The 111160-nt window shown below is 39.0% G+C and overlaps 1 protein-coding gene across 2 annotated transcripts; it reads right to left on the bottom strand.

The window, feature by feature from the left end:
* Positions 1 to 22532: 22532 nt before the first annotated feature.
* On the bottom strand, positions 22533 to 95253 carry NFX1 (nuclear transcription factor, X-box binding 1). Of its 2 annotated transcripts, XM_066190097.1 has the most exons (24): positions 95176 to 95253; positions 84397 to 85446; positions 80422 to 80583; positions 72414 to 72491; positions 69695 to 69800; positions 63214 to 63285; positions 61364 to 61503; positions 60312 to 60411; positions 59958 to 60175; positions 59141 to 59238; positions 57745 to 57775; positions 56491 to 56573; positions 55855 to 55963; positions 50588 to 50707; positions 49843 to 49922; positions 49302 to 49532; positions 48947 to 49020; positions 46269 to 46370; positions 43938 to 43979; positions 43486 to 43584; positions 39377 to 39443; positions 32081 to 32226; positions 27762 to 27863; positions 22533 to 26291 (listed from the first exon to the last, which is right to left on the bottom strand). In XM_066190097.1, exons 1-24 carry the CDS (start codon positions 95198 to 95200, stop codon positions 26216 to 26218), a joined length of 3411 nt encoding a protein of 1136 aa, XP_066046194.1. In that variant the 5' UTR covers positions 95201 to 95253; the 3' UTR covers positions 22533 to 26215. The 2 variants fall into 2 exon arrangements, with proteins under 2 accessions (XP_066046194.1, XP_066046203.1); XM_066190106.1 differs by lacking the exons at positions 22533 to 26291; positions 27762 to 27863; positions 32081 to 32226 and adding an exon at positions 36151 to 36549.
* Positions 95254 to 111160: the final 15907 nt, after the last annotated feature.

Here is a 111160-nt window from a genome sequence, read left to right as displayed (position 1 = left end):
ACTCTGACCGGCAGTGAAGCAGATTCAAAGAGTCAGTGGATGAGCAGTGTATCAAGTCAAATATTAATGATGTAGCACTAGTGATGAGGCTCGTGGCTACCTCCAACTTCCATCTCAAAGGAGGTTGTAGCAGCTCCAGTACAAAAGTAGAGAAAACAGATTTAGCAGCCAAAGACATTTTTCTTATCTCCTATTCTTCTACCTTCCCAGCAAAGTGGTAGAATAGATAGAAAAGACTATTCATGTCAGTCTGTTTCTGTGTCTTTTGGAAGAGGACTCTAGTGGTTTTATGGGTCCCATACCTCATTGGGATGGAAGATGTCTATGTAACACCACAGTTTGTCCCACAGCATAAAGGCCTTCAGAGGAGAAGGTGATTCTGGCCATTAAAGGTGGCAGTGGAGCTGGCAGCAAGAAAAGAACATGGAGAGAGATGCATGGTAACATTCTGATATTTGGTAATGGGCTTCCCATTCAAATCGTGGTGTCACTACAGTAATGAGAATAGCAGCTGCATGAAAAAGGAGTGTCTTCATCCTCCCTCAGCCTTTTTTCCAAGCTTAAGAAAGCAACTGGAACAGTTTCATTGCTAGTAATAACAGATCTCCAATATTAATGTTATCTGCAGAGGTAAGGATGTTTTGGAGAACTTTTAATGTTAAAGTTCATTATCAAAATTAGTACCATGAAGGAATCAGATACAATGATTGTGAAAAACGAGTCAAATTAGAGTAGTAAATGTAATTTTGAAACATATACACAAACTAATAATTTCTTCTTCAAAACAAAGATTGATTTTTGTCCAGGGCAGAGCTAATTGTTTCACAGTGACTGTGAGAGAGTGGAGCCTGGAGTTATGTGTACCTGTCTAGGTTGTTATTCTATCCCTTCACTGTCATCACCAGGGGCAGAAGTAAGGGATTCTCGCTTTTGAGGTGTGCAAAATGGCTGAAGGGTCTGTCCTCAATTGGTTTTCATTGTCTCGGGTTTGGTGAGGGTATTTGTATGTAAATCGCTCTTTCTTTGTACATTTTTGTTATTAGTATTGTTCCTGTTACTCTTCATTTTGCTATCTCCTTGCTGTTTCCAGTAAGCATGTAATCTCTGCCTTTTGTATCCTCCATGGAAGAGGGGAGGGGAGCAGCTTGTGGTTTTCTTTTTAGTGGGACTACTAAATTGCAAATATCATTCCTAAACTATGACAATGGCATGCAGTGTGTTAGGTATGGGATCATGTATGAGCATTGAGAAGAAAATTTTCAATAGCTGATCATTTATAAAGGAACATCCATCTGGTGCCTTGAGTTGTTTATTGAAAGAAACTCATGTACAATAAAGATGCAAACTGTATCATTCTGCATGCACAAAAGGTTGAGTGTGGAGAAATTAGGACTGCAGCCTTCGTTTTACTCCAACCTGATACAATTATTTTTTGTTTAAAATAGCTAAGAGCCAAAGAAAGAGTTTTGGGCCAAACCACTTTTTAATGATCAGAGGCAGAACTTCCTCTTCCAACTCTCTTCTGTTTCCTCTCATAACCATGGCGAACCATCTGATGAAAAATAGGCACAGTTCAGTGGAGCAAATATAATAAATTCTTATGGGCTTGTGGGTTGTCCCCCATAACAGGGACATCCTGTAATGCGAGAGCTGTGGGTTTTGAACCTCTTTAAAAGTTATTGAATAATGACAACCTTTGACTGGGAATAGTAACTCACTTCGTACATTTATTTGTCATTTTCTTTGAAATAGTATCAGATAAGTAGTGTTGTGATGCATGCCAGATCTAACAACAGACTACTCTGATGGTATGCTTCTTGGCATATGAAATAAAAAAGAGGAAAAAAGAATAAGATTACGACATTATATAGATGTGTCTAAAAAGAACAATGATGGAATCATAATATTACATTAGTGTTTTGTTAAAAAAAATAAAATGGGAGAACCTTTCAGTTTGTGGTATTCCTTGAAATCACAGAATTCTACACCATCACCATCTTTCTATTTAGAAAGATAGGAATGCAGCAGGACAGCACCTATTCAAACAAAAATATCCAGATGGACCTTTAGAAGTCATTCCTCTTGTTAACAAAGATGGATTTTGATGAATATTCTACAGCATCCCCCCCAAATAAACTAAAAACTGGAACACATGAAGATCTAGATAGAAAATTAGTTTATATACCATGAATATTAAAAGGATAAAATTAATGCTAATAATAAGGTTGTGATTTAAAACAAGACATCTGTGTAAGGAAGTTTACATCATTAAGACACCAATATCTTTAAACCAGTACTATCTTTGATGTTATTAAGATATTAGAAGTAAATCACTAGAAAGGAAAAAAAAAATATTTATTGTCACAGAAAAAAGTAAAGTCAGAAACAGCAAAGAAGGAAAGAAGAATGCTTAATGACTGCTGAAAAAAATCACTTATATTACACATTTTCAAGTCATCAGGACTGATGCAGTTTAGGCATGTGAAACTGAAAATAAACTAGCCATTGACTTGTTAGACTCAGGAATGTTGCATTTTTAGAAACCTTGAAATCTTTAGAAATCTTGAAAAATAGGGAAAATTCCAAGAGAGGGAATGACCGTCCTTGTCAATATTGAGTCATCAATACTTAAAAAGAAGAAAAAGAGTGGCTCAGGAAAGCTGAGCGAACTGGATTAATGATAATTTTGTTTTGAGGAAATACGATCATGATCTGTATATTTTGGGGGACAAGATAATATGTCTGAACAGTTAAAGTGTTACAGTCCACATGAAAAATAGCCACGGCATTTGATTTGATTCCAACGGAAAATTGGTTTGAAATTTCTATGGAATTAACTGCATATACTTCCCATGTATTTCAAAACTGTTTTCTGAAAGATCTCAAGCTGTGAGCAGAAGCAGAAAGAAAATAAAAGACAGGGAGCAAGGGCGATTAGAATTAGGATCTTCTCAGACCCACTTTTCATCAGCCATTTAGGTTTCCTAGTAAAGTCTGTGGGTCACAATGATTGCAGTAAGTAATAGCAGAAAATGTTTGTAATCTGAATTGAAAAGATAAAGCCTTTATAATGCAGTCATAAATACATCTGAGGATCAGGACTACAGGTGGTGAAAATTCATCTTGGGAAGCAGTAATTCCAAAAAGGATACAGTGTAATCTAAATTGAGTTTGTCACCTTTTCAGTTTGACCTTTGCCAGATGTTCCCGACTCTTCAGGAATTTGTATCTTTTACTGTGACTAAAATGCAAGCCAGCTGCATTGTGCTTTTTATTTCCTGTCTAACAAGTGTTTTTCAAAGTCCCATGAATCATGCCAAGTGATACTGTTTTAAGACTTAGTTTGTTAACGACTTGTGCTGATGAGAGAAGAGGCGCACCATAACCTCCCATTATCTGATTCCTTACAGTCTTTTAGCTCTGTCTTCTGGAACACAGTTCATCTTAACACATTGCAGTGGACTAACTTTGTGAGAGCTGGAGAGTGTCAACTGCCCAAGTGTTCATGCCTAGGGCATGCAGAGAAGCTCCAATGCCTTTTCATATCTATGATGATTAAGACACACCTGAAGCAAAGTATCAGATTGCATGTCTGTCTTGCATTCAGAGCACATGGAAATAGAATTCTGTGAAAACCTGATGAAATTAGTCATTGCCAACCCAGTCAATTCAAGCAGTGAACTGTTACTTTTTAAGCAGGTTGAACAAGACCATAGTGGTGTATTCACACTGTTTTGTGAATACAGAATACCCAGGAGCAGCTCCAGAAACACTGTATAACCTCTCCATTATTAAAGAAAGTGGTTCAGTCTTCCAGGGTTAGAGCACAAACAGGTATGAAGGTGGAATGCTACTGAAATAATAACATCAAGCAGTGTGGTTGACTCTTTGTAGATATAATAAACACATTGATAAGAGAACACTCTGGACAATCATTTGATGGGTTATTTAGGATGTTGTATCCACTACAGTATGAAGCATGTTAGAATACCATCACAAAACCAAAACCCGTGTATGTATAATTATTGAACAATATTTGCAAAACTACAAAACTACTGGCAAGCTTTTTTACTTATAAAAGGCTTGGAACATAGCTGGATTCAACAACTATTCCTCCATTCAGCAGATATATGGATCTTTGCTTAACCAAAGGCTGAGGAAACCAGGGGTGTCACATATATTTACAATGCCAGCATGTTCACTGAGTAATGATATGCTAGAGCATGTGCTGTTATCATCACACAGGTTTCTAATGAGACGGAGATTTGCTTTGTAATCCTTTAATGAGCCACTTTTTATTAAATGCACATACTTGATTGTACTTGAGTTGCTAGCAGAGCAATGCTGTTAGCTCATGGGCAGGCTTTGCATGACAATTTTATCTTTCAGTAAACTCCTCTGGCTTCTGTAAAAAGAGTGAAACTCAAGAGTTGTATTGGTTTGCTAAAGCAAAAAACTCATGGCTGAGCTTTGCAGAAATCCTCAGACTGAGTTGGGCCTGCCATAAATTTACATGGTGATAGTCTGTGGTGCTTTTTAGTCCATGAGGTTGGGTAGGCTCCTAAGGTGCTGTGACAGCTGCATTTCTTAAATTTGTGGCTTCGAGTTTACTCTATGAAAACCTGCATATTGTCTATTTTGTTGTAAAGATGAGATGGATAAACAACAAAGCAAAAAGGGTACATGAGCCTCCCTGACACTGGCACCTGGAATAGGCATTCTGCCTTTTTAGACAGTAACTTGCAGTGGTCAACAGAAGTTTCCAAAGGGAAAGATAGCAGGCAGACAAGCTGAAAACTCCTCAAAAGGTAAGGGATAAAGATTGTCCCAAGGACCAGTACCCACAGTCAATGATTAGAAGTTACAAAAAAGAAAATAGATGCAAAGAAACCACATTATGTATTTTAATTCCAGGAATGCCATATGATGTTGCTTAATTGTCCAGCAGGATCACTGAAAGAGTCATAGTAGGCAAATTTCTTTTGTGACTTCATATTGATTTGTTCCAGCAGAGCTGGATTTCCTCTATTTGGAGGGCAATCTTATGTGATTTAGTATCCTCATTTATGAAGAAATCTAGCAAAGAAAGGTATTGTTTCTATCCTTCTCCATCTTAGTGATATCTAAAACTTGTTCTCAAAGACCCTAAATGTACTAGTAGGACAAAGCTGTGCTAACCAGCCTCACCTGAGACACTTCTACCTTCATATTCTCTGTCCCTGGATCTAGGGACTCCATTTAAATTTAGGCCTGGGCCTTCTGTACTTGTGTGATCTATGGTATAGATATACTTGCCTTAACTTCCATCACAGCTCTGCTTCACCATGAGCCTGGCCTGCTTGTCTCACTTGGACACTGTGAAACCAGTGGCTGGAGAATCTCCTGCTGTATTAGCTTTTGTTACTGTGGTTTGGCTTCTCTCTCAAAGGGAGCAGACAGGCCTGAGTGTTCCTTGATGTTCTTCTGAAGGGGGTCCTGAATAACTTGCTCTACCCTTGAAGTTCACCCCTAGTGTAAGACACTGCACTAAATGATCTCCAAAGGTTCTTCACACACTACTTTTTTTCTGATTTTGTAAAAATGCAACCACTAGCCCACACCAACTAGGTACAACAGAATTTGCTTTTTAACAAAGAAGAAAAATAGAAGGAAACTTGAAAGCCTGGTAAAATATCTGTGTCCTCCAGCCTCTACTTTGGCTCTCTTTTTTCTACTTTTGCCTTACCGTGTCAGTATTGTGTGGTATGGGAACGGCATGAAACCTAGCTCCTGCAGTTTGCTATGCAATATAGGAAACACTAATAGAATATTAATAAAAACAGGTTCTATCTTTTCTGGTGATAGAATGAAAGTCATCTCTCACTATGAAAAAGGCTAGGCCTGTGTTATGGCACCTGTAACAGCACTGCTGTCTTAGAATTTTTTGAGCTCTAATTTCTGTTCATTCTTGTTGCATTGTTCAACATCACTTGCAGAATTTACTTTTCCATCCTTTCCTTCTCTGTCCACTTGACATACCATTTTACCTACTCCTTGAGCTGAGAGGTTGTTTTGTGGAAAAGATGCCAAAACTGTGGAGATGCACTCTTACAGTATGCATAGTCAATTTTTCTGAATTGCAGTCTGTGCCAGCTGGAGCAAATTTTATTTGTTACAGAAGTGATGAAATAAACCACTTTTACTGACTAAAAAAGACTCCAGTGCAAACCTCTCTACAGGCTGAAGTAGGAAAAAAAAATGTTTGCTTACACCAGCATGACTTTCCCATACACTTGTTCCTCTTCATTGCTGCTGAACCAGGACTTTGAGGGAGGGAAAACATAATGAAAATATTTAGAACAATTGTATCTCTTGAAGCTGTTAATGGCATCTGCTAGAAGACACAACTGAGCTGACTTGCAACATAAACACTGTAGGTTAATCATTGCCAAGATTTAAATGAATTGCGAAACTAGTTTCATAACGCTGAATAAGTGAGAAGAACATACTCAATAAAAAAACGTAAAGAGTTCCTTAAAGAACAATACTTTGTCAAATGAGTGGCAGGTAAAAACACTAAGATGAAACTATAGAACTTGGGGATTTTTTTTACTTTAATATGACTTTGCTTTAACTGTGTATGGTTATTCTGCTATTATAGAGTACTTGGCAGAAAAAAACCTGCATAATCCAATTACAATGCTTTTCTTCTGAAGGGAAATTATGCTCAACTCAGTGCTAGGAGTCCCTCTGCCCTTTGAGTGCCCTCATCATTGAGCAGCAACACTGATATGCACTCTGGAAGAGTGAGTTCTCTGCTGGACAGTATTACGTTATCAGTAAAGGGTGAGGAGTAGTTTCTTGCATACTCATTATTGTTTTGGCAAATAGCACAGTTGAATCCCTTTAGGCAATAAATACTTAGAATCTTCCTGGAGTACTCCAAATAGCATGGTATTATGCTACAACTAGGCGCTTCACCTTCTGTTTTTAATTAACTGACTGGTGACTGTTAAATTCCATATTCTTTAATATGTCTGCTGAATGAGGACCCTCAGAGGACATGGTCAAAATTAGGACCTTCTTTACATCGTCTGAAGTGAAGTAAGTCTACACAAACAAGCTGATTCTGACCAATTATTTCTCAATAAGGAGAGCAAATATCTTTTATGTATCAGGGAAGCTAGCCAACATAATGATCTTGCAAACCAATAGAAAACTGCTAATCTTTCTGTAAACTGTAACAGCTTCAAATTTGAATATTGACTAAAATTATGATACACCTTGTCATACTGAAATACTAACCAGCATAATTTTATTATCTTTGTAGAATTGTGTTCAACTAAATAAGTGTTTATTAAAAATCATAATTTTCAGAATATTTGGGAATACATAATCTCTGGAATTTTTTTTTAAGTGTGCCTCAGTGTCTCCATATTGTTGTATGCTATCACCCCGTGGAATATAATTGGACAGTACCTCTCAAAACAGCCTGAGGAAGTAAAGCATGCTTAAATAGCACTTTTCCAACTAAGAACCAAGGGAAAGTTTTCACCCAGGTTTGAAACAGAGAAGCAGCTGGTGGAGAAATGGAATCTTTCAGTGAATAAAGAAGACAGGAACAAGAGCCAGGCTTTAGAAGATATATATTTTCTAAATTTAACTGTCATTCAGTGACACACACTATTCTGGTGGATCCCAGGAAAACAGGTTAGGTTGTGCCTGCTACATGGCCTTTGATCACACTTACCCTAGAGACTGGACTGCAAGCTAACTGACTAAGAAATGCTAATTGATTTTAGAAAAACTGTCTACATCTCTACAACAACCCATGCTCTCAGCTTTTCCTTAGAGATAAGCTCTCAACATTAGCAAGTTTTGCCTTATAGAAATAAAGGTTATGCTGTAATGCAAAGTCCTAATCTGAGTTGTAGCATCCTTTAAAGCATTACACTCTGAGCTGTCTTCTAAATGGAAATTTGGGAAACTATGTATGAAAACTATGTATGAAAAGGCTGTGGGATGAGAAAAGTCTTGTAACTCTTCATGAAATATGACCTGGTTTGGAGCCAAGAAAATGGCCCCAGTCAAGGAAATTATGCATAATTTTGAACTGGGATGTGCTAAGTTTCAGCTCATCACTCTGCTACATAAAAAAACATATATCTGGAGAGAAAAAATTTCTTAAGTCAATCCCACTCTAGACATTTTGTTGCCTGTAAGAATACATTTTTCCTTTAAATATTAAGGGCTTAAATATATAAAATTACTGTTACTGTAGACTTCATTATCTGACATATATATAATTTATAAAGTGTGTAAAGTGTGTATATAAACACCCTGATATATGAATCTAGTTGTAATTCCTGTAGGATTTGAATAAGGAGTCTGGAATACCTCTTTAGTCAGAGTTGATTGTTCATCCTGTCAAAACAGGGAAAGAGACAAGTCATATCAGGGAAAGCAGCCTGCACAATTAGCACAATTAGCTCAGAAACCACTGCAAGATCTCTATTTAAACACAAACTTTGTGAAGAAGACATAGCCTCACAATGGGATAAAAGAGCATAGGTCAAATAAACTGTTCACAAGAAAGATTACATAGATTTAGACTGTGAGGAACCAATTCTCGTAATTATATAGCGTGTATTTGGGCTTGAATGGACAGAAATGAGTGACTTTCTCTCTAGCTGAGAGACTGCATGTCCTGGGTTGTAGTATAGGATGTGCACAAAGTATTCTATCACCATCTTCATGAACTGTTGAATCCAGGTGGGGCAGTGTTTTCCCAGACCCCCTCCCTCTCGGCCATTATCTTCTGTCAATGGCCCATCAAATGCCTTGCCCATGACTCATAGATAACTCTCTCCGGGAGTTATCTCTGTTTAATGGGCCATCAAGGACCCCCTGCATGACTCATCATCCCATTGTGAGATGCTCTGCCCAGGGGGAGCCAAGCATTCTCACCTGGGTATAATCTGGGGTTTGGGACAGTACAGGCAGCCCTTACCCACTGGATTCCCAGAGGACCAGAGCTACCAGACCTTTCTACAGGATCACTGCTTCAGGAAAACCACCTTACCTGGACTGCTTCCATCACTCTGCTCAGGTTTTATTCTGACTCTGTCAGTGGTCTTTTGTATTATTGCATCTATTTTATTTTACTTTCTTTCCTTTCTTCCTATTAAATTCTATCTCTGACTTGGAGCCTCTCATTTGTTTTGCTTTCAAACCACTACACTGCAAAACCTGTAAAATCCAGGGAATGGATGTACCATTGATCCAAGTGAGGGCAGGGAAGAAAGGGAGAAGAGTTTCACCTATGCCTTTTCTGCCTTTTCTCTGGTATTCCTGAAATGTGTAGATTCCGTCTTTTTTTTTTTTTTTTTTTTTGTGTGTGTGTGTGTGTGTGTGTGTGTGTGTGTGTGTGTGTGTGTGTGACACTGTCTACAGATTTTACACTGTTAAATTAGTGTAATATCAGCAGTAATAATAGAACTCTAGGAGGTAGTTCTCTGTTGGGGGTTGGGTTTGTTCCTTCTTTCTCTGGGGAATTTTTTCCCCACGGGTTGCCAAGGGGACCGGGTGTTGGATACTTGAGAGTGCTTGGCTGAAACAAAGAGATGGACAAAAGGTGGAAGGGGGAGATAACGCAGGTAAAAGACACAGCTTGAGGCAGCTGCGGGCTTTTTTCTGCTTCCGGCGTTCGGGAGACGCGTGTCGGCCGCTCCTCGAGGATCTCAGCCGCCGCAAAGCATGCCGAGCAGAAGCTGGGCCGCTTTTTCTGCCTCGCCTTCGAACTTCTTCGGCGCTGCTCCTCTTGCTGCAGCGTGACCCTGCATCCCCTGCGCTGCTGGGACATCCTGCCCCTGCCTGCCGGGACACCCTGCCATCCCAGCTACCAGCCCGGGACTTTTCCACTGTTCCAGCTTGGTGCTCTGAGGATCCTGCAGGGACACTGAAACCAAACTGCCCTGGGTTTTGTGAAACAAAGCCCTCAAGGTTCTTGGTACTGTTGTCGTTTGTCATTAATGCTGTAGTTGTTTGGTGGGGGGGGGAGTTTTTTTTGTGTTTGTTTGCTTTGTATTACATACTAGTAAAGAACTGCTATTCCTATTTCCCAAATCTTTGCCAAAGAGCCTCTGATTGTAATTTTACCTGGCAGATACCTGTCTTCCTAAACCAAGACATTCTCCTAACCTTAAAAACATATGGAAACAGTAGCAAGTTAGAACATGCAAGAGGACTATGCCCCAGTCTTAGAAGACCACTAGGAAACCCCCAAGCAAGCTCTGCCCCATGCAAAGAGGCTAGTCCTGTGAGTCTGATCAAGACACCTTATCTACCCTGACCCAAGATGCCAGGATGACCACAGCAGTTCCTGGGGCAGCAAGATACAGACCACATTACACACTAAAATGGAAAAAGAGAAGAAAAATGACTAATCTGGAAGAATGTATAGGTAGGGACCATGGGCATTTTGATGCTAGCTAAGAAGTTTGCAAGTTTCTTAGCAGACTAGAAGCTGGGGTAGAGAGAGGCAAAGGCAGGGTGGACAGCACCCTGCTGTGGTCCTGCTGCTAACTCCATTGCAAAAGTACAATTTGGAACATATATCCCACTTCTCTGCATACACTTTGTATCATTACAAACATAGCACTTTCCTGCCTCTAGTTTCTTTTAACATAGGTATGAAAGCACATGCCTTGTGTGCTGCTTTGGCTGGGATAGACTTTTTTCACACTGTCTGGTATAGGACTAAATTTTAGATTTGTGCTGAATACAATTATGATAATAGAGTTTTTTGTTATTGCTTAGCAGTGCTTACACAAAGCCAAGGCCTTTTCTGCTTTTTGTACTGCCATGCTGGCAAAGCAGTTGGAAGTGCATGGGAAACTGGGAGGAGACACAGCCAGAACAGGTGACCCAAAATGACCAAAGGGATATTTCAGACTATATGACATCATGTTTGTTACATAACGTAGGGGGAGAAGGAAGAGAGGGGGATGTTTAGAGGGATGATGTTTGTCTTCCCAAGTAACTGTTTATGCACAGTGGACCCCGCTCCCATGGAGATGGCTGAACACCTGCCTGCCTTTGGGAAGCAATGAATTAATTACTTGTTTTGTTTTGCTTGTGTATGTGGCTTTTGCTTTCCCTATTAAGCTGTCTTTATGTCAACCCATGAGTTTTTTAGCTTTTACCTGTCCAGTTCTCTCCCCGATCCCACTGGTAGGGGAGTAATTGAGAGGCTGTGTGGGGCTTGGTTGCTGGCTGGGGTTAAGCCACAATAGTCCTTTTTGGGACCCAGTATGGGGTACAAAGTGTTTAAGATAATGACAGATTTGAATGGGATGTGTTAAATTAAATTTATAGCTATTAGTGCTGTTTAGCTGGTTATTAGCAGGCTTCTGTGCTTGTCATGGGGCTCCCTTCCATGACTGTATATTATTCTAGTGGTTGCTCATTAGTGGTTGTTTTTTGCTTTTGCTGCTTGCTGTATTGCTGTACTGCTTATCATCTCCTTGTATTGTGCCTGGGAACATTTTGATAACAGCCCTGGTGATGTGGCTGGGCTGGCAGATGGCCAGGGTGCTGCTGCTGTTTCTGTGTTGCTGTACTGGACAGGTGGAATTCCAGTGTGAACTTGAGCTGAATGAACTGTGACATGACTAAGTCCAGAGACCACCTGCAGCCCATGGAGGACCCAATGCCTGACTAGGTGAATGCCTGAAGAAGGCTGTACCCCATGAGATGCTGGGATTTGGGCAGGTTTGCTGACAGGGCTTTGTGACCTCATGGGCGGCCCTGCTGGAGCAGTTTGTGAAGAACTGGAGCCTATGCAAAAGCCCCAGTTGGAGAAGTTTCATGACTGTCTCCCATGGGTGCAGCCCCACATTGGAGCAAGAGCAGCAGATGATGCATCACAGCCCATGATGAAGACTATGGTGAAGCAGCTATCTCCTGCAGCCCATGCAGGGCTGTGATGTGGACTACATTAACAGCGGACTCTAGTGGGAACCCTTTGTTGTTAGCCAGGCTGGGGACAAGGGGAGGAGTTCATTGCAGTGTTAAACACTATAATCTGACCCAAAAGCTCTAGGGATGGAGATTGTAATCGATATACCTTTAATCTGTTGTAAACTATGATTTGAATTGTGTGGTAGAGGAATTAGTACAGCAGAAACCATGTGAGGCTATGGAGGAGAAACCTTACAGGAAGCAGTGACTTGACCTGACCTGGCTTTGGTGCCCAGTAACAAGCAGCAAGAAATAGAGCCAAAGTAAGGACTAAATGAATTCAAAAGACATTTTGAACACATTTTATAGACATTTTGCAGGGATGGTCTATAGACTAAGGGAAAAATATCTCTGTATTATATCAAAGAATGGAAAGGGGAAGGTGGTTAATGAGGTTGCATGAATAGTGTGGGATCTGAGTATGATGTAAATGGTACTAAATAAGGGTTGAAAGTTCCACTTTTCTGCATACACTTTACATCATCAAAAACATAGCACTTCCCTGCCTCTTGTTTCTTTTAACACAGGAATGAAGCACAGGTTTTGTTTAGGTTACAGTTCTATCCATAACATGTTTCACTTTTTTAGGCTATTTATCTTTGATGTTTTCCATGCAAACTTTGCATTTCTCATGAAAGAATCATAGCCAAATTAACTGTTTTTTAAAAGCCAGGGCCTTGTGCTTCTGGATTCCCAGACATCAGTCTGCAGCTTGGGCAAGTTACATTCATATTCACATTAGCTGCAGAGTCTTGTGATAAGCACAGCTGGCAATATGTCTTTACAGACAGTTACCACCTGTAATACAAAAACAGCACAAAAATTTCCTGCCCTAATTAACTTTCTGACATTCTTAACCCTGTGATAATTTTGTGAAAGGAGGAAGGAGGTCTTGGGAGATCAATGGTGATTGTTTGTCTTAAAAATATCCCAACACTTTTCCCCCTATTACATAACATGCAGTGAATCTTCAGGCAAGGAGATCTCAATCAATATGACCTTCCTATGCACAGACCACCCCCATTTACGAGGCAGTTCTTTTGCACCAATTAAGATATGTACACCAGATCCCTCACTTCTGTAAGTCCTGTGAGACTCTCAGCAAAATAAAGGTTATTGTTACCATTATTTTGCTCAGTTAAAAAGTACCTCTTTCTGTCTATGGTTAAAGTGGCAGATGGACTACAGTGCTGCATCCTGTACTTCCAACTGTTGGGGAAGATGAATCAGAGAAACCTCATAAATATGATTGTTTAGTACAAGATTCTGAAAATATGAAACCTATAATCGAAATAGAAATGGAAGCTTATTTTGAGTTGTACGATACCGAGTCTTAGTTACTATATAACCCGAAAACAGTAGCCTAGCCAGCTGAAGAAGAATCCCTTTTGTTGGAACGATACCTTTCTGCTGGCTAAGAAACCAAAGGTCAATGTAGCAAAACAGAAAAGTCTAAAGAGTAGTTTTTCGAGTTTAAAATATAACATAGTATGGTAATGTAGTAGTTCTTACAGGCTATATGTAGATTCTATAGGATTTTGTGTCTTGTATTGGTTGGTCACTGTAAATTAGAATATTCATCACAAAAGAAGATATAATGCATTGTAACAAGGACCTCACTCTCTTAGCTCCTCTTCTGCTCTTGCTTCTTTGCCTCTATTCCCTGCTCTCTTGCTCTCTTACCTCTTCCCCCTGCTCTCTGACCCCTGCCACCTTGCTCCCTTGCACCTCCCTCTCTTAACTTTTACCCCCTTGTTCTTTCTCCCTCTCTTTTTGGGACTTCCTTTCAGCCGAGGCTGGTGGCTGAAGGTAAGGCCCTTTTTACCCACGACCCTTGCAATAAAACCACATATTCTAGAATATCTCAGGTCAGCAGAATTCCTTCTCCCTGCCGTCCGCGGATGCTCCTACATCCAACTGCTTTTATAGTAATGATAGCCAAGAGGAAAATCATTTACAACTCATTTACTCTGTAGGAGAGGCACTGATGCAACATTCCCTCTGCTTTCATATTGTTTAAATTAGTAGTGGAAGAATTTGGAGGATTGTACATGTTGACAGCTTCAAGATGAAGCTGAACATAATCACCAGGTTTGAACATCTTGCTTGAGTGCTTAAAACATTTCATATAATTCCAATAATTTACAAAGCCTAAATTGACAAATCTGTATTCTTCTACATATTGCCTAGTTCCAAACACTTGGATGTGCCATTAACATTGCTTCACATCCTAAATGGATGCCTCCTGCTCTATCTTCTCTGCTACATTTGGGCGTAAAAGTAACATTGAGCTTTAAAATACCCCCTCAGAAGGAGTGTGTGCTACCAGTGGCCGCTCCTGGCAGATAGTAATTGTTAACTTGTTCACAATGGATATAGTCCCCTGTTCTATAAGGTTCCTTCCAGAAACTCCTTTCCTAGAAGGACACGTCCACTGCTCAGCAGACTCAGAAAAGCAGTTTACACTTGTGGGACTTACAGTTGGCATAAACACTCTCTTGCATGATGCAGATATTTTTTTTAGCCTTAACTAAGGAACAGACTTTGTTGTAACAGTGTTATATGTTTTGCTGGGCCAAGATTATTTCCAACACCAGTATTTTTATGCCTTCCACCTTGTTTGCTACTCCTCCATACCCAGTAACAACCATGGTTTTCAGCTCTGCAAAAACCCCACTATTTTTTTTGCACCCTTGGGTTTTCAGCAGTAACTGTGGTCTCCAGACCATGTATCTGTAGACTGCAACCCTTGGTCAGGCTGCTTCCACTGTAATTATGTTGCGATGATTAGCAATTATGGTCTAAGTACAGTCTTTATTTAATTCTTAGTCTTCTGTTTTTCATTTGAAATATAAAACAAAATCACAAACTTCCAGCACAACTATTATTAGTCCCACAAGTTGCCATCTCCCCCACAGCTATGTCTAAAGGGTGCTTCCCCACAACCAACATTCTCAGAATGAAACTTGAAATTCATCTCATGGCCCCAGTTCATGTGGTCTTTTTATGAAAAGCCCTTCATGCTCACTGCTCACTCATGTCTCATAAGGACTTGTGTAAAACATACAGCTCTCCTTCTGTGACAGTCTGGCTTTCCAGCCCCAAGATGGCCCAGACCACTGTTGTAGCATATACTACATGGTTACTAGGGTTACTACCCATGGCAGCAAAACTATAGAATTTCATAGGATTGCTAATTAAGTGCAAATTTCTATTCTCTCATTCCAGCAATAAGTGAGGAATTTGTCCTGGGGTTCTCCTCCCTGTGTATTCAAACAACACTACTTTGTCTTCTTTTCTGTTGCCTTGTAAATATCAGAAGTCCAGCCACAATTCTACTGTGCTGCACAACAAGGAAGTAATTAGGACAATCCAAAACATGAACAATGTTTTGAATTTGTTAATTCTAGCATTGGGCTCATCTGCATTGAAAACTACACAACCTGCTGAGCAATCACTGAGCCTGGCCTTAGACCTTAAATCTCAATAGATTAAAATCACATGGGGTTTATCAATAGTAATCAAAATATTAAGTTACCATCTTTTGTAAGCAATGTTCTGTAACAACAGGAATGCATGAATGAAGATGTTTAGTGAAAGGAACAGTATTTCACAGAGATAACAGAGGATCCATTCTGTCATCTCTTGCTGCTCTGCAAGAATAGCATGGAATTTATATCTACAGTGAGAGGACAAGTGATAATCAACCAGAATTTACTGGTGCCCCTAATACTCATTGGTCTTAAGGATAAACAAAATTTTCCTTCTAAATGATGAAATTTTTTTTCTGTTTCTTGATGGATTGTAACTCCATGCTATTACCTGACACACTGTCCACTTTAAAACCAGGAAGTCTTCTGGTACTTGACTCAAGAAGCACTTTGTGCTTCTCCTGGGCTAATCTGTCAGAACTCAGAGTCCACTGTGAAATGAATTTCTAAAATCTCCTAAATTGTTAGTGTATTGCATTCCCATCCATTCGTCTGTGATTTAGCTTACACTTTAAAGCAGGCCAGACTCTGGTTAAGCATCCACATTTGGCAAGGGAGGGAGGTTTCACTAATGGTGCCTCATCAAGGTGTAACAAACATCATGCAAAGAGTCTGGAGAAATAGATCATCCCAATCTCTCCCCTCTTCCATTGTCTACCATGCAAAACTTCTTCACCTTTAGTACAATCATGAACTTCAAGCATAACTCACCTATATTTGTCCATTGATGAAAGTCTTCAGTCATCAGCTCATGCTTGCCTAAATCTCCTGTTCTTATTTCAAGCAATTTTGTCCCTCAGTGTGCCACCAGAATGTCTGCCCACACTTCCCAAATGTGTGGGTGAGCTTAATTTGTTTTTGAAATATATTGTTGGTTGCTGTCCTGGCTGCAATATGCTCAGGAATACTACTGACTATGCATCCCTTTCCTCATTTAGTCCTCTTTTCTCATCTCCTCTTTTCCCATCACTGTGAGACTATTTCCTCCCAGAAACAAAGAAAAGCCTGATTTTCTGCCCTTTTAGCAGAAAATGCCAGAGCAACATTTTCTGCATTCCATGTCAATACCTTCTCTGATACCTCAAGAACTCCTGGTCTGCTGGAATGACAATGCCTTTGTTCCTGAGAACATATGCTACCCCTCCTGATTTCTTACTACCTTATTTCAGGCAAAACTGTCTTACACCTTTAGACCTATTCTGGGGAAGCCAAGCTCAACAGTACCATGCATATGACTCCAGACCAGTTTCCAATGTCATTCATCTACAGTGGTAGAGATGTATGCTGTCTTCCTTACTACCTTCTTATCTTCAAGCATAAAGAAATCAATCATTCCCATACCCTTCTCCATCTTTTTGGCAATCTGTATGGCAAAAAGACTGCCAGGTATAATAAAATCTTCCAAGAACCCTGGAATTAAAACCACCAATCATGACTTGCGTCCATGTCTTTTTCTCTCCCTTGCCCAATCTGTTTTCCTAAAACTACTCCTGTCACAGATTCATATGGGGCCATACTCTCACTCTGCACCTGCAATGGCCAAACTTCCCACCCAGTAACAATCAGAGAGTCTAATACCTATAGCAGGTAAAGAACATTACTGACATTACTGGTGGACTGAATTTGAACTGAACAACCAAAGAGGAATCAGTAACTGCTTAGAGCCAATGTGCAATGGAGTAATTCCAAAATTGCATCCTTCATCTGTGACAATAGTAGAAAAAAGGGAAAGTCTTAGTTCTAAATGTACATAGTTTTAAAGTAGTTTTTATTGATAGTAATTTCTTTCACATAATTGTATTTTCAATTTACTGAAACCTGGATAATGTTTTGAAAAATATTTTACAGGGTAGCAGTTTTTAGTTTATATTCATGTGAAGAGGAAAACATCTATCACTGCACTAATAGCAAATCCTTTTGCTTCTGGAAACAAGCCTTTCTATAACTTCTTGATATAGATGGTAAGATGTCCATTCCACAGAATAAACTTGGAAGACCTTGCTTCAGTAAGCTTTTGAGGACAGAAACTGTTTGGCCATTAAAAGTATGTCCTTATAAAGGAATTAAATATCAGCTAACACTTAGAGAATGCTCTATTAATTTCAGAATACGAAGAGCTCTCTCTTCAAGCCCATGTGTTTCTAAATTATTTCAATTTTATACATCCTTTGATGCAAAAGAAATTTTATGAAGCACTAAAATAATTTTTTCACTCACTTAGAATGAATAAATGTTAAAATTTGCTGCTCTTATTGTTATCCCAAAATTTAATATTTGAATTTAACTTTAACAGTTGGAATCTGCAAACACTGGAGCAACTGAAAAATTACAGTGTAGCAATGGGGAATAAAGTGACATGGACTCCCTTATGCGTCCAAAGATCGCTTTATTGAAGATTTCGCCCCTTTTTATACCTTTAATCTCCATCGGACATAACGAAACCAAACTGAGGCCTAACAGAATTTAACAGCAGAAGGGCACCCACTGGCTGGCTCAGCTGTAGTGCTGGTGTCCACATGTCCTATCACCCAATCAGCTTCTCATTCCTACACTGTCCATACATTCCTCCAGCCAATCACAGTCTCATTTCCAACTGTCACTCAACTGACTCTCTCCTCACTCCTAACTGCCTCTTACCCCTCAACTGACTTCCAACCATCCAGCCTGTGGCTGTGCCTTTCCCACAGGGCCTTCTGGTAAGCATAAACCTTAACAACGTTAATAAATATAATCCCATATTCCACATTACAGCCTTATAATAAATGAATTACAACATTGCATATACAGATTATAAAGCCCTAGGAAAACATGAAAATACGATTTCCCTTCATTCACTCCTTTCTGTTCTATGAGAAAATATTTTACCCATAAAATGTGTAAAAACTACTAAATGGTAAACATTAGAAGAGTACAAAAGCTGGATCAGAATAAATAACAACAAAAGATTAGAAGCTATCAAATTCGGAACAAAACTGCCACCAAGGAGCACTGAACACTTCAATGTGACTGCAGAATTACCTCTTTTATCAATCAACCAATCACAGTCTTTTTGAAAAAGACGTAATGTAGCACAGATATTAGCATATTAATATAATTGCTAATAATTTCTGGAGACTGTATGCTGCATTCAAAAAGTTGAATAAAAATACTAAGATGATAAAGAGAATCAACAGCCTTTTCAAAAGGGAATTCAGGGAGATCAAGACAACCCAGCAAAGACATGGAGAGAACTTTATTAATGCATCTCTACACACACCTTTGACAGCTAACATTGTATGTAGAAAAAGAACTACTAAAGCTCAAGAACAAAACTCAGTCAAAAGCATAGCTTCTTTAGGTTAGCCAGGAATTATAGGATCATAGTGGTTGGAACAGACTTCAGGGAGGTGGTGTAGTCCAATTTCCTGCTCCAAGCACGTCCAGTTAAAGAAGGTTGTTCAGGATCTCATATAGTTGAGTTCTTACTGTCTTCACAGAAGACAATTCTGTAATATGTCTGAGTAAACTCATCCTGTATTTTACCACCTTCCTCATGAAAGTGTGTAGCAAGCCATAATGTCCCATGTTTCAACTTCTATTTCCTCTCATCCTTTTACAGTACACTTTGGCTCTGTCTTTTCTGTACATCCCATTAGGTATTTGTGGACAGAAGTAAGATTCCAGTATTCCCCTTTCTGAGGCTGAACAAATCCAGTGCCTTCAACCTCTCCATTATGTCACATCATGTGCTCCTGCCTCGTGACCAACTCAGTGGTCTTCTGTTTGTTTCAGTCAAGGTCTTTCTTGTACTGGGGAGCCTGCAGCTGGACCCAGTATTACACAAGTCATCTCACAAGTGCTGAATAGAGTAATGACTTCCTTCGACCTGCTGTGTTTGTGCTTACTAATCCAGGGCAGATTTGTGCTTGTGCTTACTAACCCAGTACATAGCTGGTTTTGCCACAAGGGTACACTGCTGACTCACAGTTAACTTGATGTCCACCTGGATCCCCAGTTCTTTTTACATAAAGCTGCTATCAAGACAATGAGCTCCAGCCTGTACAACTGCATTAGGTTATTCCATTTTAGGTGCACGGCTTTGTACACATTTAGGCTGAAGATTAAAAAAATTTCTCATGGCCAGGACTGGAAAAAACAGGAAAACTATGGACTAAAAGTTTAACTTCGGGGCTTTATCAGTTCTTAGTGAGTACATCACTCACTTAGTAAGTAATTGGATATCAGCTGACAGCCAAGACAGACACTCCTTAAATGCCTAATAAAGTTATGAAAAACACCTTATATAAAACTAATGATTTGATATTTCAATCCAACACCTGTTTAATCACTGCCTATTTCAATACAATATAATTAAAATTGCAGAAGACTTTAATTGAAGCTGCAGAACTGTCTTTCCTAAGCAATCACACTTAACTAGAAAATCTGGCACCTAATTATTTGATGCCAACATACTGAATTTAAACACCAAACTAAGTCAGTACTCACCACGAGTTACTGCACTGACTGAAGATTTTAATTAGTACTTCCTGAAACAGCATTTCTTTGTAAGAGGTATCTAACTTACTGTGATAGCAGTAAATTCTGAAAATTCATTGAATTGCTTGTTTAAAAAAGGTAAGCTGTCTAGGTGCCATGAATGGACAGAATGTACTTTCTTGACTGTACTGTTTGATAGGCGACTATCCAACATCCAACAGTTTTCACCATGGCTTTTATTCCCTAGAACTTAGATTTATAAGTAACGCTCCCTAGTAAAACGTTCATTTACCCTACATACAGATTTAGAAAGATAGCCTTTTGACTAGCATATAAAAAGTGTTCTATTAAGATAATTTCTTCTTTATGCTGAAGTTTTTAGTTTCTTACATCTCCATACAAATTAAGCCCTCTAATTCTCTGACTAGAATACATTTTCTACATTTCAAGGAAATAAATGTGAATGTAGTAAGGTGATTAGGTGCTGGAGAAAGTACACATTAGATCCATCAGAAAACAGAACTATTTACCAGGGGGCAGTTCCTGAACATTTCACAGAAAGTAGAGAAGGGCAAGCATAGCAGAGCTTGACACAACAGACATATTTTGTCCCTATTCCTTTCACTGAAGAGAGCTCCAAAGAAGGCAACAGTAGCTCATAATGGCACCTAAACTGGTAGAAGGATTGCCTGAAATACCAGAAGGGTGATATGCCTTGATCTGTGCTCTTAAAAAGATTTTTTCAGTGTAAAAATAACTTTGTTTTGAAAGAGATATGTATTTCCTATAGAAACTGTAAATTATACACCCTGACTTACAAACATCATAAAAATACAGTGCTTGAAACAGCAGCTCAATGGATAACACCAAAAGATTCCTAGGATCCTTCTGGGACCTTGCTTCTCACAGGACAGTTATCAACATGGTCTCTACATCTGCTCAAGACACTGCACTACTTCCTTCAAAAATCTTGAGATGACAAAGGCTAAGAAACATGGTCTAAAGCTCAGGAATGTCCAAAATACAGCCTCTCTACATAAAGCCTTTCTAACGGCTCCAATATTCTGGTTTACAGTTAAGTAGTAAGTATATAGACATAAAAAGTTGCACATCAACCATCTTAGGAATTCAGCAATTTAGTGAAGGATGAAAACAGCATTTGTTAAATATGAAGGCTTCTGCTGGGAATTCAGTATCTACAAAGGCTAAAATTCTTGAAAGCCAACATTTGAACAATTGTATCGATCTAAGCCTATTTCCAAACATGGAGAAGTGAACAGAAAGCAAAACTGATTGTCTCTTCTGCTGCCATTTGCACACACTGACAAGGAAGCCGTATTTGGTCTGCCTCTAGTCCAGGACAGATCTAACTGATGTGCAAGTGTTTTCTTCAGGTAAAGATTTCCAGTTAACATGTTTTCCATGCAACATGCCATCCTCATCCTCCAAAAATATCCTGAAATGAAAGTCCAAACAGCTGAAGCAGCAAGATAAAAAGTTTTAATCTGTCTTTCAAGACTCTTCAATCTCAGATCACTTCTTGAATTTCTGTGAGCTATCTTGCGTTGGAGTATGAATCCCCCTGGGCCAAATCCATACAGGCCCAGGAGCGCCCAGAAATGTGAGGATTGAATTAGAACCTTCAGAGAAACTAAGATAAATAAATCCACACAGACATGAAGTAGAAATGCAAGTTTAGTTCTAAATAAATAGAGGAATTTTGGGTGCCTTAGACAAATAAGAGCCTGTGTCAGTGGGTAAGAAAAAGACCTAATACCTAGTTTATAGATCAGTAACATTGCCTTTTGCAAAGTTAGTTAAATTCTAGTCATAACAAAAATAATGTAGCCTTGCTGAAAATTCCCAGATAGAGCAGATAGAGCTATATGTGTAGAATTTGTGTAAGAATTTACGAAGATTAACGTACATGAATTTTAGGTCCAACACTATTGTAAAAAAAATCGTGTTTAAGCCTGATTGGCTAAAAATTGAATAAAATGCACTTAGAATGCTAGGATGCTCACTGAGGGGACACGGAATACGGGTGCTGTTGCTGCTGCCTTTACTGCTGCTGCTAAGATGCTACCACTTCTGCTTGGGACATGGGGACTGTGCTGGCACGAACTGTAATAACCTCCACCTTCATGAGGCTGATTTAGCCATGCAATAAAGGACTTTAGGACTACCCATCGCCTTTTGTCTTCAGTGAGGACGTGAGGAAAACTTGACAATCTTGCACTTAGCCTGAAGTATCAGGCCAGGCTTTTGCTGAAAATGCCTGACCTGATATTTTGCTGAAAAAAAGTTTTGGCAGGAGCCAGTTCAAATTACTTCAAACTTCTGATTTTCAGACTGTTTGCTTTTTGAATCTTCCCATCGCTTACTGAACTGTGGTAGCAAAGCTTTTACATCATCCCTCCACTCCCATATATCATCCTGAATTTGTTGTACTAATACCTACAGGACTTTAAGGTTACATTTAGTCCTCACTTCCCCTCCCCCCACCTGCCTTACAGTCGCCATTACAACTTAATGGTGAGCAAACAAAAATGAAGGGACCATAAGTTAAAATAATATCTTTTATTGCCAAGTAGCATTTCGGCGGACATAATAAAGAGTTTTTCATATAACCAAAATGTACATTTTTATTCACAAACATCTCTCCTGGAGTTCTGAATTCCAAGAAGGCAGCATGTTCTCCATTTTCTGGGGAGCCATCTACTTGCTTCATTCTCCACACAGCATTCATTTAAAAATCACTTCAAATCCAGGAATTCATAAACTTTATTTTAAAATTTGAGGGAAAGGAACCTTCCAAATGTCCATTTAAATCTTTACTCTTGTTTCTCTGTGATATCTCAGTCTTCCAACTCTTGAATACCAAGATGAAGTTTGCAAACAATTCCAAAGCACTGAACTTTAAATTTAGATTTAATTTGGGTTTATAAAGAAAGTAATTTTACAACAGTAACTTGACAAAATCAAGCTAAATATAAATCTTCCAACAAATAACGAGTGTTGTAGAAAAACTTTACTTTGCCCATTTCGAGGCAGATGCTATAAAAACTGCCACAGAAAGTGATCTTGATAAGGTCTACTTATGTATCTTAAACAATTTTAGGTTAAATCCAAATACTAAATATTCAGAGTACTTTAAATATGCTCAACTATACAGGCAGGCAACAGCACAACTCAAATGCCAAACTATCTGCCTATTTTAAACACAATTTTAAAAGCACTTCATGAAGTTGCATGAATTCCAACTGCTATCACATAACTTATTTTAAAAGATGCTTATTGAAAAGTACTTTCTTCAAATATATTTACAGGAAACAATATTATTCCTAGGGCTGTGGAAAACTGCTAGCATACTGAAGCTGAAGTCATAAGTTACAGTGATGATTTTTGACACTGACTTCACTGATGCAAAGATTTCTTTTATCTACTTATTTTTTTACTAGATAAAAGGTGTAAACGCCAGCCCAGATTTAAAAAACAGCTATCTGAAAAGTATTTCCACAAGGCACACGTGCAATATGAAGCTAAGTTATCACATACATTGCAGCAAAAGCAAAACAAAACAGAGAGAACAGCACCACTGTTAGCCTTTGCTGAATTCCTTCTTAAGGCTATGTAGCTGAGCTCTGGGGGAAAATCACTTTCATGGGTAAATATATGGTATCATATTTTTAACCAAGTTACTAAAATGCATTTAAAAAAAAAAGATTTGGTACTTGTGAATTGCTTCATAACTACAGGCATGGCTCCAATAGCCATGATTTAAAGATGTGTAACATACAGATCTATAAAAATGTTTTAACATTCACATAGTTAAGAGGCAAGTGATAAGAACTATGACTTCTCAGTATGAACCAATTTGGTAATAATTATTAATCTTAGCTTGAGAAACTGAGATTACCTCCATTTTCTTATTACAAGCAGTGGCAACTTGACTGCTGAAGTGCATCTCGCCAAAGCTCTCATTTTTATGCTAATGCCACAATCTGATAAAAACTCTACTAAACAGAGCTGAAAATAATGCTAGGAAAATCTTTCAGGTTTTAAATTTCAACTCAGAGGTGCAATTGTGATGGTTTTGGCAATATTAATGTGAAACTGTGAATAGTTAGTAGACTTCAGCTTGATTCTATTTATTATCAACTAAACCACTCTGGTTTTCTCTAATGTTAGGTCAACCAACAGTGTGTACTCCAGTATACATGCATCTGACTCAGTTAACTGGTCATGTGTGACAGCTTCTGTCTAGAACCTACCTTTGAAGCATGAATATGTATACAGAATGTATATTCCTCCTAGAGGTCTTACTAGCTTTAAGTCAGTGCTGTATTAACACAGGTCTGAGTTTCAAAACCAGGAATAGCCTTTGTTTGGCCACATTGAGTCAGCATTTGTCTGCAAGCACTGGTACAGATATAGTCCTCACAAGGCAGGGATTGAAGGAATACATTCTTGGAAGTAACTTATTTCTTCAGCTGAATTTAGCAGTATGTCTTGTAGAATTCAAACTATAATCTGCTTAAGAAATGAAGGGCAATGTAAGACATATTTGTTTTTCATTTCTGTTCACAAAGTATGAGACAAAAAAAATAAAACAAATTTAAATCACTACATACAAATTAAAAGCCTGAACACTCTTGAAGGTATCTATAAGATTAAAGACTGCATTTTTTAAAATGTGAAATAATAAACTCCTACAAAAATATACAATAATCTCATGTATTTTAGTTTTCAAAACATTTCAGGGGACAGATATGGTTTTTGAGTTTTCTACTTGTTCTACCATGTTTCATGAGTTGTTCAATTGAAATGCAGCCATGGAATGCTTCATAGTTAAGGCTCAAGGTCATATGATATTTCTAAGTGAATCTAAGCATGAGTAAATGCCTTCCATTCTTTGGCAACAAATCTCACACTATAACATAGTGAGCCCCTTTTTAGCATCAGCCTCTGATGCTGAACAGAGGACTCATCTCTAGTATTACAGGTGGCAGCCACAAGGAACAAGAAACAGAGTGCATCAGTGTCAGTGTTCCTAAAGCTATTAATACAAAAAACCCTTCTCCTCAGGAGAACAGCTATTACTCAAATTCAGAGCCATACCATCTGTTCTGATCAGACCTACAATCTCCTCTCCCAGAGAGCTACTCACCTATCTTAAATCAAGATCTGGAAACAATTCAGCATCATGAGACCACTCCAGTGTCTCTCAGCGTTTAAATTGTCATCCCATTTTGTTAATGGCATTTCCCATAAAACGAAGATCTTCCATTGCCAAATAGTTTAGGCAGGTGGTCTTATAAATTTTACAAGTATTATTCCAAATCCATAACATAGTTAAACCAAACTTCACACATTCATCTTAAGCTTGCACAGTACAGAAAAAAAATATAAACCGCAATAATACCACACACACAACACCAAAATAATATAAAAAGTCTGATTTTTTAAAGGTCTTCAATAAAAAACTAGTATTAGTTATTTTTAATCTCATGTTGTGGGGTTGGTTTTGTTTTTGTTTGGTTTGGGTTTTTTCCTTTGTTTTTGCTCGTTTTTCTTGTTAAACACATCAAATTTGAGATAAATTAGAGTAAGTTATAATTCCCCACCTTCCCCAAATACTGGTTCTTCAGATTCCAAAGCAAGTCTGTGCTCTTAATAGTCATTTATGTATATATTTATACTTAAATTTTATATTTCTTTCCATGTAGAAGAGTAACTCAGATTCTCAAATTTACCACAATAACATAGAAGTGAATTAATAAAATATGAAAATACTTTAAGAATATCCCAACCAGTGTCTTTATCACAGATTATTTCTAGTCCATTTTAAGTTGTGTGAGATATGTCAAAATAAATATTTGAGATTTATTGTTGTTCTTAATATTCCAAAAATATATTTGCTTACCACCAGTTCTCTTGCTTCAGTCATGAATGAAATCTACATTATTCTGACAGCACATTAGATACAAAATTGCACCAAACCCAGATTTAAAAAGCTGTACTACTATTAGGTATTATGCAGTTACATAAACTGTTGAAACGCTTGACTTTTCAAACGAGCATATCAATCTAACTTTGGATGTTAAATTATGAATATGTTGAACAAATGATCATTTGACAGATAATCAAAAAGCACCTCACACAATAACTTAGTATTTTCACCTCCAAGCTTCTGGATCATAATCTGTGTGATTCTGATTCATCTGAATGATTCTATATCAATCACTTCAGTCCTGGACATCAAAGTAGTCAATTACTGGCTCTTCCTTTAACGATTTGGATAAAGCACTGTTTCCACTACTCCTGAAATTATAAGAATATTAGAGATATTACATGCATGAAAAACAAGATACAAAGTAAACTGAATCACAAACTCCCATAATGTCTCAGTGTGCACATACACATTGAATTGGTCAATAGCATGCACTTCTAAATTAAGTTTTATTCGAAGTACCTTAAAGCTCCAGAAAGACTTTGTTAATTTTGACAAAAAACATATGCTTGATAACATTAATGTACATCAACATGTGTCTAAATTGATAAAATTCCTTTCGGGGTTTTACCAGAAAATGTAATTTACCAGTATTATTTATTAAAAAAATGATACTGTACTGAAGATTAAATGTTCAAAATGCCTTTTTAAAAGAAACACCAAAAGAAATATTGTTAAAGTGAGCTGATGATCAAATCCACTTGCTTTTAAAAGCAAGGCTAATAAAAAATACGGTCATAGCAAATCCAAACACTGTAAAGATTTTTTTCAATAAGACAGCATGAGATCTTCCAAAAGATTTTGTAGAATTATGAACTAAAGAAACGTTACTTCTAGTAATGAAAAATAAATGGCTAAAGCCCTTTATTTAACTTTGCTGCATAACTCCTTGGCATTAATTAGGGCCACTGAAGATAGCAATCCCACAGAAGTGGAAAGGAAGAGTAACAACCTATTAAAAACTGACACTGAGTTACACCTTAAGCAATCCTTTTAGAAACATGTTTTGCTCTAGATGCTTATCTCTGACACAATTTAAATTTTCACAGAACAGCCACCTTTGTATTCCAGCAGCATCTACCAACAGTAGTTACTGCAACATTAAGCAGTTCCTTTCTGCAAAAGGTACTTGAACATGATTTCAGATGCTCATCTGGGAAAAATTTGGGAGGAAAACACTTCTGAAAGGTAAACCCAAACAAATAAGCCAACCATTTAAAAAAAATCGTAACTATGAGATAACTACAAGTATCTGAATCTGGCAGGTCATAAAATGAAAAGACTCCTTTTAAGACCATTCACCAAGATGCCTTATATATCCCATCTTCAGTAATTCTCACTATTTGACAAAATTGTATTTTGTCAGTAGTCATACCTACACAAGAAAAATACATTTAGTACCTGTCCAAATAAATCATTTTATGCCAGTAAAACATTACTCTTGGTTAAAGGTTAAAAAAAATAGAATTTCCAAACCTCTAAAACAGCACTCTCTTCCCAACTCTCTAATATTTACTAAAAAAAAAAAACTTTAAACCCCATTATATTTGTTATAATACTACCCTTATAACACACAGCCAATCCTACATTTTCTTATCACTTCATTTCAGGCTTACTTCTGTGGAAAGAACATCTTAGTGCATGCTGCAAGCTCCAAAGCTGTGTTGTGTGGGTTGGGAAAAAAGAAGAAACAGGGCATATGAAGTTGGAGCTCAGGAATATGTTCGTTGGGAAACTCAGCAGAAAATTGAAGAATATGGTTTTAAATCCAAATTCCTTACTTATCTGTTTGTTTGTAATGAGGAAGAGAAGGTGCAGGCCTGCTGTGCATTTCTTTATCTAGCACAGATGTTAACGTACTGCTTGGGCAAACAGATTTCCCTCTAAAGAAATAAAAGAAACATTATTTAGTTCAATAGGAAATCATACTCACTAAGAAGCTGGGAATGAGTAATATTTGTAAGTAGCAGTTTTAGTATCAGAGTTCACACTTGTATTCTTAAATCATCTATTTGAATATTTAATTTTCCAATCATGGAGACACAACACTAACGTACAAAACATACATTACCAAGAATCTATCCAGTATTCAACCTGTCTCTACACTGCTGTCTATAAAAGACACAGAAGCAGCATACTAGATTTGAGCATTGGTACCCACACTCCTTTTCGGCATGTGAGGTCCACAACTCCTTTTACTATGAAGTGCACTAAATGATCAACTGTTAAAACAGCAAAACTGGGATACTTACACTCTAGGGCAACATATCTGTCCTTTCAAAGAAAAAGATATAAATCAGAAAGAACAACTTAATAGCTTAACTCAGCACCACAAGAACACAGTTCGCTGAATCTTTACAACATATCTAAAATTTTGGAAGCACCTTCTCAAATGCTGGCAGTAAATAATGTTAAATTCGTTGATCACAGGACTCTGCTAAGAGGCACTCTCTCAAACAACACTGCCTCCTCCTTGTAGGCAGTTCCAGGTGAATCAGACCAGAAAAAAAGCCCATTATGTATTAGAATGGGGAAATAAAAAATCCAGCTTCTTCTGTCCTCCACGCTAATTACAATGTATTATGTGATTGCCACCACACAATGAAGCATCACACTTGTGCCTGTCCCATCTGCAGTGTAAGGGTCACCCCATGGCTATGGTTACAAGGCAGTATATTCTCCAGTACAGGAGGACAATGTACTTTACTATGTATACTTATATATTTTAGGGTGTGAATCACACTCAACTTCAGTTGTCAGTTTGTGCCCAAAGGCTGCAATAGCTGGAGAAAGACGAAGGAGAGATAGATGATAGATAGATAGATAGATATAAAATATATATATATATATATATATGGAAACAAACAACTCCCAACATCCAGGAAAAAAAAAAAAAGTCCTAGAAAGATCCAAAAAGGCATCTAACTAAAAAAAAAAAAAAAAAACCCAAATAATTACCAAACACACAGTATCTCTAACAGGTTGTGGAGCTGTACTGAAATTTCCTCTAAAGCCACTTTCAAGAGTGAGTTTGTCTTATTTCACTTGGATGATTTAACTGCAAGACTGAAAGAGCTTCCACTGTTAGCATCTTTCCCATTCACAGTTTCTTCTACATATTATCTGGGAGCAGATAAGCTGAATAAATTAAAATTCTTACAACTCATCAAGGTCGATTTTTCTACCCTTCCTGCACTTTCTTCTAAACTCATGCTGACATTTTCAGACCAAACTACTTCTTAATTACTAACTTAAACTGCATTCCTGAATGTTTTTTATTGGGTATTAGCAAAAGGTTCTTCACCCAGAGAGGTGCCAAGCATTGGAACAGGCTGCCCAGGGAAGTGGTTGAGTCACCATCCCTGGAAGTATTTAAAAGATGTGTAGATATGATATTTAGGGACTTGGTTTAATGGTAGACTTGATAGTACCACTGGACTCAAGGATCTTAAGGGTCTTTTCCCAACCTACATGATTCTATGTACAAGCACTAAATAAGCATGTTTCCTCCTTATTTATTTTACTTATGCATTTTAAATATACTCCTCCAGATCATGACATTCTCTTTGTTTGCTAATTATGTTAAATTCCTATTCAATGAATACCAACACATGCATCTTGTTTCTTTCAAAATTACATACTGAGTAGCAATAATGCTGCAAAGTTATGGGTTGCATATTGTTATAATTCCAGAAATACACACATGTTGAGTTCCATGCTTCGGCACATACTTGATAATAGATACTTTTTTCCCACTTCCCCAAGAGCTCTAACCATTTGGAATCTCACGTCAGTATTCACAGATGAACACCAGTTCTGCTTCAGTGCTTACAAAAATTATGTGTTATTTCCATTATCTTTAACTATTTTATTTCATAATCTCTTGTTTGTATTAGTCTGTATTTAAGCGCAAATTTTTGTGATATTGCGGCAACACAGATGAAAAATTCCACAACATTTTCAAGGTAAATCGAAAGTCCACTAAAATATTAAGAGGTGATTCCTAAGCCCCTTTCAGGATTGTTTTAAACTGAGTACTGACAGTCTATTCCAAAGAACTTCAAAATCTTATAAACATAGGTCACCAATTTAAAAAGTGTTCTCATCTTCCCAACAGTGCAAGTTTTCATTATTTGGAAAAAAAGTTACTTGTCACTGGCCATAATTTTTTCAAGGCTATATTATGTTTACATGTATATTCTAACAACAAGTATATTACAGTCCTATCAGTTGAGTACAGCTAATTTTCTTCTCATCTAAAATGGTTAAAAAGTCCTTCTCTCCTTTAGCTCTAAGCCTGCCATGTAAAGCAAAATGCTCACACTGCAAGTTCAGTTACAACTCAACTGTAGAGTTCTAACTGGAAAAAGACAGCAATGGTAAATGGGAGGGCATTCTGTTGTCTTCTTTAATTTTTATCAACTGTGATAGGCAAAAACATGGAAAGTAAATTGCCTGGAGGTAATTAAGAAAAAAAAAAAGGCTAGAAAGGTGGGCTTCAATAATTGAAGTGAAGTGTCTGTCCTTACTCTAGAATATCAGACTAAATCTTGCTTGTATGGTAAAAAAGAAAACAAATGAGAGCTCTGAAATGCCAGAAACAGAACACTTGGAAGAACACACATGCAGTAATTTCTACTAATTAGTTAAAAAAAAATCTTACTGATAAAAGAGAATGTTCCTATATTTCAAGAAAGTAAATCAGCAGTTCTACTCTAAAGTTAAATGTTCCCAGGATGTAGAGGGTTAATATAGCAAACCTTTAAAAATCAGGAGGGATCAAAGCCTTGTGAACAATTAGATATGACCCTGGAGCCAAATTTGCTTTGGTCACATCAAGGCCTAGACCAATTTTAGCTTTGACAAAATTTGGTTTATACATTGGTGTGACATGGTGATTGGTAAAAGGGAAAAAAAAATGATATGAAACAGACACTCACATTTAGCCCATGTGGAAAAACCCCAAACAACTGAATTCAGCTAAACAGATGTACAATGGGAAAAAACCCCTTTGATTAATTAATAATAAAGGAAGGCCTCCAATTCTCAAGTTGCAGAATATCCCTTTGCTTTTAAAGCATAATCATCTGCCCTGTTCCTTTTATCATCTTCACTAATTTCTCATCTGCTCCCTCTTTCTTTTTTTTTTAGTAAGTTTTTTCAAATATGAACTCTTTGCTTATCTTCCTTTACTTGAAACAAAAAGTATCTTACATTCTAATATCAAAGTAGTTTCCATCTCTTGGAAGAAATCAAGATTGTAGCTAAGCTACAAACTGATGAACTGGTGAAGTTCAGGAATAGCTCATGGCACTCTAACAGAATGGAATATGAGAGATTTCTTATGACTGCAGTCAGTATTTATGGTTAAAAAGAAGTGGTTGTCATATAATCATAATTTGACAGCACTAAACTAAATATGCTGCTGAGTAAAGAGCACAATCAATGAAGCCCTGACACCAGAAGCCTTCCCATACTACATCTCTAGTGCAATCAACTTAATTTTTCCCTAGCTCTATTCCCTTCATTTTCCTCTCTACTATGAACATACTCCAAAACATTTCATTTTTGCTACAAAATCTCTTCCATTTGCAGTAATTTCAGCTCCCTCTTTGAACATTAATTAAAGGGGGATACTTTATGATAAGTTACTCTGTGATATACTCTGTCTGTGATAGGTTATTATAGATGGAGAAATATGTTACAATAACCAGACTTTTTCAAAGATGGTGTAAATTCAAGTATAATTTCGCAATCCAACAATTAGTTTTCACAAAATTTTATTACATACATTATTTTTGATACCTCTATCAATTCTAGCTGATGACAAAAAGTTACTACTAAGATGAATGGAAAACAATCTTGCAAAATATTTTCTTAGCTTTTTTACTTCTAATGGTGTTTTCTTCTCTGAAGATTTACTTGAGTAAATGTGCCCATGAAACTATTAATTCAAAAACTGCCTTAAGCACTTTTCTACCGGAAATTAGTACATTTTGCAAATTGCATTGTAAATAAATTCCTTCTGATAAGTGATTAAAACCCATCCAATTATTTAAACAATAATGTAAAGATTTGAAAATAACAATGAATTACATACTTCACTGCAGTGATAACAACATTGCGCTTTGGTTCGTTGTCATAGCTCACACTTTCAATGCCATAAACCTGAGCTAATTCATGGATGATTCTGCGGTGATCTCTGTTCATTGGTGGGTAACAATGACTCTTCTTTGTATGCTTGCCCTGAATTCAACAGAAGAGTTTAAGAAAGAAGGAAAAGAAAAAAAAAAAAAGGTGAAGATTTCCTTCAGGAGAGCCAGAGGGAAGAAAACAATGAAAAAAAAGTGTTTCTACCTCTAAAATTTTGCTGCTATGATAAAATCAATACCGTAAATTGCCAAGACCTCAGTATTGACAGAAAGTTCACCTGAAAATATGAATTCCACAAAATTAAATTTTGTATTCTCTATTGTTTCCATCACCTTAAAGTGTACACACACCCACATAGGGGTATCTTTTAAGTTTGAAATACAAATCCTGATTACAGATATTCTATTTAGATCCCAAAAAACAATACAAAATTATTTTTATCAGAATTTGTATTCTTCAAAATTATCTGCCAAGTTCACAACAGATCCAATTTTATTTTGCAGATTGGCTTCACAATTCACATACTGCAGATAGCTACAAAGATGTCAAATTCATCAATCACTTCCTTCTACCAAAGTAGCTATTCATCTGCAAGTTCCTCATGTAATGGCAGCAGTAGATTCTTTATTAAATAAACCCCCAAAGTTCTAGTTTTAATCAGTTAACAAAGACTGATAATGTTCGATTCAACACTGATTGTTATATGATCAGTAAAAGAACAAACAAAAAAGCAGGGTGCTATGAGCCCATGTCCGTAACAGGTTGGATCAATTTGTAACAACAAATGCATATAAGGATGAGTCAGTCAGTGCTTCAGTCTGCTTTCACAGATATAGGACACTGTTTCAGCTTTTGCCTTCATTATCTTCATTTGCCTTCATTCAATGAAGTCTTCTAGGTCTCTGGGTCAACAGAAAGGACTCAAGGGGAACACAAACTATCTGTAGTAGAGTAAGTTTGAGTCAGAAACTTCTAGAGAAATCCCAACCTATGTAAGTTCCTAGGACTGCCAACAGTGCATTTAAGGTCACTGAGAGATCAGGATGATATCCTACTTCTCCATCACCTCGGAAAGATTTTAAGAATGGGGTAGGAACCCAATGACTAGAGAAAGGTAATTGTTGCAACTATACGCAAACAAACAAATGAACAAACAAACACAAACAACCTAAGAACTATTGGCTGATTAGCTGGAACTCAAATCTGTCTTTAGCTACATGGAGGAGAAAGGTCCCTGGAAATAATCAGTGTGGATTTACAAAAGGTCAGCCACCAAAATTAATGTAAAAACCACCACATGTAATAGAACAAGTCACCAGGGGTACAATGCAGCTATCCTGAAAATAGAGGATTAATATCTGTCTCTTAGATTATGAAATTGCTAAGTTACAAATAGTAACTGGACCAGAAACTGCGGTCAACCATAAGTCTTCAGGGTAATCACAGGCTGACAGAATATTATCTTTACTTTGCAATTAACAGTAATGAACTTCCCAGCTATTACAACACTTCCAGCATAGATATAAGAGTTTGAAGAACTCTGAAGAGTCTATACCTATTTATGACTAGTATGCTTGCTTTTAAAAAAAGTGGTGATGGTTCCATGCTCTGCAAAACATCACCATTCTTATCCCTATGAAGACAGAGCTGGATATACGTGTCCTCTGTCTTTTCTGCTTACCATATCAACCATGAAAACTCTGCTATGCTAGACAGAGTACATATTGGTGAGTCTAGGGCAAAGATGCTTATGAGGCAAGCAAAGTCATATATAATAGACTGAGCTGAATCATATTAATGCTAAGACTTCTGAGTATCAAAACCCTTTTTATTACTCACTTATCCAGTTAAGCTGAAGTAGGCATCTCCTAAGGTAAAATGCAAGGAAAAAAAAAAAGCAGAAGCAAAATGTGTAAGCCTAAGTAACAGTAATCAGTTTGAAAGACATAGTACTGTGGCAGAACCACATGAACATTCTACATCTGGAAACAAAGAAAACAAGCCACATATTTAGCCAGAGAAATTTAGGAATTATAATAAACAACCAAACACAGACTCAAGAATAAAGAGGGCTTGAGGATCATGGCAGAAGAACAACTAAAATAAGTCTCCCTGCATAATGCCCTGTCACACATGTTAATTCAATCTTTAGCGACATAAACCTGTGGGTTGCAAGATGAAACATGACTATCACAAGAGAGAAAAGAGCCTCTGCGTCTTTCACAGAAATAAAAAGAAAAGTTATGGAAGAATAACTGAGTACAAGGGCAAGTTAACTTTACAGTGCACGGGAAATATTCCCTTTTACACCCCATATGCCACAATTTTGAAGGAAAATAGAGTCTCTGACCTCCACACATGCTGTCACTTTAGCTTCATGACAGGCCAGGAGGGCACATGGAGCTACAGGCTGGTCAGCCTCACCTCAATCCCTGGGAAATCTCCTCCCTTTTGAAATACAGCTTGATTTCTGGGAGCTTTCTGGGAACTTCTCAAATCTTTATGGTATAGCAATTCCCTACAGCCTGATGGGTAGGATGGTATAGAACTGATCCTTGAGATACTCAACTGTAATGTGGCCCTAAATGGTTCATCCTGATCATGATAAAAGCTGGGTACACTGGGTCATTCTCCCCTTAGGTCAGACAGGGAACAGGCTGAGATGTGGTTTGTTTTCATATTTTCCTTCTCTTCTGCAATGTAGATGCTCCTTAATAGACACTACTTATCTGCTTTGCACGACTGTTATTTAACAAACAGCTGGTTTGCACTGAAAACTAAAATAGCTGTTTTGCACTGGAGATGCTCTTGAGCTCTCTGGTACTCCTTCTTGTTCTGGCATATTTGATGTCATTAATTGCAAATTCAAGACCTCTAGCTGCCACTTTTTTAATATAATTACGTATCTTGGTTTGATATAAGTCTAAGTATATATTTGGTATATGCAATTATATAAAGAAAGATATGTGTACACACTTCTGTGCATATGTGTGCATGATAAAGGTAATGTGTAAAGCAATATGTAAAATAGAATAACCACAGGCAACACAACACTAGGCAAATTATTCTTAGGTAAAACAATATATATAACAAACTATTCTACACATCTTCTTCCAAGTGTCTGAGGTTGGAGGGACCTGAGTATAATTAACATAATCTGCACCCCAATAAACAAGAAGTTGAGCACAGGAGGCAAGAGACAAATAAACTAGGAACTCCTGTTAATACTCAAGCAGTAAATACATAGGAGACTCAAGCACTGTCAGGCCACTTGGAATGAACATAAATAATTTGTAAGAGTAAATAGAAATGAGATAACGGAGGCCAAGGCCCATTTGGAATTACATCTGGCCAATTATGACAAGGACAGAAAGAAGGGCTTCAAATACATAAACAATAACAAAAGGAAAGCTAAGGAAAATGCGGACCTATTACCAAACAGAGGGAGGACCCTATAGGAGGACACAGAGAAGACTGAGTATGTGAACACCTTTGCATCAGTCTTCTTTGACAAACCCTCAAGAATCTCTGGCTCAGGAGACCAGGGTAAACGAATGTTGGAAGGAAGAATTTCTGTTGGTCAAGGACAGGGGTTAGAGAACACCTAGGCAAATTTGATATCCACAGGTCCATGGGCCCTGACAGAATGCATCCATGAGTGCTGAGAGAGCTGGTGGACATCATAGCGAGGCTGCTTACAATCATTGAAAGGTCACAGTGGTCAGGAGAGGTGCATGAAAACTGAAAGAAAGCCAACATCACTTCAGTCATTCTTAAAGGGCAAGAAGGACTCTGAGGAACTACAGGTCTGTCAGTCTGTCATGGTTTGACACTGGCCAAATGCCAGGTACCTATGAAAAGCCACTCACTCACCCTCCCCTGCTACAGTTCGGCAGAGGAGAGAAAATTTAACAAAGAGTTCATGAATTACGGACAAGAAGAAAACACTCCAAGGCCAAAGTAGGCTCAGCTTAAGAAACAGAAAGTGATTTTATTACTAACAAAATCAGAGCAGGATAGTAAGAAGTAAAATAGGTGTTTTTAAGGGCTTTTTTCCCAAACATTCCCTCCTTTCCATCGACAGTAAAGGGAGGGTCAATTCATCACCCCAGCTTTTCTTCTGCTTGGCTCAGGAAGAGAAGTCATTCCCCTGTGAGACCACAGAGTCCTTTTCCACAGGACACAGTTCAACAAAGTTCTCCAGCATGGTTTCAATCTCACAAGCAGCAGTCCTCACAGAACTGCTGCAATGTAAATTCTCCCCATGGGCAAACAGTCCTTCCAAAACTGAGGTTACTCTTCCACAAGGTGCAGTCCTCCGAGGACAGGCTGCTCTAGCTGGGAAGCAGGGGCCTCTTCTCTGCCTCTTCTCTCTACCAGGTCTCCCACTGGATCACAGCCTCCTCCAGCATCCACCTGCTCTGGCATGGGCACCTCCCATAAGGGTTGCACATGGAAATCCACGGGCTGCAGGGCTGCCTGTTTCACCATGGCCATCACCATGGCCCACAGAGGAATCTCAGCTCTGGCACCTGAGGCACCTCCTGCCCCTTCCTCTTCCACTAACCTTGGTGTTTCCATGTTGTTTCCCTCACAAGCTCTCACCTCCTCCTCTTCTCTAGCTGGAATTAAAACTGCACCACCACCTTTGTTTTGATTTCTTCTTAAATATGCTATCACAGAGGCGTTACCATCATTTCTAATTGGCTCAACCTTGGCCAGTGGCATGTCCATCTTCAGAGCCATTAGGGATTGGCTCTGCTGGACATGGTGCAAGTTTCTAGCAGCTTCTCACAGAAGTCACCTCTGTGGCCCCCACCCCACCACTACCAAAAACCAGGCCATGCAAAACCAACACACAGTCTCACATCAGTCTCTGGAGAGGTGATGGGAATGGTTAATCCTCAAGGTCATCATGGGATGACATGGTTATCAGGATTAGTCAGTATGGATTCATCAAAGGAAAATCATGCTTAACCAATCTGATTATACGATAAAACAACTACCTATCCCCTGGATAGGTAAGGCAAGAGCACTGAATATTGTCTACGTGTATGGAATCCCTGCAGCCCCTCAACATAATACCCAGGGTCTGGCCTTGGCAGGATAGACCATTGTTACCTGCCTAGCCTGAGAGAGTAACTTCCCAGTGGTGCTTTGTACACATGGTTTGCCCCAGTTCCTCCCCCCCACAACGCCCCTGGCCCTTTGGTTTCTCCTCTCCTGGCTGTGTCTCCATTGGTTGTGGGACCCAGTGATGGGAATACTGACCTTACCTGCCCTTTGCTCCGCCCCCATACCTCAAGGTCATTGGCTGCCGAACCCCATACTTAAGTGGGCACAAGCAGATGCCTGGTCTCTTGGCTCTCAGTCTACCTTCAGCTCCTGGAAATAAACTTACTGGAACTGACCTGGTGTCAAGGCCTTCTGCCTCTCCTAGCCATTCTAGCCATGTGGCATGTGTGGATGTCTGAGCTTGACTGCTTCACTTGAGTTTCCCCAAGTGGCCTTTCCACTGGAGAGGCTTACTGAGATCTAGGTTCTAGCTCAACTCCTAAATTCCACGTCACATACATGGATTTCAGGAAGATTTTTGACACTGTGTCCTGTGACATCCTCATAGGTTAACTCAGAAAGTGCAACCTGGATGAGTGGACAGTGAGGTGTACTGAGAAATGGCTGAAGAACAGAACTCAGAGAGTTGTGGTCAGTGGCAGAGAGTCTAGTTGGAGGCCTGTAACTAGCAGCTACAGTTCCCCAGTGGTCAGTACTGGCTCTAATATTGTTTTAACTTATTCATATATGACTTGGATGAAGGGGCAGATACCTCCTCAGCAAGTTCACTGATGACCCAAAACTGGGAGGAGTGGCCAATACTCCAGAGGGTTGTGCAGCCCTTCAAAAGGATCTCAACAGGCAGGAGGGGTGGGCAGAGAAGAACCTTCTGAAATTCTTTAAAGGCAAGTATGGAGAAATGCACTCAGGGAAGAAGAACCTCATGCACCAGTATTGGCTGACCTGCTGGAAAACAGATCTTCAGACAAGGTTCTTGAGGTGCTGGTAAGCAACAAGCTGTCGTGAGACAGCATGTGCCCTTGTGGCACAAGGCCAAAGACATGGTACACTAGGAAGAGTGTCACCATCCTGCTCCTCTACTCAGTCTTCATGAGGCCTCACCTGGAATGCTGTGTCCAGTACCGGGCTTCTCAGTACAAGAGAGGAATGGAGCTCCTGGAGCAAGTCCAGCAGAGGGCTACAAAGATGACAGGGGACTGGACCATCTCACGAGGGTAAGCTGAGAGAGTTGGCATATTGTGCCTCAAGAAGAGATGACAAATTGGATTTTATTTATTATTATTTCTTTTGTCAATAAGTATCTGAAGATGGAGTGTCAGGAGGGTGAAGCCCGGCAACTTAATAGTTGGCCATTTAATAGCGCCAACCAACAGCAAAAGAGGCTTTAGGCAGAAACTGCACAGGAAGTTTCACATGAACATGAGAAAAACACTTCTTTACTGTGCAGGCGACTGAGAACTGAAACAGATTGCCCAGAGAGGTTGTGGAGTCTCTCTCACTGGAGATATTACAGAACTGTCTGGATGCAATCCCATGCAATGAGCTCTAGGATGGCCCTGCTTGAGTTGGGAGCTTGGGCTGGATGACCCAACTGGGGCCTCTTTGACAACTAGACACAGACTGACTGACTCATCTTTCATTTTTATCATGAAAACAATGTGCAAAAACATTAGACAGATGGACGAGCACCAAGAGTGTTTAAGTATACTGGAGTCTCTCAAATACTGTGGCTGAATCCAGGTTTTCTTATAAAAGAAGGAGTACAACCTCATGCACTGGCAAATACAGGAAGGTATCAAAAAATTTGTGAGCAAGTTCCACTACAGGGATCAGAAGTACCTACGCTTTCCTTCTCAAAGTCTGAATGTTTAAACATCATCTTTAACAGTATTTTATTAATGGAGATCCAAAAATTGATGATAATCCATTGATGCATTAAAGCCTAGCACTGCCTGAATCCTTAAGCAAGGTTTGGCACCAAAGTGATCCTGAACTACTAGGTCTCCTAAAAATTTTGTTCATTTTGCAATAAATTATGCACTGTATTGGAGCCCAAACAGATCAAGTGTCAACTCACAACTATGACTATTAAAAATGTTTAGTAATATCAAACTCCCCCCAAAAGAAACCAATTCTTAGAATCCATACAGACTATATGAATACTGACCTTATTCACAGCTTCCACAAGCAGTCTCATTTCCTTCTCAATGTCACTGACAAATTTTATATCCCTCCTGCAAGAACAGCATTCTAGGTTAACAAGGCAAGAGAGTGTACAATTTTGTAATATATTTCAACAAGAACAAAATTAAAGAACACAGCTAACTGAGGCAGAAGCTTCATTCACATTAAAAGATTGTGTGTCATCACTATTACAAAAATAATTATTTCCTCTTCAAGAACTGGAACCGAGAATAAAATTCTGTGACATGGTTCTAATGTCTGACAATACAACTCTACATTTTCAAATGAATAATGTAGATTTTCAAGTTGCCATTTTGGTATTTTTAAATTACTTGTCATTAATTTACTTAATTACAATATTTGACGAGACAAAAATGGGGATAGGATAAAAAAAACGGAGTTCTTCTCCGAGACAAAGCTCACTGATTTTGGTCTTCAGCTCACCTAGCATAACAAATTATTAAGAATGCAAGAAGCAGCATAAAGCTACTTGCAAGCAAAGAAAACATTCTAGAAGTGAAATACTAATGATTTATTTGAAGTATTTTTTAATAACTAGCTTCATAACAGTATTTCAAGTCTGTCACTTAAGGGTGAACTTTGTGCTCTGTTCTTAAATAAGCATGTAAAATAACTTTAAAAGTAAGGTTGCTATTTGTTAGGCCACCATCCCCATGGGAAAAAAAGGCTACCCAAAGATTTCATATCTCAAAGCTGGTTAGTAGTAAGTAATCCTTCAAAAAACCAGGCACTATTCCATATCAACACAGTTACCACTTTGTGAATGATGTCAGAATTTAACCAGTCAAGAAGTGCCTACCAAAGCAAGCACAACTATCTTTGGAAGATGACCTACCAAAGTTCTGGATGTTGAAGTGAATGTATCATCAAAAGACCATACAAATGGTCTCAAACAAATGTGCAAAATAACAACATTGAATAGCTTGGCTACCAACATCACTTTATCAGATGCAAGGAACTTAGACTTAGCCCATTACTGGTAAACAAACCTTCAAGATTTATCAAGAGTACACAGACACTGCATGAGAATTCCTTGGTCTTCAGCAGACAGAAGTATAACACTGAGAGAATTGGAAAAAGGACCTGAACTGGGTATAGTTAAAAAGAAAGGGACCCCCAGACACCTACAGTGTGAAATACAGAGTCAGGCCATGTGGTATGAGGTTTTGGAAAAAATATTACAGCAGTAATTTCAAGTTGAAAAAAATCCCAACTCCCAAACAAAAAATCCAACCAACCCTTCAGGATTCAGAGGGTTAGAAAGCACATACTACACCAAATGCCAACTGTGAACACCCAAATTTCAAGGTGAAGTGATTATGACAGGTAAAAAAAAAAGTGTATCAACAATTCAATGAGAAGGTCCACAAGCATGTGATATATAATATTTAAAAGCATATTAAGGAACCAGCTAACACACTGGAGGATACATAAAAATAAAAAAGCCCTTCAGTAGTCTATAAAACCAGAGATTTTCATAGTCCATATAGGGGGGTCTTGCACAGCCAGTGACAAAATAAGAAAATTCTCTTTTGTGTAGCTCCAGGTGGCTAGATATTCCCTATGTTCTCTCCTTCTCCAGTAGTTTTAATTCATCAAATAGTAGCCTCAACATCATTAGTGTCCAATTGGACACTGATACCTGTGCTGGTCTATCCTCTGACTTCATGTCAACAGATCAGCCTGAGCATTTGCTTACACTCTGTGTATTTCTGACGCTTTTTAGAAAGGTCAGTGCTGAGGTGTCAAGCCAGTAGATCTGTATCCCCTAAACTGTGCTCAGTTGGTAGTCATCTTCATGCTACAAGATGTTTCCCCTTGGCAGCAGAGTATCTCCTCATGTAAAGCTACATGGTGGAGACAGTTCTTTTGACTCCTTATCAGATCCTGACAAACATCAGCAAGATTAGCATGCTGCAGCATCACCATGCTCTTCCTGGTGCTCCCTTCTCCTGTCACCGTCCTACAAAGCAGACATATTATCTTGGCATGCTTACACGCACTTATTTTCTTCCTATTGCCTGGAGTTGTACTGCATTTGGGAGCCTTAGAGTTCTGTAATAAAGATTACAGAAGTAATCAAAAAAATCACCTCAAAATCAGGAGTTCTTACAGCCTTCTCAAGTTTTCTTCATTTTTAGGTGTGTATTTCTTTCAGCTCTTGACAATGTATCGGCTACACAGATCAATTAATTGCCTAAAGAAGATAATATGGCATTCTAGTAATGATTTTGGCAGCTGCTACTCTTGAGGCAGTGACTCTGAATGCACAGTGAGGCAGCTGTCGTGTTTCTCAATCATTCTAAGATTCTGTATGTAACTTATGCTCTGCAGAAAGCCACAAGCCCTTAACTCCTGCATCACTGGAGTTATGTGCTCAAGCAAGAATAAATTAATCTGTCAGAAATTATTCAGAATACTGAGCCACCTGAAAAACATACTGTAACAGATACAATTTCTGGATCCTGCCATCTTGATGGAAAGCCAAGCCTTTTGCTAGGCTACTGAGACGAAAGATCATCAGCAGTCAAGGATGAAAATTCATACAGCCACAGATTCACAAATTGCACATTGTTGCTCTTGTAAAGAGAGCTATGTTACTATAAAGAGAAACGAATTTATTTTTAAAACTAGATAAATGAAATCCAGCAATTAAATGTACAAAGCAATTGACTTGAAGACTAACAAAAAACTTCTGCTTTAGCTATGAATCAGTAAGAGTAGCCTTGGTGTATTAGTTTATTGTAAGTTACCAGTGTAAAGTGGCTAGAAAGGAAACACTAGTAAAATCACTGAAAGAATGAGAAGAGGAGGAGTGTGGAAGCATTAAGGTTACTTTTTAAAGTGTCTGTTCAACCATCTGCAGTACAGTGCATGATCCTGGTCAGTTCTGTACATGAAAGATGAACACTGCACTATGGGTAGTGGCTGGCAGAAAGAAGAGATAGAATTTTACTCCGAAAAACCACAGCAGACTACACACATGATGCAAAATTTTCACTTCTTTACTGTACTGAAAGTGTGTGCTCTGTTTTCTAAAAAAGATGAAGCAAAACATACTCAACACACAACTAAGAGAATAGTCCTTAGAAAATAACACTTTTAAGGGCAAATACTAATAAAACAGTAGCTCCACAATGAAAACATTCAGCTCCTATTTTGCAGGAGGCTCAGCAGTTGGAAGTAAATTAAGTACTCAAATTCTGAATGGTTGCTTATGTAAAATTTTCACTTATCTCAACATATCACCAAATCAAATAAAGGATTTTCAAGGAGCAAAGATCCTTACAAAACCATGGAATTTATGCAGCACTAGAATACAGAGGCAAGAAGAAGACATACTAAGCTGTTCTAAAAAAATTAGACCTGGTAAAAACTAATGTCATGCCTACAAACACATATGAGAGAAAAAAACGCTTAGATGACACATCATCTAAACATCTTTTAAAAAATATCTCTGATTCCTCCCTGTCAGTCCAGATTGCAAAGTATTTACTAGTGTGATGTTTTTGATATTACCTTGATTTCACATTGCCACATTTTAGGATGTTTCAGTCTAGCAATCCTCTGTGCAGTCACATTGACATAGGCTTTGCTCTGCATCCAGTGTTTTAATTCCATTTCTTTATTTTTAAAATAAAAGCAGTAAAGCAAAAAAATAAATGAGACTGGTGGAAAGAACAGCAGGCTATGAGAGCATATTTCATTACTTAGCCATCGCTGTTGTCTTTGTTTTGAAATGTCTACAAGGAGCACTGAGGTGGAAGTTGGTTCTGAGTAAAAGCAGTAGAGATGTGAGAAGTACAAGTACAGATTCATAGTGAGAATGGTGTAAAATGACATTGCCACTCTAAATCTGGTCCCATTACAGAAAAAAAGCAACCTATCAGGCATATTTCACATTTCAGGTTCTCAGTTGGGAGGATTTGAGAACTGCACAACTCCTTTGCCTCAACTGATATCTACTGCCAGGACAGCTATTTTTAGAAGAGTAAATGAAACTGTTCCGCACTTCCCATCTTGCTCTCAACACTGCTGACTTATGACACCTGCCATCATTAAAACACATACCTTGCATCTTCTTTTAAAAGGTCACTGTACTTTGGTCCAGAAGAACGGATATTAAAAGGATCAGAATTATCATCTATTTCAAGAGCTTCAGCAAGGCGCCTAAATTTGAGGGTAGAAGGAAAAAACCCCAAAATATAACAAAAACATAAGCAAACAAAATAAAACCCCTCATACAAATCCCCCCAACCTTCTACACATGTCATCGAAGAATAAAGTTACATGTTACTAATACAAATGAATAGCTTGCAAAAGATGTGGTCTGTACATTTGAAACTACTCATTTATTCTAGCAAGATTTCTGATCACTCAATATAGATCTTTGTAACAGGAACCATCTCGACATTTATCTTTTCTCTAGGTCATGATGAAAAAGATTTCTCCTCCACGCAGCATTAACTTTCCAAACCTAGACTACTTCCGTTAAAAAAAAAGTAAGCAAGTTAATTTCCCACCTGTTCCTCTGAAGAGCTAAGCATTCTTCGTCACATTGCAACCTGAATTATGAAAAAAAAAAATCACAATTAGAATCACTGCTGCTACTCATACTTTTCAAGCTGTAGCTTGTTGGTGTCACATTATCACAGTCTAAAGAAGTAACACGACTGTGTGAGAATATTTTATTGTATTAGAACAGGCAGAGCTAAAAATAAACAAGCAACAATCAAAGATTTTTGACCACCCAATCCCTTCTCTAGGTCTTGAACAGGAGCAGCAGTTATCAAAGTCATACAGGAACTGAGGAAAAAAGCTTCTGAACTAGATGTTATACTGATAAATTTTATCATTTGAGAGAAGAATTAAGTTGATAGGAGCATTGAGGGGATGCTAAGAAGGACTGGAAATCAGCAATGGAAGATGTCACCTCCTATGAATCAGAAAAAATTACTAGCCAGGAAAAAGACAGGTGTATGAAGGATTATGATGAACCATAAACATCAGTATTTCAACTGAACCTCTAATTTCTAGTGTCAGCAGAGTTATGAATTTTAGTTTTCTGTCTCATCTTTGAAAAGTATTTCATAATTTTACTTTGAGGGACTAAAATGTTGGAGCAGAATCAGGAGTTCCCCTGAATGTCAGCGGCAGTTCTTCCAAACTTCTTCCCCCAGACTGTGTAAGTTAATTAATTTTCTTGATAATAGTTCCTTACGTTAAAAAAAACCAAAACAAAACCACAACAAAAACAGGAAACAAAAAACAAAACCAAAATAACAACAACAAACAAACAAAACAAAACTACAGGGGAAACTGGTTCAAACTGGTTTATTCAGTGGCATGTATTATCTTTGGAGACAAACAGTTCCAGGATCCAGAACTTCTGATGGCTTTCTTGAAGGAGACAGAAGAAAGCTAATATACTTGCCCTCTTAAGATCAACCTGGTACTGTTTAAAGTCATTTGCTTGAAGAACTATTTTCTCCTCCACTAAAAGAGGAATGTAGCCAATTTAGAGAAGCTACTCTAGGTCTGACCAAATTTGTCAAAAAAAATCCCAAGCTCTAATAAGGAATCTAAGCTAAAGTATAAAATGTCTACAAACAGGACAGGAGAGTGAAACAAAGAAAGAAAACCCTTGCAGCTTACAGAAAACATTCTGTTATTGTAATTGAATGAAGCAGATTTGTACATTACCTTGAAAATACTGAAGTTTAACAATAAACTAGAAATTTCAGACTAAATACTTTATGTACCACCATCTCTTTCCCCCCTGCCCTAGTATTCAGTAGACAAAAAGAGAGAAGGGATAATACTTCCTTTGACAGTCCTTGAATAAAGGCTACCTACCCCAGTTTAGATATCATATTAAAAAAAGACTTGTACAAAGCAAAGTCATCTCTGGTAATTTCAACTGTTCAAGGAAAGGGTGATGTCTGTCCATACAGAAAGATATGTGTTAGTGACTACAACACAATAGCAAAAGTCCTTAATTATGCTGGCACTAGCTTTTGATACAGGAAGTCATGAAGCAATTATATGGGAAATGTCATTATTTTGACTTTACACAATATAAAGGAATATTAGATTTTAACACACATAACGGACTGACTCTGAAGTAATCAAATTCAGTATTAAAAAAAGTAGACATTGTAATAGAAATAAACTAAAATCAGAGATTAGGGACTTCAAAGGCAAAGACTTCAGTCAGTCAAGTTTCTGACAGAAGAACGTTGGAGAAAGTTGACAACTTCATAAAGAAATGATACCAAAAGTAAAAGGACAAGCTATATCAATCCTAAGGAACATCAGGAAAACTTATGTCACAAAATTAAAATCAGGTTTGTGGTGCCAGCCAGGATGACAACACCAAAGCACTGATCAAACTGAAATACAAACATGAATATTTCAAAAAAGGGTAATACAAAATATTGTAAATAGTAAGATGATGACTAGGAGAAAATATGGCCTATCAATAATCCAGAAAGGAACACTAGATTGCTGAAACAGAAGATAAAGTCTACTGTCCTGTCTAGAAATCTGAAAAAAAATCCAAAGGCACTCCAATGAGTTGGCTGAGTAGAAAAAAAACTCTGAAACCACAGTTGTATTGTTCCACACTTAATTATAACAACCAACCAATGACAGAGAACTCATTCCATATGAAAGCAAAACCATGAACCACCACGGAACTGCAAAATACTCTTTTAGCAGTATTGCTGAAGTAGAGTCAGGCTGCATAGGAAGACTAAGTATTTACTTACCACCATATTTATGTATTTTGCATATTACCTGTGCTTCAGGTACACACAAAGGCTTCAAATACGTTACTACATGTATCTCCTTACCTGGCCTGCTTCATTTCTTTTTTCGTAATAAGCCTACTGATTTCCACTGAATCCCCAAGCTGTAGATCTGTTAGCTTAGTTGCTATAGATATAGCAGCTATTCTGAAAAAAAGAGTGGTAGGATTTCATTTGAGGCAACACAAACTTCTGAAAAGTTTATGTATACAAGAGTACAGATTTAACCTCTAGGTGGAAGAAGTAAGACAGGCTGGTCATTTTCCCATTAGATTATAGAATGGAATTCTAATTTAACATCACCAAGTTTCAGGAGTCTAATCTAGTTATGTAAATCAAGAGTTTACTCTCATCTCCCTCAACTAGGAGTAACACTTAGAAATGGACATGCTTCTTATGCAAGTTGAAATCATGCAAGGCAAATACTCTATCCCCTCACTTGCTAATTATACAAACTGCAGCTGACCATATAGCTTTAATTATCATTTTATCTGATTCATTAACTATGTGCAACTAAAATATGTAAAGTGAATTTATAAAGTACTCAGAAATTTGCTTGGAAAATATGGTTAATATAATCCACAAGGAAAGGACAAAATGTCTACTGAGATCATTACTATCTTCCTTATAAAAAATCTTCCCAATTCCCTTTAACAAGTCTTCCCAGTCTCCTTTGCTTGGTAAATTTTGTGTAACTAAAATATATAGGAATTTTTAATGGAAATATCCCACATAAAAATTTATCCTCTTGAACTATATTTTCTGTTACATTCAGATTAAAGAATATGTTTGTTTCTATATGTTTATTTCTTTATGTTTTTCATCACATTCAAAGAATCAACCACCTATTAGGAAAGAGGCTACTCATACTTCATAAAACAAAAAAATCACTGAGAGGCACTTCATATTGATCAGTTGATGCCAAAGGCTAGGTAATAGGACATTAGATGGTATGACATCATCATTTGTGCCATAGGTACAGATATAGCAGCACAGATATTTCCTGTTCCCTTGGGCATTCTTTCACAAACATTCATTGACAAAGCCCAAAGCTGTTTCATTATTTCTCTAAAATTTCTGAGAAAACTTGGATACTCCCCTAATTTGCTGACCTTTACTTTGTTGTGTTTTTTGGTTTTGGTTTTTTTTGATTGTTTATAGTTTTGTTGTTGTTTTGGTTTCGTGATAGGTACGGAAAAACTGCAAACTTGTCTCCACAAAATCAGAATAATCTTTCAGGCACCTGAACTGTTGCAGTTATCAAACTTAGGTGGCACATCACTATCACGAGTCAAGAGAAATTTGTAAGCACATATGATATAAACTGATTTAACTGATATAAACAGTTGCTTTAAACGGAACAGTTCCTTTCTCTCGATTTGGGCTCTGATTAGAGAAATAAATATATATGTATTCACCTTACACATGCAAGAACTCTCATTGGCTTCAAAGAACCATTTTCCTTGCATGAATGTTTTCACACTGCCTGAGCTATAGAACAGCAGAGAAATAACAGCCTTCAAAAGTCTGGACTTGTATGTTATCTTCTGAACTTATCATTAGTGACAAGTATTTGTCAATTTAAACTGGTAATTCAAAGTTGAGTCAGTCTTCTGATTTATATTCATAGTGATGAAAATACCAAAAATACCAAACCTCTGTACATGTATCTTGCATTCAACTTAGTATTGATTACAACTGTTCTTGATTGTTTCTAATTAGCACATTTTTCTCCTTATATTCATTAGGTAATATTAAGTACCTAAGCTAAGCTATCTTCTGTCAGAACTTGAACATGGGCAGTGTTCAGCAGAAACCAAGCAGCATACCCTAAGCTGGGCTAGAATAAAAAAAGAGCCCTCAGACACCATTTCCAAATAAAATCATCATTAAGAAGCTTTCTTTGAAAGACAGGAAGAATCTCAGACTTTGGTCACCCAACAACTAGGACACAGAGCAGAACTTCGGTCACATACCAACTCTCTAGATTAACTTTTTTTATTCCCTTTCAATCACAGCATCAGAATAAGATCTTTTATTATTATTATTATTATTATTATTATTATTATTATTATTACTACTATTATATTCATTTCAGAAGTTTCGAAGCCCCACTTCTCTTCTTTTCCTATGTCCATTCCTTGCTCTCTCTGAGAGAGAAAAATAAGTTTAGACATAGGATTTGGAGAATGTTGCAATAAATAGAGTTGGGTAGGGCTCAGTTTGCATATTAAAACCCAAGATTTAGATGCCAAAGCCCTCCAACCTAAATTTAGCTATTTCAGAATTACTTCAAATCACTCTTTAGCATCCATCATCTCTGCTGACTAGGTTACATCACACATGATTGGAAACTTGGACAGCAAGTTGCACATGGACTGCAATTACCTAAACTCAGGAGCCTGAATCTGGACTTGACAAATTTGTCTGTAACTAATTGCTCTGTGTAGGTAAAACAGAGTTCCACATATGGGAGAGTCAAGCTTTGACACACCACCATAGTTAGACTAACAACAGTAAAAAAATAAATGTGTTCTACTACAGCACAGCTGATATGAAAGCTCAGGGAAATACCAACCCCCCCTCCAAAACCACCATATGTCAAAGTATAAAAAAACATGAAAAATCTCGTGAACTAAATCTATTTAGTCAAGTCTGAAATTTAATCAAACCGTGAAGCAGCAAGTCCACTAAGGAATTGAAAGAATTATTACCATACCAACCTTTGATATGTATTGGATGCTTCTGAGCAAATCATACTCTCCTTTCTTCTTCCACATTCACACTGAAGATCAACCTGCCATATCACACAAGTGAGCAGCTTTTTAAAGTTTTGTCTTTTTATAGCCACGGAGGTGTGTGAAGGCTATAAATTTATTCATTTTAGAAGTCCCTTTTTAGTGGAATAATGGCTAACTAGAAGTGATGAATAGTTTTATTTTTAAAAGAATCAGTATTTTAGGTTTAAAGAAAAAATTGCATGCTATCAATATACAAACGTCACAACTGTTACTGGCCGAGAATTAAACCATACAATTCACCTGTTACTTTGCAGGGAATTTTCTTTGGGTATCTAACCTTTGCAGAGCAGGATGTTGTTGGACAGGGTGAAGAAGGATGACATGGAGCCATACATGGATGATTACAATACAGCCTTGGAATAATACATGGCTGTTTACACTCTTCATCTATAAGACACTCTCCTTTATGACAGATTCTTTTACATTTGTGCATTCCACATTTTAACATTTGATTGCAGCGAAGTCCACAGGAAATGTCAGTGAGATGACAAGGAATATTGCTTCGCAGCTGAAAGAGGAAAGTAAAAATTATCAAGGGAAATCTTAAAGTGATTTTACTGTTCACACCTTCATTTGGCTCTGTCCACGTAAGAATCTTAATACTAAAAGATCTTAGGTCAAGAATGAGTTTTGTTTTATAATATAGTCCAATACAGCAGTTGGTTTGAATGCATGTGGAATAAATCATATACTTCTCTAATTTAATCACATTAAACTCCAACTCCAGTAACATTCCATTTCAAAGAAGACACAAAAATCTAAGCATACAGTCCTAAAAAATTGTTTAGTATTCAAAAACATTAATTGTCCAGACTTACTTCATGCTTGCCCATACACCATTTCTGAGTGAGATAGGTACAGGGGGGACATTTCTCCTCACTATGACATGAATGGTACACTGCAGTCAGAGAAATATAAAAGTTGTAACAGTTTCATTAGTATACTTCAGTTGAATGCATTAAAGCAGACAGTAAAGACTATTAAACATGAGTGTGCATTTCAAAACTACACAACTTATGGGAAGGATGATGAGTCATGAAAGAATAATGTGTTGTTTAACAATTATGATGCCAAGTGTTTATGTGAATGTTCCCTATATGCTCTAAATTAAATAGCAGGTAATATTCTAACTTGTGAATAGAGTTATACTCTCAGGCAGAATTTGTCAGAAACTGTTTGACCCATGCTATTTATTTTTAGATCAGCCAATGTAATTCCAAGGAACATAGAAAATAACTGTTCACTTGATAATCCTACTGTTTCAATAGAGCACTTGATCTTTGGAACACAGCATTTAATATGTTGTGACTAATAAGAAAAAATGCCAGTGCTTTTACCAGTGAGAAGTACCACTAGTAGCATTCATTGAATGTTTTTAGCTGGGTGGTTTTTAAGCGGAAACCTTACATATATATTTTCAAATAGAGCTATGTACACTTTTTTACATTTTGATTAAAAGAACCCCAAATTAGAAAAAATAAACCAACCACACAACAAAATCAACCAATAAGAAACCCCAAACAAATAACAAAACCCCAATCAAAACTGAATGGCCTCACTTACCTGGATGATCACAGTCATGTGGCCTGGTGCATGTTTTTTTACACTCTGGTGGCTGAGTGCCACAGGGTACAGGGGGGTAAATCACAGATTCACCACAGTAACAAGTTAACTCATCAAAACCTGAAAAAAAAAAGTCAAATATATTCTTAATGGCTACATCTATTTGTATGTTTCCACTATGAGAAATCTTTACATAACATACAAATGTTTTACTCCAGCCTTGCTTTTTTTAATATTAAACACTAATATTTGAAATTAGTGAATTTATTAGCTTTATTAGCTCCTAGAGCCATGAAACTAGACTATGATGACTTGGTTAGGAATTATGCTTTGCTTATAGAGTGGTTCTTTCACATCAGTATTTTGAACCGGAGCAAGCAAAATGCTCATGGCAAGTTGAAAGCTTTACTGTTCTACCTTTCACTTTAAAAACAGGAGGTATCTCTTGAATTCTCTTCCAGAAGGCCCACCACCGAAATTTTGTGTTCCAAATTTCCTGACAACCCTTTTTCAGACCAGTGTTTAGATTTTGTCATTTTGCCAAGCCCTGAATATAGTACTAAAAAGATTCCAAAGAAAATTACCAAAAGACAGCAAGTCTTCTTTATGGTATTTGTTATTATATGGATCCTCAAAGGCATCTTAGGAACCTGTCCAAATACTTCAAACCCAACTCTGTATGTTTTGGAAGTTCTCTGTCTCAGACAGTACCCATTTTATTCTGAGAACGTTTTTTTTATTTTCTGTGTTTGGGAAACAAGTTTTAAACTCTTATAAGATCCAAATATCAGTAATAAAGTAATAGAAGTACTTACATACACCACCCCAATGAAAATACTGCACAAAAATTAATACAATTCACTGCTTTTTTCAGACTACAAAAAGCCTGGCAGACTGGCTGGAATGCAAACTACAGTTCAAACAGATAAATGCCTAGAAAAACAGAATCCTAAGAAAACATTTGACATCATACAGAAGGAGATCTGAGAACAAAAAGAGAATATGATTGGTCTATAAATGAATAAAGAGGCAGTTGATTAGGGAAAACAAGGGAAAATGATAGAGGAGGTAAGAGAATAAAGGGGCAACAAAAATACAAAACAACCATTCTAACCAAAGAGGAGATGAGCGTGTTAAGGGAGTGTCTGAATTCAGCATGTTCTCTGACTAACTCTGGAATCACAGGATTCTTCCTTCCTAGTCTATCAAAGCAAAACCTGTTGAACCCTAAACACCTAAATGTTCCTTCTGTCCCACTTCTATAGATACTAATGGCTACTGATCAATATGCAGGTCCAGCCTAGGGCAGGACTGAACACACATTCCAGAGAGACAAGATACACAATACATACATGGCAATAACAAGACCAGATACATAGACTAACACAAAGCCAACTGAATAACAATTCAAGAGGAATACTAATAGCTAAGTCCTCTTCCTTCTCTTCAGCTCATCAGGACTAAAGCTTTTTAGTGAACACACACACACAGAGAATTCACTCCGAAGTCACATGCACACCACATTCATGAATCTGAAATACTAGCACTCCGTCTAACAGCCATGCCTGGACAGACTCCTTTCCTAGGCACTGGCTGAAACCTTGGGTATTTCCAGAGGCAGACCTCCTCCTATTAGCTATTTAATCCACCTTTGAAGCAAACTTGTTAGAAAATTGCACACAAACCCTCAACTTTCCATGTGCTGGCACCCAGATCAAGGGGTCCTTGTAACTTAAGATCACGTTCTCCAGCTGTTTGCACACAGGATACATCAATCTGGTCTCTCAGTTGCTAGCATAAAGACTATGTGCTCCCATGATGTGCAGCCAAGCCTCCAGCTGCTGGCACTCAAGAACTCTGACATACTGAACAGGAAATGAGTCTATACTGAAAGATGTTATCTCTTAACTATGACAGGACAGACAGTGGACATGAGGTGCACAGATCTCTATCAGGTAAGTAAGTTGACCAACAGTTTCATTTGTGCAAAAGGTGTCTTTTTATTTTGCCTTCATTCCATTTGTCTATGCATCCACCTTGATTCTTCCCAAAAAATCTAACAAAGTAATTTTTTACCCATTAAAGTGACTTGAACCTGGCTGGATGCCCTGCACTCACCAAAGCTGCTCGATCATTCCCTTCCACAGAAAAGGGAAAGAAAATATACTAACTTGAGACAAAGACCAGGACAGGTCCCTCATCAAATACTATCACGGGCAAAACACAGACACAGCTTGGGGAAAACTGAGCTTATTTCTAAACTCAGGATACTGAGAAGTAAAATAAATCTTAAAAAACACTTTTCCCCCACCCTTACCGCTCTACACCCTGCCCCCCAGTGGTGCAGGGGTCAGGGAATGGTGCAGTTGATTACACATTGCTCCTACTCCTGCTCAGGGAAAAGAGTCCTTCCCTGCTCCAGAGCTGGGTGCCTCCCACAGGGAGCTCTCCATGAACTTCTCCAACATATGTCCATCTCACATGCAACAATTCCCCATGAAATGCTCCAGTGTAGGTCACTGTTCCAAAGGGTGCACAGGCAAAGCCTGCTCCAATGTGGGTTTCCTGAGAGAGTCAGGGGTCCTACCAGGAAACCTGTTTTAGTGCAAGCTCCTCTCTCCACAGGTCTGCAGGTCCCTGCACAGAGCTTGTTCCAGCAGAGGACTCCCACCAGTTCACAGCCTCTCTCAGGCATCCACCCACTCCAGTGTGGGGTTCCCCTGTGGGCTGCGGGTGGATCTCTGTATTCCTGTTGACCTCCATGGCTGCAGGGGCACAGCTGCTTCACCATGGTCTTTTTTCCCCAACAGCTGCTCTGCTTCAGCACCTGAGCACCTCCTCCCCCTCCTTTCGCACTGATCTTAAGTGTCTGCATAGCTGCCTCCTCTCCTCTCTGGCTGCAATAACATCTATTCAATAACTTTTTTTTACTTCTTAAATACATTATCACGGAGATGTTACTGCTATTCCTGATGGGCTTAACCTTGGCCAGTGGTGGAGCCATCTTAGAACCAGCTGGCATTGACTCTGCTGGACACTGGGAAAGCTTCTAACAGCTTCACACAGAAGCCGATTCTGTAGCCCCTTGCTTCCAAAACCTGGATGCAAATCCAGCCAGTGGCCACTGGCCCCATTCAGCTACATCTGTAACCAAATCTGCTATTTCTGCTATTATTAGTGTGATTATAGCAGCATTACCCAACTACCAGAGTTCTGTTGGCCTTGGAAATTCCACTTTTAAAAAGGTTCCCTATACCTCGTTTCTCCAACTATTTGTGAAGCTCAGACCTCTCTCACCCTTACGGGTAACAGATGTGAAACTTCCTATCTGAAACTTTTTTCAGCTTTTCAATGTTTTGTGTTATGTTCAGAAATTTCTCAAGTCTGGTTATTTTTAATGATCTCTTCCATCAGTTAAATCTCTGGCCAGATCCTACTCATTTGCCCAAGAATCTTGAAGTACAGCAGTTAGTAAAAAGAACTGCAATTTCTGTCTAAGGAGACTAAATTACAATAAATTACAGCAAATTTAGGAATGCTAGGGAGAACAAAATATTATGGGTTAGAAGAAAGAAGTAGAAAGAAAAGTAGAAAATACTCAGAATGTCTATGGACTTCTTGTGGAAAGGAAGCATGGGAAAGAATAGTGCTTTGCTGTCCCTCACTACAAGTCTTGAAACAACCTATAACATTCTGTGCTCCAAAGCTACAAATCTTCCTTAGTCCAGGAAGATGAAAGACTAGACACCAAGGTCTTTGGAAGACCTGAATGTTAAACAGCTACATTGTTGCTTACCATTGATGAAAAATAGTAAGTGAAGAATCTTACAATGAGAAGTCCCTTACTTTCACTAATCAGGATAATGGGGACAGAGTGCAGAGAGGTCTGATCCAAAGGGCATAAATACAGTATCTGGAAACATCTTTTTTTTTATTGCACTGTCTCTAATGCTGACATCATTAATTTTCCCCCAAGAGATGAATTCCTGTCTTGAAGTAGACTGTGTATGCATAAAGAAACCTCAGCTCAGAAAGGCACCACACTTATCAGCACTGAGGAAATTACACTAGGAAAGTAAAGTATCTGGGAATAACACAGAGGTGTAGATGCCCTCAAGTATTGCACCTTGGTCAGCCCTCACCGTTCCTAGCAAAAACAGTAGCAGAGATGAAAGCAGGGGCAAGAAATCCAATCTAATGAGTGGGCAAATTACTTAAAGCTGACTATACCATGGCATTTGATACCATGGCTGATATAAACCAACTGCAAAGTGCTGACTAGACAGGTGAATGATAGTAAATGGCTTTCTGAGTGCTAAGAAGGACTCACCATCAACTACAGGGTCAGAATCATAATGAATCATACATTGTATGCCTCTGAAATCTCAACAAGCAGCATCCACAGAAAGCAGATAAATCTTTAAAGAGTCTTAGTTGATTTACCTCTGGACAGGTTCAGAATGGGAAACTTCAGGGACACAGAGGATTAAGTCAAGCTACAATAATAATAATAATCATCATCATCATCATCATCTGGTTCCTGAAGTATGTAACTGCTTTTTCCTGTATTCAGAAAAAATTCAGCAGGGAAGATTGACCTCTAGATTGTATCACATTCAACAGTGGAGCAATTTACAATGGAGGCATCCCATTCAACAATGGAGAAAATCCTTAGGTCTCCTTTAATCTGAGAGTGAAATACAATCCTCAAAAATACTGCAGTAATGTGGAGAAGTTTAATGACCTTAAATATTAAACTAATGGAATTCAGTGAAGAAAAACAACTGCTCAGAAAAATCTGTGCATTCTGACTCAACTAGACCAGAAGTTACTAACAGGACCTCTGAGACACTAAGATTACTATTTTGCTTTGTCAAGAAAAATGTTTAGACACAGAAATATTTATTTTTCTAATCAGAAATGCAGTCAACATGCACGTTATATTCACAGGCTGTTAAGACAGACTACAATACTATTTCAAGCACAGTAAGCTTCAAAGGCTCTAGCACCTCTTCCATGATGTTTCCATGAAAAGTTGTCTCCATAAAATGGAGGTCTTTGACTATGTCCATATGCATATAATACAGGAGAGACATATGTACTACTGCAGCTAAGGCACTTCGAGCTGTAAACAGTATCTTTACAATCTACATCACCTGTCTTTCTCTTTTTCACGAGTGTGAAATAGATCACTTTAACTGGTCAGACAGAGATATTAATGTATTCCTAGAACAAATAACAATTATGTATTTTTGCATATAACTCACTTGTTTGCCAGCATGTTTGACAACTACCCCGATGACAGGGTTCTTCACATCTATGAAGCCCACAGTTGAGTTTACGACCACAAACCAAAGAGCACTTATGTTCTGTGTCCTAAGAGATGGCAAAAAAGGAAAAGCAGAACTGAACTATAAACCTTATTGGTTATTTTCTTCTCTTTGAGGTTCCAATCCACTTCTAATAATAGACTGACAAAACTGTATAGTGCAAAAAATAGCTTAGGCCAAATTAATACAGTTTTTCCATCACTGTATGGATACACAAATTTTAAAGCAGATTCTGTTAAGACTTCTGTTATAGACACAACTATAAGGTTTATACTTCTCCTATTAAGTAACATGCTTTCCCTCTCCATTCTCTCTGCATTGACAAAAAGCATCTTTACACTGATTTAACTGCATTTAGCCTGAAATGTGATTTTACATTTAAAATGATACCTAAAAACAAAACTTGCAAAATACATGCACACACACAAACTTTTTGAGCATGACCACACAGCAAATAGAGAATGAAGATGCACAAAAATGGAAAGATAAAAAAGAAAAAAAGACTGTTAACATCACAAACAAAAATCAAACACACCACATCAAACAATTTTATAAAACCAAAGGTGCGCTTACCACACAGCAAACTTCATTACACTTGTGTCGTCCACATGATCTCTTCTTGTTGCATCGCTTGTCACACATGAATGTAATAGCAGCTATCAAAAAAATAAAAAGCCCCCCAAAGTCCTAACTTTTAGGTCTTTGTATATCTTTGTGTATGCTGAGAATAAAACCTGCAATCACAGTATTATGCTAAGGCTGTTGCAGCGCATGGCCTAGGAGAAACTAACACAGGGTAAGCCAACAAGCAAACTTTTAAATCACTTGTTCTTCCTCACCATTATCCCCATGCAGGCACTGGCCTTTCTTTAAAGAAACCCTTATTCAAAAGAATTTTGGAAAGCAGAATACATGAAGCTTATTTATTTCCCCTTAACCTTCACACCATAAGCTCCATACAATAGAACAAAGAAAACAGGATATTCGGATACACTGAAGTACAAACATCCAATTTCAGACTGCTTAAATTGGTGGGGCAGTAAAAGTTCAGTTAAAAACAACTACTGCTATATGGTCATTAAACTTCTGCTAGCAAAGAATATCCTTATTACTATACACAGCTAACAAAAGGGAATCACTTATGGATTCCATATGAGCAAAGCCTTCATATACAAAAGCTCATATTAGAAAATATGCATATTACTTCCTTATATATCTTGTAAATAAATACCTCAGTAGACAGAGATAAATCAAAGTAAAGATTTCACTGAGAGGAATTTTGAGACATTACATCCAAAATACCAAGAAGCATCAAACAGGAACTCTCTGCCATGGTCAGATGCAAAGACCAGCTGCAAAGAGCAGCACCATACAATGTGAAGCAGAATCAAAGCTTGTATATCCCCAGAAACATAGGCAAGATCAGAGCAAAACTGAATCTGAGATGTGCGAGTTGACCAAAAGTTATAAAGGATGACGGGAGCAGGAGGGGGATGGCAACCTATTGAATATGGCAGGTGGCGTAAGAAACTGTCCAAAATAAAACAGACATTGTCTGAAATCTTTGACATCAAATGTAAGGAAGTCTTTCCTTATGTAAAAGATGAATGAAAACCAAAGAACTTTATTTCAAACCTTTTCCCAATCATAGCAGCATGACCAGTACCACAAACAAGCAGCTGAAATAACCAACCTGGCATAGAAGTACGGATAAAAGATGCAGAACAGATCATCTGTTTGCCAACTCTGCCAGTCAAACCCCAAATTAGTATGAGCTGTGATAATTTTTAAACAATTCTACATTATGTATTTATCATAATCTTGTACCTTTATTTCTGAGAAGAGCACATGGGATTTCCTAGGAAACAAACAAGGAGCCATTAGAATAAAATAGATGAAACGACTGAAACATACTTATCTAGAAAACACTTGGTTACAAGAAGGAAGAAGCACGCTCAGTTTCCATGTCTATAACACAGATGTATACAAAATAGGAAATAAAAACTGGAAAAAAAAATCCTCAAATCTTTTAACACAATATTTGTTCCTTAAAGATTCAATACCAATTAAAAAAAAAATGCAGTTTTGTATTCTCCACTTAATTCAGCAGAATTAAGTGTCACTGAGAGAATCAGGCTTGTCCAAAGAAACCAGAAATCTGCGTAATGGAAAACAACAAAGCTCTCCCAGAGAATACTGACAAGAGTGCATAAATTTGTGCTTTGACCAATGGTCCCAAAAATGCAAGTCTGACAGGAGAAAGGAAGAAGCCAAATGTTACGATCTACAAAGTTATACCTGAAGACCTCAACATGAAAATAAAATGTGATGGATGAAAATAATGTTGCTGACATTTGAACCATTCACCACAACTTCATATTCTAAACTGTCATTTCTGAGTATCACATTTTTCATAATTGATTTAAATTATCACTGTAGTTCCTTCTTTTTAAAGCAGCATCTTTCTGGTGTGTGAGAAATTTCACAAACTAAACCCAAAACCTCAGTACTTTATTTCAGGATTCAAAATGCAATCTAAAGCCTTCTACCCCACAATTACCTTGAGCAAACTTGTAGGAGAAAACTGTTCCAACCCCTAGCAAACTCTCAGTCATTTCTGTGCACCTACAGACTTACATATTCAAAAGCCACCTCTACTTGCAGATGATATATAACAGGTCAGAAAAGTCATCAAAGCTGTGATAATAGCCAAAAATTTCAAATCTATGACTACAGAAAGTAGCCTAGTTTTAAAATAAGATAATTACTAAATAACAATAGCTGAGGATCTGCAGGATCACTAGATAAATGTAAAAAGAACCAGAAGCAGTAACAACATAGTCTCTACAAAAACTTCTGCAAGGAGACTACAAGCTAATACTATAAAGTTTTAATTAGGCTGCCTTTCTCCTCTCAGTTTACTCTTGGCAACATTACCAATTCCTCATGCTACAAAAATACTCCAGAACAATACAGGATTTCGCAGACTGTTTACACTAATAGAACTCTGTTCAAACTCTGCCAAAATACTTTAAAAATTGCTGCCATAGTAAAAAGCATGTTACCACTTCACAGTATAAACAAGATACCATCTATCAATTAGAATACAACATAGGTTCTTGCAACTAAGGAGCAGAGCACTTCTTTATGGTTCTTCAGCTCCATTTTCTCCACAGCTTTAAAAAGCAGCAAAGATTACCTGTTTCCATGGTTACACACTCACCTTTTTTTTGAAGCCACACCTACAATAAATATTTGATGTGTGAGAACATGGTCTACAGTCTCCTTCGTGGCAAAGGCTTTCACATGTATGAATGAACTCTGGCAAAATGAAAATACAAATATTAAAAATAAAAAATTTCTATGACCTGGACCTTCATATTTATTAGGAGCATCACTGGTCAACAATACTAAGCTTATGCACAGCTGGGTTTTATTTCCTTATTTTAAAGCATTACTATGAACACACAGCCAGACTGCAGCCTCTGCAGTGGTTTTTACACTCATTTTGGTTAAAACTCAAAATTGCTAATAAAATATTTATTTCTTGAAATTAAACATTTAAAGACCACTTTTTGTTTTGTTTTCAAAACTCTTGATATCAAAAGGTTAATCTAAGAATAAAGACTGTCTGTGTACTCTTAACAAAGAAACAGGTGTGCCCTGCTTCCACAGCAAGGCCACAGGGAAGATAAAGGAACTGAGGAAGAGAGTACATCTGGCATAGAAATGCAAACACAGCCAAAACAAGACCATAAAAAGACTGAGCCAGGAGGAGAGTTTTATGGTAATGAGAAATTATAATATGTATTAGATTTCTACAAATTGTGAAGCATATGTATGTAATTAAGGTATATAAGCAATTTATTTGCAGAGAATCAGAATGCACGTTACATGAAGCTATCCCCCCTGCAGCTGTCGCCACAATAAAGAATACCTGCTTCTTAATACTGCAATGGTGTTAAGATGTTCTATTCACCTGACTTTTCGGTGACACTATGATATACCTCAAATACTTTGATACAGAAATTTTTAATTACCATAGCTACCACAAGAAAGAGGTTTGCCACACGTTTTTCCACACGAGGGGATCGGATCTGTGCAAATTTTACGTTCAACACATCCTAGTTCCAGTAACTTGCTGAGAGGAGTCTGACCACAGGGACAACGATATACAACTTGTGGAAGTCGTGGACAGAGCTGGCAAGGCTGAGGATGGCATATTTGGTTACAGTTGTGCCTCCCACAATTTAATTTTCTGGGAAAGAAAATCAAAGAAACATAATAGAAAGCAAGAAAAAATTAAAAGGGGAAATATCTAAAAGTATCACAATGAGTCATTGTGAATAGAATGACCTTTTTCTTTTTAAAAGCCTATGTTAAAGTGATCTTACTTGCCACATATATTCTGACATGAGAAACTCCCAAAACCATCAGAGAATTCTTCCTTTGATCCACACAATACTTCTTTTAAGTTGCTTCCACAGTAACACACTGAAAGAAGGCAATATTCCACAGAAAACAACACAAAAGAATATCAGTGACAAAACATCTCCAGCAAATATAAAAAGGTAAAAAGTGAAAAATTGTTGCAGTCAGTTTTTAGAAGGATAAAGAAGTTGCTCCTCTTTAGATTTATTTCATCAATGAAAGTTTTTTGTCCTACAGAAGTTGGAATTCCAGCATTGCTTGTTTTGATAAAGTGGTGCCATGTGTACAAGAAGTTTATTTAGTAAAGCAGTATACATAACAAGTTAATTATTACCTTGAAAGTTAAGAAAATTAACTTGCAATTCTCTGTATAAACTGTTCTATGAAGTTATTTATATACTGGCATACATACTCGTCAATTAAATTTCCATTCAAGACTAAGTTTAGAGAATTTTAGCAAAAATCATGAGAAGCTTGTTGAAATGTGGTTTCCTATACCTTTTCCTACTTTTCTTGCATGTACTGTCTCATTAATTCTTATAAATTATAGTAAACGATTCACAGCACGATCAGAGGACAATTCAGATAAGAAAGGATTAGTTAGTCCAAACCCTTACCTAAAGCACAGTCAGCAATGAGATCAGACCACATTACTCAAGTGTTCTATTCAGCTGATCTTGAAAACCCCAAGAAAAGATGTTTCCCTTACAGCTAGTTACAAGGAATTTAAGCTCATTGTCTCTCATCCTCCACACATGCATAGCCCATCTCTGTCTTCTTAAAGTACTTATTAGCTACTGAAAGGCCACTACTCAGCCCTCTCAAGCTAAGCCCAGTATCACCAGCCTGTCCTAAAAGGCAAATGCTCCAACAGCCTAATCATCATGGCAGGATTCCAACAATAGATTTTGGTTGTGTTAAGTAAAAACTAGCACTTGCCTCTTGGTACTGATCTTTTCCACCATCTTGTTTTCATTTTATAGTGTGGATATCTGTAAAGCATTTCAGTACTTACCTTGCTGTACTGTTAACTGGCAAGGTGAACACTTTCCTGCATGGCACACTTGAGTACAGCTGTGCTTTCCACAGTTTAAAGTATTTCCACATACATTAGAACAGTGAATTTTTGTTGACTGGCCACAGCGAACTGAATGACTGTAGAAAAATGACACCATAGACTGTCAGCTACCTTGACATCTATACAGTATTTAATAAAAAGAGAAATACACTTTCAGTAAAATGCCAAAATCTTCAGAAGGCAACATAATTTATTAATGGAAGTTTTTAGGAAATAACATCCCTAGTTTTACCTTTGCTTCTCCTCTTCCACCTCACTAAAGGAAAACACCTACCACAGTAGTTAGTTTACTAGAATTTTTTGTGAAGAAAACGGGGGAAAACAATGCAAGATGACACTAAAACTAGAACCTAATGTATGAACTCATATATGCATTGTCAGAAAAGCAGATATTTCCAATACAGACATCCTTCTGAAGACTTAAACAATCCTAAATCCATTAAACACAATGAAGATAGGAATAGGGCCTTAACAGTGGGTCAGATGTCTATGAAAATAAGAGTTTTTAATTAAATTGTCAAAAAAAAAAAAAAAAAAAAAAAGAACTCAATTCTCCTATTTTTTAAACTCTGGGTGGCTCATACAGTGGCTGTAAAATGTGTATTTGAAATAGTAATTTTAAAACATCCTAAAGCTTGTGATGCCATGCCATACACCCTGGATGTTTATACAGTACAAATTAAATGCTATTTTGAATCAGGTTTTAAGCATCAAATGTACTATTACAAAAATCAGCAATCTGGTGAAGTAGCTGACATCTGGAAAAAAAAATAAAGCTGTTGCATCTATTAAACTTTTAAATGACAGAAGGCATCAGAAAAACAACAACAAAACAGAATCCAAACAAAAAAACAACCCCCCTAAACAATAAAAGGAGGCAGTATAACAATGGAAAATAAAATTCAGTAATCTGCAAGCAATCCATTTTTCTGCTGAAGACTAAGTGTTTTTATCTACAAATACTGCCACAGAAATTGCAGTACTTTCTTCTGAGAAATTAAAATTGCGTGGTATTAGATTCAAACTCTGAGAAATAATTGTGAAAATCTGAAAAATCTTTTTTCCAGAGCAAGAATGAAATCTTGCTTTGAAACACTGAAATCGGTTTATGTTTTGGTTCTGTAAACAAGCTCAGGCAAACGATTTATTACACAGAATCAGTTCTAGGTAACTAGGAAAAGGGATTCTAAAGACTCAGGCCAACTGGTTATGAGAAATCATGCCTAGTATAGGTAGTACCATATTGCTATAGGCAATGACACTATATATGTACCAAACATGCAAGGAAAAAATAGCTTTTAAGTCTGGAATACACTATAGATTTCTCTGTACAGTTTCTAAGAAAAGCACGTTATTTTTGAAATTATTATTTCTGAAATTAAGTCATTAAAGACCTCATTTCATTCAGACAGAAAAGATGTGAACCTTTTTCTACTAAATTCTCTGAGTCCTCTAGCAAATAAAATGAATAAATACTAGTATGGGATTTCAAAATCAAATCAACTCACAGACTGCTCAGACAATTCAGCTACATGTATCATAAATTGACAAGTCTTTTTGTTATTTTTATTTTCTTGAAAAGTGAAAACTAACTGCATGTTTTCAAAATATAAAATTCTCCAAATCATTTAAACCACAAATAAAAAGTCACAGCTCAGACTAAACTTTGTTCAGCATATTTTTAATAAACTGTAAGAAAGAAAAAAAATAGTATATAAAATTTTAAACTGTTTAAATTGCTTGTTTATAGTAACTAAACTTTTGTTTGCATGAAGAAGCATTCTTACCTTGTTTGTCCACATTCACATGTTTTTGTCACAAAGGCTGGGCACGAAGGGCAAGGTCCTGGGTGGCACAGACTTAGAAAAAAAGCAAAGTTAACTTTAGCTTTATTACACTCCCAGAGACACAATCCAACCTCAGCACATTATCAGAACATTATACAGGACTCCTACACTCACTCCTGCAGGGTGTGAAAGCAGTCTTAACACAAGTAAAAAAGTATTTGATCATCTCAAAGTCTCAAAGACCAGTCATGTTGAAGGAAAAACAGTATTCCTGCTGCTGTCAAATGAACAGTACTACTAACAAATCAAATCTACGACTGACACATTTGATACTTTGCATTTCACCAGCAAACATACACCAACTCAACTCTGTTCATCATTGATAAAAGCCAAAACAATCATCTTATGTCCAAACCATTAACATATTTACTTATTTGGTGATCTTAAGCACCACAGAGATAAAAACTTCTCTATGAATTTCTTCTTTTGAGCTGGTGGTTTTATCTTTGAACTCAACACTTCTAGTGCCACCAGTAAGATGTGTTCCTCCTCTTCCTGTAAGGTAACACATGGGAGACACAGCAAGTCTGCCTCAGTTTTTTTATTATTACCAAATGCAATTTCCTGTGAATGTCATCAATTCCAGTCCTTTATATATCAGATCTTACTTCCTACTTCAAGAAACACTACATGTTCCCTACCTGCATGTAAGACCTTAGTTGGGTACAGACAAGTCCAGGTTTGTGAAATTATACTTAACTATCTTGTCTGCACTCTCCTTAGCCAGCTCCCAGTTCCCTTCATTTGCAAAAACAGCAGCTCTCATTTGGAGCAATTATTATCAGCCAGGACTGACCAGCACAGACACCCTAGCCAAGAGAAAAAGAAAGAACCCAGAAACATCAGAAAACCCCATAAACACAGACTACCCGGTTACATGGTAACTACTAAATTCCTCAAGAACAGTAATTATACAAGTACTAATTGGTACACCACTTACTACAGTCATACACGATATCGTCCAGTCATGCCTCCAGCTTGCCAACAGTGATCTGGTTTCCTTTCTTCCTCTACCACTCCTCCCAGTTGACAATAAAGGCCTAATCTATCACTCAACCTATGTCAGCTCTAACAGTAAAGCCGAACAATTACACAACAATCCAATTCAAAGCAATGAACAATTCCCCATCACATAAAGTAAATCCAAAAAACAACCAAAACCACCATCGCCCTCCGATTTTTGATAGTCAGTTTTATGACACAGTGAAGAGCTGAAAAAGCACCAGAGCAGGCAGAAATGGAAAAAAAAAGAAAAACTGGATGGATACACAGTAAAGCAGGAAGAAAGCAAAACCACTAAACTAATTAAAACTGTATTGTGGAACTTGAGACAATGAGAATTAACAAGCATTCTTCAACATACAAGAAAACCTATCTTATAAGAAATCCTTTAGTAAAAGGATGGCACCATATATTTCACTGTCTTGACTTTGATTCTGAAAGATCCATGTAGGATTCTAAAGGCTGGGTGCCAACTTATGAACTTAGGAGCCAGATTAAAGCAGATATAAATTCAAAATACTATTATCTAGGTCATAACTTGGAAAAGTGAGAAGGCACATCATCTTCAGAAGTCTTATCATGTTAAGTTTTTTACCTGGTGTATTATTTCTCTCAACACTCTCATACACAAGCAACGTTAAGATTCTTCCATAACCCCACTCCTGGCACTTTCTGATGATACTGTATCACACAACAGCAATTTATATTGATCACTAAAACTTGAAAGTTGTAAACACTGGTAAAAGTAGACTGCAGTCTTACAGCAAGATTCCTTTTGTTAGAACAGTATCACATAATTAATTTTCAGACATCTCAAAGTTTTGACAATGTGTATTTCTGAGACAGCCTTCTGACCTCTTGTTAATATGAGCAGAAAAAATTCTAGTAATGCAAAAAATAATGCTTTGAGATCAAACTTCTGACTTTTGAAATACGTATTCTTTACGCATCCCTACAGATACACATGCAAAAGTCTCTGGTGCAATTTAGTTTACGCAGAAGCTACAGTATGGCTACACTTCTAAGACATACTTGATCCACACAACAACAATTAAGATTGAAATTCAAATTTCATTCAGCACAGAGATGCACAGGAAGTGCAGAAAATATCCTTAGGTGATAAAGATGGGTGATACCTTTATAGTTTTAGTCCTGATTTAGGGGATTAAGCAAAAAGCTAAGTTAAATGACTTGACAGTGTTGCAAACTAAACTCAAAAAGACAGGCTGAAGACTTCAGTAATAACTGTTGGTGAATGCAGTGGGTTTTTTAAGTGAAACTTCATTATCTTTCATTAGCATGAAGGATTATATTGCAATTTACTGCTGCTGCTCTAGAGAACTGGTGTACCAGTGATACAGTTTAACGGGTGGCCAGAGTGTTATGTATACCTGATAAATTATACATGTAAATGTATCAATCTCTGAGGGTCCAGCCATTACAGATTGGCTAAATAATTTTGGTGAGACTGTTCTTCAGAGGTGTTTTGTAAAGTGAACCGTTTAATAAATGAAAAATAACAAACGTTACAGAAAACAAAGAAAAGCTGTGCACAGATGTCCAAGAAAACTTCAGACATCCTGCTAGAAACACTCTAAAAAGACCCTTAGTTCTTTTGTGCTCCTTCATGAATACTTAATGTTTTAGGAGGGACAATTTGGCTTGCTGCCAATAGGGAGAGGTACAGGATTTGAGGAACAGTGACAAGATCCAACATGTGCTTCTCTCTTGGAGCAATTTACAATGAGAAGGGCACAGAACTTTCTAGTTAAACTTCCTAAAATGTCTAAAGGTAAACTGAAACTTTCCTTATACAGAGATGCCTACTCAGGGGTGGGGGATGCTTTACTACACACAAGAAAAGTTGTGAAGATAGATATATCTAGACAGAGGAAAAATTAAACTTCCATTTGCCTGACACTGAAAATACTAGATACTGTAACAGAGCAAAAAAGAGACTTCTACTGCTGTAGAAAACATTACAGCACCAAAGATCTATAAAGAAAGTCCAGACACTAAAATTTACATTAATAAAGAGAAAATTTATTTACTGCCTTTGTAAGACCTTTTTCAAATGCTCTCAAGGCCTTGCATAGTTCCAACTGGCAGGGAGAACTTCAGAGTCTTAAAAGAAGTCCTGCTTTGTCATGAAGTTTATTATCAGGAATATTTTATTGAAGGTGTTTCTTTGATGAAGAACCTAACACTGCAAAAGCAATTTCAGTGTTTTTAAAATAAAAATGTGAACTCACTTGAGAAGTGTTATGCATGTCACAGCATAACACTAGCAAAAGGTCTGCAAAGCATTCCCTTTTCAAACAGCTGCTTGCCTGTTCCTCAGCTCTGACAAATCAGCTGTTTATATAAATGGTTACCATTTCAATAATCTGAGTAAATATTAGATTTATCACTAAACCAGTTCATGTGCTCAGGCCTGAGCAGTAGGCCTAAGCCAGAGTTGAGTTACCAGATGGATCCTGAGCACTGTGTGACTAACACCATCAGTATTATTTAACTAAAAATAGATGACCTAGAACTTATGCTTGCCGTTTAATACCAAATCACCTGCTTTAGAAACTTTCACATAACCTTGTGTATTTAACTGCAAGAAATGTATCATTTTAAGAAATTTTCCTAATTGACATGAATAGAGGCTTGGTTGTAGGACATTTTAGAAGAAAAGCCTCCTAGCCAAGGCCTGCGCTCTAGCAGGTCGGGAAGTGCACCATCAGATTCAGGTGTGCTAAAAATATACTCAAGTCACTTCAGCTTGCTGATTTGGGCCTATAAAAGCTGGACCCACTTTCAGGGCAAATTTGGAGACCTCACCTACAGGTGGACTCAACATTTCGGATTTTCCAAGTTGCTGGGAAGGGTTCTCTAGGTCCTCACTGCCAAACGGGGCTTCCCAGTGAGTGCAGACTCTGGATGATGGTAAAGTATTTAGGCAATTGGTGATGTACCTATCTTTCTCAATTACTATCCTTTCTCTCATATAGTAATGACTAAGTGCATTACCTTGCTTATTTTTACTTGTTGCTAAAGTCAAGCATGTAGTTTTATTGAACGTGTAATTTTACTTTGGTGTTACCTTAATATTCATTGTAAAAAGAAAAAAAGACCATTCTTTCCACTGGTGTCTATGTCCTTTAAATCGCCCCTGTCAATTGGCAGAACACCAATGTAAATTACCTTTACGTATTTTCACCAAAATGGGGTGTGGTATTGAAAAGGAAAAACAAAACAGCTTTTAGGATATCTGCAAACAGAATGACAGTTCTGGTTTAAACCTTATCACCTTATGGGAACATGTGGGAGGAGGGGAAAATGGCACACAGCAAACCCACAATCCAAAGAAATAAAGGCTTACAAGAAAAAGTTCTGAGATCATCTAAACTTAAGCAAGAATCATGAAATAGATTCCTGCCCCAGATGGCAACATCTAAACTTGAGCACTCTGAGGAAGATCTCAGGCCCAGACATAGATCACGATCCAGACTTCTTGTCGGCATTCAAACAATAAAGCTCTGCATCTCTAACTCCACCACTGATGCAGCAAGAGGGAACCAAGTTTCTACTTGCTTTTTGATATAACAGATGATAGCTGCCTGTGTCCTCACAGACACCAAAGATTCCCATATGGGAGAAAGAAGTGTCCAAAATATACTGCGGAATGTCCAAAACTGGCAACACTGATGCATTCCTCTCTAGTTAACTATCATAAGTTACCATAATATCATAGTTATCCATTATCTTGATCTGCATGCCTACTGTTGCCTTACCTCCAGGACTGGATGATCTCATCATGGTTTTATTCATGTGAACCATAAAGTTGAATGATAACATTTTTAAATATGCTACAACTGGTCACAAATTGAGACTCAATTTTCACAGCTTTTATGCAGATCAGACTTTAAGAGACTAAGAATTTGTAGTGTCCCCAATGTCACAATATTGTCACTATTCTTCAGAAGACTTCCCAGAAGAGAATGCCAAAGACTGAGCCTCTGCTGTAGACTAGGACAGGAAGGAAGAGAAGAACATCTGCTTCCAAGCCCTATAGGAAAGTTTGTCAGGCAACAAATTGCAGTCAGGCAGTTCTCAAAGTGGTTAAGAAATCTGCTTATTCCTGATTGGGCAAAAGATATGGCCAGGAACATACGCCTCTCCTGAGATGCAGCTGGTCTCCAAGAGAATCAGTGTTCTGTTCAGCTACATCAAGTGTAGTCTGAAAGTTGATCTGATCTAGCAGGATTCTATAAATGAAGAAAGCAGCCATGATACTTAAATTAAATGCAAATCTGTGTGCATAAATACATGATGCATAAATATAAATTAAATCTAAAATCAAAAAGAAATCTAATAGAACATTTTTAGGTGTGGGAAAGATTTATTAAAGAATTATTCTGACATTCAATAGAATGGTGAAATGTATTTGAAACAGAACACATTAAATACAAAGTTTAGAGTAAAGTTCTAGTAAAGTTCCAAGCTTTAGCAAATCTTGGAAAAAGTGTCAGACAACAATCTATTTGTTGGAATGACTGAAGTTTTTGACTGTGTACCAAGAGCAGAAACAACTGGTTCTATCAAAAATTTCCAAGACCAGAAACATGAACAGACGTTAAGGATCAACTTCTAAGGAAATTGAAGCTAGATACAATAGGAACAATATATCACTTATGTTTTTGACTAGTAAGCATATTCGTACATTGAAAAAGATCATGTAATGGTGTTAATCTTAGCAATGCTACCACACTACTAAAAAAATAAAATCTAATGTAAAGCATTCAAAATAGAAAACAGAGGTGCCCTCCTTCATCTCTCTTCTCTGAGTTACATATACTGATAAAAATCTCCATGAGGGATTCTGGTTAAACTATCTGATGGTCTTAACAAAGAAATACAAATGCCGTTTAATCCTTAACAGTTTACAAGCTTAAAACAAAAAAGTTTAAAAAAAAAAGCAGAGGAAAGAAGTGGTGAAGTGGTCTTTCATTTAAACAAGTAGCACTGATCTCAGATTAAGATATTCAAACACTTTTACATGAATAACAGGACCTAAAAAATCTGGTGGACGACTGGACATGTTCAGAGTTACTTTCAGACACTATTATTTCTCTACTTCAATGGAAATTCTTGAAACCAAGTCAGATAGCTTGTTAAGTTTCTATAACATGATAGAAATGATGCTACAGCTATTGTAGACCTCGTGTTCATACTCTCATATGAACTCACTTTAGACATACCAACACAAAGAGCTTTCAGGCTTTTAATTTCTTTCAGGCTTCAGCTGAACTATAAAGCTCTATAGGTTCTAAATCTCTAAGCATATTCTGGAGTCAAAAAATAAGCAGATACAGTCTTTAGAAATTTTCTCTAAATCATTTCAATGTTTGTATGATAAACCATTACTTACATGTTACAAAGATGTGGACAGTCCAAACACTGCCTCCTCTTTCCACAAAGTTCCCCACAGCTATGTGGGATTTCATTTCTGTTCCATTCTGGATTGTGCACCTTACCTAAATCATGTCAAAGACAAAGAGATACTTACTGCTTTGTATATCAGACTGAATTTGTGAAAAATATACCAAAGAGAAAAAGCAGTATTTTAAATACTGGCAGGTAGTCTTCTTTGATAAAAAAAAATTACACAAATGTTTATGTTTTTCTGTACTGATACATACTCAACTTCTTTAAAAGAAAGTACTGTTGGAGTAGCAACCTCCAGAATAGTCTTTCCTTCTGCACTCTCAATCAGCAGACATAGAGACAGCTGATAAATTAAATTAAACTGATAAAATACATGAAAACTAAAAGCCTCCTGTAGTTGGTCAGGCTGCACAGTAGCTAAAAAAACTGAAGAGTGAAATTCCCTTGTTGTCTCAATGCAGCAGGGAAGAAAAAAAAAGAAAAGGAACCAAGTAAAAAGATACCAACCCCAGAAAGTAAGATCTACCAAGTATGGTCATGGGGAATGCAGAATTAAATGAGTGGGCAAATTATGAAAGTCACTTCTATAAAAAGAAGCAGACTCTATGTTAATCTAAATATTAGAAGTTGATGAATTTTCATGAATGAAGCAGAAGTTTTAAACAAGAAGTATGTTAGCTTCAAGTTTTCTGTATTTCAGATAAGCACTAAACTGCATTTTTATTAATCTGAGATATTATCATCAAATTTCACAGCTCTAAGTGCATGAGATGGTCATCAGGGTTAAGGTTAATGACCATCATTAACACTCTTGGCGTTCAGCAAGAGAGGAATTAAATTAACAGTGAAGCAACTGAACCAATGTTACAAATTTAAGTTGTGACAATCAAAAGCAACAAGAAAATGTACTTTTGGTGACACAGTTACAGAATTTTATTTTTTTAATATACCTTTGTATATTTTACCAATATTAAGTTAGGAAAATATGAATGAACACTACAAATAGCATTTATTCTCCTGAGTTTCAATTAAACTAATTAAATGTCCAGGAAAGTCCCAAAAATCTGAAGCTTCAGAAGAAAAATAAGCTAGGAATTTCCTCATGGATGAAAGGGTTTAAAAAACCCCACGCTTAACCACACAGCACATAGTTAGTACTTTACATCAAACAGAAAACAGCTTTGCAGAAGCGACTGACGATGTCCAAATTATATATAATTAATGTAAAATTATCTATAGAAGATTAAACTCTTTTGTTCTACATGGTGCTCTGTGAGTAATAATTCCACAGACAATTTAAGGTTCTTACTGTAGATGTTCTAAACCATGAAACAGTCCTTAGGCTCAGGAAAACTTCTTCCCTATTTAACAGACAGATGTCTGTCATAAAAAAATCTAATTTTCATTTGGTCTAATTTTCATTCATGATCAATTAATTCTAACTGACTGAATTATAATCCTTAATAACTGAATTACTACCCTTATATCCATAAGATTTCACACACTGTCATACAAAAACTGTCTTAACTGCATTGCACTGTTTCTAACTGATTGACTGACACATCCAGATAAAAAGATAAAAAGATAAAACTCTCCTATTTTAGCAAATCTAGCTTCTTTAGGGCAAGTTTACTGACACAGTTTCTACGGGATATGGGGTTATAACTGTTAGTTATTAATGGTTATGTTTACCAGAAAGCCCTGGAGGAAGACACAGCTGCAGGCTAAGCAGTTAGAGGTCAGCTGGGGGATGAAAAGCAGTTGTGGGGAGAGACCCATGGACAGAATCTGAGCAGGAAGCTGACCGGAGGGTGAGATAGTGGACAGCAGCACTGCAGCTATTGGGTGCTCTTCTTCTGTAAGTTTTGATTATGTCTGGTGGAAACTAAAGGTATATAAGAAAGGTGTTTTCTACAATAAGGAGATTGCCTTTGCAGGCAAGGGTGTCTGTGCCTTTGTTCCCCATTGCTACAAGTTTCTGTCTCAACTTCAGAACATTCTATTTTCTAGAAAGTGAGGTGAAAGTTTCCAGTGACTCTGATTTAAGGAAGAGAAAGCTGTGTGACAACAATACAGATCACAGAAGTATAGATTCCAAACAAAACTTATCACATCTATGCAATTAAGTAATGTAATTCATTTCTCCTTCTTGTTTTATATTTATGGCTTGGTGAGTGCTGCACTCATGCCATTTACCTTTTTCATTAAACACGTATCTACACAGAGGTCTGAAAAGCCTGAATATTTTTTCCTGTTTAACCTCCATGTGTCCCTGAACAACATAAATCACAAAATTGCTAAATCAATTTAAAGGTTTAGGTAGTTGTATCCTTAAGTTGTGTATTACTGTAGTGTGTCTTGCCACAAAGAAACACATAACACATGCAGACTATTCCATTCCTTTTACAAAAGAAAAGCTCACAAGATATCAGCCAAAATCTATCATTTATCATTCCATAAAAATCACTTTTTACGTAATGATATGAAAATATTTACCACTTGGAACTTAGTATTTTCTTTTTATTTTTCAAGCGGCATACATATGATTCTCTGTGTAGCCACCTTCCAGTGTCAATATTTTTTTTTAAAAATTGAGTTTCAGGCATGTAAGCAAACGAGCACCAATACTGAAATTCATATTACCAAAAGAGAATCAAAATGACAAAACTATTTTTCTTTGCAAAAGTAAGTGAAAAACTCACCACAGAAACAAGTGTAAGTTTTAGGAACCTGCACAGAAGCATTCTGACAAGCTGGACATCTCCAACCATTATTGCCATCTGTTGATAAAAAAAAGGATAAAAAGAACTTGGAGTAAAGAAAAGACCTAATCTGCAAGACTAGAATAAGCTCTTATACTTTGTTTCTTACCACAGTTCCAAATAAATTAATTTTTTCACTTACTCGGAAGTGGTGAGAAAGCACATGAATAAAAATACATTTTATACAGTATTGACATCAACACAGCTGTGGTATTTCATTTCAACAGGCTACAACTTTTTTATTGAAGCAAAGCCAAATTTTAAACTTCCAATTTTTCTATTATCATGTTCCCTGTTATAAGACATACAGCTAGAATACAGAGAGTCTTCACCATGCCTAAAGCTGTGAGGAAAAAAGAGAGGGAAATTGGTGAGGAAAGCATAATTACCTCACACAAAACACCACCTGTACTTTCCTCTTCACTATCCTCTCATGAATTTATGTGTTTTGTAGAATACCAATTTAGTGTTGTCTCACATACAGAATAAACCAGTGTTACAAAAACCAGAATAATCTAATTTATTCATTTACAGTTGATAATACCTAGATATTGAGTAGAACATTATTCTTCAAGTTGTTATTTTATTAAATAGTAGTTTTCTTGTTTCTGTATTTCAGCAGGGTGCCTGTTAGCAGTAAAGGAAGAACAGTAAAGTGGAAGAAAAGCGAACATTAATGAAGACTTGCCCAATTCAGTACACATCTTGCTATTAAGAATATGAGTCAGAGCACCACCAACCACAAAAGAGGTCATAGACAAGAGAGAGAAGTTTTTGTATCTACATATAGATATTATAAAGAAAAAAAACTGTTTAACACTTTCTGCCTCTCTTAGCTTAATCAGGTCAGTGCTGGTAAAATAATAAAACTGTGATTTTAGAACTCTTCTTCACTATTAAGGAATCTGACCAAGATTCATGATAATTTCATGCTACAAAAACAGAGGGGATTGCAAACAGGAAACTCTACCTATGACAAGACAACTGCAGCGCAACGAGAGGAACACCCCTGTTCACCTTCAATTGGATTGAACAGCTTACCTTACCCATCATAATGTACAATAGAAATTATTTTCACAAATTGAAATTATCCAAATTACAAACTGCCTTGAATACCTAGAAATGCAAACCTAACGCATGTCTGTTCTTTCCAATACTTCGTGCCTACTCATATCCCTCTTTATCCCAGCTCATATTACTGTGCCACCAGGACTGCTGCAGAGATCTGTACAATTATGGGCTGAGCAGCTCTAGGACAGTGGCACAAGGCATATACTCTTATAATCATGGTCAAGACCAATCTGCATTTCCTGACCAAGACTTTTTTCTTCTGACTGCTAGAAACTGAAGGATCTCAGAAAGAGCAACTCAGAGAGCTGTTGAAAGTTACAAGCAAAAACTGGCAGTAGACAACTAAAAGGCATATTTGCTGACAAAACTGTAAGCACCTTATGTGCCTCCTCCTAAAGCCAGTATAGTAAATACTATGGGATTCCTTATGAGATTACAGTATTGCACAGTACATTATACTTTATTACTGCATTAACAATTTCTTTCATTCTTATTCCATGTTATGTTTTCAAAAACTGTAAAGGTAAGTCTACCCTGAAAGCTTCAGGAGGCCAGCAGAAGACCTCTCCTATCAACAACTCCCCTGGAGCTGGATGCCTAGTACTCCACAAGCAACAGTTTCTCTAGAGTATAGCGAAGGTCCCCAAAAAATAGGAATCTATTAAAACAGCCTTGCAAGATATATTTTCTTCTTCATTGTCATTGATTAGCTTTGCTTGAAGCACATTAAGGTCTGTTCACCCACAAGGGACATGCATGGTTGCCTTCCTCCAAAATTAGAAGTAATAAAAGTTTTGCTCCAGGATTCATGTGCTATTTCAGTAGGAATGATGGCAGGATGACTACTGACATACACATTTGTAAGAAGTTGTCCTGCAAGCACTCCTCACAAATCCTGATTACTAAAGAAAGAGGTCACATGAGAATGATCCTACAGAAAGAACATTCCACTTTCACAAATCTCCTCATGAACAGAAGTGAAGTACGCAGAACTCCAACCAAAGACACCAAAAGGACAGTTGTATAATCAGAATCAAGACACCTCATTCCCTTTTACTAGAGATTGTTTTAGTAATTGCTATCCTCTCCTTCCTTCTGGGATAAAAAGATTCCTCACTTTAAACTATGTACCAAAATTTTTGGTAACTTATATTCTGACCACTGAAACTCAGAACTTTAGAAATGCAGTGGTGGGGCCAGTACCGGACTGGTACAGATATGGTAGACTTGGAAGTGGAGCCCAAGGGCAGAATAGAAAGAGACAGCTGTAATACCTCAAATATCTCCAATTCTTCCAGTCAAAATGAAAATACCAGTAGAAATATCTTCTCTACAAAGAAGGGACAACATTACTTATATGTTTGTTCTATCAATTTAAGGGCACAAGTTGAACACCATTTTAACATCAGTTTTAAAAAGAAGTAGAAGAAGGAAGGGGGCAAGCAGCAACAACTTCCCTTTTATAAACAAAGATCTTGTGTGCAGTGAGGTATTTTTGTCAGATTGACCTTAACTATGTGATACCTTAAGGTTACATTCCTTCAAGACATAATAAAAAATGTTTGTAAAATATTTGCTTCCTTACAGGAAAGAATCTTTCCACATGATGGCAAAGTGATGCCCAGTAGAGCTTCTCCTCCTGACCAGGACATCTCTAAGATACACTAAAAATCCATTCTCTAGTTCTGAGTGCTACTGACAGTCTGCATTGTAGAAATAAAGATGGGAAAAATGTGTGTTAATGTCTTCACAAATGACTCCATATGGAAGAATGGGTGGGGGGTCATTATAAATCTAATGATTCAAGAAATGGGTATTAATGTCTTCACAAATTACTTTATTTGAAAGGTCCAATCAGGTTCTGGGAGAATGGGTGTGGGGGTCATTACAAACATCAAGCCGCCCAAGTTTGTTGCAGAGTCAAGCACAGCTTGAACTTCCAAACTTTGGGGGAAAATGCACAGGCTTAATACACTTATGAATATTAGCTTCTCCACCTAGGATGGGCTTACAGCTAGTTTCAATGGCCAGACAATGTCATGGGGGTGGGGGGGACTATACATGTTCAAGGGGGAATATTTAATAGGCAGTTTGGGACATCTGTACCTTCTTAGTACCTCAACCCAATGGGGAAAGGAGGAGGGCAACATGCAGCTGGAAGTTTAGGATAAAAGGAGGCTACATCCTCCAAAAACTCAAGAGACTTCACAAGGGGTATGGCCCAGTAGACACTCTCTTATTTCACTTGAATAAAGTTGCATGACTCCTCTGTCTCCTTTATGGATACTGGCTTTCCACAGCATGATTTTCAGCACAGCAGGGAGTCAAGCGAAGCACCCATCAGCTCACTGCAGCTGTCCACGGTGAAGGAGCTTTGGTCTTGTAATATGAGTTACAAAAGAATTCGTCCAAAAGGATTAAAAACTACAGCATTCGTATAATCAAAGCTGGTGAGGGGGAAAAGCAGTTTGCATTGGATGATAAGGGAAGAGAAATGCACATACCAAAGCAAGTTGAGTCCAGATACCAAAAATGTTGATTCCAAAGGATTTCTTCATCTGACAAGGCCCCATTGATAAGCATTTGATATGCACTTACGATAATATTCATCACCAAAAATGTTCATTCCCGAACAGAATTCCAGTAAGAAAATTAAGTATTATTCACCCATTCTGGGAAAACTTTTCGTCAGACCAGCAGCAAGAAAAGAAAATACATGAATAGACTAAAAGGATAAGAGCAACAAAGGAGTGAGAAGACCCCCCCTGCTCAGCGGAAAAAAAGTATAAAACAGGACCCTGCAAAAGCAGAATTTGTGAAACTCAGACATTTGAAGCTCTAGAGCTCAAATCTCGTTCACCCAGTGCCGATCACCTGGCTCAGCACTGCGTCGCTTGTGGCTTTTCCAAAACTTATATTTCGAGTATTTAATAAATTTTCTTTAATTATTAAATTGGCTCCTTCGTTTATAACAGTCTCAACATGGTGTTGAAAGTATAACTGCTAGAAGGTCTTGTGAATGAGAAGACTGGGAAGGTTCCTTAACACACCAGAGCAAGCAGACCAAGAAGAGAGCAATGCTGTATGACTCCCCACAGATAATCAGAAGGCTCTTTCACTTGTCTTGGCCAAAGCAGCTGTCATTTTTCAGGTGACTGTAAAGAAAATAGAAGGCAAAAAAGTCTTCAGAGGGAAGACATCTTCAATATAGCTGAGAAGAGAGATACTGTAGAGTGTGAGAAGACTTTGTTTCAGTAACCTAGTCCTAAAACTAGTTCCTGGAACGTAGAAATCTAGACCTAAGATAGTTCATTGCTTCTTCCCATCCGAGAAAGTAGAGCCTTAAGCATGTTTGATCGCACTAACATAGTAATCCAGAACACTTCACTTCCCTTTTCAACTGCACCCACCTTTGCATCGATGCCAATCTGATGGCCTGCTGTGGATCTCAAAATTCAGACAATAACACCTGCAATAAGTGAGTTCCATATGAGCTAAACATACGCACAATGCATTAATAAGCACAAATTAAAAAGGAGAGCTGTACACTCCTTCTGTTTTTCACTTCCAGCAAGTGTTCTGTTGCACAGTGTCCCAACGTTTAATTAGTGTTGGTGTCCGAGGGCTTCCATCCTGGTAATGCCTTGCTTTCATTAATGCAAAAGCTTCCCCTTGCTGAGCATTGTGCCTTGTCTCCAAAGGATCCATAACTACTTTTCTCTCGTAATAGACACAAGTCACTATTGTGCTGGAAGATGGAACTATATGAGATCTTCATGAGGGATGTTATCTACTTCATCCAAGTATTCAGGATTTCTCTGATCACAAAAAATTGCACACACTTTCAGCCTCTACTATGAATCACAGAGCTTAAGACCTGCTACAAGGCCCTATAATGGAGGGCCATTCTCACTGAAACACTGTTGGAGGTTATGATTTTTCTTTTTTTTTTCCTCTTCCTTCTCTCATGGATTTTTGTCCCATTTGCTGCTACTAGTACTTAGGAGAGACAAAAGAAATGGCCAAGGTGGGGGAAGGGTGCGGCTGGCTACTCTCTTACCTGAGGGGCTTTCTTTTGGCAAGGGCAGAGATACTGCAAGATTTTTGTGTGGGATGAGGGGCTTGGTTTAGACCCTAGCTCTCTCTCACTCTTGGCATCCAATGAGAGCAGTTGAGCTGCTGCTGAACATGCAGAAAATTCACTGCCACTGCAGTGCCCAGCCCTGCACTGCTTCTTCCTTACTGTGGATAGGCCTTTGCTCAGCCATTGAACTGGGAACTTATTAACATCTGATCTGACTGGAAAGGACCCTCACCATCTATTCAGGTACCTCAGAAAAATCAAGGACCCTGACCCCTTTCCCCATTCCCAGAAGGTGCATCTCCCTGGCTGCATGTCCCAGCTGCTAAGAAGTCCAGTTGCCTCTGCCCAGCCCCACTGCTTTCTGCTACTGCGTCGGGCTTTTTTGCTACACCCCAACCCAGCACTCTAGCCCACACAATTCCCATGGCCCCTATGAATGCTGTGAAATTTTCGGTTACATTTTGTTTGCCACTCCAGGGGGTGTGTTTACTTCTGCCACCCCAGCTGCTGCTCGGAGATTCCTGCTATTGCCCCCAGCCTGCCCACCGCTACCACGTGATGGAAACGTGGCTGAACTTGCACCACAGCGCCCCCTGCAACTGCGGGGGAATCATTGCACCTGCCCTGTCTGGTTGGAGCCAACAGCGCCCCTGCTGGCTGCGACCATAACTACACCAAAGTGGAAAGTGCCTGCCACCAAGAGAAAGCTGTCACTGGGTTTCTGGTTCTGTTCGTATTTGCTGCCATTGTGGTTGTTTGTTTGCCTTTATACACTAGTATAAATAGCTGTTATTCCTTGCTCTGTACCTTTGCCTGAAAGTCCCTTAATTTCAAAGTTATAAATAATTTGGAGGGAAGAGGGTCTTATTTTCCATTCCAAGGGAGGTTCCTGCTTTCCTTAGCAGACACCTGTCTTTCAAATCAAGTCACACTCAGTTGCTGCAAAAACATAAAATGAACATTTAAAACTCATCTTATTAGCAAAACAGGCTGGAAGTGAAACATAACAGTGAAGAGTTTGGTGGCTGAACTAGATAAGATTTTTTGGAATTCATTGTAACATTTGCAGAATCAAAGGAAATAGTGTCCAAAAATACAAAAAACAATATTTTCCCCTTCCAAAGCCTAGAAAATTATGGAGTTAGGTGGATTACAGTGTCTTTTTTTCTCCTACAGCAGACAATAATAACTGCCAGGATTCCAGTGAATTCCTCATTATCCAAAGCCTGAAATGTAGAACATATACTGAAACAACCCATGGTAAAACAAATACACTCTGAAGTACCAAATCTATACAAGATGGGGTAGCAGAGCCTTCCAGGCCAAGAAATATGTACCGGTGTCTTTATTGGAGGAATAGTATCAGTTCTACTGAGGCCACAACCTTTAATTTCAGTTAATGATTAGCTCTAGTTCTCTCATATGCAGAATACAATAACATATTTAGTCCACAAATTCTTACACAAAAAGCAAATGGCCCAAAATTTTGCTATTTTAAATGCTTTCAGGATTCAAGCATCTAAGGTTACTGTCTTGAAAGATAAAAGTCCCCTTAAGCACGCAGCTACTCTTTCCTCAAGGAATAAGCGGTTCCAGGGAGTTCAATCAACTCCAAAAAAGATGAGTCACCCAACAGTTACTCTCAGTTTGGCATATAAAGTTTCCCAATAGAGTTTGGTTTTTAACCTTCACAGAATGCTGCATTTCTCCCTTGTGCCCACCTCAGGGTAAAGTAGTACCTCAAGCCCCTTTGAAATAAACATGCCAAGTGAGAACTGTGGCTCACCATCAGCCCTACCCAGAAGTCTGCATCTTCTGTAAAAAGAACTTTGCAACCAATCTCTCTCTTGCATGAGATTTACAGTCTGTAAGAACTTCTGTCAAACATTTGGAACTAGGTGACATTGTATTTCCTCAGTCTGCCCAGAGAGATACAGAAAGACACAAAGAATGGCAAACGCTGAACAAGCAGGGTACAGGAAAAAAAGTCTATTTCAAGATTATCATCTTCAGACACACCACTCAACTAAACTGAGCAGTAGCTGCAATTCAGCCTTAGCTTACATCAAAGGATTCAAAGCTCCTAATGTACTGGTTTAAGAGTTTCAAAATGTGGTATAATACAAGGAATCTAAAACATTTAAGGCTGATGACAAAGACTGAAGCTTTCTATTTTCATTGAATTGCCCTTCATTGCACAGCATGAGAGATGGATTTTAAGGAGTATTTTATCTGAGAAAAAAAATAGAAAGTGGTTGACTAAAAGCATGCAACTAATGCATGAAGTGCATCTTCTACTTGACTGCTCAGCAAAGCACAGATGAGAGATGAGACATTTCTTGGTGTGTAAAAACAGCCACAGAGTTTTGCATCTTGATGCACTGATTCCATTGAATGATCTCTCTTTTCCTCTGTTTTTCTCTCTCTAATTTTCCTCTCTTAGGGTGATTATACACTTCAGAATGCCTACAATACACCTTCTTGAATCTATTAAGTTTTTTTCCACTTAGGGTTCCAAAGCAGTTCTAATAAAATTTGTTGTTGTATCAGTTATTTAGTATTGTTTTCCTTTAATCCACTCCCAGGAATCCCTTTAACAATGAACTTGGTTGCCTGCCTCAGAGGTGGGTCACACTGTTATTTTAAACAATATTTCTAAATAGTTTTCGCTACATAAGCAACACAGGAATTTGATTATTTTATATATTTGAGAATACATAATATGCATTATATATACAATACGTATACATAATTTTGAATAGATATAAAATACATGTTTGAGAAAATACCAACCTTCAGCTTGTGAAGCTGGTGATCGTGCCCACTTCTTGATGCAGTTCAGGTGGAATACATGGTAACAATTTTGACAGCTCCACACTGGGGCCGCTATTCGGACCACTTCACAGCATACCATGCACTCATACTTCTCTGTGGTCAGCTGTTCAATCAATGACCCTGCAAATAAAATATATTATTTGTGCATAAAAGAACAGCTAGCTGATAAAAAACCCCACAAATTAAATTCCAAGATTTCATTTAAATTATAGCAAAACTTATTTTACCTCTGTCGCTATAAATAAGGCATTAGTTTACTCCTGGAAGATTCCAGTTTGATACTTGCAAGGCATTTTTTTAGCTTTAGAGCAGGGTGAAGAAGTAAAATATTACTACTAAAGTGACAATGTAAAGTCCACTTCGACAAACAGCAAATACTCTGATCTTACAAATTAATTAACAATTTTAAGATTGGCAGAAGTTTGAGATTTTACTCATCACTTTATACAGGAAATTCATCTTTGCATACACTTTAAACCAAAAAGATGAAAACTCTTAAATACAGAAATCTCTGCCAAAATTACACTTAATTTCTATCCTTAAGTATTCCCAGGAGATGACACTACAAACATTAACAACGAAGGACCCGGATTGTGGGAATAAACCCTTCATAAAATGAGTGCTTTAGGAGTGGAATTACTGGGAACAACAGGCAAAGTACAGGGTCTTTTGAGACATATGAACAAATGCAAAAAAGTACTTTGAAAATAAAGCAAGAACCCCACATTAAAGTCAAAACAGCCTGACGCACAACTCTAAGAAAGGCACCACAAAAAGTTTCCTTCTGTCAGATTAATTCTCACCCGTCCAGGTAAGACTACTAAATACACCTTAGAAATGTCCACAGGATTTTAAACTATCTTAACCACAAGTGTATGGTGTAATGTAAAAAATGTACAGTTTTAAGACTGTGCCAATACAAGTGTCAGAGACTGAAACGTTATGGTTTATGGCTTAAACATATTTACAAAGGACTTTTACCTATTATATCAAATTGTATAACAAAAACTGCATGAAAGACCACTGCACCCTGAAGGGAGTCCCTGTGCTGAGGCCCTCAACTATGAGTTAAACTGCCTAAGGGATAGACATGAGGAAACTAACACTGTTGTTCAATGCATCTGGGAAAGGATGGATAAGACTGAAAGAGCACACATCTACAGGAGGCATGTCCAGAAGCTTCAGGGTGGAGGCTATAGCCCCAGGTTTATCTGCTGCCAGACTTGCACAGACCCTGACACTAAATGGGGGAGCAGGAGAGGTTTTGGATGTGTGGCATAGCCTCTAGTCAGAGGCAGTGTACATCCATCCACTGCTGTGCAGACTTGCCAAACTGCAGGGCCCCCCAGCCCAGGAAAGTTACATCTACCAGACATTCATGTGAGGGACAGCATAGGGGATGTCATGGCCCATCAAAGGCCCACTCCAAGGGGTCCCCAAACTCTGCATCATGGAGCACTGCACATGAGGCAACATGATGCACAGTCTTGCAGGTGACAAGGTCAAACCGGCCCCCCTCAGGGGAGGCATCTGGACATTACCACCTGGCCCATGATCAATCCATTGGATTCTATACTTTTCAGCAGGGGACCCTCACCACCAAAAAGACCAGAGGGAGGGAACAAGATGTCGTTGGAACCTATGGAGGGGGGATATGTTTCTACGTAATCTGTCTGTCAGTCTCCCTGTCCTCCCCTCCCAGCCCCCTTTTCCCGTTTCTTTCTTTCTCTTTGTCTCTTTTACTATTAACAAAAATAGATCATTCTTTGGTATCAATATCTAACTTTGTGTTTTAATCTTGTTTCTGACAACATTTGAACCCAAGTATATTGAGCTTTATTTACAGAGTTCTCTTTGCATCTCTGTGATTAGAGCAGCTCACAACAACAAGGAAAGTTAAAATTCATGATGAAGGAAATACAAAAGGAAAACAATAGAAAAAAATTACGGTTGATTCAAAATCTGCTCATACCATATGTGACTGCAAGCAAGCCCATGGCTTGCAAGTGCTAACATTGTTTGCCCTGCTCAATTTGATTTTCAAGTTTGTTTTTTAGCCCACCTGCATCAAGCCCCACAGCATTTATGATTAACAGTCATTTCTTCTTGTTATCCCATAATTATTATCGGCCATAAAGGAAGATTCTCATGTAAAAGATACTTCTTTTCTTCAAAAGACTAAAGTTATACCACACTCAGAAACTGTAGCTGTCCCAGAAATAGCTAAAAAACCCACAACCCTAGTTCCCTAAAAACACTGGCATACAGTGTTTCCAAATAAGCTCCCAAATAAAGCATACAAATAAACTACTACTTTGGAGGAGGAAGTTCCTTAAGTTCCCTGGGAAAAACTACTAATTTTCCCGATTATTGCATGGGCTGTTTTTCATTTCATAACAATGCTGGGAAAAAGACTGAGGTATCTTCAATTTTATGATTCAAATAGGACCATGACAATTAATTTATTTAGATCTTGATCCTCCCGAGAGAAGAAAGTTTCCAACCAGATGTATCTTATGCTTCCTGATAATGCTATTCCTTTCTCAGCTGTGAAATAAGAGATGCTGAGAAGCAAATTAGGTATCACAGTTAAGATAATTGGAACTAATCTACCTATCTCTGCCATTCTGTGCTGCAGAAGGCTCAGGTGCTTTGCAAAAAAGCAAATGAATAAAATTCTTGGTGTTTCTCCTTACTGCTTCTGAATATTTAAGCCTCTTAATAGTGCTTTTCCAAAACAGTAAGAATAAGCTACCTAAGCTGTAGTTGAAAGAGCAACCAGTATCATAGCACTGAAGAGATTCAGTTGATTTCCATTTAATGTTTTCAGTAACAAATGGTACGAGTCAGCATTAAATTCATTCAGATAGCCTAAAACTGTGGGTCAGGTTTACACTGTCAAGAGCACATGTTTCCATTCTCAAACTTCCAAAAACAGTATCCAGATATTGCCTCTATTTCTAATTATCTTTTGAGGTGATGCCTAATGTCTTTTATCTTTCTTTTATTTATTCCCTGTATTCTTCACACATATATTTGGAACTCCGTAGCCTATTATTGCATTCATAGCTAGTTTTTCCAGTACTTTTCCCTGCCTCAATAGGCAGAAAGACAAAATACATTTCAAGCCCCCTATGCTATCTTGTCTTGGTTCTCCTTAGAAACCAAGCTTGAAAAACAGCTCTTCAAGACACATTTTCATCAACAAGGTTCAGCCCCATCTGAAGGGGAAGGATTTAGAAAGGGCTTGAACTGCAGGGGAATTGCATCACCACTTGTGCTCCTAATTGGTGATTTTTGTCAATCATGCTAATTTACTAAACTTATGAAACTGTATGCACCCCTGGCCGGCGGTGGGGGTGGTTTGTGGACATTTTCCATATGTGCCCCAGAGGCCTCCAATAAAGACCAGCTTTTATATTACCTCCTATACTATCTCAGAAGTGTGTGTTGTTTCATTTATAGGTTAAGGCAGCAAAGGTGCAGTAAAAAAGAAAATAAAACTCAGTTATGAGTACAAAACTGTTTCCCTGTCTGGCATTTCCCGACTTCTACATAAAACACGAGAAGACGTATTCTGCAAAAGTCAGTTTTAGCATTATCCTTCTCAAGTTCCACTGTTGAGAATGCTCAGAATTTTACTCCCACAACACATGGGTTTTAATATGGTACCTGACTAGGTCATTGTTTCCAGTTTGGTAGCAAAACAGAAAAAAAATTAAACAAAATCTGTCCCTCCCTAGTAAACTTACAGAATATGTTCCCACAGAGAAACCATGCGTTTACATTTAATTCTACCCTCTGAAACCAATACCAATTTAATGTGAAATAATAATCTTCAGCTATTCAAGCCAGGAACTGAAGCAAAGACTGTTTGAATTATTCAAGATCATATCTTTCATATAGGAATCCAGGACAGTCTCAAAAACTTACCTGTATGAGTTTCTTTGTTTTTTGGTACATCACTTTGCTTTTTCCAGTACTGGGTCCAGCTGAAATGAAGTGAAGGTACCTGATCCCCCCTTAGCAGAAGCTTTCTTCCATTGAACCTGAGAGATTCAGACAACTGATGACTGATTTCACTGGCCAAGTTTTCATCATTTTTGTGAGCAACGAGTTCTTTCTTCCTTTCATTTTTATCTTTCAGAGTATATGCAACAGAAGACTTCTTACTTACTTTTGTATTTTTACTATGGTGAGAATCATGTTTTTTCTGACACTCCTTTTCTACTGGGGGTTTATTCCACACAGGCTTCCGGGGATATCTTTTGTTTACATTATTGTAGCCTTTTTGCTCATCCCCACTTCCAAAAGGTGCATCACAGAATGCCTTTCCAACAGATGATTCTGAAGAGTCAGACTGCGTCAAATCCAAAGATGGAAAATTTTCAAACAGCTCTACTTTCTGTTTAGAGCTCACTCGCTTTTCACGGTCATGTACTTGCTTCCCCTTTTCCCTGAAACCTCTTCCAGATGTATGCATCAGATGTGTTTTCTTTGGTTTTGCCCCTCTGCTATCAACATTAGGTACCTCCCTGTCACTCTCAGAGGAGAGAAAATCGCTGTATCCTCTAGGAGGTGCTCTTCTACCAGGTACTAGTGCAGCATCTGAAATTCCTGGACCTGCAGCAGCATCAGTAGTATTTTGCCTTATCTTACTTCTAGCACATGTGCTATCATTTCTTAATCTGTGCAATCTCTGGCTTTGCAAGTTGCGATTCTTCAAACTCTTACTGATACCAAAATATTGGTGGAACTCTTCAGAATTCCCATAGTGACTTCCTGGATTACAAAAGCTATGATGCTTTGTGGAAGAGCTTTCATAACCTGTACCTCTTTCAGAAGACAGACTAGGAATTGGTGCATTACTTTTATTCTGATTACTGTTAGAGTCTTTTCTATCTTTATTTACCCAGTTTATATCTGTAGGTTGTCTTTCTCCCAAAATGGAATCAGCAGCATCAGGACTGAAATTCGATGTGCCTAAAAAATAAAAAAATAAATACAAATTCATAAAACTTAAACAGTAAATACTTCTTTTTAACCAAATTACCATGCATGCAATGGTCCAGAAGTTCAGACAATTCCGTACTTGAGAGAAATGCAAACAAGTGTCCAGAAACTAGAACTGAATCAACACAGTGCTTTGTAGAAGCCTTCTTGTCTTGTCATCTTTACAAAAGGATTGTGATGACCCACAGTTAAGAATATCAAAACAAAAGGTGAAGGAAAACTTTTGAAGCGGTATAAGACATGCAAGTGTGATAATCAGTGTTTAATATCTAAAGTTTTTCCTAGCAGGTTTACATACATACAAGAACCTGGAAAAAGGGGTCCTTTAAATACAATGTCTACATCTGAGATTTGAATATTATACAAAACTTTAAATAGAAATTAAAAGTAGTAGTAGCAAATATTTGCATAAACTCTGATTACACTGTTCTACAAACAGACATATTAAATGGCACAGGGCAGCTGTGTAAAATTATTTTTCCAAGGCCATCAACACGAACCATGCTTCAACTGCATAGATCTTCCGTAATTTCTATGTCTCTAGATAAAAGAAAAATCCTACGTTGCTCAATTTCCTGTAACAGTGTGCCAGTAGGACCTGCCTGCAACAGAAATTAGGTGAATATCAAGTATAGTTTAATTGGCTGTGGCAGATTAGTTAAATCTTACATAGTAATGTAAAAAAAAGTATTTTATAAAATCTCATGGAGGTAGTGCCCATTTTACTGGTTGGGTAGGCTACCTCACATGATAGGGCAGAGCGCAGTTCATTCCAATTCAAAAAAATAATCAGGCACTTACGCCATGACTTAGGCCAAGAGACTCTCCAAAAGGCTAATGCAATCTAGGTTCCTGAACTACCTACTATTTTTTCAATAAATATTGTGGAAACTAACATTTTGAAGGGAAGAATAAACCAGAACATTTCAAGGCACTAACATACCTTTTTTTTCAGTGAATTTGATTTGCTTTCAAATGAAAGAAGTTTTTTCTAAACCTCTAGGATTGGTCATAGCTGCAGTGTGAAAGTTGGCAGCCAAAGGAAAAAATACAACACATGATTTTGTGGAAGTGAAGCTGTAACCTTAAAAAAATATTAATTTAAAATCACATTTTAGAATGTTTTAACCACATAGCCTAGTTCATACTTTAGTTTTTAAAAGAGCAGTGGAAATTATTTTGGGTTTTTTAGCCTTTGCAAAAACTATATTATATATTACTTACATAACATGTACAATACAATTCAATATAACCTATATTTACTATATCCATATATATTAACATTACAATGCTACATTGTAGACAATGACAGCTTATCTTATTAATATAGTATATTATATATTATTATATGCCATTCTATATAGTATTATATGTTATAAATAAACTAGATACAAATGGCAAATACAAACAGTTTGGAGTTTTTAAAGCTGAAATACTAACCTGATTTTGAGAGAACAGAACGAGAAGACCAGACAGAAGTCTGTTCGTCAAAACAGCTCAAGACTGATTAAGAATCAATCTTAACTTAGGCAAAAAAGAAGTAGAGATGCAGGTGCTGATCTCTTCTTCCAAATACCCAGTGCCAGCACGTGTGGGAACAGTTCAAAGCTGAGACCCTTGGCGGGAGGTGCAGGAGAGGGGCAGAGAGGTGTTCAGATCGACATGAGGGGACACTGTGCCAAATGCGTGGTCAAAATCTTTAACAGGTCTTCCAGAAAGGTGGCCAATACCCCATGTCTGCCAGTGTCCAAGAGGCAACTGGACAACATTCTTAATATGCTTCAACTTTTGGTCAGCCCTGAAGTGGTCAGGTCTGGACTCAACGACCATTGTACATCCCTTCCAGTTGGACTATTCTATCTATCATTAGGACTGCAGACCGTATCTAGTAGGTACCAACATTAGGCTTATAAATATGAAAGAATATAGACTGCAAGCATCTTCCCTAGAAAGATTCTGTTTTCCTCAGCATATGTATCCTGCGCAAAGAACTGCAAATATCATTGTTTTAAAGTTATCCATTTTATTTTCTACAGCTACACTTACTTTTAGTTTTCTCAGTATTTTGCCAGTTTCTTTCCTATCACTAATAAAGAGCAGCACAATTGTAAACTATGTTTACAGAAGTCATTCAGTATAGACTACTTAAGTTTCACACATTTTGATTTGAAAACAGAATGCAATCCTGTAATTACAGAACGCACTCCTACAATTACATGCAAACCTTATTTGAAACAGCCTATTTTATTAGCAGTTTGCAGTTTTCTTTTGTCTACTCTAAAATTTAAAGCCTGATGGACAACTAAAGTTTAATAAAAACAGGTTTTGCAAAACCCACACAGCTAGCCTCTAAAAAGCATATTCTAGTTTTAAAGACTTATTTCTGTGGTTATGAGATGTGGTATGTAGAACGAATGAAGGAAGTAGTCAGATTGACCTTTGGGCATGGCCTCCAAGTCTAACCAGGATTTGAAATGTAACTGTAGCAGTAATATTTTGAAAGCACTTTTCAAATAATCTATTAAGTCTGCAGAAAAAAATGAGAAACTGGGATTCAGATATTAAAAAGCACCTCCAAAATATGAATAATTCATTAGCACTTTTTACATCCATAAGATTCCTACTGTTGCTGTCACCTTCTACATAATGAAGAAAATTGCAGAGTGGTAAATTCTACTAAAACTGATGTCTGTCTGCCCAGACAAGAAACTGCAAAATAAATGTACAAGTGTAATAATAAGTAGCTAACACTGGTTGAAATTGTCTCTGACATGCTTACACATACATACACAAAAATTCAAAATAAAAAGGATGCCCCAAAGCTAAAGTCCTGCCTATATTTCTATAAAATAAACACAGAATATCATAGCACCTTTAGAAAAAACTTCTATATTGTTTCACCTCTGTGCCTGAGAACATCACGGAACAGATCCTCCTAGAAGTTATGCTAAGGCACATGGAGGACAAGAAGTGACTTGGGACAGCCAGCACACCTTCATCAAGGACAAGTCCCACCCGATCAACTCACTGGCTTTCTATGATGGAGTGACTACATAAGTGAACAAAGGAAGGGCTACAGATATAATTTATCTGGACTCCTTTAAAGACTTTTATATGGTCTCCTGCAACATCCTGCTCTCTCAATCAGAGAGATGGGTGGACTATTAGGCAGCATAGAAATTGGCTAGAGAGTCACATCCAGAGAGTAGTGGTCAATGGCTCAGAGTCCTGATGGACATTAGTGACCAGTGGTGTCTGCCCTGGGTTGCAATATGTAACCAAAAATGTTTATTCTATTTTCCATCTGTTGAAACCGGTTGGGGAGGTGTTTTCGTTATTTCTTGTATAACCCATTCCTCATAACTCCAGGCGGGAGAGGGCAGTTACCTTCTGCTAATGGGTCAACCGTTAAAACCAGGTGAAGCAATCCTCCTTCCAGGGGATATCTTCTGTTAAAGGACCATTAAGGCTCACCAAATGACTGATAACATTGCATTATCCCATTATGAGATGCTCCACCCAGCGCAAGGAGTCAACTGTTCCTACCTAAATAAAAACTGAGACTCAGAAACCAGGCAGCCTGTTTTCCACTGGATTGCAGAGGAAGACCAGACCCATCTCACCACCACTGGACCTCTCTACAGAAACATCTCTACTTCAGCAGAACCACATCTGTTACTCCAGGAGGATTTATTTGAACTGCTTCCAACACAATGACCAACAGGGTGTCAGGTCGTATTTCTGACTGTCAGGGTTTCTAGGATTTTTGTTTGCTTGCCTTTTTTTTTTTGTACTACTACATTTGTATTTTTAATATTCCTAGTAAAGAACTGTTATTCCCATTCCCATATCTTTGCCTGAAAGCCCCTAATTGCAAAATTATAATAATTTGAAGGGAGGAGGTTTACATTCTCCATTCCAAGGGGACCTCCAGCTTTCCCTAGCAGATACCTCTCTCCAAACCTAGACAGTGTCCCTTAGGGCTCTCTATTGCAACCACCATTGTTTAATATCTTCATTAATTATATAGTCATAGAGATACATTGTACCCTCAGCAAATTTGCAGATGCCACCAAGCTGAGTGGTGCAATTGACACACCTGAAGGATGGGATGCCAACCCGAGGGACCTGGACAAGCTCAAGAAGTGGGCCCATAGGAATCTCATGAGGTTCAATAAGACCAAGGGCAAAGTGCTGCACCTGGGTCAGGGCAACACCCAATATCAATAAAGGCTGGGGGATGAACAGATCAAGAATACCCCTGCTGAGAAGGACTTGGTGAATGAGAGGCAGACATGACCAGACAACCATGTGTTCACAGCCCAGAAGACCAACTGCACCCCAGGCTGCATCAAAAGAAATGGCACCAGCAGGTCAAATGAGTTGACTTATACTGTCTGCTCTCCTCTGAGTACTCTGCACCTGGAGTGCTGCATCCAGCTATGGAGTCTCCAGCACAGGAAGGACATCAACTTGTTGAATTGAAGCAAGTGTGGAGAAGGCCACCAAGATGGCTGGAAGGATGGAGCATATCTCCTGTGAGGAAAGGCTAAGAGAACTGAATTTGTTCAACCTGGAGAATAGGCTCCAAGGTGACCCAACCACAACTTTCAAGTACCTGAAGGGAACCCACAAGAAAAATGGACAGAGACTTTTTAAAAAGGTATGAAGTAACAGGACAAGCGGGTCTGGCTTCAAACTTGGAGAGATTTAGGTTAGATATAAAGAAGAAAATCTTTACTGTGACAGCGGTAAGGCACTGGAACAGGTTGTCCAAAGCAGGGGGTCGGTCCCATTCCCAGACGTTTTCAAGGTCACACTGAACAAGCAGGTCTAGTGGAAGATGTCTCTGCCATCACAGAGGGGTTGAAACTAGATGACTTTTAAGCTCCCTTTAGCCTAAGCCAACCAACAATTCTACGATTTTAACATCCCTAGGAACTTTTGTTTGAATCACAATGAAGCATATGAAAGCCATATGGTTTCATGCCTGTTCTGCCACAACAGAACCCCTTCAGCATTAACTGTTGACAGAGCCAGAACGCCCTGGCAAAGAGCTAGTCCTTGTGAACTATCTTTAAGAAAAATAATTTTATAAGGACACATTTAAAAATATGAAGCAAATTAACAAGTACTCATCTCGGTTTAGGAAGTACAAGCTCATCTTCAAAAACAAAGTTCATACTTGGGAACAGTACAGCCAACAGCTTAGGTACTTTTTTTATGAATACATTAAGGGTGACATTTGAAGTTGCCACTTAAAGACATTACGCCTAAGTGACATGTTTTAGAAGAGTTTCACAGTTTCAAGAAGCTATATTTAATTATATTTTTAAGAACCATTAAATAATGCACTTTAATTAGTATGAAGTTGATAATCAGAAACAAACATAAGACAGAAAAATATATTGACAAAGTTAATCAGCAAAAAAATAACACAGTCCACAGAACAGGGACTTAAGCATCAGAGTTAGTACCCTTAGGCATTAGAGTTAATATTTCTTTATTCTTGAATTAATTCAACTTTATCTCCCAGACAGGAAGAACTGATTTCCATCTGAAGCTTCCTATCAATACAAAACTGGAATGAAACAAACAATACTGATTATTACCATTCTTTCTGAATGAACTTCAGACATCTTTTAACTGACTGCTTTTAATGAGATACTCATAAATTCAGCCAAAATCAGTGCCTTGCACTGTGTGCAAAAATAGTTTATTCAGTATTGTGTGTTTGGCTTCACAATGCAAAAAGTATACAAAAATATTAGGTGTCCAAAGGAGGACAACAAAGATGGTAAGAGACTACATGACATGAGGAGCAGCTGAAAATACTCACTTTGTTGAGCTTGGAGGAGACTGAGGGGTGACCTTATTGCTGCCTACAGTTTTCTTATGGGTGGAAGTAGAGAAGCAGTTGATTTCTTCTCAGTGTCCAGTGATAGGACACAAAGAAAAGCTTAAAGCTTGGTCACAGAGTTCAGATTGGATAGTATCAGGAAAAACTTCAATTAAAGAGTGGTCAAGTACTGGAAAAAGCTTTATAGGAAAGTGGTCATGACCCCAAGCTTTTCAGTATTCAAGAACTGTCTTAATAATGCACTTAAGATACCTGATTAAATTCTCAGATTGCCCTGTGTGATGTCTAGCATTTGACTCAGTGACTCTTGTGAGTCTCCTTCCACTCAGAACACTCTATGAACAGATGTTCTATTTATATACTGTCTCTCACCTATAAGACAAAGCTAATTTCAGAACAGATTTCTTTAGTTTTAAAGCAATTCAAATAACCTATTCTTTCACCTAAAGACAGATGACAGTAGAACGTGCACACAACAATCTATTTGTGCCAGCATTACATATATCCAGACAACAGATGATTCAGTCAGCTGCACATGATGTGCAAGTTAAATGGAAGACACTGCAGCTCTTAAAATTCCTGTATTAAACAGGAGAACACCAACCCCCCCCAAAAAAATCACAAACAACCCTCCCCCCAAACAAACAAACAAAAAAGGAATGGTGCATTATGGAAATCTGAGGCTTTCCCCACAGTACTGGTAGCTTTAAACCAGACTACCAAGTTTATATTTTCTGTCTTCTCTGATCACTTAACACATTCACCTACAGTCCCTTACAATTTCAAGATGACACAGATTTACAAAATGTTGAATTTCTTCCTAAACAGGAGTTACACTGTTTCAGGCTTAATGACTCAAGCAATGCAACCCATTTCCAGGCAAAACAATCTGCATGCTCAAAACTCATTGTTTATTTCAACTGTATTAGCTCATCACATAAAAGACATGCTCCCTTCCCACACCTCTTGCTGGAAATTATTAGAGAATAACATGCAAAATAAGCCTAACCACAGAACTACAGAATGGCTCATTTTGAGACTTCTATAGATCATCTAGCCCAAAAAACCTGCCCAAAAAGGGTCAGTTGGCCATAACTTTGACCAGCTGGATTTTGAGTATCTCCAAGTCAGAGAGGCCATGACCTTTCTGAGCAACCTGTCCCTGTGTTATTACCATTCTCACAGTAAAAAGGTTTTTCCTTGTATTCAGTTGAAATTTTGTTTTGTATCTGTGGCCTCCTGTCCTTTAATTTAATACCACTAAGAAGAATCTGGTTCCATATTCTTTATTTCCACCTTCTCAGTATTTGTACACAGCATTAAGATCACTCTGAGACTCCTTAAGAGTAAACAGTTCCACCTCTCTCTACCTCTCCTTATGTGAGGGATGTTCCAATTCCTTAATTGTCTTCATGGCCCTTTGGTGGACTCAGTCCAGTATGAACTGGACTGTACATGTCTTGCTTGCCCAGAACTGGACACAGTGCCCCACGGTTGGCCTCATCTCACCTTTTCTGCAAAGTTGTTTTCCAGCTAGTTAGTCCCCTGTGTATATTGGTGCGCAGCATGGTGTTTTTATCTTTTTATGATACTGTCCAGTTTCATGTCCAGTTCACTGCACCCAGACTTCAAAGGGAACTTAAAAGTTTTAGCCAGCCCATTTCAAGATGACATGGGATTTCAACATAAGTGGTTTCATCATCCTAACAAAAAGACCTACTACAGAATCGATTTTGCATATGGAAAACAAATGTATTTTTAAGTTTTCACTTTCCTCTTGCCCCTCAAAGTGGGCTACTCAATGCTTTATAGCAATTCCCTGATTATCTTCACCTTAATGATGCACTCTACCATGTATAACACCCAGCTGTGGTTGTAATTGCAAAAAAACAAAACTACATTCAACAGCAATTACAGCAACTGATGGGAAAAAAATCCATTAACAGCTATCAAATACAATCCACTTAACCCTTCTAGGTGCACAGGGACCAAAACTAGAAAGATGCACCAATGCGAACATTAATTATACAATTGCCTTGCTGCTTATATTTTTCCTCTTTGTCTTTTATTATCATTTCCTTGGTCTCAATAATTTTTCAAAACATCCTAGATGGGCAGCACATCTGCAGTGACCCAAAACTGTCCCTCCTTGACCCCCTGTTCTACTCTGAGAGCAGTTTTTAAGCTTTCAAAATCAGACACTTGCTCTGCCCATGAAGTTGCAGTGCAAAACCCAGTTTCCATTCTAATACTGTACTTGTACAACTCAAAACTTACCTATGAGATTTTTCTTGAGAGCACAGTATTACCACAGAAAATGAACCAACTCCATAATTTAACCCCAAGTAACAATATTTATGTTATTTTAAGTATTATAAGGCAAGTGTAGAAATGGTGCCCCATACAGAGTAATCTACTGCTTTATAGTAAAGCAATTTTTAGCCCAGTATACCTAGGATCTTTATTCCAATACTTATATACTATACAAAAGACTTCACAATCAGAGTTGACCTGCAGCCTGACAGCATGAAAATTAAACAGACAAGAAGAAATTTGACTGCACCAGCTTTACTGAAGCTATGCCTCTCCTCTCTGTACCCCAGGCTATTTCACTTCTGTCAAGGCAGTTTCTGCACCCATTCTCATACCACCAAAAAATGAACTCAAATAACTTCTCCATCATGATAGCCAGGCTGCCAAGAACAGGGGATGCTATTAAGGACATTGGCTGCTGGTAATATTAATCTGAATTAACATCAGGATGCTGCAAAAGTAGAGAGTGGTACTTCTTCATCCAAAACACAAAAGTCCAGGATTCACCCTGACAGAAATCCAACAACTCTATGAACAATTAGTCAGCTCATCACTTGACCTCAATGTGACATTGATTACTGAAGGAGGTCTACCTGGATTACAATAAAATTAAGTGATGATGAAAAAACTAAGTATTGTTAATTACTCTCAGCAACAGTGTTATTTCTAGATACACACTAACGACAAAAATTACATAAGGGGTCTTCTATGGTTAAGTACTCAGAATACAGGATGAACAATTAAATGCAAGGCTGAAATATCAACCTTGAAAGGTTTCCTCCCCACTCCGCAGCAACCATAACCAATAAAACTAAAATTAATCTGAACCTGCATCACAAGTAAGCAGGATAAAACAAAAGAAAAAGCGTTTTCTTTCATGTTGTCCTCAATCCCTGTCCAGGTCGTGTCCCTAAGACGCTCTCCATCCGCGAGCCCCTGCCTAGAACCCTCTGAGCAGGCAGCACCTGCTCTAAGCAGTAACCTCCTGCATATCAAAGACTTCTACCCAGAAATCCCTTTGCGACGCCTCAATAAGCCGCAATTTTACAGCAGCTCATGGGCCTGAGACGTTGCCATTGTCACTGCTCTGTGCGGACCCCCTGAAACCTGGGTTTCAAGACATGGGTGGGCAGAGAGCAGACAGGTTTTCCAGTAACCAAGCTCTTTTTTACGTATTTTTTCTGGCGTTTCCAGAGACGTTACATTCGTTTGTCACACACCAGGAGCAAGCACGTTCCTCCTCCGGCAAAACTCTTCCTACCGGGCCCTGCGGCACAGGCGAGCCCGGCCATTTTGGTCGACAGGCGCTGCCAAATCGCGGCGGGCAGGGGCGTGGCAGCCGCAACAGGTGGTGCCACAGCCCGCACCCTTCGACTAGTCAGCGTTCGGCGGCGACCATCTCGGCGCGACTTTCTGCCCGCTAGCATCGCTGGGGAGTCAGGACTACTCCTCCCCTTCACTGCGCCCACCCAATCCTGAAGTCTCCCTCCGCAGTTCCCCTCTCCCAGCGCGCCAGCCACGCTCACCTGAGCCGGGCCGCGCCTCCGCCATATCAGCACCAGCCCCACACCGCGATCCGGCGTCCTAGCTGCCGCACATGCGTACAACTCGCACACGCACCACCACTTGAGCCTTATCTCTCCGCGCAGGCGCGCCGCAGCCGCGAGCGGAAGAGCAGAACCGAGCACGAGGCGTGAGGGGCGGAGCCGAGGGCGGTGTGAGTTCCGAAGCGCAGCTTGGGTGTTGGGTTGCGGTAGTGCTGCGTCTCCGGTACCGCTGTTTCTCCAATGGCCGGAAAGAGCTGGAAATCGAAAACCTTGTTTGATACTGCAAAGGAGGAAGAAAAGAAGACTAACAGCGAGAAGGAAATGCTAGCTTTGGCAATATATTGACCTTTTGTTTGGCAATCGGCTTGCCTCCAGCATTTCGGAGCCCGGCCAAGCGGGCCAAAAGCAGGAGGGTGGGTACAGGACAGCTCGGCGCTGTCTCAATGTGTAAAAGAGGTGCTTTCTCTAGGCACAGGATAGAAAGCCGGGATGTGTTATCAGGCTATCTTGAAGCGAGGTAGCAGAGACAAAAAAAAGTCCACACAAGAATTCCCATACTGCAGCTTGTGCTGCAGACAAATCTTGTGCTCCAGCTACAAATACACCAAGAACTGCATGATTCATCATACTGCGGGTTTCAGCACCAGTGTTTAACCATTTTATGATTCACACTTGCCTGCAGAGGTTTGCAGTGCCATGGTTACAGTACATCTGCTGAACAGCTCAGAGGCCTTACAGAGCTGCTGATTTTTATAGAGACGGCAGAGAATGTTCATAATTCCATAACATCAGCAGTGCTGAAGAACAACACCTCAGGACCACTGCTGCACACAGCCTGTCTGCACTTTGACCTCCACACCCCATCCTCCTAGTGAAATTCTCCGTTCAAAGTACCACTTGCTGCGTAGTGCTACTGTTCATAGTGGGCAAAGTTCATGGCTTTAAAGTCCTTAAAGAACTTGTGGGTTATTGCAGAAACACTAGCTACTGAAATGCCCCCTAGACTCCTGCCATTGCTGCAAAAGAAGCTTGCAAACCAGTATGGCAACGGCCTTAGGAATATGCTACATGATTTCCCATGCATTTTGAATGTATTTGAAGTGCTTTGCTGTATGTAAGCGTGGTGATTGTCTTAGGTTGCAAAGAAAGGTATGTGTCAGTAGCATCCTTTCAGAGGTGGTGTATGGTTTTCCTGCTGCTGTCAAGAAAATTACATTAGTCCCCTGGCTCCCATAGACTTCTCTGTCACTACTGTAAAGATGTGGCCATAATATTCACATAGAACTACTACAAAATTTCAACACTGCTTTTCATGAATACCACAGCACTGCCACTTCAGTATGCACACTGTTTTTGTTATCACGAGGAAATCAGTCACTACCTGGAAAACACTAAGGAGATTTTCCTGTATGTTCTGCTGCACAACTGCTAATGGTTAAGTCTGTATAGGTTTTCCTTTGTTCCCGCTTTTCCCTTTTTATCTAAACAGTTTTGCTTGTGGATTTTTTTTCCTTTCCTGTCTTAAATTTGCATTGGGTCAGTTCCAACCATTCCTGATAGCCTAACTTAGCTGCCCCACATTCCTCTACAGGCATCTGCTGTTATCTTCTTCTTTAGTTTGGCCAAAATGGCCTTTTAATCTTTTCCTCATAATTTATTATTTTCACATCAGGGATAGTGGAAAGGATCTCCCCACTGTATCATACACCTTCTCTTAAAACATCTTTTGTTTCTACTTCATTATGCTTGGATATTTGTATTTGATCCTCTTGCCACTTATCACTCATTTCTTTGTTCAGTGGCTGTTTTTCATCTGAACAGTATGACTGTCAGGATGTAGCAAGGACAGACTGCTCCAGTCTGGATGTAAAAGATAGAGCTGGGAGTGAAAAGTCAGCAAATTCAATACCTGAGCAAGAAGAGTAAAGCAGGTTCACCGACAGTCCAGGCAGCAGGCCAGGTTGCCAAGCAAGCCTGTAGTGGTAGGGCAGCTCAAGACAGAAGTCAAGACAGTGAGCAAAAGTCAAAGAGGTTAGGCACAAGCATACCTGCAACAGTACAGGCAGAAAGAAAGAGAGCAGGTGTTTCAAAGCAGTGAGGTAAAGAACAAGGAGCAGGCAGCCTTTGAAGTTGGTGTGAGCTCATCCAGACAAACACCCAGGATGTCAGGAGAAGGGACATGGGAAAGATGTACTCAGGGCTTTTAAAGTCATCTCTCCTACATGCAGCAGGGATGGCAGTAAACAGCCTTGCCTTTCAAGGGAGAGGGGGAGATGAGGCAGGAGAGCAGAAGGAAAGGTCTGTGTCAGCATGCATGCCAAAGAGGACAAATCTCTAACAGAAACATATTCACTCCTGAATTGTCATCATGGTATAGTCATTTCTAAAAACCAGTCATGGTGGGGTCACTGCTCAGGACATGCCTTCACATGAAGACAGCAAGGTTGTCATGATGTGAAGATTCTGGCGAGGCAGACGGAATGGACTATAGCAAATAAACTACAAGTCTAGATGTTCAGCATGAGTCTCCTGCACACACACAATACCCTTTTGTGCAAAGTATTTCCTGGAGTTCCTGATTTTTGAAGAGGCTGTTCCTAGGTATTTCCAAATGCCCTGCAGGTTACAGTCCCTGCAGCCAGGAGCAGTAGTTCAATACTGTGTACACCTCCAAAAGGCAGGGAGGAGTTAGGTGCTACAGGCACAGTCAATTGCAACATACAGTGCTGCTTTCTCTCCTTCTTTCCTTCCTTACATAAAGCCCTTATGGACAAGGAAAAAAAAAAAAAAGTCATCCACCCATATGTGCTTTCATTTAAAAGAAGTCCCTGTTGCTGGGGACAGCTTTTTAGAAGCATCCTTCCAAAAGCTAAATTTGGGCATAAAATTGAAATAGAATCCAAACTTGTGAGAGATAAAAAGTAAACCACACCATAAGACAGTCTAAAAGAATTTGAGGAACAACTTGCATAAGGAATAAAATCTAATAATAAATCCTCTTTCATACACTTCGGGCATTGGCTGTGTGCCTGACACACTGCAGTACCAGTAAAACTGAAAGGAATTTAAAAGAGCATACAAGAAAATAATAGAAAATCTAAATTAATTCTTTACAATTTTGTTCACTAAAGCAGAGATGGATGAAAGACTCACAAGCCAGCTCTTCTTTTTTTATGGGGGGACTCACTAGGGGCTATGTCTTGAAAGATTCCATACGTTACATACAGCTTATGGAACATACAGGCAAAATTAATAATAACAAATCACAAGGACCAGACAATACATAACCAGCAATTCTAAAAGAATTCAAGAGTGAACTACAAACTGTCCTGAAAAACCTCTAGTACAAAACTGATTTAGTAGCAGAAGGGAGCTACAGCTGACTCTTGAAAGCTGATTTTAAAAGAATGCCATAAGAAGTCTAGAAAAGTACAGTCCTGATGTCCATAGCAGGCAATTTAGTGGAAACTGTAAAATAGATTTGGTGAGCATATGCATAAAGATGTTGTAGTAGGGATGAGTCTTACGGGTTTTTGTAAAGGGAAGAACTGCCTCACAATCTCACAATCCTACTGAAATACTTATTAGTCCCTCATGGCTAAGGAAGATAGATCCTGGAATACTGACCATGGATTTCTGGAAGGATTTGGAGAGGTCAGTCATCAAAAGCTCTTAAAAGTTACACTTCAAGAAATAGTTAACTGCAGGGGTAAATAACTGAATGAAAGATAGGAAATAAGACTGTCAATAGTCCCTTTTCAGAGAAAAAGGAGGTAATCAATAGAGTCCCACAAGGAAGTGTTTTGGAACCTGATCTCTGCAACATGTTTCCCAAGGATGTGGAAATGGCACTGTCAGAGTCTGCTGATAGTACAGAGTCATTTAGGGAAATATTTGCAATGGCAGGCTGAGAAGAACCGCAAGCAGAAGAATCTTTGACTACCGAGTATATAGGCAAAAAGATAGAATTTAGGGAAGCTCATTGTAAAGCAGGGCATGTGGGAAGAAACTATCCCACCTTCACATTTAAAAGGAAGAGCCCTGAGCTGTTACAAGACGAGTAGTTGTCTGAAAATGTCTTATCTATGCTCAGTAGTGTGAAAAAAAAATCAAATTTTTTTAAACTTTCCTAAGAAAGGAGTAAAGAATAAATAGAGATAATACCATGACAGTGTATAAATTGGTAAATATTATACACAAACCTGGGTTCTCTGTTTGGCCTACAGTCCTCCTCAGAGGACAAAGGAATGGAGAAAGGTCTTTGAGAGGTGACAGAATTGAAGATCATTTAGAGTCCTGGCCAGGAAGCAGTGACAGAGAGTAAAATAGAAAATAAAAGAAGTTAAACTGCACTCAAATGACCAAACAACTTTGAAGCTGAAAGCCACAATGGTAGACTACTAATAACATAGTACTTACAGTAACACAATGGCCAGTTTGATTTGAGAAATCTCAGTGTCAGTTAAAAGACAGTGGCCCAAATGGGAGCCCCAGACATGAATTTTCAGATGTTGAAATTCTGTACCCACCTCTGATTTCTGAGGTGCATAGCACAAACTGATTCTGCCTTTGCTCCTGGTGTCCTAGGTGCTGTTTTTCCTGCTTATGGAAGACAAGTTCTGAAGTCCCCACATAGCCCTTTTACCCAGGCAAAAATAGGTAGTCTATAGCAGCTGTTCCTTTCTACACATTGCTGAGATACCAGACAAGTCCCACATGGCTCCAAAGCGCTTGCACCTTGGTTTGAAGACTTCAGCAAGCAGCAGTTCTGCCATCCAAAGAGGAAGAAGTAAGCAGGTCCTCCCATAGGCCTAAGTAGGTGATGAAAGCTGTCTGATTTGTGTTAAGAAAACTCCTCTATCTTCCCAATTATGAGACTCTCTAGTAGTCACACTCCCAATGGCAGAGACCTTAACTCTTAGGACAGAAGCCTGTTTACAGTGAGTGGCTCTAGTGAGCTGAAGGTAGCCCCACTTGACAAACCCCATTCATATGCAGACCAGGTTTCCTTCCCAGTTTGACCCCAGGTTTTCCATAAGAGTCTCGGATGATGAATTCTAAAACACAATTTACTCACGGCACAGTAACACAGAAGTGTGTTATCCAAAAGGTCAGCATTTTGCAGCCTCTTGTCTCAGGCTCCTACCCAGACCTCAATGGCATCTCAATTTGCAGCTAGCAAACTGGGCTACATGGACCAGATGTATTCCTCAATATTTTGGAAAGCATCAAATGAGGTGGAAATGTGCATCAACCAGAGACAGCACATTGTGTTACCAGGAACTAAGCATAGATCACCAGTCTGCAGGTATAGAGTAAGTATTATTTTAGTGCGGCATCCATAGGAAGGTAAGGAAAGGGAGATGTGCATGGCATACTAGGAAGACATGCTGGTACATAGGACCAAAGGCCTTTATACTTAAGGTCTCCTGGCAGGTGACTTCTGTTATGATCCAGTTACTAAAATTATCGGAGTGCACGAGTTCAGGACTTCTGGACTACAATGTGATTGAGCAGAAGCCATTTATTGTTTACATTAAGCTATTTTTATAAATTCTAAGTCAACTGTTCATGCGGTCATGCATTATTTGATTGGAGGCTCTATAGTGTCCATGCATCCTTCAGAACACATGATTGGTCAGTTTCTCAGTGGGCCTCCTAATTCTTGCATTCCTGGTATTCTGCTTCTCAGGCTCCTCTTTCTTAATTTAGCACTGTTTCTGTCTCAGTAACCTTGACGAATTCCTGAGAGTTCTGATAGGAATGACTAAAGAGGGTTTGGCTGGCACACATTATGGCCTAAGCTGTTCAAATACATTGTTACAATTCCCCCTTCTTCTTCTTGCACCAGCCAAACCTTCTTCACTGCATTTTCCACCAAGTGGATCACCAATCTTACTATGCATGGAATAATACAAAGCAATAAAACAATTAATAATAACAAAGCTCCCTTTGTGATATCTTTCAACCATCCAGTTATTCCCCATCCCTCAAACCATTCATCCAAGCCCCAGTCATTCACAGTTAACTTCTTCATGTTATCTTGTTCCCTGTTGTTGTGGTTTTGGTTTGCTATCCGAGTTACGGCACCATTTATGTGGAGCTTTTATAGTTCACTGAATTTTGTTTGCTAACTGGAAGATAGGATTTTGGGAGAAAAAGGCAAAACAAGCCTCAAGTTAAGATAAGCAGGTAGATTTTATTAATACACACTAAGAGAAGAAAAGGAAAAGGGAAGAAAACCTACAAATGAATTTCTAAACTAAACCTTTTTTCCACTACAAAGTGTTCATTTTTTACAAAGAACGTAAAGAGGGAAAACTCAGAACTTCAGTTTAGTACTACTTATAAAACAGTCCTTCAGTCATTCTTTGAGAGAGAGGTCTCTCTTATTGTTTGGTAACTTTTTACATGAGAAACAGTTTGTTTGTGGCTTCCAACTCATACAAATGCAGCCCACCTAGGAAACTTCTGCAGTTGTGGAACTTCTCATACTATGTAGCCTTTCCCATGACTACATATGTATTGTAGACCTATATATATATTGGGGTGGTACTTTTAAAGATAAACAACTTCAAACCAAAGGATTCTTCAACTCAGGAAACAGAGATGTCTTCTTACTTTTTCTGCTGGCACAGGGGGCTTCTTTTTATTTCTCTCTGTTCCAACCTCTCATGAGACCACCAAATCCTAACTTCTAATTCAATATTCATTCAGTAAATCACTGATACCTTTGCTCAAAGAATCTACAAATCATCTCTCCAATTCATATTGTTCACAATTTAAAGGATTATTCTGGCATATTCATATTATAGTCTGTCACCAAAAACTCCCAGGAGATTTCAGCCGAGGACTCAGGCAAGTTGTCATCTCCCCCCACTTAAGAAGTCACTCTCTGTTTACTGACTTAGGTATCTTTATATTGTCCCTTCACATATCTTTAATTTGGCTGTCTCTCTGAGAAAAAGGTTAGGGCTTTGGAAATTTCATCTGTGCTAAGAAAGAATTAAATTTGCCCAGGTCTTCTTTTCTCTGGGCAGTGGCTGGCTTCAAGGCCATGTCGGGCAGTTGGGGGAGGGTGGGGGCAAGAATCTCACACCGATCGGAGCAGCTCGGCCAGTCAGGGATCTCAGCTGCAGTCTCCATCCCCACCCTCCGGCAGCCGATGGGAGCCCGGAAACATGGCCAGACCCAGGGCCGGCTCCTCCCCACAGGGGGCAGCAGCGGGGCCCGGCCAGCCTGGGCCGCTCCTCAGAGCTCTGTTACCTTCTCTAGCTGGAAATGAAAAAAAAAAAAAAAAAAAAAAAAAAAAAAAAAAAAAAAGGGCCGAGTAACCTGGGACCTCTGATTTAAGCCGGAGTTGTCCAGAGGCGTGGACAATTCTTCTATTGGTCAGCCAAAGCTGCCAATCCATGCTAAACTACCACACCTGTGTTCCCTGCGAATGGATGCAGAATGGTCAGCGAGGTTCATACAACACATTGCTTCAAAATCCTCACACCTGTGCTCATGTGTTAATAGAAAAAAATCTATAGCAGTTCTATTTTGCAGTATGCTGGGCTTAATACTATCTACATCAGTGAGCATCTGATTTAAAATAGCTGAAGTTATATTTAATTGCTTAGCTGTCCAGCATCCCCATTTATTAAGTATAGCCAAAGCTTGAGCAGCAGCAACCCTTGGAGTAAGGCATTATGCTATTATTCATGCTGGAGTGCCCCAGAACTCCCCATGATTGTCACAATCAGATCCTAAGCTTGCAATTGCTCTTTTAGTTCTCTTGCTATGTCCCACTCTCCAAATTGTCTGATTCAGCATCTCGCACACACTAGGGGCAAACATGGTTAGTTTCTCTAAATAACAAGGCTCACTAAACGAATTAATTGGAATTGCTGGCTATGCCTCATCTCCACAGATTAAAAAAAACACCTGGTGGAAGCATTCTTACAGTTGCTTTTTCACCAGCACTTCCAGGATGAGTCCAATTGTGGCAATATTTAGTCACATTCTGATGCCATGGAGAACTGGGGTTAAGGATGACACCATTATTTTTGAGACATGGTACTAGGACATTGCTCATATGTCCTGATGTTAAAACAATTTGCGTCTTATTAAGGCTATTACTGCTTATCTCTTAAATATGGGACAAGATACATAAAAAACCAATTACAATCAACAAAACTTATTAATTCAAATTATGTCACTGACACAGGGTCACAGAGCATGAGAAAAATAAAAATAATGTCCAATGTCTCCAGGGGAAATTGAGATAAATGACCGTTGGTTTAAAGTCCAAATAGTTGAAACTCAGGTGAAAGTCCATTAGCTGGAAATGTTGATCTTTGACATCACTGAATGTCTTTTTGGGAACCTAGAACAGAGAATAGCTGAAGAAGGTTAGTAGGAACATTATACCATGGTGATGACAAAAGGCTTTTGTTGACAAGTTGCCTCTGTGAGTCTACAGACACAGCCACGTTCTGGCAATCCTTATTTGACTCTTGTTCTGATTATGAAGGCTGTACCATAATTTCTCTTTTCACTGGGCCTCATTCTTTGGAGGCGATCAGCATCTGATCAAATTTGAACCGGTGACTGCTTTGAACCTGCTGATGATAAAATACAGGCATATCTTCTCCTTAAGCTAATGAATTAATTAGGCTTTGTTGTTGTCCTTCAATTGAAATTTAGATTTGATAACCCTTTTTCAAATTATTAATATAAATATTGCATTACTCAAAACTATCTGTTGTCTAAACTTATAATGTATGTCTTGCATTATTCAACCATTCTTAAGGCACTACATTCCCCCTCCCCCTTTTTTTTTTGTTTTTTGTTTGAAAATGAGATGTATGTCTTTTAGGACAAAACATTTAGGCAAAATAATACATGTAATGAACAAAAAACTTATGGTAATCAAAAAATCAGTGAGATAATTAACACAATTAATAACACATGTAAATTTAAATAATTATTAAATACTAAACACTGTACCATCACCCCAGAGTCTGCAACAGCTGATAAACCTCAAATCAATGGAGATTTGGACAATCATTCTCCAGATAATGATTCTCCAACCTCACTCCAAAAATAGGTCCAGGTGTCATATTCATAGGGTCAAATTGCCAAGTCAAAGTGACTCGAGTATTGTTTTGATGCAGAAAACATCTGGGTCTGTTGGCAAATTTCTGATCCAGGGAGAACAAAGGCCTGGCCACTGCCTAAGCTCTACCTGGGAGAGAATTCCCTAGACATATTTTAAAACAAGGCTCTTAAAAATCTTGGGGTGAAAGACTAATTGACCCATCTAATAGCTGGTCTCCTCCAAAATTCCCTCCGGATAGTGATGCTTTAAATACAGCAAACTGTTGGAGTGCTTCTGTAACAAGAACCAGGACTACATCTGATTTCTAGGAGTAAAGATCACAGTATCATCAGTTCAGAGGAGGCTTTCGGTGAAGTTCAGATATCGTTTCTTGGAACTCTGAAAAATACTTAAAAATCATGAGACAGCACTGGGTCAAACCACTGAGCCAGTGCGGAGACTACCTAGTGAGATAGCCTGGTCTAAGAGATGCATAAGCAGCTTGAGAACAAAAAGGATCCTGGAGTGACATGTGTCTTGTAGATAATTACACACAAAGATGGTAAAGTACATGAAAAGCCGGCTATAGGACTGTTGGGGGTTGGGTTTGTTCCTTCTTTCTCTGGGGAATTTTTTTCCCCACGGGTTGCCAAGGGGACCGGGTGTTGGATACTTGAGAGTGCTTGGCTGAAACAAAGAGATGGACAAAAGGTGGAAGGGGGAGATAACGCAGGTAAAAGACACAGCTTGAGGCAGCTGCGTGCTTTTCTGCTTCCGGCGTTCGGGAGACGCGTGTCGGCCGCTCCTCGAGGATCTCAGCCGCCGCAAAGCACGCCGAGGAGAAGCTGGGCCGCTATTCTGCCTCGTCTTCAGCTTCTTCGGCGCTGCTCCTCTTGCTGCAGCGTGACCCTGCACCCCCTGCGCTGCCGGGACATCCTGCCCCTGCCTGCCGGGACACCCTGCCATCCCAGCTACCAGCCCGGGACTTTTTCCACTGTTCCAGCTTGGTGCTCTGAGGATCCTGCAGGGACACCGAAACCAAACTGCCCTGGGTTTTGTGAAACAAAGCCCTCAAGGTTCTTGGTACTGTTGTCGTTTGTCATTAATGCTGTAGTTGTTTGGTGGGGGGGGGAGTTTTTTTTTTTGTGTGTTTGTTTGCTTTGTATTACATACTAGTAAAGAACTGCTATTCCTATTTCCCAAATCTTTGCCAAAGAGCCTCTGATTGTAATTTTACCTTGCAGATACCTGTCTTCCTAAACCAAGACAGATTTTGGCGCCCAAGTGTGGGGCTTGAGGGCACTGAGAAAAGAAAAGGGAAGAGAAATAGCAGTTCTTAACTAACCTAGTACTTTCTTTTGTGTGCGTTGGATATAAAAACCTCATTAGGCTGCATCATGTGGTCTAACTTAGCCTGGTTTGGGTGGCATGTGGTTGTGGCTGTATTCCTTCCATTTGCAGGCCCTTATCTAAATATGGGCCCTATAACTAAGGCTACTGTGACTGTCATCCAGTTTATTTTATGGCTTAATAAGGTGAAGAACTCATGGATTTTTAATTTCCTCTGGAAGGCAGGCACATGGATTCAGGGCTATCGTACACTGACTGTGTGTTTTTGGAGTTACTTTAACAATGGTACCTACTGTGAGGAAATGACACCGGGGGAAGTTTCTTTTTCCCAACCCTTTACCCATCTCTTTGGGTCTACCCCACCAGTTTTTGAAGGGTTTAAATCCTCTCTGAATGCTAATGATATCATACAATGGCTGGTGCTGCTAATAGGCATATTCTATTTAGCATTCAGAGATAAGGGAAGATTGACCTGGATAACCACCCTGATACCTACCCCACAGAATAGGGATGATACCCCAGAGCCTGACTCTGCCCCACAGCCGGCCTCAGAAAGGACCCACCCGGATTGGGTTGATGTTCTGGTAAAAGAGATAGGCCAAATGCTGAAGGAGTACATTTCCCCAGCTCATGAAAAACCCTCCCCCTGCCCCGAGAAGGCAGAGACTGATGGTGCAGCAGTGGAACCCACAGACGTTACAACTGTCCAGGTTCCAGCTGAACCACAAGGGCAGCCACAGCCAGCAGCAGTCGCCCCTGTGGAAACAAGGAAGTGTAAAGTGAAATCGTCAGATCCTGATATTAAGGGTAAGAAAGGAGGGTCCTCACAGCCCACAGAAGAGCCACAGGTTGAGATCATCACTGAGTCCCTGACATATGAAAGTCTACGTAATCTGCAAAAAGATATTGCACGACGAGGACGTGAGGCTTATACAGCCTGGCTACTTCGAGTCTGGGACCTTATGGGTACAGGTGTGCAACTGGATAGTGCTGAAGCAAGGAATTTGGGACCCTTGACCCAGGACTCAGGTATAAATCAGGTATTTGTAAGAGAGCAAAGGCCCCTTCCCCTTCGGGAACGACTTCTAATGAGTGTGAGAGAGAGATTTGTCCACAGAGACAGAATGCAAGAGCACAACAATAGAATACGATGGAAGACCCTTGAGGAAGGAATCCAACAGTTGAGAGAAGTGGCAGTATTGGAAGTACTTTTTGGGAGGACCGGACAGCATGATAATGACCCCGACAAGGTTAAATGCACAGGGCACATGTTGTGGAATCTGGCAACTCATGGACCATCCCAATACGCCACATTCATCGCAACAATTAATGCCGAGGATAACCGAGAGACGGTGGGTTCTGTTGCCAACAAGCTCAGAAATTATGAAAGTATGATCAGTGGCCCAATGCAGGCTCATGTCTCTGCGGTGGTGAAGGAACTCAAAGAGGAGATAAAGGAGGTGAGAGAGGAGATGAGAAGGAACAGTTCCCATGTAGCACCGGTGCGAGTCACAGGCCCCAGAATCAGAGCGCAACATCCCCCAGCGAGAGAGAGAGGGTGCACCCCTCGAGCTGACCTGTGGTTTTATCTGCGGGACCATGGGGAGGACATGGGAGCGTGGCATGGGAAACCTACTTCTGTCCTGGCAGCACGGGTACATGAGCTCAAGGAGAGAAACGCTAACAGAGGGAGTTCCACTAGAATGAAGGTAGCCTCAGCCTCCCATGAGCAAGCTGCCAGGTATTACGGAGGTGGGAATGCTGTGTCAGATTCCCTCGAAGGAACCTCTACCATGTATGTCCAAGAAGGGAATAATAACCAGTGCTAGAGGGGCCCTGCCTCTAGCCAGGAAGAGGCACGGGAAAATCGGGTTTTTTGGACTGTGTGGATTCGATGGCCTGGCACATCAGAGCCACAAAAATATGAAGCTTTAGTAGATACTGGGTCGCAGTGTACTCTAATGCCATCAGGACATGTGGGGGCAGAACCGATTTCCATTGCCGGGGTGACGGGGGGATCACAGGAACTGACTCTGGTTGAAGCCGAGGTGAGCCTGACCGGGAAGGAGTGGCAGAAACTTCCGATTGTGACCGGCCCAGAGGCTCCATGTATTCTGGGCATAGACTTCCTCAGGAATGGATATTATAAAGACCCTAAAGGACTCAGATGGGCTTTTGGAATAGCTGCTGTGGAGACAGAGAACATTAAGCAGTTGAACACCTTGCCGGGACTATCAGAGAACCCATCTGCAGTGGGACTCCTGAAGGTAGAAGAACAGCAAGTACCTGTTGCCACCTCGACAGTGCACCGTCGGCAGTATCGGACAAATCAGGACGCCGTGATCCCCATCCACAAGATGATCCGTGAGCTGGAGAGCCAAGGGGTGGTCAGCAAAACCCACTCACCCTTCAACAGCCCCATCTGGCCTGTGCGCAAGTCTGATGGAGAATGGAGACTGACTGTGGACTATCATGCATTGAATGAAGTGACTCCACCGCTGAGCGCTGCTGTGCCGGACATGCTGGAACTTCAGTACGAGCTGGAGTCCAAGGCAGCGAGGTGGTATGCCACTATTGACATTGCCAATGCATTTTTCTCCATTCCTCTGGCTGCAGAATGCAGGCCTCAGTTTGCTTTCACCTGGAGGGGCGTGCAGTACACCTGGAACCGGCTGCCCCAGGGGTGGAAACACAGCCCCACCATCTGCCATGGGCTGATCCAGGCTGCACTGGAGAAAGGTGAGGCTCCGGAACATCTACAGTACATTGATGACATCATTGTGTGGGGAAAGACTGCAGCTGAAGTGTTCGAGAAAGGAGAGAGGATCATCCAGATTTTGCTGAAAGCCGGGTTTGCCATCAAGAAGAGCAAAGTCAAGGGACCTGCCAGAGAGATCCAGTTCCTGGGAGTAAAGTGGCAAGATGGACGGCGGCAGATCCCCACTGAGGTCATTGATAAGATCACAGCAATGTCTCCACCGACCAGCAAAAAGGAAACACAAGCTTTCCTAGGAGCCATAGGTTTTTGGAGGATGCACATTCCTGAGTACAGTCAGATCGTGAGCCCTCTCTACCTGGTTACCCGCAAGAAAAACAATTTCCACTGGGGCCCTGAACAGCAACAAGCCTTTGCCCAGATCAAGCAGGAGATTGCTCATGCAGTAGCCCTTGGCCCAGTCAGGACGGGACCAGATGTGAAGAATGTGCTTTATTCTGCAGCCGGGAACAACGGTTTGTCCTGGAGCCTTTGGCAGAAGGTGCCAGGGGAGACCCGAGGCCGACCACTGGGATTCTGGAGTCGAAGTTACAGAGGATCTGAAGCCAACTACACTCCCACAGAGAAGGAGATCTTGGCCGCCTATGAAGGAGTTCAAGCCGCCTCAGAAGTGATTGGCACAGAAGCACAACTCCTCTTGGCACCCCGACTACCAGTGCTGGGGTGGATGTTTAAAGGAAAGGCTCCCTCCACGCACCATGCCACCGATGCCACATGGAGCAAATGGACTGCCCTCATCACACAGTGTGCCCGTATTGGAAACCCAAATCGCCCTGGGATTTTGGAGATAATTACAAACTGGCCGGAAGGAGAAAACTTCGGTTTCACGGACGGAGAGGAGCAAGTGACACGAGCTGAAGAAGCTCCTCCATACAACCAACTGCCAGCAGAAGAAACACACTACGCTCTTTTCACTGATGGTTCCTGTCGCATCGTGGGAATGAACCGTAAGTGGAAAGCAGCCGTATGGAGCCCCACACGACAGGTTGCACAAGCCACTGAAGGAGAAGGGGGATCAAGTCAGCTTGCTGAACTCAAAGCTGTTCAATTAGCCCTTGACATTGCTGAAAGAGAGAAGTGGCCAAAGCTCTACCTCTACACTGATTTGTGGATGGTAGCCAATGCTCTGTGGGGCTGGCTGGAAAGGTGGAAAAAGGCCAACTGGCAGCGTAGAGGAAAACCAATCTGGGCTGCTGATGAATGGAAGGACGTTGCCACTCGTGTAGAGAAGCTGCCTGTGAAAGTCCGCCATGTAGATGCCCATGTTCCCAAGAGTCGGGCTAATGAGGAACACCAAAACAACAAGCAGGTAGATCAGGCTGCCAAGATAGAAGTGTCAAAGATAGATTTAGATTGGCAACACAAGGGAGAGTTGTTCCTAGCTCGATGGGCCCATGATGCCTCGGGTCATCAGGGCAGAGATGCCACCTATAAGTGGGCCCGAGACCGAGGGGTGGATTTAACCATGGACAGTATTTCTCAGGTTATCCATGACTGTGAGACATGTGCTGCAATCAAGCAAGCCAAGCGGGTGAAGCCCTTATGGTATGGTGGGCGGTGGTCGAAATATAAATATGGGGAAGCCTGGCAGATTGACTACATCACCCTTCCCCAAACCCGCCAGGGCAAGCGTTATGTGCTAACCATAGTGGAAGCCACCACTGGATGGTTGGAGACCTACCCTGTGCCTCATGCTACTGCCCGGAACACCATCCTGGGCCTGGAAAAACAAGTCCTGTGGAGACATGGCACCCCTGAGAGAATCGAGTCGGACAATGGGACTCATTTCAAGAATAGTCTTATAAGCACCTGGGCTAGAGAACATGGCATTGAGTGGGTGTACCATATTCCTTATCATGCACCAGCGGCCGGGAAAGTTGAACGGTGCAATGGCCTGCTTAAAACTACCTTGAAAGCACTGGGTGGGGGAACCTTTAAGAATTGGGATACTAATTTAGCAAAGGCCACCTGGTTGGTGAACACTCGAGGTTCCACCAACCGAGCAGGTCCTGCCCAATCTGAGCCCTTGCAAAAGACAGACGGAGATAAGGTTCCAGTGGTACACATGAGAGGTATGCTGGGAAAAACTGTTTGGATTAATCCTGCCTCCAGCAAAGACAATCCCATCCGTGGGGTTGTCTTCGCTCAGGGACCAGGTTGCACCTGGTGGGTGATGCAAAAGGATGGAGAGACCCGATGCATACCTCAAGGGGACCTTGTTTTGGGGTGAATTACCCATGACAATGTGGCTGCATCCATATTTGCATATATATATATATGTATTTTTAATAGTTAAAACTCAATGTAATATGTTTGTATGGAAAAAAATTCGGGGTGGATAATGTTGGGGGTTGGGTTTGTTCCTTCTTTCTCTGGGGAATTTTTTCCCCACGGGTTGCCAAGGGGACCGGGTGTTGGATACTTGAGAGTGCTTGGCTGAAACAAAGAGATGGACAAAAGGTGGAAGGGGGAGATAACGCAGGTAAAAGACACAGCTTGAGGCAGCTGCGTGCTTTTCTGCTTCCGGCGTTCAGGAGACGCGTGTCGGCCGCTCCTCGAGGATCTCAGCCGCCGCAAAGCACGCCGAGGAGAAGCTGGGCCGCTATTCTGCCTCGTCTTCAGCTTCTTCGGCGCTGCTCCTCTTGCTGCAGCGTGACCCTGCACTCCCTGCGCTGCCAGGACATCCTGCCCCTGCCTGCCGGGACACCCTGCCATCCCAGCTACCAGCCCGGGACTTTTTCCACTGTTCCAGC

This window comes from Chamaea fasciata, unplaced genomic scaffold (assembly GCF_029207755.1).
Source record: "Chamaea fasciata isolate MVZ Bird 193981 ecotype frontalis unplaced genomic scaffold, bChaFas1.0.hap1 SCAF_1, whole genome shotgun sequence".
Classification (NCBI taxonomy): domain Eukaryota; kingdom Metazoa; phylum Chordata; class Aves; order Passeriformes; family Sylviidae; genus Chamaea; species Chamaea fasciata.
The sequence above is the reverse complement of the archived record's forward strand: the minus strand, read 5'-3'. Positions and strand labels throughout refer to the sequence as shown.

Coding starts and splice junctions, on each gene's coding strand:
- NFX1 (XM_066190097.1), bottom strand. CDS start 95,200: ATGGCGGAGGCGCGGCCCGGCTCAG. Junction 59,239..59,957: donor TCTTTCTTGTGGTAGCTATG/GTAATTAAAAAT, acceptor TCATTTTGCCAG/AGTTCATTCATACATGTGAA. Junction 56,574..57,744: donor TGCTCTTCTCAGAAATAAAG/GTACAAGATTAT, acceptor TTTTTTTGATAG/CTGCTATTACATTCATGTGT.